This window comes from Lycium barbarum, chromosome 12, assembly GCF_019175385.1.
Source record: "Lycium barbarum isolate Lr01 chromosome 12, ASM1917538v2, whole genome shotgun sequence".
NCBI classification, from domain to species: domain Eukaryota; kingdom Viridiplantae; phylum Streptophyta; class Magnoliopsida; order Solanales; family Solanaceae; genus Lycium; species Lycium barbarum.
This window is the reverse complement of record NC_083348.1, coordinates 81,584,658-81,719,248: the sequence shown is the minus strand read 5'-3', so window position 1 is coordinate 81,719,248 and position 134,591 is coordinate 81,584,658. Positions and strand designations below refer to the sequence as shown.

Here is a 134,591-nt window from a genome sequence, read left to right as displayed (position 1 = left end):
CAGAATTCGAATAAGGGAAGCAGCGGGAATGGCTGGGGCTTCCTCAACAGAAGCGCCCCGCGCCTTTCGGGATCGACGTCAAAAAGGGCAGGACCCTCGAAGATCTAGGATCATAATTTCAGCATAAACGCTACAGAGCTTGTTGCAATAATGAGAACGATGAAGGAGGGCAGGTTCCCAGAAGAGATCCGGTCCAACCCGGATAAAAGAAATACTAGTTTGTGGTGCCACTTCCATATCACCCATGGGCATGCCATCGAGGATTGCGCAAACTTGAGGGTCGAGGTGGCCCAGCTTCTACGATCCGGGCATCTCAAGAATAATATCAGTGACCGAGCCAAGCTTAATTTAAGCAAGAATTATGGGCATAAGCCGGTTGGGGCACCCTAGCCTAGTCACACAATTAACATGATCTTCGGGGGGAAACAGTGAACAAGATAACTTACACAACACTCCGGAAATCCAGAATTTTATTTACAACTAAGAGCCACAACTGGGACCTCGTTAAGAGCAAGAGCATATCTTTTACCGACAGTAACCGTACGGGGCTTATCCCTTTTCACAATGATGCCATGGTAATATCTATTCAAATTAAAAATTCTTTCATCAAGCGTGTGTTGATTTATTCAGTAAGTTAAGCAAACATTATCCAGCAACTCGTCTTGAGAGAAATGGGGGTAGACAATGCAATAATTCCAATGCCAAAAATGCTAGCCGAATTTAATATGGCAAGTGAGGCGACTCGGGGGGAGATTGAGCTACCGGTTCACGTCGATGGCGTGGAACAAGACACGACCTTTGATGTCATAAGCGGTGGCATGTCTTATAATGTGATATTAGGAAGGCCGTGGATCCATTCGGTGCGGATGTTTCCTTCCACTTTTCATCAAAAGGTCAAGTTTCCTACCCCCTGGGTGATGGGGGAAATCAAGAGAGGCCAGGACGCAGCCCGTGAAGTGAAAACCATGGCGATAACGGCAGTTGAGAAGGAAAGAATCTCCAAATAGCAATTACAGGTAAAGAGATCAAATGGCGAAGCCAAGAAAAGAAATGAATAATGAGTTGGGGAAGCTATATTCGGGAGAGGGTATCGAGATCAGCTTGTCCCTAAAGGATTCGTCATCCCGATTGATAAAAACCCCACAGAATCGACGGTGAGGCGACCCAGGGGGAGATTGAGCTACCGGTTCACGTCGATGGCGTGGAACAAGACACGGCCTTTGATGTCATAAGCGGTGGCATGTCTTATAATGTGATATTAGGAAGGCCGTGGATCCATTCGGTGCGGATGTTTCCTTCCACTTTTCATCAAAAGGTCATGTTTCCTACTCCCTGGGTGATGGGGGAAATCAAGAGAGGCCAGAGCGTAGCCCGTGAAGTGAAAACCATGGTGATAACGACAGTTGAGTAGGAAAAAATCTCCAAATAGCAATTACAGGTAATGAGATCAAATGGCGAAGCCAAGAAAGGAAAGGAACAATAAGTTGGGGAAGCTATATTCGGGAAAGGGTATCGAGATCAGCTTGTCCCTAAAGGATTTGTCATCCCGATTGATAAAAACCCCCCACAAACTCGACGGTGAGGCGACCCGGGGGGAGATTGAGCTACCGGTTCACGTCGATGGCGTGAAACAAGACACGACCTTTGATGTCATAAGCGGTGGCATGTCTTATAATGTGATATTAGGAAGGCCGTGGATCCATTCGATGCGGATGTTTCCTTCCACTTTTCATCAAAAGGTCAAGTTTCCTACCCCCTGGGTGATGGGGGAAATCAAGAGAGGCCAGGGTGTAGCTCGTGAAGTGAAAACCATGGCGGTAACGGCAGTTGAGAAGGAAAGAATATCCAAATAGCAATTATAGGTAACGAGATCAAATGGCGAAGCCAAGAAAAGAAAGGAACAATGAGTTGGGGAAGCTATATTCGGGAGAGGGTATCGAGATCAGCATGTCCCTAAAGGATTCGTCATCCCGATTGATAAAAACCCCACAGACTCGACAGTGGAGGAATTAAAACTCACGGCACTTTTCGATGACAGTCTTGAAAAATAAGTACAGTTAGGCTTGAGCTTTCTCTATGTTTCCGCCGGAGCGCAGGAGTAAATTTTTAACTTATTTAAAAGCTAATGCCGATTGTTTTGCCTGGTCACACCTGAATATAACTGGGATCTCCCTAGAGGTGGCCACGCATCGGTTGAGTTTCGATCCTCATCACCCTCTGGTAAGACAGAGGAAGTAGCCAATATCAGCTGTAAGGGACCAGTTCGTCCAAGAAGAAGTGACACGATTACTTAACATAGGGTCGGTTTGAAGGGTGAAAAACTTGGATTGGCTGGAAAATGTGGTAGTAGTCCCCAAGAAGCTCAACAAATTCAAGATGTGTGTGGACTTTAAGGATTTAAACGAGGCTTGCCCAAAAGATTTCTTCCTGCAGCCGCATACCGATCAGACGATCGGTGCCACGACTGGGCACAAATTGCTCGTTTTTTGAGACACATATTGCAGTTACAACCAAATCAGCTTTTATCCAGAGGATCAGGAGAAAATGTCTTTCATGATCAATCACGGTAATTTCTGTTATAAAATCATGCCTTTTGGTCTAAAAAATGCAGAGGAAACGTATCAAAAGCTGGTGAACAAAATGTTTGAGGAACAAATCTGTAAGACCATGAAAGTTTACATCGACGGCATGTTGGTCAAGTATGAAACGGCGGACGCCCATCAGTCAGACTTGCAGGAAACCTTCGACGAACTAAGTAGGTATAGCATGAAGCTAAACTCGGAGAAGTGCGCCGTCGAGGTACGGTTGGGGAAATTCTTGGGATATTTGGTTTCCGCCGGGGCATCGAGATGATCCCAGACAAGGTCAAGGCCATTCAAGAAATACTAGAGGAACTGGGTAACGTCAAAAGCTGTACAGGGACTGACCGGGAGGGTCGTAGTGGTAGGGAGATTCATCTCCCGATCTTTGGATCGGTGCCATAAGTTTTTTAACCTAATGGAGAAGGACAATGGATTTGAGTGGACTTTGAAGTGCAGCTAGAGCTTGAAAGGTCTCAAGGAATATCTGTCCGGCTCCCACATAATGGCTAAGCCAAAAAAGGAAGAGCGCTTGTTCTTATATTTAGCAATTTCATCGGTCTCGATCAGCATGGCGTTGGTGCTAATAGATGGGGAAAGCAAACTACCTATCTATTACTCCATCAAAACTTTAATGGGGGTGGAATCCCGGTATTCGGCCTTATAGAAGTTAATCTTGGCACTAGTTACAGCCACCCGGAAGATGCGCTCATACTTCCAATGTCATCCGGTGACAGTAATTACAACTGTCCCGCTACATGCCACCTTGTAGAGTGAAAACCTCAGTGAATACGACTTAGTATATCAATCTCATTCGACCATGAGCACGCAGAGCTTATCCGGCTTCGAAAATGATTTCGTTGCGGACGTATTGCTCGAATGATCCCAAGTAAGAACCCCTGATCTACACTTTCCTTATTTCTTTTCCTTTTAATTTTATTTTTGCAGGACTGGGACTGAGACTGATTAAAAGAGAGATCGACCCCGATCAGAACATATAAGAATTGGGAATATGTGTTGCACTCTTTTCCTTGATCGAGTTTTTCACAAATGGGTTTTTTACCGGCAAGGTTTTTAATGAGGCAACAACTGAAAAGTGTATTACTGTTGAAGACATGGCCGAGCTTCAGAGACCACAAGTCGGAAGCTTCTTCCGCCCAGCTCGAAGTCGTGGACTATGATCAGCAGATAGCTCGCCCCGGTCCCTTACACAATTGAGATAATGCTTTTGTCAAAACAAGAGTTCGGCTTGCATGGCGTGAAGCTTTTTAACTCTTTTCTTTGATTAGCAATTTAAATGCATACTGGCCACGCGCCTCATTTTTATGAACGAAACTTAAACCGATGCAGTTCCCCGCGAACACACGACACGACCTGCGGGCCTCCGAGCGTAAAAGAATCATAAACCTTGTGCCAAAAAGATGAGGTCGAGATGTCCTTCTCATCGGCGTCAAAAATTAATGAGGGCCCCTTATTTTATTATGAATCGGGTGAATAATACCTGATCATTACATACGCGGCCGGAAGTAACATTCTCGGATTAGGAGAAGCAATTGCACAAAAATACCAAATGCGTAAAGTAAAGCAATCAAAACTCCTAAACACATACGTGCTAAATGACAAAAGAGCATGTTTCCAATAGAAGGATCTCGGGGTGGATGGATCCTTATAATGGAGATGCTCCCTTTCAAAGGGGCGGATAAACATGACATCCGGACCATAATTAATACTAACAAAAATGAATTCAAGTAATTTTATATGCAACAACATCTGAATCCGATAAAGATAATTTAGCAATTAGAACGCAAGCAAGGACAGATGATATAAGACAAAAATTAATTAGTCATTATAAATAAAAATCAAAAGGAAACACGTCGAACGTAGCCTATCAGATGGGAAGCACCAGATCAGAGCTTAGTGGATTCAGGCGAAGGGCCTGCCTCGGCAGAATCCTTAGTAGCAGGGGGTGCAGGGTCAGAACGAGTAGTATTAGGGGCGAAAGGGCCCTCGGTGATGGGAACATCCTTGGGACCCTCCGGGATAGCTTCTGCAAGAACCCCGAGGGCTGCTATCCAGCCTTTTCCTAGCCTCCTCTTTATCCCAATCATCTTAGGACCACCCCTCGTCACCGGATGCTTGATTTGCATTAGCGGCTGCAGGCGGAGTAGACAATGTCCCGGCTGCAATCTCTTCGACAGACAAGGCAGCAGTGATTTTGGCATCCCTATTGCCCGACCCATCCCAAACCACTTCAACCGCAAGCCTGCGGGCACAGTATGTAGCATATGCCTTCTCCAGAATAAATTGCCTCCTCAAATCATGCATCTGGGCATCTTTTTTCCAGTAAGGCTCAACCGTTGTCTTTCAACGGTACCCAGTAAACTGGCGTTGGACTAGGAAAGGCCTCTATTGTCCTCCAGTTGCGCCTTCTTCCGGGGCCCGCTGAACCTCCAACTTCCCCTGTAGATCGGCTATGGTCCTTTCAGCCGCGACCTTCTCTTGGGCCCTCTTCTTCAACTCAGCTTCCAGGGTCCAGACTTTCTCCGTCAGCTTGGATTCCCTCTGAACGAGGCTTATGAAGTGATCCTGGTGGTCGGCCCATTTCTTTTGCAGGGCAGCCAAATTGGAGCAAAATTTGGCAGCCTCTTCACTATGATTTTTTCTCTCCTGCTCCGACTATTCGACAGACACTAGCTTGACCTCCAGGTCAGGATTACGCTCCTACAGCCTCTAGATCTCCTCCAACATTTCCTTTTCCTCGATCAGTTTACGCTGAAGGCCTTCTATTGTCAAAAGGCTGGCCAGAAAAGAAAAGTAGCACACTCAAAGTCATGAGGTGGCATTAAAAGATGAATAAATCCTAGAAGAGGAATGAGAGAAGTCAATACATACCTGGGCGGCCCGATGGGCACCAGCATTCAAAATACAGTCAGCTGACACAGCATTAATCATCTTCTTATCCTTCTCCATAGCCAAAGGCCTCATATAGATTGTGACCCCCATTGGTAGGGAAAACAAGTCGCACTCTTGGGGAACGGACACGGTGACTTGGCGAAAGGCTGAGAGCTTGCGCACCGGGGCCGAGAAGGTATTTACTAAACCTCCTCTCGAGGTCTCTCGAGCAACGCCGGTGCTCTTCTTGGGGGCTGAGCCTCACGATTAAAGATTCGGGCTACAGGGGACTGATAGGGGAGGCCTCCGGGAAGATAAATGAAGGGAAAAGGCAGAGGTCGAGCATAAGGCTCCGCTTATGGCATTGGAGGGAACAAAAGGGGGACGGCAAGAGCCTATCATCGGAGCTAATTCCATCTCCTCAAAAAGAGCCTCAGTGGTGTTCTCTTAAGAGACTCTTTTTCTACGACGAGTTCCGCGGTCGGGTCCTTCTCCTCATCGCTAGTGTTAATTTTTAAGTCTATTTCCACTGGAGGAGTGGTTGGGGTCCTCAAAGTTGAACTCAGACCATCCTGATCGGCATCAACTTGATTATTTCTCTTTTTGAAAGGGGAGGGACCCGAAGACTTCATCTGCGCCCGAGTCACAATGGCATTCCCTCACCTCTAAAAGGATGCAGAAACAGCTTGCATCACATGTTGGACAGCTATGGCGGGGTCCTCGGACACATCGGCCAAATGACGTACGACAGACCCTTTGGGTAGCCCATGGTTCTTTCCCCTTAAGTTGTTCCTATTTGAAATTTGTTTCCACACCCTGATGTTGGAAGAGGAGAAGTCAAGAATTTTTTGGACCCACCTCGGTAGATCCAATATCAGACTTAGTATTCATGGAGCGACTGCAAGAATTGAGAGAGGGCAAGGGGGGTTAAAAAGCAGTTACGTTTATAGTTCCATCGTTCAGGTATGGGAGCCTCCAGAGGCTTGACTAAATTCGCGGTGGCAATGATAACATATCGCTCTGTCCATCCCCGATCAAAATCATCATCGATGCTCGCAATTATCGCGTTCTAGCCACGTCAGTCTAGTAGGAAAACCCCAGCCCTGAAGATGTTCGGAGAGTAGATATGGATCAGGTGGGAGAGAGTAAAATCCTCCTGAACTTGCGTACAAAGGTACCTGAGGCACGCCACCGTGTTTCAGATCGCCGGTCTGACCTGGGCCAAGCACACTTGGTATTTTCGGTAAAAATCCGAAATCACGGGATCAATGTGGTCACTGATCCTCAAGGAGAAAGGATTTGTATAAACGAATAGCCAGGTTGATAGGAAGTAATGTTCTCCTCTTGATCGGGAGGAGCTCTTCGATATCTTTTCAGCCGCAGTCCCTCTTGACTTAACTGAGGCTATCTTTGCTGACGGAGGTGTGATATACATATGTCGGCTAGTCTCTTTCACGATCTGGGGAAGTAGAAGTACCGCGCACAGCTAGATCTTTATCAGTTGACCATTTTGCGGGAATAAACATTTTTACCTGTTGAGGGGCAGCGCTCGAGGCCGGAGCCTTTCTCTTCAACGCCTTATGTGCGGGAGGACAGTCGATCGGAACTTGTTAAATGGAGACCTCGGAATCACTATTTTCGATCGGCTGGGATTGAGTGTGGCACCACCAATGATAGATGAATCAGAAGGCGTAGTAAAAAAGGGTAAAGAAGATGATTAAGGTTTGCTGATGGTAGCCAAGAAGAAAGATTGCGAGTGGTTTTTCTAAAAAAAGATTAGTTCGAGAGGGAAAATGGCTCTTTGGAGCTTGCAGGTATTTATAAAGTTAAAAGAGTAGGTGGCACTACCCTCAGTGGGGGTATGCTTTTTGGGGCGTGTTAAGTCATATATTGAAGGAAGGGTTCTGTCATCCTTGTGAAGGCGCGATCTCCCACAAAAACGCTAGGCTAAGAATAGAACGTAACACGTAGCCCATAGCATCTTATGGGAAAGGAATGCGTGCAAGGGGAAACGACGCCACCGAATGAGAGAAGAAGCGCATTAAATTCAAAATCCTGACAAGATAAGTCGCGACGATTCGAGGATTTCCCCACGCGAAGGTCAAAAGCAATGGGCTCTTCCACTTCCCGGGGTCACGATTAGGGTAACCTCGAAAAGTGAGGGACTATCTGTATTGGTTAAAATCCGTGTTAGGGCCAGTTTCTACAACTGGGAGCTCAGAGGGGCAGGGAGGGCCTCTACAGCTGGCATCCACTTCCACCTACTCGGGTCATATCAATAAACCTCGATCAGTGTGCTGTGGCAGAGAAGCACGTGGGGGTGCCGTCGGGTCACATCAGTTGTCCGTTAGGGTTGGAAAGTCTTGTTTTGATTTCTATATAGATAGCTTATCATGTAAGCTAAGACATCTCACCTCTCTTGTAACCCGCCTCTTATTTTTTTCTCTAAGGCGATACACATTCGGGCACACAGATTTTCTTGGAATATATACATATATTGATTGATTTTATCATTTCTTAAGCTCGGTTTTTTCAATCTAATTCTGATAATCACCTATATTAATTCCAAAAGGAGAGTTTCCGGGATTGGATACGACTTACTTGTCTTTAAACTCTTAAAATACAAATCTGTAATTGATTATTTGTTTTCACCGAAAACAGTCTTAAGAATAAAATATCTAAAATTAACCAAATTGAACCATAACGAAAGAGAAACCGAAATGAATTGTGATCCAAAAAAAATAAATCCAATATAATACCTCGAATTCCGCTAACATCTAGCTAAAACCACATTACACTGGAAGCAAAGGATCTATATAGAACGATCTAAATTTATTAAGTATTTTAATAAAATGATCTCAAGTGGTGAAAAACGAAACAACGAATTTATATGAGTCCGGAGCCAAAATGGCTTATTTTTGCAGTCATTAGACCAAAATAGGCTGCCTTTTTTTTTTATACCACAATGACCAACGAAATACCCACACAAGCACTGTTCATAGCAGCATTTTTTGTTGCATTTCGCTACACTTGTAGCGAAATGCAACAATTTTTTTTTTTTTTTTGCATTTCGTGAGTTAATCAACGAAATGCAACAATTTTTTTTTTTTTTTTTTGCATTTCGTGAATTAATAAACGAAATGCAACATTTTTTTTTTTGCATTTCGTGAATAAAAAAACGAAATAAGAAATTATATATATATATATATTGCATTTCGTGTATTAAAAAACGAAATAGGATAAAAAAAATTAATTTCGTTCATATAAAAACGAAATTGGAAAATATATATATGTATATATATATATTTTGCATTTCGTTGGTATATCTACGAAATAGTAAAAAAACAATTTTGTATTTCGTTTATTAAAAAACGAAATATGAAAATAATTTTTTTTGTATTTTTGTATTTCGTTTATATAAAAAAATAGGAAAATAATTTTATTTTCATTTCGTTTATATAAAAACGAAATAGGAATACATATATATATATATATATATATATATATATATATATATATATATATATATTTCATATACCAATGAAATAGGATAAATATATATATTGTTTTTTGTATTTCATTTATATAAAAACGAACTAGAAAAATAATTATTTTTTTTCGTTTATATACCAATGAAATAGGAATAAATATATATATATATATTATCTCTTTTATTTTTATTTGAAATATGATTTTTTTTATTTCATTCATATCAAAACGAAATTGGAATATATATATATATATATATATATATATATATATATAGATATATATATATATATATATATATATATTTGCATTTCGTTGATGCATTTCGTTGGTATATCAACGAAATAGTATATTTTTTCTTTTTTGTATTTCGTTTATTAGTCAACTTTATATGTCGAGAAAATTAGTCAGCTTTATTTTCAAAAATTGAAACCGCAGAAGTAAAATTGACATTCACAGCTACATTACCCCAAGATTTTTACGTTGAAATCTATTGCGTATCATCATCTTATAAGTAAATAAAACTGAAAAATTCACGCCAATTTGGGGGAAAATTGAAATTGAATGGGATAAAATCTGTTTTTTTAAAAATCGGCTCGGCTTTGTCCGCATAGATCTCGAAAAAATACTCAAGTTCAAAAAAAAAAAAACGCGTAAAATGGACGTCCGAGCGCAAAGTTATGACCATCTAAAGTTTGACGACTTTACTACTAGTTTTTCTCCCTATATTTTTTAGAATTATATTTATATTCAAAATAAAGTTATGTCTTGACTTTACAACTATTTGTTTTTTTGTTTATTAAAAAACGAAATAAGAATTTTTTTTTATTTCGTTCATCTAAAAACGAAATATGAAAATAATTTTTTTTGTATTTTGTTTATATAAAAAAATTGGAAAATAATTTTATATATAAAAACGAAATAGGAATACATATACCAATGAAATAGGATAAATATATATATATTTTTTTTGTATTTCATTTATATAAAAACGAAATTGGAAAATATTATTTTTTTATATGAATATATATTTTGTTGGTATATAAACGAAAAAAAATAATTATTTTCCTATTTTGTTTTTATATAAATGAAATACAAATATATATATATATATATTTATCCTATTTCATTGGTATATGAAATATATATATATGTATTCCTATTTCGTTTTTATATAAACGAAATGAAAATAAAATTATTTTCCTATTTTTTTATATAAACGAAACACAAAAATACAAAAAAAATTATTTTCATATTTCGTTTTTTAATAAACGAAATACAAAATTGTTTTTTACTATTTCGTAGATATACCAACGAAATGCAAAAATATATATATATATATATATATATATATATATATATATATATATATATATATATATATATTCCAATTTCGTTTTTATATGAACGAAATTAAAAATTTTTTTTATCCTATTTCGTTTTTTTATTCACGAAATGCAAAAAAAAAAAAACACATATTTCGTTTATTAATTCACGAAATGCAAAAAAAAAAAAAATTGTTGCATTTCGCTACAAGTGTAGCGAAATCCAACAAAAAAATGCGGCTATGAACAGTGCTTGTGTGGGTATTTCGTTGGTTATCCAACGAAATACGCATTGTGGTATAAAAAAAAAAACAACCTATTTTGGTCTAATGGCTACAAAAATAAGCCATTTTGGCTCCGGACTCGAATTTATATAGCCAGACTCTAACTAATTTGGCATTGATTGCGACATTCTGATGGAACAATAACAAAATTTCATTCGCTAGCGGTTTGCGTGCTTAGGTGAGCTATGTTGTGTAGGGTTAGAAAAATAGTAGTTGGCTTATTTTTGTGTCAGGTGTTCATTCAAAACAAACGAATACGGTTTCATATTATCCAAATTAAGGAACTTTCCTGTGAACCTAACATTCCTTCTTTTTTATTTTCAAGTAATAATGTAAATAGTATTAAGTCAATTTCTCAAATTCGTCGAGAATTTTTCCAAGAGAGATGGGTCCAACCATCAGGTAGTGTTTTCTGGTTCAGCATTATTCTATGGTGCTTCTGTGCGGGGCAGCATTTTTATGGGTAGCAGAGATTCACTGTCATCCTAAAAAAGGAAATTTTTGAAGCAGCTACCTAATTGCTGTAGTATTTCTTATGCCAATTTCATAATAAATCCCTTGCCTTTGCTTTCTTTTCAAGAGTAATTAATCATTTGGAATCCATCAAGGTATGAGTTTGGAAGAATGAGATTTTTCGCACTTAACGGGATATCATTCATATCCTAAGAATTGAGAAATTTTGATATGAAATTTCACCCCATCCCTGTAATGGATCTGGCGCATTTCAAATTTGAAGTAATTAAATAAGTGAATTCGGAATATCATATGAATAACAAAAAGAAATACTATATAGGCTCTCACTATAAGAATATTAATGACTTTATAATATGCTTAGCTCTCTTACAGGCAGCTTTGCCGAGTTTCAGAGGGGAGGAAAGTCAGCAAAGGAGTTCAAAAAATCGAAATCTTAGCTAATTTAAATAATGATGCATCCTTCTATCTAGGTTTTTCCTTCCTCCCCAAGGACATATAAAAGAAATATATTTTTGAAGTGGCCCTAACTAATTTTTCAGGAAACTCACGCTTTTTTTTTTTAATCAATTTCCCAGTAGTATCTGGGTATTTGCATTAATCTCCACAAGAAGAACTGATCCAGTACACGAGGTGGATTTGAACATCCCTGTCTCCAAGTTAAACTGCACAAAATAATCTACTATACAGGTTTCAATATATCTAGCCTACAGTAGTTAGTTATTTACTAGGCTTCAACAAGTTCAGACTAGCTTCACCAAAAATTATGCTTCCTGCGTTTGTGTCTTAGCGAGGAAACTTACACTTGGGCTATTAAATGAGTTGGTGCTTTGATACTGAAAAAAATAAACAAAAGCTTTGCCCTTTCCTTAGTTTACTTTTGGCACCAAAAATCTCTAGATTGAGACACTTGGAGGTATCTCACCTTAGGTTTAATAAAAAAAAATCCAAAATAAATAGAGTAGCTGATACCCACGCTCCTGTGGAAGTAGATTCATTAAATAATGTTGATAAGAAAGGCTTGTTAATTGGAGCCAAAAAAATCCAGTCATGAGATACTGTCTCCTGACTTTGTGTTTCCACTAGTTTGTTTTACTAATAATAAAATAGATGCTAATTCCTATATCCTACCTGCTTCCTCACAGATATTTTCTAATTGGACAATTTATCAAAAGTTGCTAAGAGTATATATGTCAACAGTGTTCTTCAATAATATTTTACTAGGCTCCATCTTTGCAGAGTATACATAACTTAATTATGCACCCTGACGTATTAGTTTTTTTTTTTTTTAGCATTTTAATAAATATTTTTTACAGACATTATTAAATTCATTGTTGGTAAATCTAATTGTGACAGATTTGGTACAATAAGAATTTTAAATTTTAAATTAGGCAAGTTTTACATTCTCTGTCAGGATAAGTAATTGAAAGCTAGGAAAAAACAATTAAAAATGAATAATATGTGGAACATAAATCTAGTTCAATGTTGTTGGTCGAATTTACCGGATGTACCCACATATATGAAGAATTCAGTATAATCACGAAGAAAAATTGTCATTTTGATCAGAGAGGAATCTTGTATGATTTGACCATTTCGTGGTTTGATCAGGGGTGAATATTTACACCTACGTAACTCGCACAGATATTCATTTCTTAAAAACCTCTAATTGAATACTCGAATCATTGATATTAACTAGCACTATTAGGGGTTGTTTGGTGCATGGTATAGGCTGATATCTCAGTACTAATTTTTTATACCGTGTTTGATAGAAGGTATAAATTTATCCAAACACGGTACAAAATGAAGCCTAATCCTAAGGGTGAGATATCCCACCTTATCCCACTTATGTTGGGATTATTTTATCCCATCTTCCATATGGGATAAAATAATCCCAAGAAATGAAATAAATTAGTCACAGAATTATAATCCCGAGATAATTTTGACTATCTACCAAACGACCACTTAGACTTATATTGAAAGGTCACTATGTCGGAACAGGTGCCATCCAGCTATATACAGTATATTTATGAGAGAGATTCATTCTGATTGTCATATTTTTGCATATTCTTTCTTGCTATTTTCATCTTCTTCTACCACACTCTTGTCCATCTCATTCTTCTTTTTTCATCTATTCATGCTCATCCTTAATTCATGCCCTTTGATATTCCAGCTTCCCAATATTAGATAACGCAAAAAGACAGAGATCATAACTTTTTTCACTCACGAAAAAAGAAAAAATAAGCACTATGTCATGAGCATTGTTGTTGGGAAACCTTGCTAAAAATCGTGAGATACGTACATAGTTTTCAGACAGGTTGAATTGTCCCTACCGCCAATGCATTCAATAAGGACTACTCCGTATTAACAAAAAAAAAAAAAAAAAAAAAAAAAAAAGGAACCATCATGCATTTGGTTCTTCTTGGCTTAGTACGTCCATATTTGTTGCTTTTACATTTATCCGTACGTCTATATTAATACTCTCTCCGGCCATGCAATCCGTATCTAAGTTTACATAATTTGAGCTTCCCTTAAAGAAGATATTTAATACGAGTAGTTTTTAGTTATTTATTTAAATTATTTATTTAAACTTCTGACTTAATTAAAGGAGTATTTTATTAATTGGCATTGTAAGAGTAAATTTGGAAAAAAGAGAAAATATAATAGTATGAATTCTTAATTTCTAAAATGATAAACTAAATTCAAAATTTTAAAATGACTAATATTAATGGAAACCAAGGGGAGTGCACATCAAAGTTTATAGACATGCAAAATTATTTGGTGATCTAGGAGTGTGGGGTATTGTCCTTGAAGCTTGAAGGTATTTTCAATCACCACACGTGGTTTGTGGGACCTAATGTTTTTTACAATAAAAAGAAGAGAATCATCCCTATTTTTTCTCCTTTGGTTTGCTTTTCCTACTATTTCCTTCTTTATCTTGTCATTGTCCAACCTCTTTTCTTGCTTTTATTTAAGGTAACCAAGTATAAGGAAGGAACCGTAGCATGCTTCAAGATCACGAGTGAAGATCATAACCAAGATTGTGTGTAATTAATTCTTCTTTCTCTTGACTACTCAACACTTTGAAAAATAGAAAAAGTTTTTTAATAAACTTTTCCAATAACAAACTCATAATTTAAGTGTTGCGTGTTCTAAGTTGAGAGTATTAGTTTTGAAATACTATACGTTTATTTTCTTATTTTTGATACATATATAAGTTCGAATAAGAGAGTATGGGTCCTATCGAACCGCAATAGAGATAGGAACCTATAGGAATTGGGAAGTACCTATTGCTAAAGGTTCGAATCCCACGAAATATTTCCTCATTTTCTAATATTGTTTTCTCTTCTACTATAAGGAACTCAATATGGTCTTGGCCCAAACAATTAAAGAAAAATACGTAAAAGGAAATAAAAGAAAATGTCTAACATGTATAGCAGTTAGAAGTAGAGCTGTCAATATGGACTTGGCCCGCGAGGTCGACCCAATCCAACCCTTTATTTCAGTAGGGTTGGGCTAAGATTTCTTTGGCCCATATAGAAGTGACGTTCAAAAGTCCAGCCTCTTGCAGCCCGCTTAGGGCTGGGTTGGGCTGCCATTTTGCAGGCCCTTCAATTAAAAGGGTCAGCCCGTCCTAGCCCATTTAATTCTTTAGCATTTTAGGGTTGGGTTGGGTTAGGCCGGGCCAGCCCATTTTGACACCTCTAGTTAGAAGCTTAACCTATTTGTACCGCTTTTCTTATTAGTTTTACCAAATTCTTCAATTGTTATCGAAATTACAGCAATACAGAACGAAGTCTCACCACCAAAGGATGTGGTGCAGTGGATGGGGCTGCTTCACCCTTAAGCAGAGGTCTCGGGTTCGAGCCCTGAGAATGAAAAAATCCTTGGTAGCGAGCGCTTCGCCCGGAATGGGGCCCTACACGGCGCGAATCCGGATATAATCGGGTTCTAATGCGAATACCGGACACCGGGTGGGGAAAAAAGAAAAAAAAAAAGAAAAGAACGAAGTCACTCTAAGTCAAGCTCAAGAGGTACTTTACATACATATGTTAATTTGAGAAATGTCGAAACTGATACTTCCTTTTGGAAATAAAAGTTTGTGTGTGTGACAAATACACTTTCTGTCAAACAAAAATAATTTCTTGAAATGTATTACTCCTAGTTGAACCCTAGTGTTAATCGTGTTACAAAATGTATCTATTTTAGCTCAATGTTGAACAATAGTCACTAAGATTAGAACATAAAACTGAAAGAGAGAAATATTTTGCAAGGACAGATTAAAATCCTTCAACTAAATTTTTAAGTTAAAATGGTAATTAACTGGGGTACCAAACGCTATTATTTCACAACGTGTGATTAATAATAAGATTGCATTTGTGAACGAGAAATATTAGGCTGTTAGTTGCATGGTCTCTTTCCATTTTCCATTTTTTATTAAAATCTTCCCCTATGGTCCGTTAGTACAGCTAGCTTTTCCCCCTAAAGTTAGCTAATTAGGTCCACTGACCCCTCTTTCACTAGGATTAATTTTTCACTTGGCATCAAGACTTTTAAGTGGTTTTCTGACAGGCCCACCAAAAATTATTCCTTTTTTAAATAGAAAACAGATCCGTACTATATTTTGTGGTTTTTTGTTGATTATGTCTAAAATTAAAGGCCACACAAGGAACACTAAAAATTTAAAACTTTGCTTATTTAAATTGGAAATGATATAAGTGGAATAACTTTTAATTGGAGCACCAAGTCCGACCTTTCACTAGAACGCGTCAAGAATTTATTTGTCTGACAAAAATTACTGTTACAAATCATGCTTTTCACGCTATATTGTCTGTTAGCTGAAACTTCACGCGTGGTATCTTACTTTCCATCTTAGTAATAATATGTGTAAGATAGTGAGAATAACATAAAAAGTTTCACCATTAAGCAAATATTGTCACTAAAGATCATGTTTTTTCCTTTCACGGCTACAAATAGATCAAATTAAGTGTGGTATCTAGTTTATATATCAACAATTTAAAGGGTGTAAAGACTGCAAAGAACTAAGTCATGTACCTGGAGCAAAAAAAAAAAAAAGTACCGTTAAAGATCACACGCTTGTTTTGCGTGACCGATAGACCTATGTCCAATCTCATTAAACTTTACATCTAATTAAATGATCAAAGTCAAGTGATGCTCTTGTGTCAAGCGAATTTAACAAAATTTTAACATGTTGTTTTCAACTCTTTTGATTCTACAATTATGATTTAAGAGATATAGGGGCAAAATAATTACTTCAGGAAACATGATTAATGTTGTCTTATATACATTATTAGTTAAAATTAGAATTTTTGATGATCTCATAGATGGATAAACGAGATTTAGACGTATTATCTATCAATAACCGAATATTATGATATAAATATCGCATTTGTTCCTCTCAATTATGACTAACAAGCTTTAAATACCCACCCTTAAGGGTTGTTATCCTATTAGGATCATCAAATCAAGTGCCAAATCACTTAATAGAGGAATATTAGTGGATTGAAAAGAGAAAATAGTAGTGGATATTCAGAAGATATGAAATGACACACAACTTTAATAACACTAATGCTAAAGCTTTGATTTTCAAAAACCCATAAAAATATATGGGGCCTTGCCAGTTCACGTGAAGGGCCTACCCTCTTCTCCAATTGTCTCTTAGTGCAAACTGTGGTGATGGCCCACTAATATTTATTGTGAATTCACGATGTTTGAGGTCAATTATTGATAGTTATTAGATCCTCCTTAATTAAATTTTATTTATTTAGTCATTAGTTTAATTTTTGGCTCCATGGAGCCTTTATAATTGAGAAAAAGGAAAGCATAAAACTCAATCCTTTTCATTGAGTTCCTTGTACTCGTGACACACAAAAGAGACGAAGTTGAATTTGAAACTTTTGACTCCAAATAAATGCGAGTCCGCAACTTAAATGACCCAAAAGTGAATGTAGGGACCAAAATAATCCATTAAAAAAGTATTATCAAAGTACATTTTGCGCACTAATTTAGTGCGCAATAGAACTAAACTGTAACATTACAGTTAAGTCTTATTGCGCACTAAATTAGTGTGCAAAAGGTACTTATATTAACCTCATCAATTGACCTTTTTTTCAATTCACTCTTCACCTCCATTTTCACTCTTTCAATATACTTCACCCCCCAAAATAATGTCTCAAACCTCCGAAACGTCAAACTTTACTGTACAGCCCGATGTTTGTGAATGCGGTTATTATTGTAAGCTAAGAACATCAAGGACCCAAGACAATCCAGTTTGTCATTTTTGGCGTTATAAAGTGCCCCAAGTAAGTGTTTTTACAAGTTGTTAGTGTTTAGACTTTTTTCACATTATCCACATATTTTACTTTCAAAAACTGATTTTCTTGTAATATTTATAGGATATGAATGGTTGCAAACATTTTCGATGGGAAGATAGCATTCCCATGGATAAAATGGTGGCGGCAAAGTTTAAAAAGCCTCTTGTTGATAGAGATACTGCGACTTCACGTATCGTTAGAGATTTCGTGAAGTTTGACTTGCAATTTAAGCATATGGAAGCTCAAGAAAAAATTGACCTTTTGGAGGTCTTGTCAAAAGAATCCACAGAAAAAAAAAAAAAATCGAGGCTAACCTTAGAGACACTCAACATGAGAAAAATGCTTTGAAAAAAAAACTGAAATTTCGGAAGATTATTTATGCTATACTATTGTCGTTTATTATTTCTATGTATTTTGTTTTTTAAGTTTATTATTTCTATGTATTTTTTTTGTTATTTTTATGTATTTTGTTTTAACTAGTTGTACGCTTTCACATATTATGTAATCGGCACCTTTTATGTACTGATTTATTTGTATTTTCTTTAAAATTGTGAATTGTTGAACTTTCTATGTATTATTAACTCCAAGAAGCTTATATAAATTAATAATAGACTATGATAATTAAAGCAAATTAAAAACATACTAATTTTTTCAAATTCATGACTTCATAATATATTAAAAATACAAATTAACCGCATGAGTCCGAAACTTAAATGACCCAAAAACTAAGATAGTAAACCAAAATAATCCCTAATCAACATTAGAATATAATTTTTCAATATCGTCCTCAGAACAATATTTTGGATTTCTTAAGACATATCTTATTTCTGTAGATGTTAGTTCTCTACCTATTGATAATGCTTATTCTTCGGCCAACTTTAACATGTAAAATCTAAAACGTCTTGCTAGCATTATGTTGTTTTCTTTTCTAATCCTTTGTACGACAAGCTCGCAAGTGTGTCCACCTACTCGAGGGATGGTCATTGAGAACCTTGTTGGGATTTGAGCGTTGAGATTTTTTAAGTCACGAACAAGACGTTCTGATTCGGCATGCCGATATGCCTCTTCTTGGTGTAACCCACAATAATATTCTCGTGGATCTGAATATTTCACGTTGCAAAAATCGTCATTATGCTTTATTAAAAGGCGGGGCTTCAAATCGTCTAGCACGAATTCATTGTTATCAAGAAAACTCGGTTCATCGGAATAACTGCTATGATTTGAGCTTTCATCACCACTGCTATTTGAATCATTTGGAAGGAATACCGACTAATCTACAATTCAACTACTCGACATTGAATATTTTGTAGTTTAATAATAAATGAAAGGCTATTTCTATAGTTGCAAAGCCCCAAGTACCCTTGGGGTCCTCCTTATGACCCTATCTACTTACTTTATTACAAAAAATATTACTATGATCACGAGGATTCATCTTTATCGGACATCTCATAGTCTGAATTCCACTTGGATCTGAATCTGACATAACCACGTTGACTATATTCTACTCTGAGGCAACGTATTTTCATCCGATTGTTCGCTTCGCGAAAACGGTTAATAGCAAAATTGAAATCTTGTGTTGTACTACGAGGCATTGACGTAGCACGACTTTTTGGACGTTTGAGTCCCAGTGCCCTCAAGTTTTGTTCTAGCATTTCAACCTCTCTAACATGCCAATTCCACTCATCTCTCATTGTATTATTGTATTCTTGATTGTATCTGTTGTTCGGGTTATTTGAGTAATAAAAATCATGTTCATCTAGTTCTCATGTCCTACCCATTGCTTCGAATATGTCAGATGCGGTAAAACATGTAATAGAAGCAACATTAGAAAATTGGTTCCAAAATGCCACAATAACTTGTTTTAATGTGAATGCTAGTTCTTCGTCATTCATGTTATATACTACGTATTGATGTGACAACACCATGCTCAATTTCAGGCGCTTAATTATATTGTGCAACATTTATATGCGCAAAATATTGAATTTCACATACTTGATGTGACAACACCATGCTGAATTTCAGACGCTTTATATAACACACTTATATTGCGCAACATTTATATGCGCAAAATATTGAGTTTTCAGATACCTGATGTGACAACACCATGTTCAATTTCAGACGCTTTATATGATACACTTATATTGCGCAACATTTATATGCCCAAAGTATTAAGTTTTCACATACTTAATGTGACAACACCATGCTCAATTTCAGATGCTTTATATGACACACTTATATTGCACAACATTTATATGCGCAAAATATGAGTTTTCACGTACTTGATGTGACAACATCATGCTCAATTTCAGGCGCTTTATATGACATACTTATATTGTGTAACATTTGCATGCGCAAAATATGAGTTTTCACATACTTGATGTGACAACACCATGCTCAATTTCAGATGCTTTATATACACACTTATATTGCGCAACAATTATATGCGCAAAATCTTGAGTTTTTAAATGCTCAAGTTTTTTCTATTTAATATGAAGTTTGGATGAGGTAAACGCTCATCCATTTCATAAGTTTAAGTCATCATTTTTCACATTCTTGAAAAAAAAAAAATTCCAAAGTTCTTAAAAAAAAATGTCTTCTCCCCCTTCAACTGTTAAGGTTTCTTTATTTTGGAATGGAGAGATTCTTTATGATAATAATACTGTTGTTATAGTAATAAACCAAAATTCCATGTTAAGTTTCCAACTACGTTGAATTACCAAACATTACTCAATGTCTTACACAGAAGAATGAAAACTAATCGTGTATGTGAATTATCTGTAATAGATCGATACCCAACAACCATTGCAGCACAAGTTTTAGTGCTTTATGGTGAGTGGACTATCGATGATGATGACTTTTTAAGGAACTATTTGATGGCGCCAGAAGAATATAGGGGGTTAGTCAATATCAATGTTCTTGAAATGTATGTTGAAAGGATACCTCACAGTCGTCAGGAAGCCCCTCAAGTCCAGCCTACTCAAGGTAATACTTATACGAACTTGAATTCATATGGAGACATTTTGACTGGTCAAGTGCCGCCGCAAAACTTTAAGCCAGCAATTTAATCAAAATTACGGTGAAAATTAGTAAATATCCATTTTTAAATTATAATTACGTGTAGTATCATATCTTTATTTTATTATACATATGGTAATAGTAATTTTTTTTTTTGGTCTTTATTTAGGGGTTATACACCTGATATGAGTAGTATTGGGCAATCCCCTCAGTTCGGTGCAGCTGATTATTATCGGTAGGTATACTTTTTATTAATTGAATAATATAAGTGTTTTGATTTTTAGTATTTACAATACCTGAACTATCTCTGTAGAGAAAATTACACACAAAACTCGCCAGTTGCTCCAAATGTTGATTTCGATGCAGTTGTTCCTTCTTCAAACCCTGACAATATTGAACACTATCGGTAGGTTCATCACCTTGATATTACATAATCCATATCTATTTTGATGTTGGAATTTAAAATATGCTACCTATTTTTTGTGTAGGAAGAGCCCTTTACTAGATGGTGATGATTATCCTAATTCTATAGAAACATCATCGAGTGATATCGATAAATACCGAACGCAGAAGAGTTCGATGATGGTGATGATGATGAGGTTGATGTTAATCCCCGTATGCAGGAACTACAATTAGCAGAAATGATGCAAAGTCAGCCAAACCAGCAAGAACCGATGGCCAAAAGCCCAATTCACCAACAAGAACCGATGGCTGAAAGCCCAATGCAGTGGCATTCTGACGTGATTCCATATCTTGACAATCTTCAAGGTTGTCCTGATGCCTTCGTCTACACCAAAGAAAATGATCCAATTCGCCATAAATTGTGGAAAGAACGGGTCGATCTTGTAAAGAATCAAGTTCACCTTACAAAAGGCATGATGTTCAAATCCAAAAAGGCATTGCAAAGGGCGGTCAAATTTATAGCTACCAGGTAATGAGGGAGTTTAAGGTTAATGATTCAACCCTAAAGATCTTGAGACTAGTTTGCATACGACAGTATCAAGGTTGGCAATGGATGCTTCGTGGTATTGTTAAGCATGATAGTATGTGGATTATCACCAAATTCCACCCACGTCACACTTGTGATATGGGAGAGAATCAAATAGACAATTTAACTTAGATGCAAACATGATTGCTCAAGTGTTACTTGTTTACGTTGCCAAAGCCCCAAGGTAAGCTATTCGACCAAGTTCATTATAATTTTGGCATCAATTAAATTATCATATCATTGCTAAATATTTTTTGTTTAAACTTGTCCAAGTATCCCATCAAAGATTACATTAGAAACGTTAAGGAAACATATTGTAAAACGATAAGCAAGAGAAAAGGATATCTCGAATGTAGGCGGGCTTTTGAGATGATTTATGGTACATGAGAGGGCTTTTTCCAACAGTTGCCGAGGTATATAGCAGCTCTACAGAAATTCAATCCTGGTACTATTGTAGAGTGGAAGCTCATTGCCGGTAATATTTTCAATTTTGTGTTTTGGACATTCAAATCACGCATTGATGGTTTTGTTCATTGTTGGCCAGTTATATCAATAGATGGCACACATATGTATCGGGTATACGACATCAAGTTACTGATTGCAGTAGGGATGGATGCCAATGGGTCGATATTCCTTCTTGCTTTTGCTATTGCTACTAACGAAAGTAATGGCATATGGGGGATGTTTTTGACACATTTGAGGCGATATGTTATAAAGGATCGTATGAGCATATGCGTGCTATCTGATCAACATCAAGCGATATTACATAGTATGACTAATTTGCCGGGGTGGCAGCCTCTATTTGCTTACCATCGCTTTTGTTTAAGGCACACAAAAGCAAATTTCCAAACAAAATTTGAAAACAGCACACTAAACAAATTGATGTGGGTGGCTGCAATGGAGCATCAACAAAAAAAGTTTCTTATACGGATGGAGATGATCAAGACAGTGAATCCAATAGCATATAATTGGTTGAAAGATATCGAGGCTGAGAAATGGACATTACATGCGGATGGAGGTAGGAGATGGGGGATGCTAATAACAAACAACTCGGAGTCATTCAATGGTTTGCTAAAATCTGCTCGAGGACTGCCTATTATTGCAAGAATGACTTTTAAGCCAGTTGTGGAGCGGTTTGCCACTAAAACAAGACATGCCAAAACCATATTAGCAGATGGTGCGAAATTGATGCCAAAACCTGCACAAATGTTCGAGCATTATAGGAAAAAATGTGAGCTACACCAGATGGAAGAGTATAACTATGTTGAATGTGTGTATGAAGTCCAGACAGGTTATTACCAAGGCCGGGGAGGGAACCTTCATACCTTTTATGAGAGAATAAGAACGTGTAGTTGTGGTAAGTGGCAATCATACCACGTGTCGTGTTCTCATGCCATCAAATGTTTTGAGGCAATGAGAAAAAGGGTATCCACTTATGTGGCATCTGAATACAACGTTGAAAATTATCTTAAAGCATATGCCGGAGGTTTCTACCCACTTGGTGATCAATCTTATTGGCCAAACGAGCCATTTTCAATGATTGCTAACAAGGAGTAAATCCGTTAAATTCATGTTAACGCACAAACTCGGATTCCCAATCAAATAGATGTTCCAGATAGGACATACTCTCGAAGGTGCTCGACGTGTAAGAAGTTTGGCCATGATACCTGTAACACCTCGTAGCTTCGAGTGAAAGTTCGACTCATAAGATGACAATATAATGGAACCAATATGAGAGTTATAGGAAGTGTCTTGAAAACTAATTAAGTCATAAGAAATGTCTTTGGGCAAAGCAAAGTTGAAAACCACTCTACAGGGCATGTTTGCCAATGAGTTTGTGGAAGGTCTTACTTCCTATGATCATAACCCCTTTAAATATTTAGAATTTGGGAAACCTTCCTTGATGAAAGTTGTAGATCTTTGAAATAGCTTTCCAACGATAGGTCGCCCAGCCCAAACGGAGCTACGTACAAAAAGTTATGCCCATTTTACTGAAGCCTGTCTTCGCTGGGAAATGGGTGACTTCGACGAGAAGATCGACGTTTCGTCGATCTGATCGACGGTTCGTCCTTTGAACCGTCGATTGCGCATTGTTCACTGGAAATTGGATCAATTCGACGGAGCAGATCGACGTTTCGTCGATCTGATCGACGGTTCGTCCTTTGAACCGTCGATTGTGCATTGTTCACTGGAAATTGGATCAATTCGACGGAGCAGATCGACGTTTCGTCGATCTTATCGATGGTTCGTCCTTTGAACCGTAGAATGTGCATTGTTCACTGGAAATTTGGCCAATTCAACGGAGGAGATCGACGTTTCGTCGATCTGATCGACGAAACGTCGAATGAGCCGTCGATTGGAAGTACGTTTTCGGCTGATCTAACTTCGGGAGGCCATAACCCTATTATAAGTTGGGAATTTGGAAAAATGTATAACATGAAAGTTGTAGATAATTGAAATATCTTTCCAACGGTATATTATGGGCCTCGAGGAGACATCTGGTTAGGGAGATATGAACGTTTTAAGACAGAAAGGTCATGCTGGACAGTGGACTTGGTCCAACCCGAACTCAAGTTGGGTCAGACCCATTTCCACTTAATATTTAAGGGAAATGTCCAACCCTAGCAGCCTCCTTCCCTCATATTTTCAGATTTTAGAGAGAGAGAAAGGATAGTTAGAGAGAGAAAGGAGAGGATCCAACAAGTTGAAGGCCTCAAATCCCAAGGCTCGTGAAGGATAAAGTGTAGTACAAGTTCTTGCCGTCGTTCTAAGCTACAAATCAAACTTTGGAAGTTGATTTCGTGGTGGATGCTCACAAAAGGTAATATTCCTACTCTCAAATCATTTATAGTTGAGAATTGATGAATTCTTGGGAGAATAACAAATGGGTTTGATAAAGGAAATTATATGAATTATGCTAGAGTTTTGGATTGTTGATTTGGGATTGTTGTATTCATGTGGGTGATGAAGAATGACGTTATTACACCTAATTGAGATTGTAGAATCACCTAGAAGTAATAGAATGGGAATTGGGTGAAGAAACACCATTAATGGAGATTGTGAAGCTTTATGCCCACTAAGTGTTTGATAAAATGCTTAGATGACCAAATCATGAATATTATTGCTAATATAGAATCCCTTTGACTTGTATTGCTATAGATCAAAGTTGAAAGGGGTGACGAACATTGTATTACGCTCAAAGGCTGGAATTAAGGTATGTGAGGCTAACTATCTACGTTAGGGAATGTTCATAATTCTCCCTACGCCTCATTCTTCATACTTGTTAGCAATTTGACTCAGAATATAGTTTAGCCCTAGTTTCATGATATGATATAGAACTGTTATCTTCTAAGGTTGCAGTTACAGAATTCGTTCATGGTTGTCACTTTGAACATCATGAACTCAACACGTAATCTTTATAGACTTATGCATTATTATCACATGAGTCTCAGTCAGTGTATAACCAGTTATTTGCAAGAGTCCCATAATCAGAAACAGTTATCATGCTATCAGATATAGCCAGTCTCAGTTTTGTAAATTGTTAATGTTGAACACCTGTATCTGTACTTTTGGGCCCTAGGCCACAGTTTATGCATACGTATTGCTTGGGCCAGAGGCCACAGTTTTGTGCACATTATTTGGGCCCTAGGCCACAGTTTATGCATACGTATTGCTTGGGCCAGAGGCCACAGTTTTTGTGCACATTATTTGGGCCCCAGGCCACAGTTATATTTACAGTTTTACAGGTGATTCTTCATTCAGAACAGGGAGTACTTCAGCTTCTTGCTTTCCTGTTTAGTACAGTTACAATTATCAGTTTCAGTTTCAGTTCCAGTATTTTATTGCTTCAGTTGCTTTACATACCAGTACAATTCAAATGTACTGATGTCCCTTTTTATTTGCTTGGGGGCCTGCATCTCGCGATGCAGGCAACGATATACAGGTTGACGACTCAGCTATTTAGGAGTGTACGTATCAGCTACTGGTGAGCCCCAAATTCCTTCGGGGCGTTGTCATCTATCTAGTTAATTCAGTTTATAGACAGTTTTATTATTCAGTACTCTTAGAGGCTTCATAGACACAGTTCAGATAGTCAAATATTTGTTATGTTAGCCTTGTAGACAGTTATACTTAGTCATTCAGTTGTTTTGGTTTATCCATGTTAGCTACTTTCAGATATATTTCAGATTGTCTAAGTATTTCCGCATTATGATTTCAGTCAGACCTTTAGTATATCAGCATGTGTTTAATTATTTCCACATTCAGTTATGTTTTGATATCACATGTTGATTCAGTCAGCCAGTTGGTTCGCTCGGTCACATGCAGTCAGGCACCGGGTGCCGTGTTACGTCCAGGCCCAGGTTCAGGGCGTGACAATACCCGTTAGTGTCACCTACTGGGCCGTGGTGGTGCAAGTACCTCTGATGGTGGAAGAATCTTTCGTAGTGGAAGAGCCTCTCGTGGTTCAAGATTGTCTTGAATTATGAATGTATTTTAATCCTTCTTGGTGTATTGGAGTTTCCTTGAATTATCAATTTATTTTAATTCTTCTCGATGTATTCAAATTGTCTTGAATTATGAACGGCAAAAAAAAAAAAAAAAAAAACTCGAAAACAATCTCAACATATCCTTAATAATGTATGCCTTGACTAAATAATAAAACTCTTAAATCAAAACCTTATAAAATAAAACGCTTAAACCTAAAGATAACAAGTTTCCTAAAAAACAAAACTTACTTCAGGGCACTTTACAACCCCTAATACGACGATCCAAACATTTACGTATACTTGATGTATTGAACCTACATTATTGTTCGCAGAAAATGATATCAGGTTCTATATAAAATATTGATATTTCGGAATTTTGAAAAATGACTAATTTTTCGTCGAAGTATGGAAAAAACGTGAAATTGCAAAACTTTGAAATTACACAAGTTTGGGAAAATGAAATAACCCCTTTTGCGCACTAATTTAGTGCACAATAGGACTTCACTGTAATGTTACAGTTTAGTCTTATTGCGCATAAATTAGTGCGCAAAAGGTACTTCCATAACTTTTTCTTAAATGGGTTATTTTGATCCCTATAACCAAATCATTTAAGTTGCAACTCAAATAAATGCAGCTGAGGTATAATTCTCTCTCTAATATCGTCCAGTTATATGTGTGCAAATGATAAATTAACTTTTAACTTTAGAAAGAAAAGAAAGCTTGATCAAAAGTAGATAGAATGAGTGACATATAAAGCTGCCAAAATTAGAAAGATGTATCAACTTTTTGAGATCTTGATGTAGCCGATATTGGGAGTGAGGAGTTGTCCACCTTGACCATAATTCTTTTCCTAAGAGACCATAATCACTGGAAAGACTCGGGAGAAAAAGCTCAAATGCTTGTAATCTTTATTGAATCTATCTTGGGCAGTTCGCAGTAATGTCCTTATTTTGGGATGGTCTTTAATTTTTTCCCGTCAAAATAAAAGTGTTTAACTTTTGCCTTTCACTTAAAATTTTAGGATTTCGGGTTTGATCCCTGCTCACGCGAAAATTAAAAAAAAAAATCGCTAGGCAAAGGTTGCCTTCAAATTCTGCCCCATCGGGCATAATTTGCCTGCAAACTATGTCTTAAGGTAGAGTTTTGCAGGCAAACTGTGCCTTAGCAAATTCTACCTTAAGGCAGAATTTTGCCTTTAAAAATTCTGCTTTAAGGCAGAGTTTCGCAGACAAAACTCTGCCTTGCGAATTCAAGTTCTACCTGACGAATTTTTTAAAATTTTTTGATTGAGCGGGAGTTCAAACCCGAAACCTAGGAGTTTAGGCGAAGGACAAAAATTAAAAACCACCAATTTGAAGGACAAAAATTAAAGACCGGTGCATTTGAAGGCCACTCCGCACAAAAAATAAATGATATCTTTGCATCCAGTTAGTTTAAAGGCCCAATACCGTCATTAGATGCACTTGTACTGAAATTTCAACGCTGTTTAGATCGAGACTTGCTCGAACTCGATAAATCTGTATTATATTTGCGTCAAATTTATACGTGTGTGTGTATTTTATTTAAATTTTGTTATAGTAGTCCCGTATAGGTAGTTGCGAATTTATCTCCTTACATGATTTTGGACAATTGTTACTTCTTGAGCAAGTTTATGGACTGAGTTGGGTTCAATGTTCATTTTTTAATTATGGTATTAGAATGAGTCCCACCTAATTCTTGTTTTACTCGACATTGGGTCCTCATATTGTCTTGTGCACTCTCTAGTTGACAAGCCTAGGTGTGCCGAGGGTGTTAGTGTGGTGTAGTCCCACATCGGTGGGTGCGATGACAAATTTGTCTCCTTATATGATCTTAAAAAATTCTGACATCTTATGGTGACTTTTAGAGTTTCTCCCTTTTAACTTATCATGGATTCTTTATAAATTAACATAATTCGATACAACAAGCTAAATTTTGATTGAGGAAATATATTTTACATCTATTTTATTAAAATCAACATTGGATCCTCTCCTACACTAAGCAAAGTTTGTAGTGCACACCCCGTTGGTCCACCCTGCTAAGCCTCGAGGCATTGAACACGGCACCCACTGGCAATCGTCGCTTACGTCCAAATACACAAGCCTTCTTGAGAAATTGTGACGGATGCGGCAAGTGTTGAAAAAAAAAAATTATATTACGTTCATGCTCTGTGTCACAAGAAAAAAATACATGTTGTTATGTCGATAATTCATGCCTACTGATTTTCAAAATTTTAGATATCCTTTTTGGACTTGAAAAGGAAGTAACGAAACTAGAAAGTTAGTATTTTCAATCTAACCGCTCCCATAGATTGCACAATATTTGTGCGGCGGGTCCGGAGGAGCGACACCTGATATATTTCTATATTTAGATACAATCTAACTTTAATTTTTTTTTCTCATGGTATCTTATATCTAATGGGTGTTAGTTTGGTCATGAACACTAACAGGTTAGTTTGGTCCTTCATATATGAATACTAACAGTTCGTCAACTTCGCAAAATTGGCATACCTTTTGGTCCAAAACTAACTGAAAAACGATTTACTAACGGAGAAAATCATTGACCAATGGAGAAAATGAAAGTTGTTCATTTTCTTTCTGGCACTCTGGGAGAGCCAAACTTCTTCCAATAATGAATTGTCTATAAAACTATAACCAATAACGTTTTGAAGAACTAAACAACCAGTGGAAAGTACCATGGCAATTCTAAAAAGGAAAGAGTCTTACGATACCAATCGTGTTAAGATCTTCACGATTAGCCAAGCGAAATGCCCCCCAGAAAGTGAGTAGGGGATGGCAGATTTTACAGAGATTGTGACCATATTATCAAAACCACATATGCATACAAGTCACAGAGATTAAAGGAGATAACAAAAGACTAGAAACCAAATACAGAGTTCGCACACTGGAAATAGTCCAAATAAGACTTGTAATCTGCGCCATGCACCGGGATTGACATGGGGTTGTTCTGTCAAACAAATTTTTGCAATGTGATTTACTAGTAATTCATCCACAAAAAGAGCTTCCAGAAAAAAGAGGCAAAAGACATCAATGTCCCCTTGAGAATCCTATTCGAATGGTTTGCCATGTGCAAAATGCGACATAGGCTGTTCATAGAGAATGCATGTCACAGTAAACCTTGTTGATGCACCATTGTCCGATTCATGGAAGAGAAAACAAAATGCTAAAAAGGTAAACCTTGATTTCAATAAAGAAAATTTTCTACACAGGGGCTAACGCTATATTTTAAATCCACTAAAATAAACGGAAAATTAACTACAAGTACCAACTATTCCAGCTGAAAAAAGTCATAATCAGTTAAAATAGGGTCATCATTAGACATGAGTTTGGAGATAAACTAAAGGGGTCACTGACAGGATTGCCCCATGATACTCCATAATCTCGCAATCCTGGTCCTTTTAATTGCTCTTTTGCCACAGAGCTAGCTATAGACATCTGCAACATTAAAAAAAAATGTAGCAATTAGACAGTGTAGTCATAGAACAAGCAATCATTTAATCGTCAATCACTACTAAATGACGAAATAAATATTTTCATACTCAATACATATTCATCTTCGACTAAAGCATGTGCAACTAAAACATCTCCCACTCATATTGGTAGAAAAGAGACATTTAGGCTAAAAGCAACTGAAAACATGAAGATGCTGAATACTGATCCGCAAAAAAACATCAAGATGCTAAAGTGAATGTCTGTATAAAATTATTCGTAAGTATCAAATATATCGTATTCATGGCAAACCAAAGTTGTCGGAGCTGATCACGGTACCCAATGTTGATTCTCTATTGCATATTTCCTTAGTGCCATACACACTAAAGTCTGTTAGCTACACATCAAGATTAAGTATTTCAAAACCAATGCAGAAGTTCACACCAAGACCTAAGACCTGAAATCCAGTTGAATAGTCGAGGTGTGCATCAAGCTGGCACTGACACCACCAACAACAACATACCCAGTGTAATCCCACAATTGGGGTCTGCGGAGGGTAGGATGTACGCATACCTTACCTCACCTTTGTGAGTTCTGACACCAGTGCCATAAAAGAAACTGCATCGAGGCCTGATGTGATGCTCTAATTTCAGCCCTTTGACATTTCCCAAATCCTAATTGAATTCTAGAACTCAGACTATTTCAGTGGGAGACATGTAATGCACTTGAGTCTAGATGTAAGAGCAAAAATTTCTCATCTCCTCATGCATGAAACACCTGGTTCTGGGCATCTAGGGGTCCAAAGCAGGACTGATGAGTTTGGGTTGGTGAAGGCCCAAGGGACTGGACTGTCTTTGGTCAAACTTTTTGCGTCAAAAGATCAAGGCTAGCTAAGTGGTATTTCTATTTCCCTTTTCATTCATAGGATTTGCCTAATCTTCAGTTACATGTATGCAGCATTGAGCACAAACCCATCAGCAAAAGTTAGAAGATTCTAGTTAAGTGGAGAAAGGTAGACGCGCGCGCGCGCGCCGGGGGGGGGGGGTGGGTGGGTGGGGGGGTGTTGGGGTTCATTATAAACAGAGTTAGAAAACAGACAGCGGCGCTAAATAATTGATACAGATACCTTACTCATTTGGGCTCCGAGAAGCCCTTGCTTTTGGCTAAGGTTTTTAAGTACCTCATTCTCCCAGCTCCCTCCCCCAAAACTACAAATTCAAGAACGCTACTAGAACATTAAATATTAATACCAAGAGAGAGCAAGACTGACTTACCCAAGCGAGAAAATGCAAGACTGACTCTCCTATCACTTGGAGGCTATAAAAGAAAATTATTCCCCACGTCCATAGAAGAAACAACAAAATCTATAATGTGGTCCTAGAGCAGGAAATTGAATTTATTCCGATGTTTATCATCTCCAGCCCATCGAATGCAAAGAAAATCAGTGGTTGGATAAGCACATCTTACCCTTCAGAAAGAGTGAAGCAACTTCCTTTACACTCTTCATGAAGTAATACCTAGCCAATGATTTATCTAGTTCACAGACAACTAACTCATGCCTAATTGCCTACAGTTCTACACAATTCCATAATTCAGTTGAGGATAAAAAGACTCAAAATCCCATTCAATAGCATCAGTCCGTAATCATGAGTTATATTCACTTACACTATGCTAAAGAAGCAAATGTTATTGGACAACATCTTGTTGCGCAGTTCAGTAGGAAAATTTGTAAGTAACTATACACCGCGCCTCCTTCGTAGTTCCTTCAGTCACAATTCGATTATAATACTTCACTAATTGATATTATGGACTTTATCAATCTTTATTCCACAATTCAAAACTCCCCTAGAAAACCTGATATGCCAAATCTCACTGGAAGAAAAGAAACACAAAATCGATTGCCATTGTTCAAGATTTGCTTTTATGCATTTTATTTAAAACAATATCAGCAAGTACATGGTATATATACCGAACCCCCTTCCGAAAAAAAAGAAAAAAGGTAACATGGTCTATATAAAAAAATTGTTGGAATTAAAGAGAGTTAAGATGAACAAAGTACCCTTTTTTTAATAAGTAAGCTGAGAATATACATATCATGTCATTCAAAAGAAACTATGATAATTTGAGAATCATCATCAGCATCAGGTAAGCAATCATCTGACTATTAGTAATGATGTAATACTGTCTAACCCATACTAAGCATCTCAATCTTTTTTTTCTTCAGAAAAGACAAGTATAGTCTTAATCCTTTAATAAGTTCTAAGATCTTAACTTTCCTTTGGCATGGATATCAAAGCAAAGAGCACAAGATCCGATCTGACCAATCTAAATAGTCTTTGGGTTTTTTGTTACAGAAGGCAAAGACCCCTTTCAAAGACATTAAAATAGGTCCTTAAGCAGATATTAAGATTAAACTTGAGACAGAGTACAAAGGAACATCAAACACTTTGAAGTGGGACACATGGATCCTTCTTGAAACACTTTGAACGATACAATAACTTGCAAAAGGAAGAACTAGTCTCCTCTTTTTGTGCAAACTGCAGAAAGATCTGCTACTACCTACGTTGCTCGGACTTGGGTGCAGGTGTCTGACACGGGTGCGGATCTAGAAGTCGGATCCTTTGTGATCTAAATTTTAAGATTTGGGGGTACGCATCAAGATACGGGTGCGGGGATTCGGCTAAAATAATTCAAATATCTTAAAAAGGAGTTATATGTCCAAATTATGAGACATTATGTGGAAAACTTAGAAGGTATTCCAAGGAGAAAATATTGATCAAGAGGAGAATCCCAGGATGAGACAAAAGGAAAAGGAAATTTCTATATACAAGCTATTCCATTTTCTTCAAATTCACCTTAGCTTTTGTTTTGATTACAGAAATCATTATTATCTATTCCGAATTTCTCCGTCGATTTTAGTCAAAGTACCCAAAATCGGTTGACCAAATCCAGTAAGGATCCCACACCCACACCAACGTCGTGTCGACACGAGTGCGGCACCGAAAGTGAAGAGTCGGAGCAACTTAGGCTACTAGTGGTCATCATATAACCGAAGGACTACTGTTGAAGGTGTTGAATAAAAAAGTAAAAGATTGCCATGTCCGCTTAAAATTATAACACTTCCGTGATCTCGACAAATGATGGCAATTTATCATTTTGGAACAGTAGTCTGAAGATTCCAATTACAAGTTGGTCTGTGAAATACTGGCAGAAAATGCCTTCAAGCATTCAACCACCATGAAAGCTATCTAAAACACAATTCCTAAGATGTAAGTTCAGAACATTCTTACTTTAAGTACATGAAGAAGCAATCCTAGCGGTTCAGACCCCAACACTGGAGACCAAAACTAATTATGTAAAATGTAAAAGTAGTAGCCATCTCAACTAAAAAGCAATAACTGTAAAGAGAAAGAGGGTTACATCCCTGGCTCAAAGTTAAACATGTAAATCACCAAATACCCTAAAAATTGTCTCAAACAACATTTAGATGCACATTAAAATTTTAAATATAGGTTCAACTATTATGGCATGGAATATAGCATGTTATCATTGAGTATCATCATACTATCCCGCAAATAAGTTTCTTATAGCTCAAGACCAATTAGAAAGTGAACTGAAAGCCTTGCTTAAAGAACTGCTTTAGAAATATTTCATTCTTGCAACTGAAAATCAGTGGTTTGACATCAGTACTTCCAGGCTTCTAGCAACTATTAGCATCAGTAAGTGTACCAATACGTTACCAGTAGAAGTTCAAGACTCGCTCCACACACAAATATGAAAATTCTCATGCAAAATTGACAGCTCAACAAATAAGCAAAAAATAAATATGATACAGACCCACCTCTCAAGACTTACCCTAGGAGAAAATATCGACAAAAGGATAAAGAGTTGAAGAGTTTTGGACAAACACAATTTCTACAGCATTTGTATAGCAACTGTTCCCTTGATTTTATCCAGCAGTTGGATTAGCAGTTATTATTCCTATTTATCTTATCCTATTATGTTTTTCTATAAATATGTAATTAGGATTAGTTATTTGGGTATGCAATATCAGATTTAAAACTACTATATTCTGGAGTCTTGTCCTCTCCATACGGACATCTTTATTGGTGTAATTGTGTTTAAGATTCTTGCACAAACTATTGCCAGAAAAACTACTCTCTCTGTTCTATTTATTCGGTTCTCTACTTCTGGTTACTATCAGTTTGGTATCAGAGCAGATCGATCCAACATGGTCAATACCAGATCCTCTAGTTCTCAAGAAGACACTCCTAATGTTGAATCTCTTGCCCAGCAATTATCTGCCATAGCATCAAAGTTAAAGACAATTGATTCACTGGCAGCAGAAGTTGCTACATTAAAAGCCCAGACTGGCCATACCAACAAGAGGAAACCAGTCACCGAACCCGTAATGGAGGAAAATCCGCTTGGCAGGAAGAGGAAGAAGACATTGAGAGTCCAGCGTGGCCCAAAAATCCTTCCCGGAGGCCACACACAAAGATGGAATTCCCCAGATTTGAAGGAGGTGATCCAAGGGGATGGATTTTGAAAGCAGAAAAATATTTTTGCTACTATCAAACTTCAGAGGAACACAAAGTTGACATTGCAGCGATGTATCTGGAAGGCGATGCTCTTGATCTCTTCTCTTGGATAAATCGTGAGCGAACTTTGCTTTATTGGGAAGACCTTGTTAAAGCATTACAGGAAAATTATGGTCCTCCGGAGTTCCAAAATCCGGACGAGCACCTTTGTAGCATTCAGCAAACAGGTTCTATACAGGAATATCGTCAAGAATTTGCAAAACGTTCGTCTAGGGTCACAAAGTGGCCAGATCACTGTCTCTTAGGAGTATTTCTGAATGGGCTAAAGGAGGAACTTAAATTTGATGTTAGGATTCACAAGCCCAGAACAGTTTACAGGGCTATGAGTTTGGCACTTGAATTTGGGAATAGGTTAGGTCCAATTTGCAACAACAGAGGGCCCGGACACCAACCAGCACACCCACTATACAGAACCCATTGCCCTCTGTTAAAAACATTCAGAACAACGCTGCTTCTTCTCCACATCAAAATTCACGCAGCAATTTTTCTTCCAATCCAACCGATTCCCAACCTCTTCAAACGCGAACATGGGATAACGAGAGGAGAAATCTTATGGCACAGGGACTTTGTTATCGTTTCCATGAGAAATTTGCACCCGTTCATAGATGCTAATCTCCAAAACTATCCTCTCATGGAACTTATAGGAGGACATCAATTGGAAGATGTTGATGAGGTAATGCAACAGTCGTTGGTGACCCTCAAGAAAATGGCATTGCTGAAATTTCTTTCTTTCCGCCTTGAGGACAAGGTGACTTTTCCCGCGGGGGGTGGGGGGGGTGCACTGATACAGACCCACCTCTCAAGACTTACCCTAGGAGAAAATATCGACAAAAGGATAAAGAGTTGAAGAGTTTTGGACAAACACAACTTCTACAGCAGTTGTCTAGCAACTGTTCCCTTGATTTTCTCCAGCAGTTGGATTAGCAGTTATTATTCCTAGTTTATCTTATCCTATTATGTTTTCTATAAATATGTAATTAGGATTAGTTATTTGGGTATGCAATATCAGATTTAAAACTACTACATTCTGAAGTCTTGTCCTCTCCATACGGACACCTTTATTGGTGTAATTGTGTTTAAGATTCTTGCACAAACTATTGCCAGTAAAACTACTTTCTCTGTTCTATTTCTTCGGTTCTCTACTTCTGGTTACTATCAAAATAAGAAGCAGCTATTTCATGATTATTCAGAATCAAGAGATCAAAAACCAACATGACAGTTCAAAGCTAATTTTCAGCATCCACAAAAAGCTGCTATGGACAACAATCCATCTAGAAATTAACAAAACCAAGGCTGTGGCTTTTATCCCATATTCAAATACCCAGTATAAAGATAAAGAATTGCAAAACGCACAACAACTAATACAAGACAAGCCACAATGATGATCAACACAAAACTTCAAGAGTCGTTGCTGCTGGATGTTTCACATAACAATAGCCGACTAATAAATCAATCAACCAGGCTTCAATTCTGGACTGATACTGATCCTTTTTAGTTTGTGCACTAGTGGGTCCTAGTTCATTCCAATACTTGTAGGAATTGCCTTTTAAGAAAAGATAGGAGTTTTCTAAACCTAGAGGTTCTGTAAAACTACACTCTCTAAGTCTCATACTTAACCCTAACCGACTTCAACGTACGTGTAACAACAAAGTTAATCTGAATCCCAACTAGTTAGTATCACCAAAATAGATCCTTCACTTTCAATATATTTTAATCTAAGCTAAGTTCCCTTTATTTAGAAAGATTATAGACCTTTTAAAACAGGTCTTCTCTATTTTATGCTAGGTTTAGCTCTTTTCTTTTTCGCACCTTAAATCATCATAAGATAGTGCATTTAGATGTCTACTGAGGTCATAGTCAGACTTCTCAAGTGACTTCTTATTTTATTCTCCACAAGTCTACTTGCACCATTTGTTAGCCTCAAAATCTATTACACATATATGTAGGTCTTGGAGGCACAACAGAATCACTACCGTATAATTAAGAACACATAAAATCATCGAAAGGAACTTAATATCAGCAATAGTATCACAACGGGATTGGGAATTTAGAAACTAAAACATTGAACACTTTTATCACTTATACATATACACATGCTACAACAACAACACCATACCCAGTGTAATCCCACAAGTGGGGTCTGGAAGGATAGGATGTGCGCAAACCTTAACCCTACATTTTGAGGGTAGAGAAGCTATTTCCGATAGACCCTCGGCACAACAATGCATTACCAAAACAGGCTAGAAGGAAAAAAAATAACGACAGCAAAAAGACAAGATAGACAAAGCCAATGACGCAACAAGTAACAATAAAAATGAAGTAAAAGACACTACGCACGCATGCTAAGCCAACAAGATTGGAACTTCACATCAATGAATGGAAAAAAAGAAGAGCAAATAGCTTCATGAGAAATCAAAAAGGTGTAAACTTCAGAGGGTAAGTCTTCATACACTCTACCCTCCCCGGACCCCACGTGTGGGATTACGCTGGGTATGTTGTTGTTGTAAAACATTGAACACTTATATCACTAATACATATACGCATGCTAAGCCAAAAAGATTTGAACTTTCACATCAATGAATATCAAAAAGATGTAAACTTTATTTTACCATCAGACCCCGACCGCTTATTAGTATGCTTAATCTTTTCAAGCTGAACTTGTGTATCCATAAACAACTGCATCCTTTGTACCTCCAAATCCTTAGCAAATTGCATCCTTTGCTTCTCCAACTCCACCATTTGTCTCTGTTTCATCCCTTCAACTCTCTCATATATCTCTCCAAATCTCTCTATCGCCTTCGCTAGCTTCCTTATCCCACTATCCTCCTCAACCACCTCCACGTCATCATCCTCCTCCACGTCATCATCATCATCATCACAATCCTCTTCCCCACCTGCCGCCGCTGCAGCCGCCACCGCCGAATAATTCCTCCTAAAATACGACTCATCAAACGCAGGCAGCTGCCGTTTCTGCGGCAAAATAACAGGTGTCACCACCGCATTGGCCGGCCGTTTCTCTGGAAAAACAACAGGCGTCACCACCGCATTGGCTGTCATCGGTCGCCGGTAAGGCAACGGCACTCCCATAGGTAACGGCGGCGTTGAAACCGTTACGGACGTAATTTTCTTATCGGAGTTACCGATTAACATATCAAGTCGTTGGAAGAAAGGCCAGGATGAAGTTAGGGTTCCGTTAGATTCAACGATTTTCGCCTTTTCAGCTTTATACTTCTTCTTCAACGTATCGATCCGATTCTTACACTGCACATCGGTTCGATGAGTTTTCTTCGTATGTCCGTGAAGGGCATTAACGGAGTTTGCCACATCTTGCCAATCCTTTTGACGGAGATTTCCACGGTTCAATTCCAGATAACGGCGTCCCCAAGCATCAACAAGGGTCCATGTAGCATCTTCACTCCAACAATCCTCGCGGAATGGTAACGGCCTAAACGGGGCCGTTATATGTGTGGATGATTCGGTAATTTCACCCATTGATTATTAAGAAGAGAAGAATAGGAAGAAGAAAGGGTGATTTGAGAAAGAGAAGGGGCAAAAGGGCGATAATAAAAAAGGGAGAATCGCCGGTTGGCGAGTGGGAAAGCGCGTGAAGCGCATGAGTAGGGGAGAGTGAGGGTACGGAGATGATGACATAAGGATATATAGTAATTTTTACTCGGTGAAGTCGCCGGGAAAGGCGCGTGATGTTACGAGAGGGATTAGGGAAGTGAAGGACGGCAACGGGGATGCAATTGCGTAACGTTTGTTTGTTTCAACATTGGAATTGTTGATTTTGATTTTGAGGGGGTTATTTTCTGTTTTAATTTTGTTTAACTTTTCAGGTAAGTGTAATATTTGTCGGGTGTGTGAGTGAGTTTGATGTGGACGGAACGGAGAAACGGGAACGGGCTGATGATGTCTACTTGTTTTTAAGTTGGAGAAAAGGAAATGGGTCAGATTTAGCAGCTACTTGTTTTTAAGGCTGATCATTTTGCTAAAAAGTTGCTATTTTGTTATTTTACTATTTTACCCTACCTTTGATATCAATTCTTTTCTTTTTTAGATTTTGAATTTGAAAATGCAGTTTCATACCATGATTAAATAATTCTGTACACTGTTGGCTCGCTTACAACTTCTAATTGAAGTTTCGAACTAGGATGCATCAGGTGGGAAGTTAGTTGGGGTCATTTGCACTTTTATCCTTATTTTGTGTGCTAGTCTTTAATTTATGTACCTCGTAACAAAAAAAATTTTGCAAGTCATAAATTTATATTTTTGTTTCGTAATATTCCACAAGTTATGCCCTGACATGACTTAAATAGGCATAAGTTCGATAGTTAAAGGCCAAAAATTAAAGACTAACCCATTTTAAGGGGAAAACGTGCAATTTTATGAGTTAGGAGGCATGTACTTAAAAGATACCTCATCTATGTTAGGATGTTAAATTTTACTTTAGAAAAAGTATATATCTCTTTGAGTAAGTTGGTTTGCCAATTACTTTGAATCAAATTCATTGGAGACATTGATTTAGATGAAAGATTCATCTAGCTCCTCCATGTTATGTTTCAAAGAACATTAATTTCCTAGGCAATAAGTAGAGCTAGACATTTGATAAGCATCTATCTCTTCATGTTACTTGAAACTGCTATTTTGCAATTATAGTACTGTTTATTCGATTATTCAAACTGCGATTAACAATTGAAATGTATATAGCTTATGGATCTCAACATTTTACAGCATTTCACCAAGTCTATTCTGTCCTTTTTTTAACCTTTAACATCATTTTTCATTCTACTGTTTACTACAATTAAAAACACCTTCCAATTAATTTAGCTTTGTCAAACAGATATTTAGCTAACCATCTCTTCGTCAGCTTTGAAAGTATGAAACTAGTAAGGTTATAAGACAGGCTTCCCACACAGAAGGCTCAAAACTTTGTGGGCTAAGCCAAACCAAGGCCCACTTCCATTGGGCTACTTTAGAGTGACATTCCTACCAAAACAACTTGGACTTATTTACGAAAATGACCCTTCTTTAGGCCACCATTTAGATTTTATTTCTATTTTTAAATATTAGACTGTCATCTGACATTTGCAATTCGTCGCCAAATTTTAAACAATAGTTTGTTGTTTTCTTGTAAGATTTCAGTTTGCTCAAAAAGGATCTTTAGATCATGGTCTAACATTTTTCCATAAGATTTCAGTTTGCTGGAAAAGGATCTTTAGACTGTGATATAAAAGATTCACAAGTTACAAGAGAAATAAATTAGGGTCATTTACTAAACAGCTATCCCAAAAAAAAGACAACTATGAAAATTTAACAAGTTGTACATCGACAAATTAGACGAATTAGCTTCCACTAGCAAAATTGATCGTCGAATCGTATTCCAAAGTGTGAAAACTTAGTTATGATGGCATTGTAAATACGTTCCAATCATACTGCATCCGTCAATGTAATATATGTTCCAATGAGAAGAGAAAGTGTGACCTTCTTGTCAACTACAACATATTCTTATAGTGACTGGTACTCGCCTTTTAGTTGTTAGCCATTTTGTCACGAAGGCAACTCCATCATCAGTTCTCCTTTCTCCAATTAAAGTACAACCTCAAACAAAAAGTAAAGCCAAAATACATGAATAAACTCCTTTCTCCATCTCGCTTAGTGGAAAAAATATGTAAAAGGAATATAACAAAGAGAAAAAAAAACGAGGGGAAGGATTTGGTCAGTTTCATGGCAGAACGTGGAGAAGGTGCCATGCACTCCTCTTTCTAACCCACAAAGAGAACATATTAAACTAAATAAATAAATAAGAAATAGAAAAGTAATGGGGCATTAATTTTAGTAGTTAGAATAATTCGACGAAAAACAGTTAAATTAGTCATTCTGGTATGATACCTATGCTTTTCCTTTCCGAATAAAGGTCATTGTAATATATGCATGTTTGGTTTTTTGTTCCAAATTCATTGCCCGTGGCTTATATATGTTGGGACTAACCTGGAGCTAACTCAGGCTTTGTCTTCTAAAGAGGAATATTTCAAGTTCTATGATATACATCAATTACTCCTAAGGAGTAGAATATATGGTGGAGTAGGTGAAGTATTCAAAATTCATAAACCAAATAAACTCCTTAATTATATGTAAAAAAGTTTATAAATATGCATCTTTTGGCACTTAATTTGTACCCAATCTTTTGATTTTTTGTTGTTATAAATGATTCAGTACCTAAACCTTATAATTAAAAAAACGTCGGCTTTATGCATGTTATTGAATAAAGGGTTAGATATTTATCAACGTGACAAACCGAAAAGAGTCTTAAAATTGAATACGGAAGAAAGGGGAAAAAGGTAGAAGAAACTAAAGGGAAGATGGACCAATATTTGCTCCCATAAACTTAAATTTATATTTGCAAAATCATAACCATAAAGTAGAATAAACTTAAAATTTCTCGACCCCGTTTATGAGCTGCCAGTTTTGTAAGTACTGATGATGCCATGAAAATTTTATATATCTTTGTCCAAGTTGTATATACACTTTGCATAATGGACATTTATTTTAAACTAGCAAAGTATGCCCGTGCGATGCACGGTACTCAACATGGTTGATTTGGTTATTCACTTTAGTTCGTCTTTAAGATTTGTATTTTGTAAACAACTTCTAATAACATCCTAATTGTTACTACTATATATAGCAACATATACAAAAATGTACTTTACGTATCATGATCATTTAGTTATAATTAAAAATAGAGTTTAAAAGTTAAATATATAAACTAACATTAACGTTAATGTAAGTAAGTTTCATCCATTTTAAACCATTTTCTTTTGTAATCTCAAACATATATGATGAAAGTCTTTGAGATGGAAAGAATTGTATTTGGCTTTCACGCAATTATTCTAACTTGATATTTCTATTTGTAGGGACAGATCCACGTGTATCCGAGGGGTGTCACCTGACACGGCTTGATCGGATTTTTTTTTATGTATATATGTATATTCGGACCTCTTTTTATGATTTTCATTGAGTCGAGGATCTTTCGGAAACAGCCGTCCTACCTTGGTAGGAGTAAGGTCTGCGTACACTCTACCCTCCCCAGACCCCACGTTGTGGGATTCTACTGGGTTGTTGTTGTATATTCGGACAAAAAGATTTAGAGAAATACCAAAGAGATGCCATTGCTTGGCACTAAGGTGTTGGTGGCTCGCTGGTTGGGCCGCTTTAACAGATGCCATGAGGTCGTGCGTTCGATCCCTGAGTAGCATATTTTTAATTGTTTTTTCAGGTTTATTCGTTTCTAATTCCAAATCCAAAAACAAAGCGCAAATGGCTAATGGACACTCTTTTTTACCAAAGGGAGTAATATCTAAACCGAGCTAAAGCCTGCAACTCTAAAGGCAATTGTTGGTGTTTTGTGTTGCTCTTTCAAATGTAAGCTCTTTTAATAATTTTTTTTCATTTTTTTCTTTCAAGTTGGAATTTCTTGAAAACATTCATCGTTTACTTTTGGTGGATTTAATAATTTAATTTATAATTCAGCTTGAATTTGTCTTTTTTTAAAAAAAAAATATGACGTCACTATAATAAGTTATTTATATTTCGCTTCTTTAAATGTCGACACTGCTAACAAAAAATCTTGCGTACGCCACTGTCTATTTGTAAATATAAAATATAAACATGATAACTAAATACATTAAGATTTTCTTTGTTGTATATGTGTTTGTCCTTTAAGGTAGGGGGTAAAGTCTGTGTACATTCATCCTCCCCAAACTCTACTTGTAGAATCATACTGAGTTGTTGTTGTTGATATTTTATTTTAATTGTACTTATGGTGTATAAATTTTATTGTGAATCTCTTTTTCTTCCCAATAATTTAGCATGAATCTTGTAATTTGAGCCTCATGAAGTACTTCTCCAATGTGCAGGACTGGAAAATATTATCTCTTACACACATAATTTCAACAAATTCACATTTAATTTTTTGATCTCAAAAGAGGAAATCAATTTATAAGCAAAAAACATATCGGAATGATGAATTATAAATACATGATATTATCTATTTCTGATTTGAAAAAGAAAAAAAAAAGCATATACTATTGCACAATTTACTTGGCGAATCAACGAATATGATTTTTCAAAATTCAATTTGTCCCGTTTGATACAAATAGAAAATCTCACAAGGAATTATATTCATATATAACTAACTTTTTTCTACCTATCATTCACTTTGTTTTTTATAAAAGAAAATGAAATGGACTCAAAAGTAGTACTCCCCAGCCCAATCAAGTGTCTTACTTTTCTTTTTGATTCGCCAGAAAGTTGACAATTCAAATATCATATCTGACAAGTTTAAAAATACAACATTTAAAGGACATTTCAGTATATGACTACATTATATACATCTTTAATTTAAGACTACAAAATTCAAACATTTCCTGTTATTTTTAAATTTTATGCCTATTTAAACTAAAACACTTAAATTGAGGACGGAGGAAATATATACGAAGAAGAAAAACGAAGATGATGAATAAGGAAGGAATCAAAACCTTTAAACAATGGCGAAAAGTAAGAAAATAAATGATCTATATTCAATAGTGCATTGGTAATATGGACATGTGTCCAACCTGCAAAGAGCAAGTGTACTCAATAACTAAGGAGGTTAAGGGAAGAAGTTCCAACAGTCGATGGGCAGAGTTTCAAGAGTAACTTTTTATTTCCAAATTTGCCCCCGTTGGTCCCACCCTTTTGTACAATTTACTTAGCTATTTGTACACTTGACATTGCAGTGTTCGTACAGCTTGGCCATTTATATAGATTAGAAATTTGGAAGAATATGAATAGAACTATTTTGGATATATCATTTATTAAATATTAGTACTAAATATTAAATGGGCAAGAAAAGACCACATGTATATTCGAAAATAAAGTCATCGAGAAACCAACATAGCAAAAGGTAAAGACACCGACTTCCTCACAACCTACGCAGCAGGTAGAGGCTGTGATTTAATTTCATATTATTAAATTATCTTGTTGTCCTTTGTCTTATTCATTTTGTACTTCTCTTCTTCTATATATGTATATAGCATATACAGAAAAAGATAAAATAGATTAGACTTATTACGTTTATAGCCGAAAAAAGAAGCGGAAATGGGCAAGTTATGGAGTTTTTCATAGACTTTGACCCATAATACTTGTCGTATAGTACTGGAACTATACATGATTTAAATGTTGTTATATTATTCACCCCAAAAAGACCGTTTCAAGAAATTTCGTTGCATCTACTTCGTCATAATATACTTTAAGGAGTTGACCATATCCGATTGGAGAGCATTACATGATATACATGTTTTTGACACAAGAGTTATCATAAACAGTAAACAGAGAAATTTTTTTTGAGGAAAACGGTCTCTTCAAATAGCTAGAGGAGTACACGACTCCACTTAGTTGGGTTTTTTCTAAATATCAAATGACCGAAATTTTTTGTCGAACTCGAGCCAGTCTTAAAAATACTCTTTTGATAAGAAAAATTAAGAAACAATGAGGATTTTAATTGTTCCAGAGAAAATTTATACAGATAATTTATTATTTGAATCGAATGAGGCATCACCTGAAGGCGTTAATAGTCATGAGTTATTGTACTACTAAAAATGCAAGTTTCTGTTAGAAATTAGCTCATCTTTAAGGAGCTTCATACGAAAAGTCCCCAAGAATGTTGAGCCAATTTTCGACGAATGCATACAAGTTAACCAAGTAGCCAAGCTAATTAAATTTCATCTCTCCCTTTAATTTCTCTATTAATTTCAAGTTAGCTGGGTCACTAATTAGAATCATCTACAATATTTATTTTTACTCTGCTCCATCTAATTAGTTCCATCAGCATTTAAAAGATTCGTCATATTATACTACTTTCCACGGACCATTATCTTATGTAATTTCTTTTATCTTTTATCGGATTTGAGACCAGAACTCTTGAATTTTTCGTTAGCGCAAGTTCCAAACATTTAGAAGAAAATAGCTAAAAACTGGATACGAGCTGACAAAATCCGGTATTCTGATATTCTTCCTTCACTCAGAAGAAATCTAAGCAATGATCCAATGGATTAAATTCCAAACAATTATTATGCCAGCTTTTGGCTGGCCCCCAATTTAGTGGAGAGAGTTTCAGAAACTCAAATGAATCAGAATATATGGGATCACGAACCATTTCCATTTGTCACCCCACCACCCAAAAAAAAAAAAAAAAGAATAAAAAGTTCAGTTAACTTTATGCACCAACGGTGTAGTTTGTAAATGGTATTTACATAGTAATTAGATTACTTATAAAATAATTATTAACTAATTTTCTTAATAAATTTTAATCATTAACTAGTTAAAAATGATTATTTAACTTGTTATTATAAGTTAAAATTCACTTATAAATAAAAAGAAAGTTGTTACACTATCAAAAATGAGCATGACCTGTTACACACAATAGACTCTGGCCACTGGCTGTATGCAGTGATAATGAAGTTTTTAAAGGATTCTAGCTATTGACATTAAAGATAAATTTATTATATACCGTCTGTCTACATAATTTTTTATAGTATTTTCAGGTCACTTGAACAATATTCGCAGATAAATCTCCATATATAAGATAAGAGATCTTATTATATTATAATCTTAGAAGTAATAGTTACCGCTCTCTAGTCTTCATGGAACAAAAGGACTGCTTTTGAAGGACAACTCTACTTCCCACTTACGCATAAATCACAATGCAAGCTAGAACTGCATTATTCTAAGCTGTCGAAAAGCATAGTGGGGACAATTGTTCCATAAACATTATAGCTTAAAGTACCATTTGATTATCTTAACATATGGTAATATTTTATATTTATATACTTGTATAAAGATAAGAAAGCGTATTTATAGTTGTTAATAGGCTTTTCGGCCAAATGCAAATCTTGATTTCAAGCAATGATCCAAAGAAGAATCATTTTCTCTTGGAGTACTTTCGAGTATAATTATACTTTTAATCCCACATGAGTCATGATTTTCTTTCTTTTAACTACTCTAATGAGATCTAATGATGCACTGAGCATCAGATTTCATAACCTGGACCACTTTAATTTAAGAGCGTAATTTTTAATCAAATTTTTTATTGCATGATGAATAATTTAGTCATTAAGCGGCTTGTGCATTTTGTATAGCTAATTAAGTTGGGTGATATTCTTCTGGGGGGAAAAAGAGAATACACATTAGAATTTTTCCATTTCGATGGAATAAATTAGTACTACTATAAGTTACTCTGCAAAATAAAACAAGAAAACAAAGTATTAATAGCAACCTTTTTCTTTTCTAGAAGAAATTGATCGGACATTTGACAAGAGCATTGCGCCAATGCCGACACATTAGGGGAACCACAACCAGGAAACAAGCAGTTCGACATAGCTGATATTAAATGTGTTACTGTATTAAAGAGAAAATAATTTCCAAATAAAGTCATAAGATTGTGTCACTTATGTTTACAGAATTACTGCTACTATCACTTTCACCTTCTGATTGAAAGTTTGAAACCATCCAACAGTTTCGGAGGGGACGGGGTGGGGGGTTTCGGGAGGGGGAGTATGTACGGGTAAGAATTTATCATAAGTTAATTAAAATTAGTTAAAAGTCAATTTATCATAATCCTTTTTTTTTAATGTACATTTAGAGTCAACAATGTGAGTTTGCAGAGTCACCAAGGTGAACTGGCAAAACAAAGTAGAATAGGGATTTATTTTGTATACACTTCCAGTATTGAAAAAAAAAAAACTATTAAATCACTCAAGATACTTACAAATATATAAACCTTTTATGAAATGTGAGAATTGTAATTTTGAAAATAAAACATATTACGTTCTACGACAAGTAAAAGTTGACTAATGATGTATAATTTTTTTACACTTTACTAAAAGTAAATTACTGAAATTTTTGTATCGTGTTCAATGACAATCACTTCTTGCAGATATATCTGTTGATCCTACTTCTTTAAAAAAAAAAAAAAAAATCCATTCCATGCTCTAAGCATTAACATTGTGGCACAAATTACTCCTTAATAAGAAATCTAGCTAGCTCTGATCACCTAGATTTTCTGATTAACAAGTAGTAATTAAATCATTATTCGTACCAAAATTCAAACAATAATACAACTTTCTTTTTTGGGGCATAATATTGTTTTCTTCCTTCTATGCTTATTTACAACAACAACAACAACAAAAACGATTCAAAGTTCAAACTTTCCTTGAGAACCTTTACCTTAGTGAAGAAAGTTCTTGATTAAAAAAAAATAATAATAACAAACTCCCATTGATTTAACTATGCTTCATGATTTGCAGCCTCAGAAATGCTTTCTAAATGAGGTCTCCATACTCCAACTCTTCCTCTTCTTCTATCTCTTTGTGTTGAGACTTTCTCCGACAAAATTTCACTCAAATACTGATCATTAGACACCATCAAATTATTACCGTTACTATTATTGCTATTACTATTACCATGATGACCTAATTGTGATGATGATGAAGATCTTGTTTTCTTCTTCCTTGTTGTAGTAGTAGTTGTTGATGATCTTGAACGATTTTTTTCACTTGAAGAAGAAGGAATTGGCATGAGGAAATAAATCTTGCCACGTTTAAGTTCAGCATCAGGAGGAACTATGACAATTCTTGGACAAACTCCACCTCCTTCTGAGGAATAATAAGATGATGATGGCTTTTTAAGAACATGTTTAGGGTAAATCTTCATGATTTCAGCTGCTTTAACACTCCCACTAATCTCCTCAACTTTTCCATTAGCATGAACTATTCGAATCACATCAAGTGCCCCACATGGTAGTATGCAAGATATGCAACATCTTATTGTGTCCTTCATGATGGCTAGCTATTTTTATTTTGTATTTTCCAGAAGAAGAAGAAGGAGGAGAGGAGGAGGAGAAAGGAAAAAGAGAGAGAAAGAGAAGTCTCTTTTCTTATGTTTATAATGTGAGCAAAAGAAGAAGTGAAGAGAGGGGAGGGATATTGTATAGGTATCAATATCAATCAACTTGGTATAGTTTTTTGTTACTAAAAATAATGATTTTATTATATGCTTTTAGGGACTTACCGGCTTTTTTTCCCTTCTCTTTTTGTGGATACCTTTTTAGGGTGAAATACAAATACCTTTTTAGGGTGAAATACAAAAATAGTCTTGAAAGTAGGTGGTCTTGAACTATCGCTTGCACCTATAGGTAACAATTTTGACTTTTGACTTGAAGGTTTGTTCGTGGAGCAAGCGAGGGTCAAAAATTCAAGATCACCCATTTCAAGATCACTGGGTGTAATTTCATGCTTTTTTAGGTGCGGAGCTAAAATTCGAGTTACAGGTTCGACCGAGCCCAGTAGTTTTGGACTAAAACCCTGTATTTGTCTTAAGAAATTCATTAAATATATTAATTTACAACACAATATTTTAAAAGGAATAGAATCTCGAGCCCATAGACTTTCAAATTTTGGCTCCACCTCTTATTTTTCTTTAATTTTTCTCTGTTGGTCTTTTGATTATTTGTTTTTTTAAAAAAAAAAAAAAATCACTTCCTTGGGGGGGGGTTGGATATGTATGGCATGAATAATTGCACCTAATTTTGTACTTTGCCTTTTGTATCCATCATTCAGGGCCCTTTGCCATTCAATTCCATTCCCCTATAGCCCTTAATTTGCTGAGTTCAATAATGGGAGTTGGCTGAATATGCATGAAACTTGGATGACCCCATGTTTGTACATGATTGGATTGCCATGTCAGCACAAGTGGGGCCAAGTACATTTGCTTGACCGACCGCGTGTCTGAATCAGAATTCAAAACCTGTCTATCGGCGTTTGGTTGAATTATCCTGGTTTAGAGTAGGTGAAGAGGCTAACTAATGTAGGCCTGTAGGGTCATTGTTCAAGAAAGACACAAGGAGAAATATTGTGATAGAAGAATAGTTAGTTTCTTGGAATGGAGAAGGTTTCATTTGGTCCCTAGCTCATCAGGTTTAATTATGAGTGAAAAAGAAATTGGGGTTTCTTGCTATTTGTTGGAGTGGGTGGAAAAAGAATTAATAAGGAGATATGGGGCATAAAGAGAGGTTCTTTTGATAGGAGTATTTTTGTGATCTTTCAATATTTCCAAGCAAATCATGTGGGTTTGTGGTTTTCATGGGAAAGTGAAGTGTTGATGGATTCCTTTTACTCATCTCAAGTAAAGAGTGGATTTAGGTTTTGGATATATAGTGCTTTGACTAATGTGAAGTTGCTTGTCCTATTTACCTTAGAAACATGAACATCTAGCCACAAAACCATGTGCAATTTTTTCCATCATTATCCAATTTCACTAGGCAAGAGAGGGAAAAAATACACACTATCCAAATCTCAAATCTAGTTGGACTTTCAAGATTTCACTTTTGAAATTGAATTTGGACAATTTTATGATTCTAAGTCCAAGTACTCTATGTTTTTCAATTATAGTAGTATATTCAAATCCAACATCATAGCACAAAAGAAAGTTCAATCTGATATACACATCCAAAGAGAAAAAAGTTGTAACATGATTGATTTAATGTGCAATACATTGTCATATAATAATGGACCATGACATTGATTTACTTAGGGGGCCAAGAAATGAAGCTTTGCTTAGAGCAACAAGGTAAAAAAGTGCTTTAAATCATAGATAGTTTAAAGCCAGTGTTTTAAAAGGCGAGGGCGTAAGGCGGGGCGTTTTACGTCTGCCTTAGTGAGGCGTAAGCTCCGAGGCACGGGGCGTAAGCCCCATGAGATTTTAATTTTTAGTATTTTATAAAATCATATAATTATAATAAATACTTTTAAATAGGTGAAATAGCGTAAAAATTTGAAGAAAATTATAAATAAGTGATATATATATATATGCTCCACCCACCCCCCACCCAAAAAAAAAACTAATTAGAACAATCTATTATACGCTACTTAAAATTCAAGTGACTGCTCGTTACTTTTTTGAGATAGTAGAAGACAAGATAAATAATTGAAAAAGAATATATATATATATATATATATATATATATATATATATATATATATATATATATATATATATATACGCTCCACCCCCACAAAAAAACTAAATAGAACAATCTATTATACGCTACTTATAAGTACAAGTGACTGCTCGTTACTTTTTTGAGATAGTAGAAGACAAGATAAATAATTGGAAAATAATATATATTAGGCATTCTAGCAATAAAAAAAGGTCTTGACTTTTAAATTTAATGTTTCAGTTCATTTTTAAAACATTTGAGTAATTACATGTTAACTTTTGAGAATTTGAGCATTATATTAAGGACTTATTTAACAAATTTCGTTTTAGTTCGAAGAAGTTTTCTGGGCTTACGCCCCAAACAAAAAAAACTCGCCCCAAACGCCTGGGCGTACGCCCCGAATTGTTGGGCGTACGCCTTTGAAGACTTTCGCCCTGACCCATCGCCCCAGAGCATTTTTGGTACTCCCCTCCTCGAAGTTCGCCCCGAAAACGCCTTTTAAAACACTTTAAACCTTATAAATCAAAAATCAATTTGAGTTCTTGCTTGGTTAATTTTGGTTGTCCCATCAAAGTTATGGCCCAGTCATTAAATGGTTCAGATATGGCTGTTAGCGGGCAACATGTGAGAGGATGGAGAGAAGGGTCCACATAGGGTCTGAGAAATTCAACCGGGGGGGTCTTACTTTAAGTGCATCAATCCTCATTATAAAATTTAGGATTGAGTACTTAGATTTATGTGGTTGATTAAGTGACTAAAAGTCTACGAGTTTAATTTTTTATACCATTAGGGGTCGTTTGGCAGATAGTCGAAATTATCCTGAAATTATAATTTTTGGATTAATTTATCCTATTTATTGAGATTATTTTATACCATCTAAAAGATGGTATAAAATAATCTCAGTATAAGTGGGATAAGAAGATATAAGCTGGGATATCCCAGCACTAATTTTTGTACCATGTTTGGTACAAGGTATAAATTTATCCTGGGATAAATTTATACCTTCTCTTAAACATGGTATAAAAATTAGTGCTGGGATATCAGGATAAATTTATACCTTCTCTTAAACATGGTATAAAAATTAGTGCTGGGATATCAGGATAAATTTATACCTTCTCCTAAACATGGTATAAAAATTAGTGCTGGGATATCAGGATAAATTTATACCTTCTCCTAAACATGGTATAAAAATTAGTGCTGGGATATCCCAGCTTATACCTTCTACCAAACGACCCCTTAGTGTAGTTTTACCCATAGTAACATATTATTTTCCCATGCATGTTTTGCGGGTTTCGATTCATGAATTCTATAAAATTTAACTATAATTAGCTTTTACATAACCTAATCTGTAATGCAACTTTTGATATAAATAATAATTGAGAAGACACCTTTTTTAAAAAAAAAAAAAAAAAAAAACCTTTTAGACAATGTTAATGCATATTAGTTAACTTATAGTCTATTATTAGAGGTGATTTTGGGTAACAAGAAAAGGAGAAAAGTGAATTTGAGTTTGAGATGGATCATGGGCTGTCTGATAACTTTCAATAATTGGAAACTAGTGATAGGAACTCTTCTCTACCATAATTCTAATTTGCCAATCATCTTTCTTTGAGGAAGTTACAAAAAGGGAATTTTATTACCCTTCTGACATACTTATCAACTTCACTTTCCATACTTGTGTGCAGCAGGTCTCTTCCATCTCTCTCTCTCAGAAAATTCCCTTTGTTTCTGTTGGATGCTCCTATCTCTGTCTCATTTTCTTTATCCTTTTACTTTCTTACTTTATATTATTATCATACGTACACAATCAAGAAGATCAAAAGTTTGGCTCCATCTTAGAATTGTTTTGTATATTGGCCATAATGCAATTTCCTATTCTTCCAGCCCATGACTACCTATCTAGCATTTGAGACCTTTTGATTTCTTATATCTGTCATATTTTGAATCAATTTGGGCACACATTCACTAATTCCACAGAATACATGCTATGAGAGGAGGAGCATTATTTTGTAAATTGGCCATGATGCAATTTCCTATTATTCCAGCCGATGACTACCTTGCATTTTGAGACCTTTTTTATTATTATCGTTTTATTCGAGTCAGCTTGTGCGCACTTTATTATCCACTAGATTACATTCTTAGGTTTTGAGACTTTCTCTTAAATCATCTTAGCATTTTTGCCTCCGCTAAAACTTAAACTTGAAATCTCATGGTTCTCAACTTATTTCACTGATCACTAGGTCACACCCTTAATTTTGGAGACTTCCTCTTCCTAAAATTAATAGATAAATGGAAGAATTTATGTTTTGTGCACCGATAGTATAAATAATTTTGAACTATCATAAATTGACATATAATACGAAGTTTTTCATATCAATTCCAATATAATAACTTGGAAAATCTCTACTATCTAATAGGGTTGAGGGGCGGGGGGCGGGGGGCGGGGGGGGGGGGGGGGCGGGAAGCACACAGGACGTCAACATGCCTGCTTGGCATTTCAGGGGCATTTCGATCATTTTAGTCAAAATGGAGCAATGTGGTTCGCTGAAAAGATATCTAACTGTAGCTGCAATATAGATATTTAAGTGAGTTGACCAAATTGCCCCTTGCTTATCTCATCATACATCACCACATTATACAAAGTTTTTCTAAAGACGTGGGTCCCATCTGACTCTTTGTTCTACAGGTTTGCTATGGCTGATGCTGCTTTAATGACTAATGGGTGTAGTCTTATACATTCCGTAAAATCATTTGCCTTCCGTAGGATAATTTGTTCTGCTGTTTGATTTACGTTAATTACAGTAGATGTAAATTAAAAGGTTGGAAACTACATAGAAATACAAATAAGTTTAATTGTTTCTTTATATATCCAAATAACCAGTAGATCTATTTAATTTGTTTCCTTATTTACTCAGGCAAATCTTATAAGGGGGAGCCAACATTACAAAAATCAGAAGAAAAAAATCTCCTACTACTGTAGGATAATGTATGATAATTAAAAATAGGCTTAAGCTTGTTCATTTTTTTTTTTCATTTTGGCACCTCAACTAAGTGTTATTCCTCCCCAGACCCCAAGATGTGGGATTTCACTGGGCTGTTGTTGTTGTTAACTAAGTGTTATTCCTATTGAACCCCTGAACCCATCCTCAATTGTGTCTATCAAACACAATCTGCCTTACATAGTATTCTATCTTCAATGTAGCAACGTGCTAATATATATTCTAATTTAATTATGCCATTTTTTATCTAAGATTAGCAGCAAATGAGAGGGAAAAAAAAAGTAAGCTCTTAATTAAGCTAACAGTGAAAGAGCAGAACCAATAGAAACCGACACATCCATGACCTAAAAAATAGCTTACCACACGTCTAAAATATTACTTTACCTTCATTACCACAATTTATTTCTTGCTTCTAATAAAAATCAGATTTAGAGGGTTTGATAGACACACTTGAGGACGAGTTCAGGAGTTCAATAGGAACAACACTTAGTTGAGGTACCAAACTGAAAAAAAAGGGACAAGTTTAGGGGGCTGTATATGCATTAAGCCTTAAAAATAAGTGTACATTTTTTATTTTTTTTTGGTAATTAAAGAATTTTATTTACCAAAGTAGTATTTACAAAGCAAGGTTCCAAAACTGAGCAGAACTTAGACAGAAGGCCCCAAGTTTGCAAGCATCATATCTCCTTCTATCCATCTACTAAGCTAGTTATTTATTACAACCTTATGGATAGTAATTAAGCTTCCTAAGTTATGTATCTAATCTCCTCCTTAGAGCTCCCTTGCAGACTACCTCCTGAATGATTGATTTGATAATGAGGTAATGTGGTTTGTCTTTGCTTTGGAAAATCCTTATGTTTCTCTCTTGCAACACTTGGTATATACACGCAGCTAGTGTCATTCTATAAATCACAGCAGTGGCAGCATTCCCATTTGCGTGTGCTACAATCCATTGGAGTTCACCTAGCCAATAAAAAACTGATCTAGTAATGCCTTGCCATTTCAACAATTTGCTTCATACAGCTGCAGAGAAAGAGCAACTAAAGAACAAATGGTTTATAGTTTCATTAGCTACATTGCAAAGGGCACACAAGATCAGTAGTTATCCCCCACCTAGCTGTTTACCCCGAATTTGGATAATCAATTGAATTTGTACGCGGGTATAGGATATGTGTTTGAATCTCGATATTATAGGGAAATGAAACGTATGAAGGTTTTATTTCAAAGTAATTAATGACTGGTTGTTTGCTATGGATACGAGTATTAGCTAGTAAAATATGCAATGCTTGATTGGAGAAATACAAGGTAGATGAAAACAAGCGATATCAGTCGGATATGATTCTTTAAGAGAGTTTGCATATATGCTTTTATGTTACAAGTGTTCTTGAAAATGAATAAGCCAACACCCCCCCCCCCCCCCCCCAAAAGGAGGGGAATGAGCTCTATTTATAGTGGTGCCTCTATGGGCCTCATATCATATAAATGATTAGAATAATAACAATAAGGACAACTCTGAGCGGATTTGGTGGGATTAGGTTGGCCGTATGATCTGACACACGCATGGTTGGTGGTTGATCATGGCAGGATGCTACTGACGTTGGTGTCACACCCTAATCCCGCTAGAGTGTGATGGGCACCCGATCTTTACTTAGAGCCGAGCGAACCCTCTGACTCTTAATACATACATAATCTTTTGGGCTTTTAAATCAAATAAAGATGAAACACATAGTGGGCTTCAGAAATATTCCTTTTCTTGCTTTCAAATCAAATAAAATCTGTAATCAAATAGAACTTATATCATAATACAAAATGACACATCGGCTGATGGAGCCGCTTACAGAACTGACAACCAATACCCACGACTCTGTCTGCAAAGTCTCTAACATCAATCAGAAATCAGAACATACATATACTCTGACTCGGCAACACTCCAGGAGCAAATGGAGCTTGCCATCTCCGCTGGAACATCTTCTATAATGGCTTCAACTCATCTGGGTGTACCTGCGCGGCATGAAACGCAGCCCCCGAAGAAAGGGGGTCAGTACGGAAAATGTACTGAGCATGTAAGGCAAGAATCACAGTAAAAGAATCATAACTGACATAAGGAGTACAGAAACATACACCATGTCCAGAATACCAAAGCTCTTGCCTTTGAAACATAAATAATGCATATCATTATCACATACCGTACCCGGCCCGTTATGGGACTCGGTGAATGAAATCATGCGAGCGAATATCATATATCATATACATACCGTACCCGGCCCATTAAGGGACTCGGTGATAAAATCATGTCATCCTGCTTTCATATCATCATGCATGCATATACATATACATATACATATACATACCGTACCCGACCCGTTATGGGACTTGGTGAATGAAATCATACCGTACCCAGCCCATTAAGGGACTCGGTAAATGAAATCATGTGCACATATACCGTACCCGGCCCATCATGGGACTCTGTGCCATAATCATATCATCATATACATATACCGTATCCGGCCCGTTAAGGGACTCGGTGAACAATGCAGAGGAGTGCGCACGATAACATACCCGGCCCGGGACTCGGTGAATAGATATATCAAGACGTGCACGAGCAGAGTAGTGAGAAACTATATGCATATAAATCAAGACTCGATAAATAAGTATACTTACCAACATCGGAGGGCTCAGAAACAAGCTGCGGGTCAATCCGACTTAGTGTGAGAAAGTTATGAACGTTTGAAGTACAGAAGCTTTTACGAACATTTCAGAAGCCATTTTTGGAGAAACGAAGCGACAATCATATCAAGTATTCTTCGGATATCGTATGGATCAAATCAAATATAGCTTTTAGAATCATGTGGACATATCAAAGTGTATCGAAGACTTAGCAGAATAATCAAACGTACTTTCATTTGGGAATTCAAGACATAAGCTATATCACTTATCTTTCGAATGCCAATTCGGAAACATATCAAACAAACTTCGAACATTATGGATACACATCAAAATCATATGAAACCGCTTATGGAAATCAAGAATATTAGCCATCCTAGTGGCTCTAAGAATAGGAAATTCTTTGAACTCATACATATACGTCATTTGCTCGTTTCATAGAGATCATGCCAAAAGAAAGAAAGGTAAGCCTTACATACCTGTCCCACGACCAACCAGCTATGCTTATTTGTCCAAACTTGCTAGTCTACATTCAAGAAAGTTGACATAATCATTAAATTCATCGACATATACTCGTCTTATTCTTTCAAATGAATTCATTTATATTCTACCGAAATTTCGGCAGCATTTCCCCTGTAAATATACCATCCCCGAGAATCTAACTCGGTCAATTTATCAACAACAAACCCGAGAATGCAACTCGGCCAAATTATCAACAACAATACCGACAATCATACTAGCAACTTTAACAATCAATCCAAAATATATTCTAACTTTAACAACTCTTGCCACACAATTCAACGGCATTTCATTTATATTCAATTCCATCACATATAGTCAAGCCAACATCAATACTTACACATCCAAATACTTGCCCAAGACCTTACAATACAATTCAAGAATACTTCAAACAAGTCATGCAATATTCAAAACAATCTAGCCAATATGCCATTTCACCCGAAACCTTCCAAGTTCAACAAGAACATTAACAACATATTTTCTTCTTTCAAATTCAATTACAACAACCTAACTTACAATCTCCCAAACACATGTCTCACTTCCGAATTCATGAATTATCTTCACAACTTACACATTAGCAGCATCATTTATACAAATATAAGAAACCATACTAATGTCACATTAGTCACTACCACGGTCCACATACAATTTCCACTCCATTCCAAACCATTAAATTCTCATTTTACATCATAGAATCTTCCATAACAACAATTAGAATACTAAGTAAAATTAGTTCATCACTTCTATACCAATACAACCCTATTCGGCCACAAGCCTCCACATCCATATTTCATGAATTCATTCATTTCTTCACTCTACAACATATACAAATCATCCATAACATATGAAAAGGGGGATTAAACCTTACCTTCTCCCATCCATCTTCTTGCTCGGCTAGGGTTGGGATTTGCTCAAATGAATGATTTTATTGCTCCAACAACCACTCCATGTTAAAGAGGACGTTCCATTTGGTTGGAGTACTAAAAGAAAATAATTTTTGTGATCAATTCCCATGGTGCTAGATTCGGCCATGGCTTGGCCGAATATTCTCCCCTTTTTTTTTTTTTCTTAAGTTGTAAAGGAAGATGAATTATCTAGATTTTCTTCCACTCATTCATATATATATATATATGTATATAGTTCCTACAAGCATGTGAGGGGCACATGCCCTCTTTCTTGAAGCTTCTTAAAATAAACAAATATGACCACTTGGTCATCTAATTATACACATGGATAATTAATTTAATTGGGCCAAGCCCACCCCAAGTGCACGGCCAACATGGCCCTTTTTATTCAAGCCCACTTTTTTTTTTTTTTTGTCTTGCAATTCATGAAAAATTATTTTTTCAAATTCCGAATTTGCCCTTAGCCTTCCATCCACATTTTCATGAGTCATCTTGCGTGTTTTCCTTTCTACCCCTAGCCTTTCCTAATATTTCCACTTCAAAAATTTTTGTGAACCACCTATGTGCCAAACAAGATCAAAAATATAGGCTTGCTCTTTAACTTCTCGCAGTTATCTTAAATTATCCGAATGCGCAAAATGCGGGATATAACAGTTGGCTAGTGTGCAACGGCTGTACCGGACCAACGGCACGGATACTCGGGGTAACGACCTCGAGCAACTCGGTAATGAAGGAACCGGACCAAATGGCCATCCTGATCAGCTCCGGACAGGCGTTCCTCCGGTTCAGAACAAAAGTCTTCATATATGTTCTTGCCCCTTCTTCCTTCGGTTTCCCGTCTCACCGGTTTGACTCATATCCGGTTTTTACCATATACACTAGCCAATCTGTCTCTTGTAAGCAATCGTCTTTGAGCAACTACTGTCACAATAAAACTCCACTTAGGCAATCCACCATTATTACATGTGAGTCTCCTCCATTGCGCCTTTGAAAAGTTTCCTCTTAGTAGCAGATATAACTTTTTGATAGAAAAGGAATTCCAATCTAGTATCTCCTCAACACTCAGTCCAGTAGTTTGTAAATAATCTTTTGCTTTAAGTATTTTCCGGACTACCCACGATGTTTGTTTGGGTGTATGCTCCAACACTGGTTGATGCCTCCCATAGTAAATGTGGATCCATTGTACCCATAGCCTATCCTTTTTCTTGCAAAGACACCATAATAACTTACAGATAGCTGCTTTGTTCCAAGTGTACAAATCAATGACATTATAGCCACCTGCTGATCGTGGAAAGCACACAGTGTCCCATGCTAACAAGGCCTTTTTGGACTGCTCAGTACCTCCTGTCCATAAGTAAATTCTGCAAGCTGCTTCAATAGCCTTCAAAACTTTCTTTGGTAGTACAAATATTTGTGACCGATACACCTGAATTGAAAACAACACTGTCTTGATTAAGAGTAACCTCCCTGCATATGAAAGAAATTTAGAGGCCCAACTATTAATTCTGTGAAGGATTTCTGTCAAGAAGTGGTTGATACTGAGAGATGGACATCTTCTTTGAACTCAATGGAACTCCCAAGTATTTGAATGGGAGTTCTCCTTTTGAAAAAATGAAGTGTCTACAGTATATCCAGTTGCTCTTCTTCTGGCACACCTCCAAGATAAATGGAGCTTTTGGAAATATTGACAATAAGGCCCGATATACTAGAAAATCTTGTGAAGCATTCATAAATCATCTGGACTGATAACTTATCTCCTCTACAGAAAAGGAGTAAGTCATCCGCAAAACCCAAATGGACTAAATGCATCCTCTCACACTTGGGGTGATAATTGAAGTTAGGTTTAGCCTGAAGTGACTTCAATAATCTAGACAGATATTCCATTGCGATCACAAACAAATAGGGGGACAAAGGATCCCCCTGTCTGAGACCTTTCCTAGCTCTGAATGTAAGTGTACATTACAAATTTCATTATGTAATCATCATATGTCACTCACTCAAAAACACAATCTAACAACAACAACAACAACATACCCAGTGAAATCCCACAATATGGGGTCTGGAGAGGGTAAAGTGTGCAAACCTTACCTATCTCGGAAGATAAGGAGGTTGTTTCCGAAAGAAAAAACACAATCTAAATTGATAAAAAAAAAAAAAAATGCCACCAAAGAACTATTTTACGTTTAGTACGAGCATGTTTGTTTATGAGTTAAGTATCACAATAATTTGATAATAACATATTCTATGTTTTCATTTTTTTTTAATATTAAATATTTTTTCAAAAATTAAGATAATCAATTTATACATAGAAAACAATATTGGGCCCGTGCATACCACTAGTAAAGTAATAACATTCGATAATTAGTTACGTAAATCGTACTGATAGTGTAAAAACGATTCTTGTGGCAGTACTTGTATAACTTTATGCATGGAAGACGTGCCTCTTTATCTTTGTATTTCATTTGACGACAAATAGAAGAAAGAAATAAAAACGCCACAAGTAAGCAAACTTTGATACTAGAGTCAACCACAGATGCTAGCTAGCACCTGACAAGGAGAGAGAACTTTTTTATTTTTAAATCTCTTAGGACCTATCAATCTAAGCCATTTGATGAAATAATGCCCTATACTAGAAGAAAAAAAGTACATATACCTTGTGAAAAACATATTTGATAATCAGGAATCAATTGGTACTTCAACAACTCTAGATGCTATTGATGAAGAGGACTCATGCATATATCTTCTGTATGGTACCTATCAACGTCTCTTTATTTAATGGGTGAAAGATTAAGGAGAATAAATTTGAGAATTTTAGACTCAAAGTACCTTTTTAATTCAGCTCATGCATTAGTGGGGAATAGTCAAAAGAATTTTGTTCAATATCTTTGTTGAACTTAACTTTTACATACACTAACAATGGGGAAAAAAAAATCACACTATCATATCCTTAAAAAATGACTACATGTAATTATCCAGAACAAATGAAATTAATAACTTAAAAAAGTAATGCATACAATATACTACAATAGGTCAAATGACGATGTAGTGTAAAAATTCTTTACACTGTCGACATATATGAGTTAATTCTAGTATTTTTTTACTATTAATTCTAGTATTTTTTATTACACTGAAACACTACTGACATTGTGTACCATCACCAAGGATTGTGAGGGGGTGAAAAGGATATCTTCACCCATAACTACAGGTTCGAGTTCGAACACTCAAAATGGAAAAAATTCTTACACGGCGCGAATAATGAGTCTTGAAAAGCAGACACCGAACATTAAATGAAAACCAAAAAGAAGAAGGTATTGTTACCAAATTTTGATTGATATAATTCTTGTGAGAATTAAGTACCCTATATTTCTTCGATCTGATCCTTCATGGAAAACTGAGGAGACCTTTAATTGGGGAAAGAATTAAGTATGTGTTGCATAAAAACGATCTTCCTTATATTTGTTGCTACCATTTTTGAAACCATAACACAATCAAATGCGCGTCCATTTGTTCATCAAATTGAGGTCATCCATAACAACTCATCAACATAAGTGAATATTCTATTAGTAGATAAAACATTATAATATTCACTAGTAATTTCTTATAAGTAATTTGACTTGGAATCATTTGATTTTCTTCCAATTATCCTGCAAAGTAGGTGTACACAATATTTTGATTGAAATAAATAGAGTTTCAAAAAGTTGTTTACAACTGTATCCTTCACATAGGTAAGTGAAACATACATTTTTAAGGCCTCTCCTAATTTTAAGTTCCAATTAATTTGACATTGAGTTCTTTTATAATAACTGACCCTTCAAGCAAACCTTTTCAACGATGCCACAACAGTATTCTTTTATCCAACTGAATAAAAGTACTAGTTTCATCACCAATTTTAGTGATGTTAATCATCTCAAAGCATTTATTTGTTACATTTCCAGAAAGGATTGTGGTATAGAACAAAAAAGGAATTAGAAGCAGAACTATAAAAGCAACAAGTTTAGAAGTCAAAATTTATGAACATTATTTTTTTATAGACTTTACATTTGAAGTAACTGATGTTGAAAGCCTGAAATATATACAATCTTCATTGAAAAATTAATCCTCGTCTAGGATTCTATCAGAAATGTAAAGAATCAATTGGCAGAAGACCTACATTCTCCTAGACGTGCCAAGATTTCCTCACAACTAGGCCGTTCATCTGGTCCTGCCCAGCAATCTAGAACACAAAAGGAAAAGAAAATAAAAGGAGAGATCTCACCATATAAAATAGAGTTTTACTATTATACACTGACAATGTAAAAGCATCAAGTAGCCTGTTGAACTACGCCGAATAAAAACTACTTACATTGTCAGTGTATATAAGTAAATCCTATGAAATATAACAATGCATCCAGAATGTAGAGTAAGATATTCAAATGCAAAATACCTGCAATTAGCTTTCCCAAAGGACCTTCAGGAATTTCCAGCCGTTTTCCATCATTAGCAACAGCATATACAACCTGAATTAAGTGAATTTCCACTATATGAAGATTACAGTTGAAGATGAAAGGGAATGTAGTTCTCTTCTGTTTCTTTCAGTGGAGATGAAAAGAAAGGTCATGTCGAAATTACCTGGAGAGGTGGAACACCTTCCCATGGTTTTTTGAGCGTGTACAGCTCCCATATTATGACCCCAAGACTAAAAATGTCACATTTCTCGGTGAAAGGTTCATTACGGATAAGCTCTGGTGCCATCCATTCTGGTGTACCTGCTGAGGAAGAATCTTGCACGGGCGTTGGAGTCAGTGACCGTGACAGCCCAAAATCACAGATCTTGACTTTGTAACGTTTATTTACGAGGCAGTTTCCACTCTTTATATCACGATGCACAATTTTCATCCTATGTATACACATCAGCCCCCTGAATAATCACCGAGAAGCAGATGTTAAAAAAAAGTAGATAACTACAGAGCAGAGAGAAGTTTTTTTTTTTTTTTGGTGAAGTAATTAAAATGTATTAGAATGGCATCAAGAAGATGCAGAGGTTACAACTAAGCATAGAGCTGCTTCAAACAAGAATTAACATGAAGCTAGCTGAGCAAAAATCTGTAAACCAGTCAAAAGATCCAAAAAGATATCCCCTAAGACCCTATTCTGCTAGAGTTAGGGAGCTAACAAATTCCAAAAAATTATCCACACTGTTTACAGGGGAGAAAAAGTGCCAACTGAAAAGAGTAACTAAACATCTAGCCTTAATGAAACTTATGGAAGTTGATATTCCATCAAAACATCTGCAGTTTCTCTCTTTCCAAATACTCCAAAAGATTGCTGCTGGGATCATCCTCCAGATCCTTTTGATGGTCTTGTCAACTCTCCAGCATATCCAGCTAACATAAGCATCTTTGATGGAAAAGGGCATCACCCATTGGAGGCCAAACAAAGAGAAGAAGAAATGCCATATGTTAGCTGTTATGGGGCAATGCAAAAAAAGATGATTGACACTCTCATTGTCTTGTTTGCAGAAAAAACATCTATTGATGAGAATGATGCCCCTTTTCCTGAGATTGTCTTGAGTAAGGCAAGCCTTATGAAGGGCTGTCCAGGTAAAAGAGGAGACCCTAAGAGGTTGTCTTGTCCTCCAAATATGTTTCCAGGGAAAATCTTCAAGGATGCCATTCTGGGCACACCCAAACTTGTAACTTTCTTTCACAGTGTAGACCCCTTGCTTGGTGCTGCCCCAAAGTAATCTATCTGAGATTTGTGTATCTAAGTTGCATTCTTCAAGTGTCTGTAGTAGAAGAAGAAGTTCATTAATTTCCCAATCATTCAAGTTCCTTCTGAAGATTGGGCTCCAAGCATTGTCAACTCTGTATTGTGCAACTGTTGCTTCCTTGTTGGTAGCTATCTGGAACAGCCTAGGAAAGGATTCCTTCAGAGTAGTGTCCCTAATCCATTTGTCTAACCAGAATCTTATCTTGATTCCATTACCAGCTTTGAAAAAGACTTTCTGGAAAAAATCATCCTGAAAACTGCTAATGTGTTTCCAAACTCCTACACCATGAGGGTCTGTACTCTTCTTTGGGCTCCAATGGTCATGAGATCCATGCTTTGCTTTGATGATGTCCCTCCAATACCCTGCCTCATTCTGCCCATATCTCCAAAGCCACTTCATAAGCAAACTTTTGCTATGCAGCTTTAGAGCAGAGAGAAGATTAAATAGAACTATAGCACCAAAAAAAACCTTGAGTCCTTCAAGCTACTAAATAGCAGTGATGCTTTTCTCTTAACTAGGAAGTACGCAAAAATCATATAAGAGTACAATTTTAGTTATGTACTGCAACATTCAATTAACAAAGTGTTCTTTTCCCCCGATTATGTACCGTAAGCTACTTTTGATCGACGAGTAAACTGACTGGACATAAGTCTAGAAATCTACCTGTGTATATCTTTCCACTTATGCTCAATGCCTATTGAATGCTCCTGTCTCTTCCATTCAATCTAGACATTTCACTTTATGTAACGACCAAACCTAATTCTGATCTCACCAAAAGCTATGTTAAAAATTTCCGTCCTTAGACCTGTCGTATCCTTGTCTAATAGATGTGATATGGGTATGGAGTTGATTTTACAAAACATTAGAAGTTCACAGAAAAGCTGCACATAATCATACCAAAGACTTCTAACTTATACTCGAGACGCACTGGTAAAAGAGTCCATGTAACATATATAACAGCTATGTCATGAGACATTTATCAGTTGTACCTTCAACCCATTATAGAGTCCATCATCGATAATGGCTTTGTTTATCAGTTTCCACTCCATTTCTTGTTATATTATATGTGTCATGAATTTATATAGCTATCTGTACTGCTTCAAAATTAACAACCACTATTAGATTCATGAAGTTTCGAAGGATTTTAAGCATAGAATTTGTCCGAAGACATAGAATTTACAGCATATAATGGAAGTTGGATTTAGCTAGAAGTAGACAACTGGGATGACTCCAATACCATTGAAGGTCCGGTTTCTCCCTTCTTCATTCATGCTACAAATTGGAACTATCAACCTTGTACTCGAGGGGATTATTTTATCAAATAGAACCATTCCTTTCATAGGTGAGACAAATGATAACAGCATGAGTAGATTCACTAAAAATTCATTAGTAGAATCATTTATTTATTTAGACAGGGTCTTGCATAAGCTATGAAGAAAAATTATGCAGTCGCAGACAATGGTCCATAAGTTTCCCAAGCTATACATGTTATGATTTTACTAGTTCTAAGAATAATATTTAGCACCAAAGTGACTTCTTATTTTATTTTATTTTATTTTGTCAAAGGATCTTAACAGGACACATTTAAAACTTTTCAAAGAGCCACATAAATTTCCAAAGAGCATCCGACTGAAGGAAGTTAATGGAATTTTAAAGGGAAATGGCATGTATCCAGTTGTATGGACTGGAACCTTTATCTGACACGATGTATAACATTTCTCGTGCTAATAACGCGTGGTCACAGGTTCGAGACATGCATGGGGTACCAAAAAAGTTTATAACATTTCTACGCTTTATGCCAAAATTTTGTGAAGCTCCCAAAACAAAATTAAAGAGAAGGTAGTTGAAATAAAAAATTTAGTTGCAAAAGAAGAGCTATGAAACAGAATCTGAGTAACAGAGTTCATGTTGGAAATACCTGCATATATCACAAAGCATTTTCAATCTCCTTTGCCAGCTGAGGTTATTCTTCTGTCCACTTACATGGATCAGATGATATAGGGATCCCATTTCCATGAATTCAGTAACCACGGATAAACGAGGAGGAGTTGTGCAAGCACCAAGGAACAATATTACTGAAAGGAAAAAATGTGTTTGCATATTCAACGGAGTGGGTAATAACAGTATGTCACAACAAACATAGATTTAGGAAGAGCAGAAAAATTACCATTTGGGTGGCGAATGCGGCTGCATAAAGGGAAAAGAGATACAAGGTTAAGCTAGTTAAATAAGTATGTTTGATTTGTTTATACTTCATAGGATGTTCCGGAGGTACAAAGAACAAAAATGATTTCTTTAGTACAACTTACCTCAGGATGGATATTTCATTGGCAAAATCTTCAATGTTCTCTTCAGTCAAGTCTTGTTCTAGGAAAACTTTAACTGCAACCTCTGTTCCATTCCAACTACAGCGAAAGACTTCTCCAAAAAACCCTTCAAACCATAACAATCAGCAAGATTTAGCTATGAGATCAACAGAAAATGAATAAACATACCCATTACATAGTTCAAAATTAAAATTATCAAAGGGATATGTGTGAGTGTCCAATTGGGAATCAAGCTCTGCTTGGAAATAGGCATGATCAATCAGATGATAGTCAAGTCTGTTCGCGACCCTAAATGACCAACAGTACGCCTAGATGATTTTTTCAAGTTTGGAAATCTTTTACTTAATCATCTTTCTATATGAGTACCCGACGAACAAAATAATTTAGGTGGATTATTGATTAGGTGTTCATCAATTGCTGAGTTACCTCTAGTTACCAACACTGGGGTTGCATGATAATGAGTTAGTTATATGATTGGAGAATAATATAATGACTTACAATTACATGAACACCAGTTAAATGATCTCCAGGACTTGTTAGCTAGACTATATAGATGTAGCTGATCATGGAAGAAAGAAGCAGCTGTATAGAAACTTTCTTCTAATTTTTTGTATTAGTGTTGTACCTCTGAGGTTAGGCCTAGCCTCCATCTGTTTTTGATCTCAATGCTTAATAAAACACGGCCCAGAGTCCATCTGGGTAAGCTTATTTAAAATAAAACAAAAAAAGCTCTACCGCTATGAGTTTCCTCACATTACTGGTCTCAAGCCCGGATAAAGCTAGAGGATTGCAGTTGGTTGACGACCAACATAAAGCTAGACAATTTATGATGAATCCTTACCCCAACTTCCTTGGGCTTGAGGGATAGTTGTAACTATACCTACTAGGGTTATGTTCTATCAGAAGGAAATGAGAAAAGGAAAGAGAACACGTGATAGATGTTACTCTATGCAGATTATCCTTGATTTTCAGGACAATGATGTCAAAACATTGACAGTGCCAAATGAGGGTAAGCTGCACGTAGGTGGAAAAATATGCTGCCAAAAGAAAGTAGTATGGGGGGCGAGAATGAATTAACAACTAAGATACCACACTAAGATAAATAAGCACACATCACAATGGTTTCTTGATAAGGAAACATATATGCAAACTATAAAAGAGAAACGTTCCAATAATTCTATGAAATTTTCTTTTCTTTTGGCTGCCAAGGACAATTATGTGTTTTCAACCTTAATCAAACAGTAAGTCGTGCAGTTATAGCATATCGAGTAGATCAGTGGCAAGGTATACAGGTGATGTCGCATATTGGATGGTTAGATTTCCCTACTGAATTTTAAGAATCGCCTTCATTTCATGTTTTCCATTCTTGAGAGACGTTACTGGCAAGTTAAACTAACTTTCAGAACCTGCTATCAGATTAAAAGTTAATCGTCTTCTACGGCCCACACTGGTTAAAAATGTAATTAAGTCACTTGATGAAGAATGACCACATTACAGATCTTTGGAGGTGACAGGTACACAACCTATTGGTAAATCATAGATATTTGTGTTAAAAGAAAATAGCAAGGGAAATAAATGCAGATGGTCCCTAACATGCGAAACGAGCAAATGTCCACTGACCAATGTATACCACGCGACTCAATAAGCACGTGGAGCTTCAAACTTCATGTGGATTAATTAGTTGTCATATTTGAAAACTATACCTTATAAAAAAAAATAAAAAAAAAATTGTTGTCATATTTGTAGTATATAAGAATAATGTATACCAATTCCAACACGAGCTCCAATGGTGATCTCAGAGAAGTCAATGTTCCATTCATCAAATGGTAACAATGGTTTGTTGAGGATCCTTGATGATTCTATCACTTTGTCCAATCTTGACGTCATATCAGGACTGCCAAAAATTTCTCCTGCCTTGCCTCTACCATAGCTCCAGCGCGGAGATGAAGGCAGCGAGATTGCTTTGTCAGATGTCAAGCACTTTCTGTGAAAATGCGGTGCTTGACCCTTTTCACCATTTCCTGTATTTCGGTCATCTGGACGGTAATTCAGTACCTGGAAAGAACCGGTTGAAAGTAGCTATAAGAAGCATATTGCAAAATGTATTAAGCATCAATTATTGAAAGCAATATCACCAATTAAACACACTAGGACAAATATTTAAGAATCACGGCTTTGGTTCCTGGAAATTGAAGTGGATTTGTTGAAGAATATTAGAATTCTTTTTCAAGAAAAAACTATAAGCACATGTCCTCAGCATGTTTAAGCTTTTCTATTTCCTTTTATAACGATGGTGTCAGAATCAGCTTCTGTGCACTCGACTAATCTACCAAGCAACCTGCTAACCCAACAAGCACAAGCGCTGGGTGATCCTACCTATCAAAGTTGGAGCAGATAGGCACACACTGCATGCTGTTGTCGCGATTAGAACCTGGGATCTCCAAATTGTTACTTCTCTGCCTCGACCTCAGTCAACCCTTGGGGACCATGTTTAAGCTATATAAGAAGCATAGATACATTTTTTCCTTCGTGACAAACTAATACCACTAAAACGTAATTCAGCTGCAACAAATTTGGATTTAGTTGGAGGAAATTTTGTTTATTCTGAGATAATATTTGGGTAGATTTGTGAACTGTAGTCATTGGACCAGATTAGACCTAGTATAAGCTTAATGTGGATTGGGTTCCATCCAGGGGGGTGTTGATTATACTAGCTGTAACATTATCTATTCCATCTTTTCAACAAATTAGAGCTTGAGGCTAATCTGATTAACTGTAATAAGCATATGCCTCAGTCCACCCAAATCAAGAATTAATCCAATTGGAATTACTCTCCTTTCCTTAATTACAGAAGATATATTCAATCAAAAACGTACTTTATCTAATTTAAATTTAAAACACGTCTGGATAATTAGTCCAACTTTTAGAGTTGCCTTACAAAAGGTTCCTGGAAGCAAGTTTTTGCAGATAATGCTAAAAAAGATAACTAGATACCTGCCTATCCTCTTGTAAACAAGGAGTTCAAGAAAAGATATACTCACTTGATGATCAGAATTATCTTCCCTTTTCCGTGTAGACAAATCAAATGTTGCTTGTTCCCCTGAAAGATGATTTCTCTTCATAGATGCATTCATTTCCCGAACAACCCTACATTCAAGGTCAGAGAAATGCTTACGAGATATGCAGAAAGTTGGTGTAACCTAAAAAGAAATAGGTGTTGTTTATGTATATCTCTTGCATAAGAATAGAGCTGGACGGGCGCATTCAGCCTCCGTGTGCATTTATTGCTGCGCATTTATCGCTGGTGCCAAAACTAACACTAATAAAACGGTGATCGAGGTGGTTGTCGGTTTTTAAAGGTAGTTGTCAATTTATTGTCATTTCATCTCTCAAGCTATTCTTGTCCAAATTGGACTTCTGTTTTGTCATGTCACTCCATGAGTTGTCAAGAATTTTTTATTTTATTTTTTTAAGCGAATGTTGGACCACTCAGGTATTTACCCCGAGTGACCTTTTTTATTAATAATAAAAGAATCTAAAAAAGAATAAGTACAAGTAAGTTGTCAAGAATAGTTGTACAGATCATGGTGGAAATACAAGACGTCAAAACAATTTGATCTAGTTACATCCTGAGTTGGAAAAATCTTGGCATTTTATGTATAAAAAGGATGATAAACCTTCCGCGTAAGTTGTGTGTGTAAGGAACATATAATAGCTACTATATACTCATTTGAAGTACAACAACAACAACAACAACAACAACCCAGTGAAATCCCACATCGTAGGGTCTGGGGAGGGTAGAGTGTACGCAGACCTGACTCCTACCAAGGTAGGACGGCTGTTTCCGAAAGACCCCCGGCTCAATAAAAGCATAAAAAGAAGTTAGATAAGGTTAGATAAGGTTAAGAGATTCGGATAAGAGATTTAAAGCGATAAGGAAATGAAATAATGCAAGCGACACAGATAATACAGGATAATCAGAGCACAGAAAATAACCGATAATACCAGAAATCGGAGCAGATGACACAGGATAACCAAAGCACAGGAAATAACAGATAGTAACAGATAATAGCAGAAATCGGAGCACAAGAAATTATATTGCAATAATGCGACTACTAATAAGAACGGATAACGAGACTATCTACTAGCCTTCTACCCTAATTTGGGTCCTCCAAACCCTCCTATCTAAGGTCATGTCCTCGGTAAGCTGTAATTGCGCCATGTCGTGTCTAATTACCTCTCCCCAATACTTCTTCGGCCTACCCCTACCTCGTCTGAAACCATCCATGGCCAACCTCTCACACCTTCGCACTGGGGCATCTGTATCTCTCCTCTTCACATGCCCAAACCATCTCAATCTCGCTTCTCGCATCTTGTCTTCCACCGAGGCCACCCCCACCTTATCCCGAATATCCTCATTCCTAATCTTGTCACTCCTGGTGTGGCCACACATCCGTCTCAACATTCTCATCTCAGCAACTTTCATCTTTTGAACGTGAGAGATCTTAACTGGCCAACACTCCGCCCCATACAGCATAGTCGGTCTAACCACCACTTTGTAGAACTTTCCCTTAAGTTTTGGTGGCACCTTTTTGTCACATAGCACTCCGGAAGCAAGCCTCCATTTCATCCACCCTGCCCCAATACGATGTGTGACATCTTCGTCAATCTCCCCGCTGCCTTGCACAATAGACCCAAGGTACTTGAAACTACTTTTCTTCTGGATGGCCTGGGTACCAAGCCTTACTTCCAAGTCAGCCTCCTGAGTTGCTTCACTGAACTTACATTCCAAGTACTCTGTCTTGGTCCTACTCAGCGTAAACCCTTTAGAAGTAAAGTATTAAAAATTGTCTTTAAAAGAAATTGAAACTAGTTTGCTAGTAAAAAAGGGAAATGGAGAATGAAAGAAAGAAGAAGAAAGGAGATGACTTTGAGCTAAAAATACTAGGAGGTTTAGGTAGAGGAAAAGGGACATGGTCAACCTTACAATGTCATCACCAATTTCCGGAATCATGCTAATGGACCTCCGTCTTCTTCTACGAGTGTGTATAGGTGATGCACCAGCAGACCTGCAGACAACCCAATTCATGTGTCATGTCATGATGCTAAGCCGTGAGATGCAGATAACATTTCAAGAGAACTTCCGCCACTCCTCCCGGAAAGAGACTGGAGAAAACATAATGGCAAAGAAACATAAAGTTAACAAATTATCCTCAGAGGAATAAGAACATTGGATCATTCTTCTGAGTAAAAACATTGTATTGTTTGTGTACTTTCCCATGAAAGAACAGAGACGAGTATTTTATGCATTTCGTAGATTGGGGTAAATGGATAAGAAGCAAAATTTTCATGTTCTTGACAGAGTTATGAGTAAGAACCTGAAATGTATAAGTACCTTTCGTATGCATTGCAGCCAACTAACTATAATAACACACCTCAAATACATGTAACTCCTAGTTCACTAAGTAAACATAAAGCAGCTCCACCTGTCAATGGATCATGCCTAGTTATCAATTTTAGTTTCAAGCATCATCTGTCTGGTTGAATAATACGCAACCAGGCTACCACATGAAAATAAGGATCTGCATCTTTTTCTTTGATCACTAAAATTAAACCTCTATTATGGATCCAGAAGTGCTCAAGGCACCTCTTTGATACATTACACAGCCAATTAACCATAACACACCTCAAATACATTAAACATATGAACCCTCCAATATCACTGGCAAAATAAAACAGCCACACCCGTCAATGCAACAATTCACAGATCATGCATACATATCACTTCTTGGTTTAAGCATGATTTGCATAGTTGAGAATATTATGCTACCAAGGCTGCTACCTTATAATGACAGATTTAATTTATAGAGAATAAAAGATTAAACAAACAATTCTACTGTCTGATTGTAACACTTAGAAAGCAAAATGCTATATTTGATGCAATTTAATAGTTTATAATTATTAGATGTTTGATCCTTAAACCAGAAAAAGGATAATGAAAGGGATAAACAACAGATAGACAGACACAAGATTTAATAACATTACTGACTAATAGTTGTTGAGCCGAGGGTCGCTCGGAAACAGCCATCCTACCTTGGTAGGAGTAAGGTCTGCGTACATTCTACCCTCCCCAGACCCCACGATGTGGGATTTCACTGGGTTGTTGTTGTTGTACTGACTAATAGTTGTGGCACCAAAAAGGAAAGGAAGGCTCTGATACTGGATGTAGCACCTATAATGAAGCAGAGAGAAAGGCAAGGGGAAGAAAAGAGAAAAGGAAAAAGAGAGAAGATTAAGAGAGAGAGATAGAGAGATAAAGAAAGAAAGAAAGAAAGAATGGATGAGAGAAAGAAAGAGAGAAAAGCAAGATAAAGAAAAAATAAGAGAGAAGGAAGTAGATGATAAAGAAAGAAAGAAAGAAAGAAAGAGAGAAAAGCAAGATAAAGAAAAAATAAGAGAGAAGGAAGTAGATGATAAAGAGATCAAACAAAAATACAAGGGTGTAGGATAAGGAGTTTAGAACAAAGTAGAACTCTTGAAATTTACTAAACCTCTATCTTTAACTAGAAAAAGAAGACCTTGTATTTAACTAGAAGATAGATTTATCTCTACTATTAAAAAATATTTTTTTGGATAAGATAAATAAACGGGGGAAAAGGGCCTGATTTACCCCTCTACTTTGGAAAAAGGTTCATATTTACCCCTCGTTATACTATCAGGCCATTTATACCCCTACCGTTACAATAGTTGAAATATTTGCCCCTATTTTTAACGGAGGGGTAAATATGAACCTTTTCCAAAGTAGAGGGGTAAATCGGGCCCTAAAAAATAAAACACTCTAAAGTTTCCAAACAAAACTTACTTCGGGTACCTTTTCAACCCCTAAAATGACTATCCGAACGTCTACATATCCTTGATGTATTGAGCCTACATTATTGTACGCAGAAAAAATATCATGTTCTATATAAAATATTGACGTTTCGGAGTCTTGACACACCACTAATCATTGGTCAAAGTATGGAAAAAAAAACTAAATTTTTTCAACCAAAACTTACTTCGGGTACCTTTTCAACCCCTAAAATGACGATCCGAACGTCTACGAATCCTTGATGTATTGAGCCTACATTATTGTACGCAGAAAAAAATATCAGGTACTATATAAAATATTGACGTTTCGGAGCCTTGACACACGACTAATTATTAGTCAAAGTATGGAAAATAACACTAAGTGTTGCAAAAAATAAAGTTGGCCAATTTTTGTTTTTTTATTCATACTTTGACCAATGATTAGTGGTGTGTCAAGACTCCGAAACGTCAATGTTTTATATAGAACCTGATATTTTTTTCTGCGTACAATAATGTAGGCTCAATACATCAAGGATTCGTAGACGTTCGGATCGTCATTTTAGGGGTTGAAAAGGTACCCGGAGTAAGTTTTGGTTGAAAAAATTTAGTTTTTTTTTCATACTTTGACCAATGATTAGTGGTGTGTCAAGACTCCGAAACGTCAATATTTTATATAGAACCTGATATTTTTTCTGCGTACAATAATGTAGGCTCAATACATCAAGGATATGTAGACGTTCGGATAGTCATTTTAGGGGTTGAAAAGGTACCCGAAGTAAGTTTTATTTGGAAACTTTAGGGTGTTTTATTTTTTAGGGCCTGATTTACCCCTCTACTTTGGAAAAGGTTCATATTTACCCCTCCGTTAAAAATAGGGGCAAATATTTCAACTATTGTAACGGTAGGGGTATAAATGGCCTGATAGTATAACGAGGGGTAAATATGAACCTTTACCCAAAGTAGAGGGGTAAATCAGGCCCTTTTCCCAATAAACGGCAAAGATACAGATAGCGTAATCTTTCATTTGTTAAGCTACATAATTCTCCAACAATTGAAGTAAAGCTCGATCCCAATGAGTGAAACTGTTGGTGCAATTCCCAAAGGACCTTCTTGACACACCAACTGAAGAAGATGAACATATCCATCAACTAATGGCAGGAATAACAATGATAGATGCCAAAGAGCACAATAGTTTGATGAATCAAACTTAAAACCTCAGTTCTGATATCAAATTGATGTATTACCAAAAGAGAGAAAAAGGGAAGGCTCTGACAGAAATCAATGTACCACCAACCTAAGTTACTCGGACTCTTCACTTTCGGTGCCGCACCCGTGTCGACATGACATGGGTATGGGTGTGGGTGTGGGATCCGTACCCGATCTGGTCAACCGCTATTGGGTACTTTGACCAAAATCAACGGAAAAATTCCGGACAAATCCAATGATTTTTATAATAAAAACAAAAGTTGAGATGGACTTGAAGAAAATGGAATACCTTATATATTGAAATTTCTTTTCACTCCTTTTCCTTTTATCTCGTTTCGGAATTCTCCTCTTGATCAATATTTTCTCCTCATGTTTTCCACATAATATCTCATAATTTAGGTTTTATAATTCTATTTTTAGATATTTCAATTATTTTTAGCCGAATCACCGCACCCGTATCCATACCTGGATCCGTATCCCCGAATCTTAAAATTTAGATCATGAAGGATCCGACCTCTAGATCCGCACCCGTATCGGACACCCGCACCCGAGTCCGAGTAACTTAGCCACCAACAAGGAAGAGAAAAAAGGTAAGAGGAGGAAATGAGAAAGGAGAGAAAGAGAGGAGAATAAGAGAGAGACGGAAAGAAAGGGAGAAATTGACTGAGAGGAGAAATAGAAAGACTGAGAGAAAGGAGAGAAGGAAAGAAGGGAGAACTGAGAAGCGAGCATGAAGAAGGGGATAATAGAGAGAGAAATTGTAATGCCAAATCATTTAACAAAACATAATTGGAATCTCCAAACAAAGTTCATAAGGGTTCTCTAAGAAGATAAGATAACATAATACTGTATCTATAGCTAAAAGATAAGATCTAAGTAAACAGGAAGATAAATAAAACGAAAAGCTACTTTTTGTGTAATTTTTTCTTGAGCTACTTCACTAATTACTCCAGTCATTTAGATTGAAACAAATCTGGAACTGGATACTTTCATTAGATCAATATCTTTTAAGACCTACTAGCTGACTCCTGCTAGAACCCGTTAGATGGCATAGAAAATGTATGTTCCTTTTAACTATGGCAGTTTCAGATAACCTTTAACCTAAAGATATAAGAAATGGTAGAGTTTGAACCTTGAAGAAGTAACGTCATAGCTGCAGTCCTTGAAAGAATGTGCACGACCACCAAGAATGGATCTCCCAGGTCCTCTGAAGAAAGGATGCTCAGGACTGAAAAAGGATTTCAAGCGTAGGTATCAACAGAAAACCTGAAACTCTACTAACCAACATAAACTCATGAAAGAGCTAAGTAAGAAAGATTGTCTTGAAACAAAATTTGAAAAAGTTTAAACATCCTGAGATAAGAAATAAACATCTCCATTTCTACCAACTCGCAACAGCCTTACGATAAGATTTGAGAACATGTTGAAACTTGTAAAAAAGAGAACTAACAGCAATTCTGACAAATAAGAAGTATGACATAGAACTATTTTTGTATGATAGACATACATGGTTACAGTAAATGAGGAGAGCTACTTTTGGCCACAGAATATTGAACCTGCCGAACGAACATAGAGAAATATACAGAGCTTTCAAACTAAAATATAGGATGAACCAAGACAGAGTGACTCCAAATATAATATTTTATTCCATTTATGATATAGTAATATTAAAATAAACAATTGAAGGTAGTGACGATTCTATGTTTCTATCAAGAAAAAGTAAACAAAAAAAATATGTAATTGGCCCATACTAATCATAGACCTATCGCTTGGTATATAAGAAGGTAATCATCTAGCAGTGTATCAGTAGGTTGCAACTAAATATGAAACTTTCAGTGACCTATGTCTCTTGGTCCAGCCCTAGAAGTTTTAAGTTCCAGGCCGGAATGAAGGAATGTCTTCTTTTATTTATTATTTATTTGGTAAGCTGTTAAGGAAAAGGCCAACTCCCAACTGGAGCTCAAAAGCTGCATGAACTTTCCTCTCTTTCATTTTCTCCTTCTGGAGAGACCCAAAAAACTTAAAATAGTTCCTAACCTTTATAAGTAAAAATATTATTAATAACTAAATAAAATAAATAATATCAACCAAGCCAACTGAATCTCTCTCCATTGCAAGGTTTCACTGGATAGGTCTTTTTTTGTGCTTATTTGTATTTACATATTGGAGCAAATTAATCAAACGATTAGCTGCAGAGACTTTATCTCATAAAATAGTGACATTAACTAATTCAGTAACCAAATTAGTTTCAAGTTGTAAGACTCTCCTCGCGTGCATTCTGAACGGAGCTCATATTCCTTAGTGTATCTCTCAGAAGACATGAAATAAAACATCTTCTTAAGGAAACTAATTATCGGATATGCAAGAACAATTACATCAGAACGCGGTTCGGAGTTGAATCTCTAATTTCAGTTACTTAATCTGGGAAAGTTAGGATTCTCTGTATCTTAAGTCCTGGAAGGCTACAAGATAAACTGAACCTTGAACTTGAAGCCCTCTGTTCAGGGAGAACTTTGTTCCTTCCATGCCTCCAAAGCGAACTTTTGACATCGCGCTGACTGTGTGATAAGCTGAAGAAAGTGGATAACACATCCGCACACACAAGGCAGTACTCAAAAGGGAAATAAGAGTAATTTGTTCCTTGTAAAATATAGGAAAACTAAGGAAGATGATGAGGATGGACAGAATACCAAGCTGTTGGATACAGAGTTTTGAAAGACAACTCCATTAATTACTCAAATTTTCCTCATCCATTGAATTGCAGCTATATGTTTTCACAGATGGGCCAAATGAAGTAATTGATTCATCCACAGCTTATGCTGATACGAAGACTGGCTTTTCACATGCATAAGTGAAATGAAATCAAAATTCTATTTTTTCTTAATGAAAAAGTTCTATCTTATTGTTAGCAGTTATACTCAATTTCCGAACTTCCTATGTCCTAATTCAAGTGTGCTAGGACTTTGATGGTCAAAATTGACAAAGTTTAGACTGATACTTGATCCATAGGTGCCAAACTGTCAATGACTGAAAATTAATGCAATGCATGTGTTAAATAGTCTAAGTCTTAGATGCCAGAGACTGAAATAGATTAGAAATTTATTGGTCAACAACTTAAAATATGAAAGCCAAACTAGAACAGTTAAGTTGATTCTGAATAGTTATAAACAATACCACAAGATCTCAAATTGGGTGTTGTCCTATTGAAAGTCATGAGAATCATAAAATGAATTGTCTACAAAATTCTTAATGATTATGGAATAGTAATTTGAAATCACTAGAATTAAGAAACTCTCCTTATTTTAGTGGCTCAAACTTCTAGATAAAAGCTCTCTTATCTGTTGCTCACCACTAATGTTAACAATAGTTTCTCTTTTCTTCTGATGCACGAGTTTCAGTGCCTCTACAATCTTAGTAGGGATTAAGTAGCTTTTGCTTACCAGTACGTGGTCTAACACCATCTACCCAGACAAAAGATCATGTCCTCCCATTTGTTTACTATTCTTGTCTCTTATAGCTGATAATTTAGACAGCACTAGGCCTCTTTCAACGATTGTTCTAGTGATACAGCGCCTCTTTTTGGTGATGGACCGACGTCTCTGCCCATCTTCCGCTCTGGCAGAATCTGTCTATTTTGTCAGAATTATGGCCATTCTTCTGGAAAGTTGTCACGCTCGCATGCGTGTACCGGCAACGAAGTGACCAAGGTGACATTTAGGAAGTACAGGCACCCACCTTTCCCAGGATGAGCCTCTCCCAGTAATGTCTCTGGTGACGGGGCTCCTTGACTATCTGAGATTTGGAGACGAGCCAGCAGTGACAAATAGAAGTCAGTTATCTCCATGCGTATAATTAGTTTACAGTTCTATAACTCTCCAATTTACATAATTATATCGGGAGCCTTTCCATACTTGCAATAAAGATATCCTTGCATATTTATAGATTTGTAACAGTTCGTGAAGAATAAAATAGAGAAAAGTAATATCAAAATTTTACTTTTAAAGGAAGTGGACAACTGAGATAGCCCTAGAACTATATTTCTGCATTGAGGAATAACTAAAAACTTTAGATGGTGCCACGTTACGCTAATTAATTCACCAACATTAGAACATTAACTTTTAGCCCACATTCTTTCCAACTAATATTAGATAATATAAATGTCATTTTATTTAAATTGTTAGTGTGTCCTAATCCCCCCAAAAAAAATATAAATGCCGTGCCAGGTCAACCAGAACAATTAGTTTGAAAGGAAGGCATAATAAAGTTTGAATTCTGAACAATATCATGCCAACTAGCCTCCCCAAGCTTTATATCCTTACCTTCCAGTGCCACTGTAGTCGGAACTGAAACAGGTAGGACTTATGGGATCCATCGGTGAGTTACATGAATCAGTTTCTACAGAATCACTCTCACCAAAGAAATGTGAGCGATGTAGCTGCTTTGTTGAATAAGGAAACAGCTTGCCAGGATAATGCATAAGGTCAACCAGTAGTTCTATGGAATCCAGGATGACTGTGACACGGATGTGCTTAGAAGAATCTGTGCACTCCAGTGCTGCTCCTCTTGGTAAACTCTAATAATAGGACGAGGATAAGATGGAGGAAATTGACAACAAATGGGGTTGGGATAAAGAACAGAAGAAATTCCACAATGACTGCATTGACTGGAAGGTTGAAACTTCAACTAAATGCAATTTACTTAAACACAAAAATGGAAAAGAATAGTTTACCAACTACTGAAAGCAGACTAACAAATCCGTTGAAGAGAAATAAAGAGCTTACCACAATCAACTTGCACTCAAGGCCCACGGTATCAGCAAGAACTTTGAATAAGATTGCTCGAGAATGGCAGGAACCATCCTTCATTTGGCAGAGCATGTGTATTCCTTGACTACCCAAAGCATGTGAGACCTCCTCAAGTGTACCACTCACATGAGTGGACTTGTACTTTGGATGCTTATAGAAATCACAAACCTAACCACAGTGATATGCTGTCAGACTAAAAACCACACAAGCTCGGGAAAACAGATTTTTTGGCTAAGTAATGCCTGCAGTTACGTCATCTTTTTATTTAGAAAACTTGATTCGCAGTTTCATACTAAACATATGTCGTACAGCTTTGCGGGTCAAAAGACTAGTTTTGCCCTGCATGATAGTCCTAGATAGCTAAATGCATTAAAGGACTGACAAATTCACATGATGCATTTAGAAAAGTGAAACAGATACACGAAAACTGAAACAAGACTGATTATTCAAACTAAAATCATGTTGATTAAAAATCTTGGGCTCGTCTTTTTCTTTTTTGTCTAACAATGACATGAAACCAGTATCACATAGTTCCACAAAATTATATGGAAATTAAAATTGAGAAGCGCTCCATATGGAAATTATTGTTTTCAGAGGAATAATATGTTCAAGAAATTAGGAAATATTTTGAAAGGAATTCAAGAACAACATGGAAATTACATACTTCATTACAAAAACTTTGTTGAGAACCTTTTTTTGTAAGTTTTAGCTAGTCAATTGTTTACACCATTATGCTAGTAGATTCAACATCTCGTATTCTGTTGATGGTCAATAACTAGCAATACAGGCCAAAAAGCATTAGGTACACTATCGAGTATATTAAATATGCATTGATTCCCGCATTAACATAATGCACCACATGTAAACCAAAAGCAAAAGCAGATGAAAAAAAGAACCAAACTGACAATCAGTCAGAAACTAAATCCCAGTATAGACAACACAATAATAGATGACGCACCAACCCTGCAATCTTCTTCACCGCTATAGCTGGAGTCGAACTCAATCCTTTCACTAATGTGAGAGTCAGCTGTTTTAACATGGAAAGCTTCTTATCTTTATGCAGATTGACAAGAATAACATTAGGTCGAAGACCCTCTGTCTCCAAAGCATAAAGGTCATCCAAAGATGGAATAGTATCGAAGTGCTCCTTGAATCTTCTTTCCTGCCGAAATTCAAGAATTAGGACAATATTGAGTTGACACTTGACAGGATTCCATCCAGAAAAGAACCAAAGCAAACAAAAGGTACATATTCAGAATGTCACGTTAACAACATAATTGAACCCCCCCCCCCCCCCCCCCAAAAAAAAAAAATAGCGCCTGCACTAACAACACATCATCAATTTGATGAGTTCTCATCTGGAGAGAAATCATCCAAGTGAAGAATAACCCAAGACCACACGAAACAATGTTATACTCACTGGAATAACAAAGTAGAAACCATCAGGAATAGGTTCTGCAAGCTCCCCTGTGTCCCACAGAATCTGAGACGCTCTCTTTGATGCTAACCCCTCTGGCTCCTGCTTGCTGCTCAATACAGTAGAGTTTGTTTTATCTTCTGAAGAAACCAGAGTGATCTGCTGTAGTTTCTCGGAAATATCTGCTGGCCACCAAGGAGAATCAGGAGGCAGAGATGCTGGCCCCGTATCATTTCCTGTCTTCTCCATCTCCTCAAAGATTCAAAATTCTATATCATGTTCAGCAGACTGTGACCCATAAATGATAACTGTACACGAAGCCAATATCCAAGAGAAAATTTCAGACGAGCTCTATGAGATCTCCTGGAAAAAGCACGACCACAAAATGTAATTAATTTAACACTTAATGAACTGCACACCTTGTTTTCCAGAAAGATGCTGAAGTAAATAGAATTTGATAAAAACAAGAGATGGAAATGGTTATTGAGCTTCCCTTTAGTTTAATCGCAATTATCCCTCAACCCCACATATGTGAATTTCTCAGGTAAGTGCTTGTGTTCAACTAGGAAATTTACAAGTGACAACTGACATTGTTATTTTTAAGAGCTAAAAGGCTGCAGCCTCCAAGAAGAACAGTTGTGCAGTGACTGTAGCTGACGAACCTATTTCCATATGCCAAAATATCTTGTAAGATTGTATCAAAAGGATCATGAGCAAAAGCCATCCATTACTTATAAGACAAGCCCCGTAATTGCTTAAGCTTTCACCTCCTGGATGCGAATAGTATTATGTGAAAAGGATCCACAAGTTTAATTTTCTTTATTCTGGCTAAAACGCTCTAAACTTTTGATTTATATGACCGAGGGTACTATCAACTTCCGTAGAGTCTACTGTCTTTCTACTCATGCTACCATCTGAAGTGACACATGTTTCTATCAATCCTAAAGCAAGAATGCCCCCCTCCTTTAATCTTTTTATTTATTTTTTTGAGAAGAAAGGAGAGAAAAAGATTAATAGTGTCCCGCTACTTTAATCTTTCCATAAGCTGACTACATATAATTCAGAGTTTCAGTATCCACCGGTGGGGTCTGGGGAGGGTAGAGCGTACGCAGACCTTACCCCTACCTTGACTTGATAGGTAGAGAGGTTATTTCCGATAGACCCTCAGCTCAAAGAACTCATATCAAAGTAGTCCATAAAGAATGGAATATCAAATTTTACTTTTTACATCACCAGGCCAACCACATCTCTAATTTTCTTTGACCATTAAGTTTCACGTTTTATAGTAATAACACATCAGAACCCCATAAAACAACAGCCTTCCATTCAGTAATCAATCTTTTTTTCAGTCCCAAAGCCAACCCTAAATCAGCTTGAACTGACTGATTCCATCGTCCTATTGCAGTAAGGCTCTGAACATTACAAGTGAAACAGTCTCGAGCTAAGCCATATATTTATAATCTTGCAAGGATAAGTCTAGCAATATACACAAAGTTTTGACTCTAATACTGCATTCCCTAAATAAAAAATACTCCAAGGGAAACTCAGAAACAAAGATTGGCAACATAATAATATAACTTATACTACAATAGAAAATAACTCAGCTTTGTAAAGATTTGGATGAAATGCCAAAATTATATCACCCTATTTATCAAAATGAATTACAGCTACATCACCAATTCATCAAAATCTATAACCCCAACAAAAAGCTAAGATCGCAGTTATATACAGAAACATCAACTATGATAGGCACCCCAATGCTGCAAATTTGAAAAAATGGCCCAAGTAAGAAAAAAAACAATCACATTACTTGCCCCATACCCAAAAACCAATCCCTATACTCAATAAAGAAGGGTAATACAAAATAAAAGAAAGGCACAAGAAAATCAATTTTAATTACCTGAGAGTGAAGGAGGAGGAGGTTGAAATCATACCATCTGAATCTCAACGGCGCTGACTTTGCTTTTCTATTCGTTTTAATTAATTATTTATTTATGATTCTAAATCTGAATCTGTAAGATTATAAAATAGTACTACTCCATATGATTTGATTTGAGTGAAGAGGTTCGTGGGGATTTGAGTGATTTGGCAATGACAACTTCCACTTCTTATACTTGGACCTTTTGGGTCTCGTTAACGGTCAGGGCTTTTATCCCATTATTTCTATCTAACTATGTAGTATATTATATACTTATTATTGGGTGGGTCCCATTTTAATTTGGGAAAATCACACAAAATACCCTACCATGTAAAATATTTAACCCGCCTCGTGCCCCTCTAAACTAATTTCGCTTCTTACTCTCACAATATATGTTTATAAGATGATAGTATCATAAAAACTTTTGAGAAAAGTGTGTCTTTTGAATAAATAAACATAATATCATCTCAATATATATAAAAAAAAGGGTAGTCTAGCTTAATATTAAGCCAAGTGGCGTAATATGAACAAGTCACTTGACAATAAATTCTATTTACATTAATTATAAAAGAAGTTATTAATTATAGTTCAAAATATTACCTAATATAGTAGTAGTAGTAGTAATAATAATAATAATAATAATAATAATAATAATAATACTCCTACCAAAGCAAGATCATGTCAAATGAATTCCGAATATTTGGAATTATGCAAAAATGAGATTTCTTCTGTTTTACAAAAAGGTCTCATACGATCTTCGAAATCTCCATGGTCATGCACAACTTTTTATGTTAATAAACATGCTGAACAGGAACGAGGAGTTCTAAGGTTGGTAATAAATTATAAACCTCTTAATAAAGTTTTAAAATGGATTCGATATCCAATCCCTAATAAAAAGGATTTATTGGATCGTCTTCATAATGCGATTATATTTTCTAAATTTGATTTAAAATCAGGTTATTGGCAAATCCAAATAGCCGAAGCAGATAAATATAAAAATGCTTTTAATGTCCCAATTGGACAATTTGAATGGAATGTTATGCCTTTTGGGTTGAAGAATGCCCCTTCAGAATTTCAAAAAATTATGAATGATATTTTTATGAATTATAGTAATTTTATCATTGTTTATATCGATGGTATTTTAGTATTTTCAAATACTATTGAAATGCATTTTAAACATCTTGATATATTCAAGAAAATTATTATTCAAAATGGTTTGGTTATATCTAAACCAAAAATGTCTCTTTTTCAGACAAAAGTCAGATTTTTAGATCATAATATTGAAAAACGAAAAAATTATTCCTATTAATAGAAGTATTGAATTTGCTTCTAAATTTCCTGATATTATTACTGATAAAACTCAACTCCAAAGATTTCTTGAAAGTTTAAATTATATCTCACCATTTTATAAAGATTTAGCAAAAGATACATCTATTTTATGTGATAGATTAAAGAAAATTCCCAAACCATGGACTGATGCTCATACGCAAGCAGTTCAAAAAATCAAGGGGAGAGTTAATAATCTTCCTTGTCTTACTTTAGCCAATCCTAACTGGCAAAAAACTATAGAAACTGATGCCTCTGATATAGGCTATGGAGGAATTCTTAAACAACTTTCTCCAAATGATAAACAAGAATATTTAGTCCAGTTCTATTCTGGCAAATGGAATAATAGTCAAAAGGATTATGCTACTGTAGCAAAGGAAATTCTTGCTATAGTTAAGTGTGTTCTAAAATTCCAAGGTAATTTATATAATCAAAAGTTTTTGATAAAAACTGACTGCCAAGCAGCTAAATTTATGTTTAATAAAGATTGCAAATATGATGTTTCTAAACAAATGTTTGCCAGGTGGCAAGCTCTTTTGGCACCATTTGACTTTGAAATACATTATAAAAAGGGAATAGATAATAGTCTCCCAGATTTTCTCACTCGAGAATATTTAAATTCATAACTATCATTTTCTCATTTGCAGGATGAGACCCACACTATCACCCACCTCTAATAGGGGAAGGGGAAGAGGACAAAAAAGGAACGGGCAGAGGCACTATTCTTGCCCAAATGGGTAACCAAAGGCTAATAGCCGACAATATTGCAGAAACTTTTGGTAATACCCATAAACAAATCACTTATACTGAGTATCTTGCTTTCATAGAAGCACAGAAAAAAGGGGATAATATGCCTCCATCATATTCCAATGCTCTCGCAGCTGATGATAATGAGGACACTGATTCATATGAAGAAAATATTCATCGAGAGTTAATAATTCTCCTTGAAAATGATGATCTCCAATGGAAGGATGAACCTCGGCAAATAATGCAAAGGTATTTTTCTACAGCGTCATACGCTACTCCGACTTATAAATATCGGATGAATTATGAAATGATCCTTTCATATATAGGGTCAGCTGAATTCCAGCATTTCTATCCTGGTAATAGCAAAAAAGTTTATAACTTTTCAAAAATTATCATAAAAAAAGATATTTTCTCCAAATGAATAGGGAATAAGTCCATTAAAAGATAGGGATTATATCCACCCGGAACAAAAAGTCTCAGTTAAATTTAATTATTGGGATTATGTTGAGAGCTTCAATAAAGCTTTTCTATATGAGAATACTAATAGGAAACACTCATGGTTTATAAAAATATGTGCCAATGTTTATAAACAGGGCATTCCAAATTGGTTTTATCAATGGTGGATCCATTATGGTCCAACCGTAAAATCTCTACCAGAACCCTTCAAAAGTTTATATACTGAATGAGTTGATGTTTCTCCAAAAATTATTGTTATATCCTATTTTAACCCAAGTCAAAATAGTTTATAACATTCCGGTAATTCCGGGGTTAATTAAAGTATAGGAGTCGCCACCTAATTATTAACGGTGAATTAGGGCCCCTAAAGTTTATTAAAGTAATTATCTAAAGTTGATATTATTGTAAAGTCTACGAAACCAAAAAGATTCTAGGTCCGGGTTCAACTAACCTAGAGGGAAGGTATTAGGCATCCTCTAAATTCCATTAACAATGGTTAATTCGACCGGACTTAAGTTTAATTATGCTAAGTGTAAGTTATAGAAATTATGTATTAACCTATAAGGTAATTGATTTAAACTAAGCGGAGCGTGAATTAGTATTTAAAAGTGAAAGACAATGACTAACTGTGTATTTGAAACCAATTGATATCCTTTTTTTTTTTAAATGTGTTGTTGGATTTTAACCAAACTTCTTTCTTTATTGGATCTAATAATCATTCTAAGTCCTCATAAATAATAGCCAAACGTTAAGCACGTCCTAACCGAGGTTGAACTCTCTTTAACTTCCGATTTCTCCTTTTAATCTCATTTCTTCTTTGCTTTAAAACTGGGCAGTGTTTATTTGATACTTCTTTATTTCCTTTACTTACATTCCATTAAAGCTTAAGTTCTACTTAGCATGAGTATTTGTAACTGTTATTGTTGTTGTTAATTCTACCTTTCCAGACATATTTTGTACTAAGGAATGAGAACAAATTCTCTTATTCTTCTTGGTATTGCTAGGTTCTTCTAATAGAACACACACACACAAAAAAAACATTCCAATGCTAATAAATTGAACACAAGCAGATAGATGTGCAAAAGTAGAGTAACGGAAAACACATATATTTAAATAGATTCGGCCCATTTTAAGGCGGTTGTTGTCCGCTGCTGTGGACTGTTTACTGTTGGGCTTCGGCCCAGCAACCTTCATATATTGCTGCGGATTGGCTGACACAAGAAGAGAAATTGCGTTGGGCTTTTAGCCCAACACCGAATGCGGAAGAGGATGAGTCCGAGGGGACTCGTATGCGATGGTCATGCATAAAAACAAAAAGGAAAGGATTAGACATCTATTGATACGGTTAAATAACTTCAAATGAGTAAAATAACACAAACCAATAAACACTTAAACATGTAACTAAGCTTTAAATTGACTGAATACGCTATTAGAGGAATCTGGGTCAGTTACTGTTTTAAGAGAGACTACATCTAAAAGGAGTAAGGAATGATTCAAAACGTGGTTGGCTATCGAACGTAATATCAAACTGATCATTGAATACAGTAAGCAGATGAACACATTGTTTGCACAGTCCATGACGACTTTAAGAAGCCAAACTATATGCAGAACCACACACAACTGATGACAAACAACTTTGACCTTCCCATGATTTGTAACTAAATGACAACCACTCAAGAGTTTATGATGAAACTACTTTAGCCGAATGCCATGCATCTTAAACTTATCTGGAAAAATCAGAAGGGGAATAGGGAGAGGACAAGTAGGAAAAGTGAAAGAAATGCTAAATGAATTCGTGTTTCATATTGAACTTGGTGATAAAGTATTCTGGTTCTCCTAGCATATAAGCGTGATAACATACATATTTTAATTCCATCATTTGGACAGAACAAAGGCTAGATGAATGTGGAAACAGACCCAAACCTAACTTAGCACAAAGGTTTGAAAGATTTAGAATTCTAAAGCTTTTAAAGATGTGCCAGCCGACTACATAAATTAAAGATATGCCAGCCGACTGCATAGATTCATGCACAACAAGTAAGTAGCAGGATAGTCATTTCAATATGAGATGAATACAAGCAGTCTAAAGGGAAAAAGGGAAAATCATGTTCACCAGTAGATGCAAGCCCAAACAGTATACATGTTTCCTAGAGATTTTGGGGTTGGCAAAGCCAACACCCCATATACCTAAATCAACCTTACAAGCTCAAACATCGATACCTCCCAAACCGAACACAGACCTTGCAGAGAAAAGCAGTTTCAATTCATCCATTTACTTGGCTACTTACGAATTCAAGATAAAGTATGCAAATAATACTAGTCCTATGCCAATGCAACATCCAAACTTAAGTTAAAACATCCTAAACATCAAGCTTACTGAACGGTTTCTATATCATTATAGACTTAAAGCAAACAACCATAAGCTAGCAAATTGCTGGATTAAATTCATGAGTACAGATTAATACTAAGCACGGTTACTTAATCAAACGTACAAGCAGGTTCGATGCTTAATTTAAACTAACTATCAACAAACGACATGGTTAACACACTAGACGAGCCTAGGGCTACCACTGAGCAGAATTAAACTAGCTTAACTAACCATAGAAAATAACTCCTACGAACATCAAATAGAGGTTTTAAGCCATATTTTCAAGTGAAGCATTGAATATACTAAATGAGCACCAACCATTACCAAAAAGATAAATGTAACTTCATATTTTGCGACATAGGACATAACTTCCTATCTTGCGACATTGGACATACAAACTTTATCTTAGCACCAACTTGAAATTGAAAACACTTTAAACATGCAAACAGGGAATCCAAACACACACCAGAAATCAAAGCGAACCAAAAAAAGTGGATGGAAGGGATTGCACTGACCTTTGTCGTGTGCAGTGAACGGGGTTTTTCAAGTCTCAATCTACTCTCGATTTTAAAGTAATAACGGAAGAATAACAATTATCCTTCAACTGAGTAATACCAAGTGTAATAAAAATGTGTGAATAATTTAGGAGAGGATCCGGGCGGCTGAAAGAACTCGAACAGAATTGAATTCGAACGAATCCCAAATTTAAAGTCGTAATCGAAAGATTGAAAAATCCTCCCCTTTATGAACTCTGAATGCTCATATATATAGGACAAAAAGTAGGGTTTTCGATTTTGAGCGGGGTTTGGAATCGAATTCATTTCAAAATCAGAACGTTGGGGCTTGATTCACGTGATTTGCTTCGGTATTTACGAAATGGAACGATTCTTTCTAGTCTTTGAGGATTGGTTGCGTTTTGAAGTGGGAAATGGAAACCCTTCTTCTGTCAACGACAGAGCAAACGCAGGCAAAATAGGACGTTTGCTTAAAGTGAAGGGATTTCACGAAAATGGGATGCTTTGCTCTGCCATGGTTGTAAAGAGTGGGTGTTTTGTAACCAAAATGGTGAAAGGAGAGATGAAGAAGACGACAGGAGAGGGTAGAAGGGTGAAGAGCATTGCACGAAAATGGGAGGCAAAGATCTGCCATGGTCGAAAGAAGGTTTTCTCTTGGCTAAAAATAGAAAGGGGGAGAGATAAGGGAGTGTGCGGTTGTTGAAGAGAAGATAGAGATTGACTGATCTGTTCACTTAGGTCTAGAGGAGGAAAATATAAGATTGGGCTGGGTCGGGTAGAGATGTTGGAGTGGACGGGTGAGTTGGAAAATATGGGCTGGTTGGTTTGGGTAGGAGGAAAAATGGGTAATTAAATAAGTGGGCTGCGGATTTTGAAAGGGTAGTCACGAATTGGGCCTATTTTGGCTGAAAAAAATGTTGATCTTTTCTCCCCTATTTAATCATTTTGGGATTTTTAACTCAATAATTAGTACAAAATATATTATGTGAAGACAAATAGTAATTAGTGTATATAAAGTAAAAATTAATTTAACGAGTACGAATCCTAAAACGAAACGATGGCGAACCGTTTAAAATTCGTGATAAAGTAATACTAGTAAAAAAGAGTGAAAATGAAGGTAACGGTATTAATAGTAGTAGAAATAAAAAATAGTAGTGAAAATAAAATATTTAGCTCGTTAATAAATTTAAAAGCCCAAGGAAATAAATTGGAATAAAGGAGGGACAAAATTGGGTGTCAACAATTATAGATTTGGAAAATAATATTACTTTCTCTGAAGAGATTTCTAATATGTATTTCTTCATTGAATATTCTAAACCATGGATTATGAAATGGTCAGTTGAAGTGGGTTAGACCCCCCAAAATATGTCTTGCTTAAACAGATTTTTTATACAAAATTCTAGAAAAAATTGATTCAAAAATCAAAAGATGGAACTATCCCAGGACAAGATTTAATAAATCAGATTAAAACCACCATTGCACATTATAAGGACTCCATTAATTCCAGACAAAAGGAGGTTTCTAGTCCTTTTGCGCACATTGCTCGAAAAATTCAAATGAAGAAAAGAGTAATTCCCTCAAAAAGCTTATAGCCACATACATGGAGGAATTTAAATCCAACTTAATGCAACATCTTAATATGAAAGCTATTTCTGATACCTCAATGACATCTGTCGATCATACCACTGATCATGATGATGAAGAAGAAGAAGAAGAAGAAGAAGAAGAAGGCCATAATACTCAAGTCTTAGCAGGAGAATCTCAAAATCCAGATAATACCAAGGACTATGAAAAATTCATGGCTCAATTCATTGGCCAGCCGGAAGAATCTTCCAGCTCTACAAAAGATAAGGACAAGTCACAGATGAAGTGATTAGTGGGACCTGCCACTAGGCGGCTACTTTAATAAAGAGGAATCTGTTTTTATAAAGCAGCTTTAATTATTTAGATTGTAATAATTATGTTTCTTCTTTGGTCACTTTCGGTCACTTTTACTTTTTATTTGGTCATAATGTTGTCGGCCATTTCTTTTTAATTTTGTTGTTTAGTGTGTTTGATCCATTATATAAGGATCATTCTTCTTAGGAAGAAGGCAAGTCTTGGATCCCCCAAGCACAAGCCTCCTACCACTCTCCCTTGTAAAAACCTTCTCTCATATAAATAAAAGTTTGTTTATAAATCTCTTCTCTCCTGAGCACAACCTTCACCCTTAAGGTATAAATTTTTATTATTTTTTCTTTGTAAATTTTAATCAGTTCATGTTTAGCCTTATAGGCTAAATACTCCGTTGAATTACGCCACACTAGGCTACTGAGATCATGGTAATAATGCTTTAATGCATCATGATCAAAGCCAAAATATGATGTTCAAGGTTACGTAGAGACTGACCCGGACGGACTGTTCATAACCAGGCGGTGGTCCTGTTGTTAGCCCGCTTAGTCGAGGATGGCGTTTTAGGGCGTTTTGTTGGACTTGTTCTGGTAGGAATAACCCTAACGCTAGGGTTAGTAACCTAGTAAAACTGTTGTTACCTAGATGGCATCATGCGGCGCGCGCGATCCTGCATTTTTATTGTATCAGAGCCATGATATTTCAGTAGTAATAGGTAATGTAATTCAACGATTTTATATCATGAATTTTATAAATCGTAAGAAGACTATTAAAAATAGTAAGAAAGAGGAATATGATACTCCTCAAGAACTTGATCTGCTTAATAAGTGGACAATTCTTAAAATAAAACCAAGATTAATATATCATATGGGAACATTTGAGAAATTAGGTCTCAAACAAGTGGTAAAAACTACTGAAGAAACGATAACTTTAGATAATGATCATGCTACTTTTAGATTTTTTAATAGAGTTTTTGTTAAAATTATTTTTTAATGATTACAAAATTTTAAAAAAGAAAAAATTTGGTCTCTCAGGCTCTGTTTAAAGCAGTGAGCTTCACGCGTGTGCCTAGCTGGCATGAGGTGTTCAAATGGCACAGTTTATCTTATATTCGGGGGTTCAGATGGTCAGCGTTTCAGTTGGGGGGTCTAAATGGAAAATCAGGACAAGTTCAGGGGTCCATCTATGACTTTGGCCTATTTTTTCCAGACGTACATGTTATTCATTTTAATCCTTCAGACTGCAAATCGTCTTTCTCACAATCATCTTTCACGTCATGCCAAGTCCATAGCCCTTCTAAAACGACGCATCTCGCTTATTGTCTATGTATGATATTTCCTTTCCACGCTCTTCCTGTTAGGTGTTCCAGATCAAATAACCTGATTTCGAAAAATTCTGACCGGGTCTCCTTTACAAATTCTTACCATTCAAATCTATACGCAGCAAATACCAATAATGCCTTACAGAGCATACGGCTATATGTCACATTCTAGCCATCCAGAACTTCCAATTTTAGATAACAGAACAAGTATATCGAGATTTACTTTTATGACTTTCCATATCATCACTTACCTCCTTCCGTCGTATGTAAGGCTTGTATAAGGAATTTCATTTTTCTATGACTTGGCTCTATCGCACGATCTAAGATAGAAAGAAGGTCAACAATCCCTAAATGCCCTGTAGCCTCCTGTTTATAAATGTGGCGCGCTTCACACCATAAACAGGACTCTACCGGACACGACTTTGCAGACAACCCCTAGGAAAACCTGCTTTGATACCACTTTGTCACACCCTAATCTACCTAGGGTGTGATGGGCACCCGACCCTTACTTAGGGCCGAGCGAACCCTCTGACTCTTATCACATACATACTCTTTTCGGACTTTTAAATCAAATAAAATGAAATACATAGTAATACTTTCAGAAATATTCTTTCCGTTATTCTCAAATCAAACCAAAATCCATAATCATATAGAATTTATATCATAACACAGGATGACATATCGGCTGATGGAGCCGCTTACAAAACCGACATCCTACACCCACGACTCTGTCTGCAAAGTCTCTAACTTCGAACAAAACATCATAGCATAATACTCTGACCCGGCAACACTCCAGAGGCAAATGGAGCTTGCCAACTTCGCTGGAACATCTTCTGTAATGACTTCCACTCATCTGGGTGTACCTGCGCGGCATGAAACGCAGCCCCCGAAGAAAGGGGGTCAGTACGGAATATGTACTGAGCATGTAAGACATGGAATACAGAAAAGAGAATCATAATTGAAACAGTGAATTACCAGAATCAAGTATGACCTTTTAGAACATCAAAGTACTCACCTTTTTAAATGAAAATCATGCATATCCATGTCATATATCATATGTACAGATAACGTGTCCCGGCCCTCTATTGAGAGACTCGGTGGATAAAATCATACGTGTCCACATCATATATCACATATGCGTAACGTGTCCCGGCCCTCAAGTGAGGGACTCGGTGGATAGAATCATGCATGTCAACATCATATATCATGTATACATATAACGTGTCCCGGCCCTCTATTGAGGGACTCGGTGGATACATATAACGTGTCCCGGCCCTCTTTTGCGGGTCTCGGTGAATAAATCATCATGTGCCATCATGGCCACCATCCTCATATCATCATGTACATATACATATAACGTGTCCCGGCCTGCAAGTGAGAGGGACTCGGTGAACATTGCAGAGGAGTGCGCACGATAACATACCCGGCCCGGGACTCGGTGAATAGACATATTGAGGCTTGCACGAACAGAGTAGTGCGAAACCACATGCACATAAATCAAGACTCGATAGATACGTACACTTACCGACATCTGAAGGCTCAGAAACAAGTTTCGGTTCAATCCGACTTAGTATAAGAAAGTTATGAGCGTTTGAAGTACAGAACCTTCTACGAACGTTTCAGAAGTCATTTTTGGAAAAAGAAAGCTCCACAGAAGACTCCGAAGGAGTAGGAATTGGCTCACTAGGTTCTTCAACTAAAAAGTAGTCAACTCGCAAAACTCCTTACTATAATCAAAGCAACAATCATATCAAGTACCTTTCGGATATCGTTACGAATCAAATCAATATGCCGACATCATATATCATATATGCATATAACAGATTCCTGCATGCATACTCATAGAACATCAAACAGTGTATTGCTGCGGAACGTGCAACCCGATCCATAATATAACATAATTCTGCCGAGGAACGTTCGGCCCGATCTATAAATACAATATATTACTGCCGAGAAACGTTCGGCCCGATCCAAGACTGTATGCAAAAGTTAGAAACATTAATACTTACAAAACCATTTTAAGGACATGAACTCTTATACTTGGCTCATTACCCGATTATGCATTAATCTCAACCATACTAAGTATACTCATATCAATCGGCCAATAAGAATCGTAGACAAACTCGGAAACTTATCAAATAGAGCTTCCGAATCATGGATACGTGTCGAAACCATATGAAGTGGCTTATGGAGATCAAAAATATTAGCCATCCTAGTGGCTCTAAGAATAGGAATTTCTTTGAAATCATACATATACGTCATTTGCTTGTCTCATAAGGATCATGCCAAAAGAAAGAAAGGGTAAGCCTTACATACCTGTGCCACGCCTTATTAGCTACGCTTATTTATCCAAGCTTGCTATTCTACATTCAAGAAGATTTTACATAATCATTAGATTCATTGTCATTCACTTTGCCTTAGCTTCTCAAATAATTTCACTTATAATCTGCCGAAATTTCGACAGCATTTCCCCTGTAAATACACCATCCCCGAGAATCTAACTCGGCCAATTTATCAACAACAAACCCGAGAATGCAACTCGGCCAAATTATCAATAACAATACCAACAATCATATCTTCCAACTTCAACAATTATTTCAAAATACATTCTAACATTAACAATTCTTTCTACACAATCCGACGGCATTCCATTTATACTCAATTCAATCACATGAAATCAAGCCAATACCAATGATCTCACATTCAAGTACTCGCCCAAGACCTTACAAGCAAACTTCAAGAATACTTCAAACAATTCACATAATATTCCAAACAACCTAATCGACATACTACTTCACCCGAAACCTTCCAAATTCCACAAGAACACTAACAACACATTTCCTTTCTTCCAAATTCCTAAACTACATCAACAATCTATACTTTAGCAATATCATTCATTCTTATAATCATAAGAAACCATACTAATATCACATTAACTTCTTCCATAATCCACAAACGATTACAACTTCATTTCAAACCATTAAATCCTTATTTTACATCATAGAATCTATCATAACAACAATTAAAATACTAAGTAAAATCAATTCATCACATCTCACTCACATAGCTCCTATTCGGCCAACACTCCAACATACATATTTTCATATATTTCATCCATTTCTTCACTCTACAACATATACAAATCATCCATAACAGATGAAGAGAAGATTAAATCTTACCTTTTCCACTTCACTTCTCCCTCGGCTAGAGTTGCAACTTGCAAGAACGAATGGTTTATTTGCCCCAACAACTATTCCATGTTAAAGAGGACCTTCCAATTGCTTGGAATGCTAGAAGAAAAATATTTTTCTTGATCAATTTCCATGGCTCAATTTTTGGAGCCATGGCCGAATACTACTATATATTCTCTCTTCTTGAAACTTCTTCAAGTTTCTTGAAATAAAAAGAAGATGAATAATAATCCATGGACCATATTTTATTTATACACATTTAGCATCCATATGGGCTTTGGCCCAACTAATTTGGACGGCCACCTGGCCTTTTAGTTCAAGCCCAACTCTTTTTTTTTTTTTTTGGAATTCATGAAAAATTATTTTTCCCAATTCCAAATTTGCCCTTAGCCTTCCGCCATATTACCATAAGCCATCTTGTGAATTTCCCTTTTTACTCTTAGCCTTTCTCAATATTTTCACATCCATAATTTTCGCAAACGACTTGTACATTAAAATGATTTTGGAAAATAATCTTGCCCTTAACTTCTCGCCATTATCTTGAATTATCCGAACGTACAAAATACGGGCTATAACACATACTCCGCGAAAAAAAAATATTTACCTTAAAGGAACAAAAATGAAAAACCAGCACACAATAGGGATAAAAGTGCAAATGACCCCACTCTTGTTGTCATGATCCAAATCAGTATTTTCAAAGGCGTTTTCGAGGCGAGTCTCGGGGCGGGGCGTACCAAAAACACTCTGGGGCGCAAATGAAAGGCGTAGATTCATAGGGCTACGGCGTACGCAGTAGAATTTGGGGCGTAAGTCCCGGGCGCAAAAGCATAAGACCCAGGCGTAAAAGCATACACCCCGGGCTTTAAATTTGATTTTTATTGTTTTAAAAGTATTTTTGCTACAGATTATGATTTTTATTATTGGTGTAATGATATTTATACTTTATGTTATCATGTTGTATTATTTTTTCTAAAATATATAATATAAATAAAGAAAACAACTCTTATAGAAAATAACTTGTCATAAACAGTTTTTGTAGAGAAATGGTTGGATAGAGATTTCATAGCATTATGTTCCTCAAGCAACTTTATCCATTTTTTGTCATTACTTTTGTACTTTTTACTCTTCTCCTTCTTGGAAACATATAAATAAAAACCAATGCAAAATATTAGTTGAGGGTAGAAAGGACTAATTAATAGATATAGAGATTGATGATGAAGTGGATCAAGATTTCATTTTAAAAAATATCTAGGCTATTCTTATTTTTTTGTGTTGTTACCTTTCTCAAATAATACTTATAATAATTATTTTTATATTATTGGTGATTATCTCTTGAGCCGAAAGTCTATTGGAAATAGCCTCCCTACCCCACAAAAGTAGGGGTAAGGTCTGCGTACATCATACTAGGATTGTCATCTCGTTGATACAGATACTTTCCAAAAAATAGGGGGTATTAGCGAATTGATAAATCAGTTAACAAAACAGGTACAACGCGCACGTCCAATTCCAAGTGGATCCTCCCTCCCCCACGCTCCACTTCGTTTCGCTAGGGGTAAGGTCTGCATACATCATACTCTCCCCATACCCTACTTGTGAGAATACAGTGGATATGTTGTTGTTGTTGTTGTTAAATTATTGGTGATTTATTTGAACTTATATATTATTGGTGATTTATTTGCAGAATTTTAATGAATTTTACTTTTGCTTATATTTTTAGTAAGAAAATTATAAAATAGAAACTACATGAGACATACGCCCGTAGATTCATGGGACTTACACCTCATATCTCGAGACTTACGCCTCGCCCCGTGCTGCATAAAACGCCTCGCCTCGCGTCCCCGTCTCTTAAAACACTGATCTAAATCAGGATGGGTCATGATCGGCGCTTACCAAGCTAATATTCAAGACCGACACACACTTAACAAGCTAAATCCACTAAGCGAATCCTTTAAATCATGTTATATCAAATAATTCAAATGGAATAACATGCATATATAGTGTAACCTTAGCAGAATCTCCAAAGTTTAAAACAAAAAGAAAGGTTCTGTGAAAATTTGAAGTTCCAAGAAACTCCAAATTGCAGGGTTGGCGTTTACACATATGACATGTAAATATCGTAGCAAGTGTAATTGGTAAATTTAATGGTCACTCGTCTAACTTTATGTCTCAAAAATCCGAGGCATAACCGTTCAGATCATCAGATGACATAACTGGCATACCCCCACCATATTTTATATGTTTTCGTTTTCTTAGGTGTTAATTAACTAGCTATGTTTAATTATCAGTGATAATATCAGGCAATCTAATGCGAGGGAAATCGAGAAGGCGTCGTTTTTTTTTTTGAGAACTTAGATTGTGCAATCATTAACAGTTTATCAAGATCGAGGTGGTACAAATATGTAAAAGCATTATTGAAATATAATTATATTTTTGTTATTACGAAGAAGCAGAGATGCACCCACTACGTTGGGAAACTTCACTGCATATATATACGCTTAATACTTCTTTATATTTTGAGTTTTGTTAGTAAAAATCTTAATTTCGCCACTATTTTATTTCCATAGCAACTATTTAGTTCTTAATAATGATTTTTTTTTTGAAAAATAATAATGATTAACTTTCTTATAATTATAAGTACTTGAACAAAATGTCAAATGTTTAATTTAATTAAAAAATAAATGTATTTAGTTGAATTATACATGAGCCAAACTGGAATATTACTCTAACTAAAGGACTAGATTCAGATCTTTGTTTTCTTTTTATCTTTACTCAATTATTAGCGTTCCAAATATGTCAATAAAAGATATTGACATCACAATCTAATCATTTATACCTGGATTTCATATTCAGTGCGAATTAGACCTAATTTGTTTTTAGAAATATAGCTCAATTATTAGCTCGTTCAAAATAAGACAAATGACACAGTGCTTTCTGAAATAAAATTTGGAAAAGTTAGGATTTAACAACTTTAGTTGAGTGGCCGGTCCTGGAGAGTACACGTATAAGTAGCCCAGTTTTGTTATAAAATATACATATTAAACTATTTCTAGAAAGGGATGAGATAAACAGATAACGATAAGAATGTATTTTAATGGATAAAGGTGCAACTAGAAATCTCCAAGTTTCAAGTTCCAATAGAAAAAGAGCTAGCTTCCAAGTCCAACGATGAGCTGTAAGCAGGATTCAAGCAATAATATAGGGAACTTTCAAACTCTCAGGACGACACTGGATGTGACCTAAAACGCTCATGAAAAATGTGACGTCTTACTTTTTGCTGGACTGATGCACATCAGAGTATTAGAACCACCTCCTTCTGGAATATTCTTATTAGATTTTCAATTATTGATATTTGTATTTGTGTATATATTATTTACTTAACCATCCTGAATTGATACACACACTCGCATCAATTATGTAACTGGAATATATAATACATTAATGTGACATGGTGCAATAACGTTTTTCCTCATAGAGGGATTTTCAGAATTGACATTTTCAATATACTAAAAAGAATCACATTTGCCATGGTATGGTACCTATTTTCAATTCTCTTGTAAAACGACACCTACACGGGCGACACTTTAGTACCTTCCTGTACTGTAAAGAATATTCTTGGGTTTTACTGTGTGTTCAACCTAAAACTCAATCCAAATAGCTCCATTGAATGCTACAAAGCAAGTTTATAAGCCGTTAAGGGATCTAATCAAGAAGTGGGAATTTATTATATATGCAGACACTTTCAGTCTAGTAGTTAAACCAACCACCACAAGGATTGTTATAACTCATAACAATGACACTATCAAAAGGATTATGTCTATCAAGGGGCGCAGAGCCACCTTTTTTAAATAAAAAAAAGGGTGGGGGTGGAGGGCAGAGCCACCTTAGGCCATGACACTGCTTGGTCGAAAATTTAAATTATATATATATATATATATATATATATATATATATATATATATATATATATAAAGGATAAAAATTGTAAACAAAAATGGATAAACTTGTTGTAAATAATATTATAAGTGAATGTCCATGTATTGTAAAATATGTATTTATTTATATTTGGAGAGCAAGGTTTGGTTGGAGACTAATGTAACTAAGTAATAACTATAGTTACTATTGGACTAATCTAGTTAGAATCTAACTAATTATTTAGTGACCAAGAACTTCTCTTCCTATAAAGGTTTTATCTCCCAAGTAAGATATCAAAATTATGGCAATAAAATCTCTCATCAAGCTTACTTCTTAATTCTCTTGTTTCACTCTCAATTTGTATTATTTTATAACACGTTATCAGCACGAGGCTCTGACCATCTAAGTGAGACGGATTGGTGATCTTTCGTCATGTCAGGTAAGGCTCTGACCATCTAAGCAAGACGGATAGGTGATCTTTCGTCACGTCAGGTCAATAAACTATTACATTAATTTAATAAACAGACCATCTAGTGTGTTGAAGCAAAGTTGGTCTAAATATTAGTTATGGCATCTGCTCCTATGAACTGTTTCCTTTGAATCCTTTATCCTAACTATAGCAGGTACTCAATTTTTAATGATTTATAGAGATAAGTAAGATGACGTGTAATTCATAAAGCAAAAGATATGAGGTGTTAATACTTTTGATAGATCACTCGTATAAGGTATGTCCGCTAACATCTATATGGTATGTGTTAAGACATTTCACCCTTTATTTGCTAAGCATCTCCTGGTCAAGTATGTATTGTTAGTACATCTTTTAACTTCTCGGTGAGGTGAAAGGTAAGCAAAAAGAAAGTGATCACGGGTAGAATGAAATAGATAAGGATACAAGGTAATTTTTCAGAAATAATATTGCACCTTGGAAAAACAAAAGAGCAGCTGCCTAATGAAAAGGGATTGTATGCAAGTTCTCTTATGAAACTTCACTATTAAAAGTTTGACCTGTATGAAATTTTAATGTTGTACTCTATTTGAAGTATTAGGTGTTAATTATGGATTAGGTACACACTTTCAATTACTAGTTTATTATTTTATGATTATTGGTTACTAATTTGGATCATCATATTAAATATATTTGATAATATAAACAGACAATTTTGATTGTTTGATGTTAAATGATATTTTATCGTTAAAGTAATATCAAAAGATGAATTTACAGTTATCACCATTTTGATTTAAACTAATAGCCTTATACATTTCTTAAGCTCTTAATTTTTCCTTTAAGAAACATAAGGCTAGTGCCTTCATTTTCTCTGTATTGAGACTTGGTCAAATTTTCGTACGACCTTCAAAGTATCTGCTTGTCCTTACGGATTATTTACAAGTCCTCCCTCTAACTATTATGGAAATATTGAAGTGAAAGTTTCACCTTTTAGACACTCTTGTTTTATGTCATCCAGAACAAAGTTTTCCCTATAGGCTTTTTCAAGAGTAAAATGTTTTTGTGAGATAGAATTTATATTGCTTTTACAATTACTTATACTATGTAGAAATTGTAGCTCACAACGATATATAAGGGACGAAATGACTTGGGTAGGATACACTCCTTCCCCTGAGAAAGAGGCAAAGCTTCTGTGATTAAAACTTAGGTACAACCGTACAAGTCTCACAGAATGAAAGGCAAAGTTTGTAATATTTCGATCGTCATTTTATGAATGATTTTTAAGCCTATGATTATGGGGAGTGGTATTATTCTCAAACGCTTGAGGTGACTTTCATTGCAATTTGGCCTATTATGCCATTACTTGATAGTAAGATGGTGGATTCAAGTTCTCTCACACCAAGAAAGTAAGACTTCGGGTTAAAATTCTGGTGTACTATGATGATAATATAATATGGGTTCAAGTCCCATCTCATTATGGCCTAAAAACGCCTTCATATGGGTAAGGCATTGGGTTTAAGTCCCAATGCACTATATTGATGATATAATGATGACTAACGCAAAATAATGTGCTTTTGATGAGAAGTCATGAAACCCGTCCCACTGAATTTGCTCCATTCCCTGAAGTGAATGTGGTAGCAGTATATGATAAGGCTGAAAGATGACAAAATAATTATTGTGTCCGTATGAATGAACGTGGACGTGACAAGAGACAAAATAATAGACATCATTGTGGTAATTATAAAAGGAAGGACACTATGGGTTCTCACACGATCCTTCAAAAGGTGAAGGTAATATTTGCCTCAATGTCGTACGAAATGTCTTCGTCACGCGATTGTCATGCGACCTAAGTTGATAAATTATATAAATCCTCCATCAAAAGAAAGGAATACAAAGTGAAGGCTCACTTGACCTTTCAAAGTGATGTTGAGGTGGGTCATATAAATATGATAAATTCCCAGGCATGACAATAAGCTTATAATGAAATTTATGAAGCACATACAAATGATTATAGTTCATTCCTTGAAGAGAATGTGACGTATGATAATCATCGTGAATGCTGGTCCATTCTTGAAAGTGAATGTGGTAAGATGTGATAAAAGATATGGACAAAGACGTTCTTATGTATGGTTATGCTAATACCACAACTCACCTCTAGGGTAGGTTTGAGAGAAATATCATTATTGTGGTATAAGTAATCATTGATCATCTTGTCGATGATGATCATTGACAGGAAAAGGTTAAAGAGAAATGAGTCTTGCCTATAATAATTTGACCAAAAATGATATAAATCTTTCCTTTAAAGGATATGTTCACCATATGGATGGTGTTATGAAATATGTGGTAGTACACAATTAATTGGGAGCTCTGGAAGAGCTAATTATTACTGCATTGGAGGAATTAAGTTGATTATCAAGAAAACATTATATTGTAGTAAGTCTCAAAGAAACTTATTCAGTTTCAAAGGTATTGGCCAAAATGGACATTCATATTAAGACTATAATTAGTGATGGAAAGATTTAATCTCTTCATATTATTACAGTTATTGCGGGTAAGAAATATAAATGTGAAAGATTACCCTGCTTCTCTCCTGTTTTTACTACACAAATATGAGCATGATGATGGAATCACATCCGATAGTAAACAAGAAGCTTATTGAAATAAATATCAGTTGGCATGACAGGTTGGCCATTCCGGTCCTAATGTGATGCAAAAATAATTGAGAATTCACGTGATTATATATTGAAGAAATAAAAGATTCTTCAAGAATTCTCTTGTGCTACTTGTTCTCATGATAAATTGAACATTATACCAGCTAAAGTTGGGACTGAATCCCTCAATTTTGGAACATAAAAAAGGTGAATATGAGCCCATTCACCTGCCATGTGGACCGTTTTACTATTATATGATTTTAATAGATGCATCTATTTTATAGTCACATGTGCATTTGGTATCAACTTGCAGTTTGGTTTTTGCAAGGTTGTTTGCTCAAATTGTTAAATTAAGAGCATGATTCCAAATTATGAAATTATGTTGATAATGCTGGTTTATATCCAAGTTGGTTTAGCGGAAATTATATGCCTCTAATTAGTTGCTAAACAATTGGTTATGAGAACAAGTCTCCCAAACAGAGTTTTGGTATGAGATGTGTTATTTAATATGTAGTAGCTTATATGCATCAACCCAACAAGGTTCCCCTATCACAATTGGTTCAAGGTCAGGAATCAAATAATTCCCATCTAAAAAAGTGAATGTGCGGTATATGATTCAATTGCTCCGCCATAACGCACAAAGATGGGTCCCCAAATAAGGTTGGGGGTAAATGTTAGATTTCCTAACATTAGGGGGATGAAAATAAATAAATTATATATAATGAATTATCACTAGTATGATCCTCGTTTAAAATATAATTCAAGTTAACTGCTAGATGCATTTGCTGACCAAAGTGAAAATCATATTCCAGCTGCAAATGCTCCTACTAGAATTAAAATCGTTGAATGATAGAGTCTATGGCACGCCTGAAGCTTGATAGACCAATTGGTTCCAAAGGTAAATCTCCTTGAAGAAGGAGAGGAGCAAATGATCAAAATTGCCATAATAATGAGGCAAGTGCTTTAAAAGAGCACCACGACATAACACTTCATGAAACCTTGGGGAAGGTTCAGAACCTGAAAATGATGAAACAATGAAGAGATCTCGATAAGTTATGCCACATTGGAACCGATCTCAAATGACCGTCGACGGTATCTTTGATAAAATGTAGCGCTCAACATTTAAATGGTGACGAGGATCTTGAATTCAAATCTATTAAGAAATGTGGACAGATAGATGATTGGCCAAATGAAAATACTCAATTCAAGTATATTTTGTTTCACGTGGTAAATATGAAATATTTTGAATCTATAGTCCAAACATTTGAAGATATAATGTCAATGGGGTATAAAGAAACTTTTGAGCGAAAAGTGAGATGAAAAATAAATCCACAAGATATAAAGTAGGCCTCGTGCCTTGTGGTATAAAGTTTTTTGCAAAAGTCCTGAGATTGTTGTATGGAGATGTGTTCTATAGTGGATGCAATAAGGTATCATGTAGTATGGCAGTGCATGAAAAAAGAAATGAATGCGTATAATGAAATATTTTCATGTCTAGCTAGACGGTGAAGTTTATATGAAAATTCTTAAAGGATTTAAAAGGTCTTAAAACGATTCCATTGAGTACCCCAATGACAGTAAAATCACTTAACATAAAGAAAGATCAATTTTGGATCTCACGAAAAAGGTTAGAAAGTACCAAGTCTTAGTGCAATTGATGAACTAATGTATCATGCTATTACTATCCATGAGATAATGCTTTTATTGATATGCAGGCAAGATATAACCCCACTTTTACTCGTGGAGACATCAGAATGAATCAAATAATGATATGAATTTATTGATTCTAACCAATATTATCAAGATTTGTTGGTTATGAAATGCAGGACATTTATATGATATCTATAAAGTTCGATCTTAAACAAATTATATGTGAGCATGTGAGAATGCTTCCATAATATGACGTTCTACATGACAGTCAATTATTGAAACTTATTCAAGTCTGTCAAGATAACATCAACTTGTAAGTCAGGAATGTATCTGGCTGAGATCAATACCTCAGCACATTTTGCAATCATGTGATATTTATTTGGAGATGAAGATTCCAATAATATTATACGAAGCTTGCGTAGCTCACTTGAAAGAAGGGTATATCAAAGGAGACAGAATAAAGCATTTCATTAGATTTCTTTTTCAGACCCGATCTTCAACATAAGGTGAAATAGACATTCAATAAATTCGCTCTATTGATAATTTTGCAGATCTGTCCATTGAAGCATTACCAACCTCAACATTTGAGAAGCTAAGATACAAAATTGGAATGTGTCGTCTCCGAGACAATAAGTGAAGTTCTGATCAGGGGGAGTAAAATGCGCGCTGCTCTCTTTTTCTTAATCAAGGTTTTTGTCCCAATTGGGTTTTCCTGATAAGGTTTTTAATGAGACAACTATCAAAGCGTATTACTAGATATGTGTACTTTTTTTTCTTCACTAGGACTTTTTCCCACATGGTTTTTCCTAGTAAGGTTTTAACGAGACATATTATCTATTAATGGACATTCAAGGAGGAGTGTTGTAAATAATATTATAAGTGAATGTCCATGTATTGTAAAATATGTATTTATTTATACTTGGAGAGCCAGGTTTGGTTGAAGACCAATGTAACTAAGTAATAACTATAGTTACTATTGGACTAATCTAGTTAAAATCTAACTAGTTACTTGGTGACCAAGAACTTCTCTTCCTATAAATAGGAAGGTTTTATCTCCCAAGTAAGATATCAAAATTATGACAATAAAATCTCTCCTTAAGCTTCCTTCCTAATTCTCTTGTTTCACTCTCAATTTGTATTATTTTATAACAAAACTAATATTATTGAATTATATGCACTTCCTAATCCAACTGGTCAAACGTATCACTAACTTAATCTCTAAAGGCTTCAAACCTAAGCTCCAACCTATGAGTTTAAAATATTTGAACCTCATTGATTAATAAATTGAGGTGGAAAAGCAGACGAACACGAAAAGTTTTAATATAACCCTGACATTTGTTGCATGGGGCCCCAAATTAGTGGCCATATTTCACTTTTTAATCTTAATTTAATAAATCTTCAAAGTGTATGTGAATTAGATCAACTAAGTCTTTATATTAAAATTTAGTTACTATTAAAAAGTTATAAAAAAAATACTACAAATTCAAAAATATATTTTAAAATATTGCTCAAAATTTATATCATGATTTGACTATCGAACTGGTGAAATGCTCCCTCTCTCTCCCTCTATATAATAGGAAATCAATAGAAGCCCCTTGAACCAGGTGCTTAGAGACACAACTCCACAAGCATAACGTCCAATCATGTTATACACAAATCCAAAAAACTCAAATGCTCTAGAAAAAATGATCAAACTTTACCACACTCATGAACTTCACCCAAATCAATGCTCTTCAATTCTAGTCCAAACAATCGATGCACCTCTTCCCTTAGTATGGTCTTTGGTCAGAAAATTCGACAAGCCACAACGCTACAAGAATTTCATCAGCGGCTGCACTCTACTTTCTGGTGACGGTGGTGTTGGTAGTATAAGGGAAGTCACCTTAGTTTCTGGATTTCCTGGTAAAAAAAGCATAGAAGGGTTCGATTTTCTTGATGATGATATGCATGTGAGTGTGTTAAGTGTTGTTGATGCGGATCATACTTTCTTGAATTTCAAATCTACTATCACTTTGCATGAGGATAAAGAAGAAGATGATCATGGGCTAAAGAAATATACAAGTAAGACAGTGGCTATTGAGTCTTATGTAGTGGATATTCCTGAAAATAGTTGTAAAGAGGATACGTGTGAGGTGACTGATAATATCTTGAGATGGAACCTTAGATCTTTGGCCTGGGTTGCTGAAAATATGGCTACTTCTGGAGTTTCTTCCTTGGAGTTGAGCAAAACTAAAATTGCCTGTTAGATTTCTTTTATATGATCCTCCTAGCTGTTTTTTTTTAGTTGAATATTGATGTGTTAGTCATCCACATAATGAATGTCAGTAATGGATTAAAGGATAGTCTTTTCTCCTTCCGCAAACTACTTCATTCATGACATGAAATAACTCTAGTTTTCCTGCATAAAAATTAGCACCATTAATTAGTCAAAAGAAGCGATTATGGATAATACTCTTGCATAATTCACTATGTTCCTCACCCGGTAGACAAGTTTTTATGACCTTTTACTTCAAAGAATTCGAGTAACGATGTATAATCGCCACATGCATGCATGTCGATTGAAAGGTCGTCAGGAATTTAAATCGTGGCAAACTGATAAGCTACACACGAATGAAAATGTTGTAACAACATGGCACGTTTCAACGTCATGAGCGTCGCAAACTGATATCGTGTAACACCCCAATATTTTTTTTGTAACACCCCAATTTTTTTTAAGAAGAAAAAAAATTATTTTTTTTAGTTACGTTTTCGGGTGATCTGACTTCGGGAGGCCATAACCCCATCAGGTTTGAGAATTTGGGAAAACTCCCAAAATGAAAGTTGTAGATAATTGAAATACCTTTCCAACCATAAGTCGTGGGCCTGTATATGACATCGGGATAAGGAGATATGGACGATGCAAGTTGGGCTGGCGGAACAACAACTTGAGATCCAACCCAAGCATTTACATTTCGGCCCATGAGTATATTTTGACCCATGAGGCCCATTAATGTTAACATATCTAGAAAATTCAGTAAATGGCTGATCATTTTACATCTAGGAACTTCCAAAATATTAGAGAGAGAGAGAACTCCTAGGCTAAGAAAAGTCATTTTGATAAAAAATCGGAGCCCCGAATTCCGAAGCTTGTGAAGAGAAACGTGTTGTACGTTGCATTGCCTTCAGTTTGAGCCAAAAATCAGCTAAGAAGGAGAGTGTTGACGTGGTTGCTGCATACTTAAGGTAAGATTGAGGTCCCTTTTTCATTGTTAACAAGTTTGTTTAGAGATTTAACGGATTAGAACGGAGAAAATAGCGTTATAAACTTGTTTATTGCCTTGTTGAGATTTATGGATTAGGGGCTATTTTAGTTGGATTAAATGGGTGGAATTAGTTGAGTTATGATGTATAATGATTGTTGATATTGTTGATAAGTTGTTGTTTTCGAAATTGGGAGAATAAAGTGTATGAAAATATCGTATACAAAGCGTATATTGGGCTGTTTTGTATGATTTTTGTGGCTGTTTTGTGACAATATTTTGGGACTGTTTTATATGATTTTTGTGGCTGTTTTATGACAATATTTTGGGACTGTTTGGTGGTTGTTATGAACTGTTTTGTGGGCTGGAATATCAAGGGAGTTGCTGCCCAGATTTTTGTTTTGCAAACCCGTTTTTGGATGGAACTGCTGTTAGTGTTTTTAGCATAACTCCTTGTGTAAAGCTTCGTTTTGAGTGATTCAAGATGTTCTGGAAAGCGATTTCATAGACCTAAAACTTTTATTCAGGCTCTAAAACCTAGTTTTGCCTTTATCTACTCGAAAAGGGGTGATGAAGTACAGGGGAGGTGCTGCCTAGATTTTGTTTTGAAAATCCTACATGGACTGCTGTTAGTATTTTGAGCATATCTTTTTGTACAAAATTGCTGTAGGGGTGATTCGAAATTGTCTGAGACCCTAAGACATATATCTACAACTTTCATTGAGGGCATAAAGTCTATTTCTCCAATTTACCCCTTCGAAACTGAGCAACAATACAAGACAGTAGTGCTGTCCAGAATTCATGTTTTGATAGTTTGGGCTGATTTTCATTGATTTCATGTTTAGTTTCGATGTGCTGAGACTTTTGAACTTAAGTAGATATTTGATTGTGTATTTAAGGTGTATATGCTCTTGTACAAGCTAAGAGGAATTGTTTGACGAAGTGGACTTAGGTTGGTCTATGGCGTAGATGATTTGAACTCCTCGAGTTGTGGTAGAACTTGTTGTATGGTAAAACGCCAAGGTTCATGTATAAACTTGAACTTGAAATATTTTATTTTCTGAAATTTTGAAGTATCTTGATGGGTTGTTTCCTTACTCTTCGTCTTATATTATGGTATGATTATTATCTCAAGTATTGCAAAACTTTCGCTAAATCACCCACTTGTACGAATTGCTTGATCATTTTGCATTCTTGTTGGGACTTTGTCCTTCTTGTTACGGTGACTTGTCATCGATATTGGCATGCCCCTCGATTCGGATCTTGCCCATCTTGACTTTGGATTTACATTTCGTCTTGACGATGGATTTTCGTCCATTTTCGAGTACGAGTGGAAAGCCACTTTCAACATAGTTCTTGATTCTCTTGATATTGGGTGACGACCCTTCTTGATATGGGCTTCGGTCCTTCTTGATTTCGGGGCTTCGGCCCGTCTTGATATTGATTGTGCTTAGTGTGATGGCATGACGTACATATTGGGCGAAATTGATTATTTGACAACTCTCTTGAATTGAATTATAAGCTTTCTTGATACTTGAGCCTTAGAATATTAGTATTGATATTTTGAAACTCTCCAAGGTTTGTATTCGATACTTTGATATACTTGTTCACTTGGGCTTATTGTTACCTTATTGAGCCACCTACGACGAACAAGGGAATTGGAGAATTCAATGGCTCCAAGCCCAAAGTTTATACACCACTAAGCTTTATGCTTAGCGATAGTTGTTTTCTATCGTAGGTAATGTGCGAGATGAGATATGAAGATGACCATTTGGAGTAGACTTTTTGGGAGCCCTTGTGAAGATCACATCTGCATATGCATCTAGTTTTTGTAAATTTTTGGGGACTTGTACATGATACATGTGTGGCACTTATGTATGAAATTCTGAAGGCTTGTGGAAAACAAGACCATATGCTTGTAACTTGAGCTGGGTGACTAGGTTTGCTATTTTAGGGTGTGATTTTAACTCAAGTCATGCCATGTACTGGGTTTATATTTTGTCTTGTAATTATGCACAAAGGAAGATAATAGTTTTCCGATAATTACTAGTTTGAGTTTTGTGTATCTTATGGACCCGCAATGGTGTTGAATTGGAAATAAAATTTCAAAACGAAGTTTCTTAAATGTGTTGACTATTTGAGAAGGGAATTACTATTTTAAAATGATACTCTGATATTGTATTTCATCTAAGATTTTTTTTTTTTGGAGGGCGCAATGAAAAAAAAAAAAAAAAGAATGCCGCACTTTCAACCTTTTTTTTCGCATGGGCCTTTTTCCGCTATTAAATATATTTGTGAATATCTTTTGGCATAAGTTCTTCTAAATGACGTAAGTGTAAAATTAGCTTTTGTTCCGTAAGTGGTATCCTCCCAAAGGGGATGCTACAATGTGTTATTTTTATTTTTTGCTCCTTTTTTTCTTTCTTTTTTCTTTTTTATGAATAGAGTATAGAAACTTTATTTTGATTTTATGTTCTGCTAATTCGATCCGAATATACATTTCTTGACATATTGTGATATTAGTTAATTTTCCCGAGCTTGGCACAACCATGAATGATCTCATTGAACTTGCTAATGATCCTTCTCCAATATTTAAATATTAAATAACAAACGGCAAATTGTTGTAAAAAATAAAAATATTGAAAATACTTCAACTTAAAGTTAATATTAAAAATAACAAAAGGCATATTCTCGTAAAAATCATATATGTTGAAGATATTCCAACTTAAATTAAAAGATAATGTATGATATAAAAGTATTACTCTTTAATCAACTTTTTTTTCTTCTATATATTTTTTGATTGATATATATAGCAGATAAAAATTGATATATATATATCGCGGCGTATTCTATACACCTTCAACAAATTTATGAAATGATCTTTCTGAAAATTTAGTGGAAAAATGAGAGATTAAATTATAACAATACCAAAAACAAATATATAAGTAATATACATAAAAAATCTAGAAAAAAATGCTTAAGCCAGAAAACCAATTATGGATTAAGGAAAGGCATTAATTACATTTGTACTTACTCAATAGTGTAGTCCTTGAGGAGAGAATATGTAACTGTTATTTTTCCTATTAATCCTAATTAAAAAATTATAAACATCAATCGACCTTACTTGTATTGTGCCCAACAAACTTCTTAAGGCCATTGAGAGGATAGTGCCAAGTCTTCATTTCAGAATTTACGTTGTGTTGAGATACATTCCTTGAATTTTATTCTAACTTTGGAGTTACTACCCTTTTGTCTTCCTAAACACATTGAAGAATTATTTTCAATTAGTAAACCTTGCGCAGGTACATGTGAAAACGTAAGCGCATCTACAAATGTTTATTAAAGTATCAAATAAAAAAATTCTCCCCTTATTCAACATGCCTTTTTCTCTTTACCAAAATTTCAACTTAAAAAAAAGCTCTCTCAACACCAATCAAATTGTCAGTTTTTCTTCTTTAATTTTTTTGCAAAATTTTGATGCTTCAGCAAAATCAAGAAATAAAACATGTTCTTTTCCAACATTAGTTTCTCTTATCATTCATATAAATAATAAGAAAATTGAAGAGAAAAAGAAAATGTTGGAGTGACACTATACATGTACACCAGACAATAATCATACCCAAAAATGAAAGCCATAGTACTATTAAAAATCAATACATAAGAGTACATATACAGAAAACAAAAATCATGTAAATAATAGTATCAATGACCCCAAAGAAGATAATTAAACTACGAATGTAATTCATCAAGTTTGTTACCTTCTTTACTGGAAATTTTAAACACCTCCAAAAGCCTACTGCTTCTCCAAAAGCATTATCTGAAACAACAACATATATTAATAATTAGATTAAATAAAGAGCAAAAGATACGTATATTGATTCTGAGTAAATGACATACGAAATGGCAGCGTATAGGCAAAGGACTGTGGAAGAATATGAAAGTAAAAAAATAGTGATAAGGAACGTGGAAATGATAGTATTGGAAGTAATCGACATTAGAAATGGATGCAGTGGCGGATCCAGGATTTTTATTCAGGGTGTTCGGAAAAAAGAAGAAGCTAAATATACACTGTAATTTTTTGCTGAGGGTGTTCAAAAGTTAATATATGCACATAAATACAGAAAATTTACCCTATATATACACTGTAATTTTTTGCCGAGGGTGTTCAGAGGTGTTCTGAACACCCTCGGCTCTTGGTGCATCCGCCCTGAATCTGAACACCCTCGGCTCTTGGTGCATCCGCCCTGAAGATGAAAGTAAAAAAGTAAGTAATGGCATTGAATGAATGAAAGGGGCGTGGGATTGTGGTCTAGGAATAGGTGGAAATTAATTCACTAATAACTAATAATTAAGGAGAGAGCAAAGTAAAATTGTTGGGAGACATCGTCTGGAACTCGGACACAACTATTCGGAAAGGATATGTCGATTATCTTTTTTACTAATTAATTAATTAATACAATAAAGGCAAAAAATTGAAAATTAAGATAAATATAAATGCTGGGCTTTTAGGCTGCCATGTTAGCAGGCCTTTGTCCTGCTTTTATATATATATATATATATATAAGATTGTCCTTCCTGATTTATATCAATTTTTAGTCTCACCTTGTTCATATTGATGTAGAACTTTTGTTTATTGGCTCTGTATACGGTAAAAACCGGATGTAAGTCAAACCGGTGAAACGAGAGACCGGAGGAAGAAGGGGCAAGAACATACGTGAAGACTTTCATCCTGAACCGGAGGAACGCCTGTCCGGAGCTGATCGGGAGGACCATTTGGTCCGGTTCCTTCATCACCGAGTTGGTCGAGGTCGTTACCCCGAGTATCCATGTCGTTGGTCCGGTATAACTGTTGCACACGAGCCACGCGTCAGTAGCGTCCTGCCATGGTCAACTACCAACCATGCGTGTGTCAGGCCGTACGGCCAACCTAATCCCACCAAATCCGCTCAGAGTCGTCATTTCTCTTATTTTTTAATGATTAGTATTGTATGAGGCTTCTAATCCTTTCCTTTTCTTTATTTCTTTTCCTCCTCTGCTCCCTCTCTCTCCTCTGCTCTCTGCCAACGGTAAGATCTGCCCACCCGCCACTCCGTCCGGCGACCATACGTCATCACTGTTCAGGTGACGCCGACGACCAGGTAACGCCGGTCACTTTTCCGGCCAGATTTACTTTTCTTCTCTCTTCCCTTTTCTTCTTCTCCTCTTCTTCTTCTCTTCTCCTTTTTTCCCCTTTTTTATCTGCTTCTGGAGCTGCCAGTACGCCGTTGCGCCATCGCCCGCGACTTTTTCCGGCTAGCTCCCTCTTTCTATCTCCTTTTTCCCTTTTTTTCTTTTTCTTTTTTCTTTTTTCCCCCCTATTCCCTTCTCCCTTTCAGGTATTTGTGAATATTTTTCCGGCAGTGAACAGTAACTCGACCGTGAACAGTGTTTTCCGGCTGCGACCAGGTTCAGTTCAATTGGAGTTGGTACCTCCGATTGCCATATCCATTATTTGTCCATACACTTGTAGTTATATTTTGCTAACTTTAGATCTTTGAATAATTTATTAGTTCATACTCATTTTCATGGCTTTGGTTAGTGATGGTAGACTAGGGTCATGTTCTCGTTCGGGGACGGGGGCGAGGGTTAGGAGGGGTAAGTGGGTTAAATGAGCGTCTAGGTTGAGAGTAGGTTCTTGGAACATTGGGACGTTAACGGGGAATTCCATAGAGCTAGTTAAAATTCTTAAGAAGAGAAAGATTAATATAGCTTGTGTCCAAGAGACTAAATGGGTAGGTCCTAAAGCTAAAGAGGTAGACGGGTATAAGTTGTGGTTCTCTGGTAGGTCGAAGTATATAAATGGGGTGGGTATTTTAGTAGATAGTGATTTAACGGATTAGGTGGTAGAGGTTAGGAGAGCCACTGATAGGATGATGTTGATTAAAGTGGTCGTTGAAGGGCTCACTTTGAACATTATTAGTGCATATGCGCCGCAAGTAGGCTTAGGCGAGGAGGAGAAGAGGCGCTTTTGGGAGGATTTGGATGAGTTAGTGGGAGGCATACCACCTGCTGAGAAGTTATTCATAGGAGGTGATTTCAATGGGCACATCGGGCCTATTTCGGGAGGTTATGATGATATGCATGGAGGCTTTGGCTTCGGGGACAGGAATGGAGGAGGAGTCTCACTTTTGGATTTTGCAAGAGCTTTCGGGTTGGTGATAGCCAATTCGAGTTTCCCAAAGAAGGAGGAGCACTTGGTAACCTTCCGTAGTCCAGTGGCTAAGACTCAAATAGACTTTTTACTCCTTAGGAAAGACGATAAAGGTCTGTGCAAAGACTGTAATGTCATTTCGAGCGACTATCTTACAACCCGACATAAGCTCTTGGTGATGGATTTAGGGATCAAGATGACGAGGAAGAAAAGGGCCGTGGATGATCGACCTAGGATCAGATGGGGGAGTTTGACCACGATTAGTGCCGTGGAGATGGGAGAGAAATTGAAGATTATGGGGGCCTGGGATAGTAGTGGGGATGCGACCAGTATGTGGGATAGGACGGATAGTTGCATTAGGGCGGTAGCAAGGGACGTGTTGGGGGTCTCGACAGGTAGTCGTGGCCAGCATCGAGGGGACTGGTGGTGGAATGGAGAAGTTCAAGGGAAGGTGGAAACAAAGATGGTGGCGTATGCGAAGTTGATAGAAAGCAAGGATGAGGTGGAGAAGTGGACGAATAGGGAGATTTATAAGATGGCGAGGAAGGAGGCGAAGTTGGCGGTTTCGACGGCAAAAACGACAGCTTTTGAACGCCTTTATGCTGAACTAGAAGAGAAAGGAGGGGTTCAGAAATTGTTCAGGCTAGCCAAGGCGAGGGAGAGAAAGGCACGTGATGTGGATCAAGTGAAGTATATCAAGGACGAGCATGGCAAAGTATTGGTAGAGGAGACTCTCAGTAGACGGAGATGGCAGTCATACTTCTCCAAACTCTTAAATGAAGAAGGGGACAAAGACATTGTGTTGGGAGATTTAGAACATACAGGAAGGCGTCACGATTTTGGATATTGCAGGAGTATTAAGGTTGAGGAGGTTAAGGGTGTTGTTCGTAGGATGCGCAGGGGAAGAGCGACCGGACCTGGCGAGATTCTTGGGGAATTTTGGAAGAGCGCGGGCCCGACAGGTTTGGAGTGGCTGACTAGGTTGTTTAATGTCATCTTTAAGACGACAATGATGGCTGAAGAATGGAGGTTGAGTGTAATGGTCCCTCTATACAAGAACAAGGGAAATATCCAGAGTTGCAACAATTATAGAGGTATCAAGCTGCTAAGCCATACTATGAAAGTGTGGGAAAGGGTGGTGGAGATGAGGGTGAGGAAAGGCGTGTCTATTTCTGTTACACCTCGGAAAAATATTCCGTTGGTACGCAAGTGAATGAACTAGCGATGAGTACGAGTGTATGATGTTCCTTGAGTAAGAAATGACGCTTGGATGACCTTAGGCGAGATTTCAAAGGCATCCAATGTAAGACGAGAAAGTTGGCTAAGATAAGGCAAGGTATGAGGTGAGTAATGCATATAAATGGATGTGGATGATTAGAATGCAAAGTCTAAGGAATGAGAAAAGTTGCAGATTGTCAATCTGGCCAGTTGGTCGTAAAATGTAATACGGACCGTAAAATGGTATACGGTTCGTAAACTGGCATGTCGTAAATTGGCATTCAAAACTTCAACTTTCTGCCAGTTGATGAAATGGTTAAATACGACCTGGAATATGGACCGTAAAGTGATATACGGCCCGTAAACCATGGTCGTAAATCACCATGCTGCAGCCTGAATTTCTGGTTCTGAAATGGTTAAAGAAGACCACGAAGGACGGTTCGTAAATTGGAATACGGTCCGTAAATCATGTTTACAACCACTGTGCACTTCAAATCAGATTTTCAAGTCATTAAATAAGGGGACCAAGGCTTATTTTATTTCACTTCTACATCACACCCCTTCTCTCTAAAACATCTCTCTACATTTATTTCACAAGAGTTCAAAGATATTTAGTGATCAACAACATAAAACAAGTGAATCAAGAGTAAGAAAACCATCAAAGATCATCCAAGGTCAAGAAATCCAAATGGAGATAAACTAGGGTTTTGCTCAAGGTGGAGTGTTATCAACTAAAGCTTGTTCCTACAACATCTAAGGTAAGATTCATGATATTTATATGATGTTTCAGGTATTGGAGAGTTAAAATACATGAATTGTAGAAAATATGGTAAAATGGGTCATGAATGATGAATAGTGACATTTTGAGAAATAGTTTGAATTGAATCATGATTGTTGTTGTGTTGTGACATAAATGGGGTATAAATGACGTCGAATGACCATGAAATAAACATTGCATATGAACGGACGAAATCATGTGTTATAGCCATATGTATGGGCAAATGAAAGTAAATTAAGGAATGGGGATAATGTGAATGACTAAAGGCCATTGTTATGATATTATGAATGTATTGTTGACATTTGGGAGTTGAATTACGATGAGGAGGAATGTTGTATAAATAAAGGAAAAGTTGTCCGATTTTCCCTAGCTTTAACCATGTGTGCTAATTATCGATGCTAATGATAGTATGACTTTAATGAAGGTAGAAACGCTAACGTTGGAGGGGAACGCGCAAGGGTAGAATAGTGCGACGGAAAGGTATGTAAGGCTAACCCTTCTTTCATAAGGCATGGTTCTTTTGCCAAATTTCTAAAATCCTCTATACGAGTATGTTGTCTTCAAATGATTGATCTTCCGAGCTTGTAAGCTCACGATCCTAGATATGTATTATGATTGCACTACGTTCCTCATATGACGAGTAAGGACATAAGATAGATATAATGACAACGACGATTATAGTGATAGTGATAGAAATGATGATGATAATAATAATGATGCTAAAGGTGCTTACGGGCTATTATACTTATGTGTGCCTATGAAAGGCTATGATGAAACCCTGAGCTTATAATGCCGGGAAGAGTATATGTATATATATATATGTATATGATTACGAAACGCGCACACACCTCTGCAGATGGTACGGATAACCCTGACGCCTTGGTAGGGCCAGGTATGAGTAACCTTGAGCCTTGGTTGGCCAAGTATGTATGAAACACTGATCCTACGGGGTCGGGTATGTTATGTAAATGCTATGTATATGAAATGACTATGTATATGATATGAATATGAATGTGATAAGACTATGTATATGAACGTGAACAAGAGCATGTACACAAATACATATTAGAAATGGGAAGTCCCTATGAAAGGCAAGTAAGTGCATATGACGACAATATTATTATCTCCCATACTATGCTATTCCTTATGTTGCTATTATGCTTCTATATCGATGTTGATCATGATTTACATACTCAGTACATTCTTCGTACTAACGTCCTTTTGTTTATGGATGCTGCGTCATGCTCGCAGGTGCACAGGGAGACAGACTTGATCCATAGCTGCTTATTTAGAGATTACATAGCAGAGCTCCATTTCCTTCGGAGCCATAACTTTTGGGTACTAATTCTTTTGTGTATATAATTATGGGCATAGCGGGGTCCTGTCCCACTCATGTGATATGTTATACTCTTCTTAGAGGCTCGTAGTCACGTGTATATGGTTAGATATGTCCGGCCTTGTTGGCCCATATTTTGTATATCATTTTGTCGGCCACGTTAGCCCATGTACATTGATGTGGCATATATGCCTATGATGATAAAGGTATTGATTGTCCAAATGGGACTAATTTGATGAATGAAAGGAAATGTATGTCTAATTATGTGGCTCACCTAAATGTAAGCATAAGTGTAAGTTAAGGGGGTGCCCGGGTGGGTTAGCACCGGGTGATCGTCGCGGCCCCCTAGTCGGGTCGTGACAATTTCAGAGAACCAGTTTGGATTCATGCTGGGACGCTTAGCTACAGAATCCATCCATCTTGTGAGGAGGCTAGTGGAGCAGTATAGGGAGAGGAAGAGGGACTTACACATGGTATTCATCGACCTAGAAAAGGCTTACGATAAAGTTCCAAGAGAGATCCTATGGAGATGCTTGGAGGCTAAAGGTGTACCTGTGGCGTACATTAGGGTGATCAAGGACATGTATGAGGGAGCCAAAACCAGGGTAAGGACAGTAAGAGGAGACTCAGAGCACTTTCCAGTTGTGATGGGGTTGCATCAAGGATCAGCTCTTAGTCCGTTTTTATTTGCCTTGGTGATGGATGGATTGACGCGGCAAATTCAAGGTGAGGTGCCATGGTGTATGCTTTTCACGGATGACATAGTCCTGATCGACGAGACTCGTAGCGGAGTTAACGCTAAGATGGAGGGTTGGAGACAAACTCTGGAGTCTAAAGGGTTTAAGCTGAGTAGGACCAAGACAGAGTACTTAGAGTGTAAGTTTAGTGAAGCACCTCAGGAGGCTGGCTTGGAAGTGAGGCTTGGTACCCAGGCCATCCAGAAGAAAAGTAGTTTCAAGTATCTTGGGTCTATTATGCAAGGCAGCGGGGAGATTGACGATGATGTCACACATCGTATTGGGGCAGGGTGGATGAAATGGAGGCTTGCTTCCGGAGTGCTATGTGACAAGAAGGTGCCACCACAACTTAAGGGCAAGTTCTACAAAATGGTGGTTAGTCTGACTATGTTGTATGGGGCGGAGTGTTGGCCAGTTAAGATCTCTCACGTTCAAAAGATGAAAGTTGCCGAGATGAGAATGTTGAGATGGATGTGTGGCCACACCAGGAGTGACAGGATTAGGAATGAGGATATTCGGGACAAGGTGGGAGTGGCTTCGGTGGAAGACAAGATGCGAGAAGCGAGATTGAGATGGTTTGGGCATGTGAAGAGGAGAGACACAGATGCCCCAGTGCGGAAGTGTGAGAGGTTGGCCATGGATGGTTTCAGACGAGGTAGGAGTAGGCCGAAGAAGTATTGGGGAGAGGTCATTAGACATGACATGACACAGTTACAGTTTACCGAGGACATGACCTTAGATAGGAGGGTTTGGAGGACCCAGATTAGGGTCTAAGGCTAGTAGATAGTCTTATTATCCTGTCTTATTAGTAGTCGCATTATCGTAGTATAATTTCTTGCGCTCTGATTTATGATATTATCTGTTATTTCCTGTGCTTTGATTATTCTATGTTATCTGTATAGCTTGCGTTACTTTATTTCCATATTGCTTTGAATCTCTTAGCCTTATCTGACCTCTTTTTTATGTTTTTATTGAGCCAAGGGTCTTTCGGAAACAGCCGTCCTACCTTGGTAGGAGTAAGGTCTGCGTACACTCTACCCTCCCCAGACCCCATGTTGTGGGATTTCACTGGGTGGTTGTTGTTGTAGTATTGTATGAAGCCCATGAAGGCAACATTATAAATAGATCCCATCCCTCTCCTTGGGGGGGGAGGGGGGGGGGGTTGGAAGAAACACACCTCAAGAACACTTTGTAATAGCAATACATATATACAAAATCTTTCTCTCTCAATCGTCTGCGTTTGGTCATATCTATTGCATTTATTTCTAGAATTATTACGATTGGGTAACATTCATGCATTAGAGAGCATACAAACAAATCGTAAATCACCGATTATCATTGCTCTCATTTTATTATATCCACGTCTATACCTTTCTCCCATCAAGTGGATCAAAACTAAAGCCACATATCTTATACCCGTTCACAAATTAAATTGATTATCCGAATTTGGGGTAAACAGTTTGGCGCCCACCGTGGGGCTAGGATAATAGTGGTCTTTGGTCTTGATTTCCATCATATTCATCAAAATAAAAAACATCTCCTCCGTCTCCGCAAAAACGGACTAAATGGCTGACATCGAGCAATCTGGCCATGTCAACAACACCGAGATTGTAGCAAAAAATAAAGGCAGCGGACTACGGGGATTGCCAAATCCCGCTGACCCGAACCTCGTCGATTCAAAGGAGGGCCTCAACCGGCAAAATACCGTGAACCAGGAGAATGCCGCCCTACCGACCACTGATCCTCTAAATACTCACAATTCCGTTACATTGTCCCGGACCCAGGGCCGGAGAGAACCGGATGCACCAAACGACAATGTTAACTTACGCTTAATTTTTGAAATGTTACAGGAACGAAGAGCGGCAATCGCTGAGCAAGGAATCGCGATTGCCCGGTTGCAGAACAGAAAAGATGAAGCAGAGCCAGAGAAGACAAAGGGTGTTGCCGAAACCGGAATAAATGAGGCATGAATGGTTAAGAGAAATGGCTCCGGAACCGGTTCTTCTACCGAGGTTCTAAAGATGCTCGAAACTTTGGAAAAACGGGTGGACTCAACCGAAAAGAGGGTCGAGACATACAATTCTCGGGTGGATCAGATCTCGGGGGCTCTGCCTTTACTGAAGGGGCCGAATTCGAAAAGATACATCCAAAGGCCTTTTCCTCCGAGCGCAGCCCCGAAGCTGATCCCAAAGAGGTTCAAAATGCCCGATATACAGAAATATGATGGCACAACGGACCCACACGAGCACGTGACCTCATACACTTGTGCCATAAAAGGCAATGATATGGAGGAAGATGAGATCGAGTCAGTGTTGTTGAAAAAATTTGGGGAGACCCTGTCAAAGGAGCGTTGACGTGGTACGACCACCTGCCCGAGCATTCGATCAGTTCTTTCGAAATGCTCGCCGATGCTTTCGTGAAGGCTCATGCCGGTGTCAAAAAAGTACAGGCCCGCAAGGTCGATATCTTTCGAATAACCCAAAGGGACGATGAGTTACTGCGTGAGTTCGTCAACCGGTTCCAAAGGGAATGGATGGAACTCCCCCCGGTTCCAGAGGAATGGGCTACGCAAGCTTTCACAAAGGGGCTCAATGTTCTAAGTTCAACTGCTTCGTTCAAATTGAAGAAAAATTTGCTGAAATACAAGGCTGTGACATGGGCCGATGTCCATAATCAGTATGAATCGAAGATTCGGGTAGAGGATGATCAGTTCGAGCTCCCCCCGGTCCCGGTAAAAATGGATAGAAGTTTTGAGAAACCAAGGAAGGGTTACGACACAAAGGCCGAATCATCGAAAGAAAGGTACCGGCCATACTCCCATTCAGAGAGACAAAATTTTAGGTAGGAAAAGTCAAGGGAGAGCCCAAGCCGTTTCTCAGGTCGGGGTAGCAAGCGGGGTGAGCGCCCGTCAAACAGCCGAGGGCTCTCGTTCAGGAGCGATGCCGGAAGTTCGGCCGGTAATAAGGGTCCGCCAAAGATTTCGGAGTACAACTTCAACGTTAGTACTTCAGGCCTCGTCTCGGCCATCGGCCGCGTCCCGGATGTAAGATGGCCGAAACCTCTAAGGTCAGATCCGGGCCAATGGGATCCGAGCATGGAGTGTGAATATCACGGAACCCATGGCCATAGAACCGAGGATTGTCGCCAGTTGAGAGAAGAGGTAGCCCGGTTATTGAAGAACGGTCATCTCCGAGATCTGCTGAGTGAGCGAGCCAAAAGTCATTACAAGGAAAGGGAAGCTCATCGAAGGGCCGAGCCGGTCGAACCCCAACATACAATCAACATGATAGTTGGGGGTATTGACGCCCCTCGGGGGCCGATAATGAAACGGACAAAGGTTTCTATTGCTCATGAAAAGCGCATACGATATCACTCAACCGGGGTTTTCTTCAACGACGAAGATGCAGAGGGCATCATTCAACCGCATAATGATGCATTGGTAATTCCTGTACTTATCTTTAAAACTAAGGTTAAACGTATTTTGGTTGACCTAGGTAGCTCGGCCAACATCATCCGATGGAGAGTGGTCGAACAGCTAGGGCTGCTCGATCAGATCGTACCGGTGGCCCGGGTACTCAGCGGGTTCAATATGGCGAGCGAAACCACGAAGGGGGAGATCTCATTGCCCGTGAACGTCGATGGCACCATTCAACAAATGATGTTCTATGTGATCGAAGGGGACATGAAATATAATGCCTTATTGGGCAGACCTTGGATACATAGCATGAGGGCGGTGCCCTCAACACTGCATCAGTTGCTGAAATTCCCCACCCCGGAAGGGGTGAAAACCATCCGAGGTAAGCAGCCCGCAGCAAGGGAAATGTTCGCGGTAGAGGAAGCAGCACCTCGACCCAAGGAACAGGCTAAGGAGGAAAAGGATGTAACCGGAGGATGCGGCGCCCAATAGCAATCAAAGTACACCGGGTCAGATCTAGTGCATGAAGATGATGATTTCAAGGTACCCAGATCATTCGTCATGCCGGATGACTCGGATGCAACCAAGTAAACCGTAGAGGAGCTGGAGCAGATCATCCTGTTCGAGTACCTATCGGATAGAAAGGTATACCTGGGCACGGGGCTTACCCCGGAGCTCAGGAGTAAGTTAATTGAGTTTCTTCGAGCTAACGCCGATTGCTTTGCATGGTCGCACATAGATATGACAGGTATATCACCGGAAATAGCAACTCACAAGCTCAGCTTGGACGGGAAGTTTCCCCCGGTGAAGCAAAAAAAAAGGCCCATGGCGGAGGCAAAACACGCCTTTGTAAAAGACGAGGTAACAAAGCTTTTAAAAATAGGTTCTATCCGGGAGGTGAAATACCCGGATTGGCTTGCTAACGTGGTAGTAGCGCCCAATAAAGATAATAAAATTCGAATGTGTGTCGATTATAAGGATTTAAACAAAGCATGCCCGAAGGACTCTTTCCATTGCCTCACATCAATAGAATGATCGATGCGACGGCCGGACATGAGATGTTAAGTTTTCTCGATGCTTACTCCGGGTATAACCAAATTCGGATGCACCCAGAGGATCAAGAGAAAACATCCTTCATCACCTGATACGGGACTTACTGTTATAACGTCATGCCTTTCGGACTAAAAAATGCCAGTGCAACTTACCAACGCCTAGTTAATGGAATGTTCGAAAAACAAATAGGGAAAATGATAGAAGCTTATATTAACGATATGGTTGTTAAGTCCCTGGAAACAGAGGACCATTTAAAGCATTTGCAGGAAACCTTTGATGTGCTCTGCAAGTACAACATGAAACTCAACCCGAAAAAATGTGCTTTCGGAGTAAGGTCCGGTAAATTTTTGGGTTTCATGGTGTCAAACCGGGGAATTAAAATCAATCCAGATAAGATCAAGGCCATCGAGGATATCGAGGTTGTGAATAACATAAAAGGGGTACAGAGGCTCATCGGAAGAATAGAGGCGCTGAGTCGCTTCATATCGAGGTCCTCGGACAAGAGTCACCGTTTTTTCTCCTTGCTTAGGAAGAAGAACGATTTTGTTTGGACACCGGAGTGCCAAAAAGCTCTACGAGAATTGAAGAGGTACTTGTCTAGCCCCCCGTTGCTGCACACACTGAAGGCGGACGAGCCGCTTTTTCTCTATCTAGCTGTCTCCAAAGTAGCAGTAAGTGGCGTTTTGGTCCGAGAAGAATCAGGTACGTAATTCCCTATCTATTACGTAAGTAGAACTTTGGGGGATGCGGAGACCCGTTATCCCCATTTGGAAAAATTGGCATTAGCACTGGTAAGCGCTTCCAGATTGCTCAAGCCTCATTTTCAATGCCACCCAATATGTGTAACTACTTACCCTCTGAAAAACATCATACATAAACCGGAGTTGTCAGGTAGATTAACAAAATGGGCTGTAGAAATTAGCGGTTATGATATCGAGTATAAACCTCGAACGACCATTAAATCCCAAATCTTAGCTGAATTTGTGGTAGATTTTACTCCGGCTATGGTCCTCGAGATCGAAAGAGAACTTCTACTGACCTCGGGAAAGGCCATGGGCATTTGGTCTCTGCACACGGATGGGGCCTCGAACCTTAAAGGTTCCGGACTAGGGATTGTCCTTAGGATCCCGGCCGGGGATGTCATTCGACAGTCCATTAGAACTGCTAAATTGACTAATAATAAAGCCGAGTATGAGGCTATGATTGTAGATTTGGAGTTGGCTCGAAGTATGGGAGTCGAAATAATCGAGGCAAAGGGCGATTCGCTTTTGGTCGCAAACCAGGTGAACGACGTTTTCGAAGTCAAGGACGAACAGATGCAGAGGTACCTCAAAAAAACCCAAGTGGTGCTTCATCGATTTAAAGAATGGACCATGCAGCACATACCGAGGGAGCAGAACAGCGAGGCCGATGCATTAGCAAATTTGGGATCCTCGGTCGAGGGGGAGTAAATCAACCCCGGGGCAACGGTGCACTTATCAAACACGGCCACAGAAAACGGACACGCCGAAATATACACAATGGGCTTAACTTGGGACTGGCGCAACAATTACATTGACTACTTGCGTGATGATAAGCTCCCAAATGACCCGAAGGAATCACGGTCACTACGGACCAAGGCTGCCCGATTCTGCTTGGTGGACGACCAATTGTATCGACGCTCCTTCCTCAGCCCCCTGGCTAAGTGTTCGGGCCCCGGTGAAACGGAATATGTGATGAGAGAGGTACACGAAGGAACTTGTGGCAACCACTCCGGTGCGGAAGCTCTGGTCCGAAAGATTATCACGGCCGGTTCTTACTGGAACCGGATAGACGAAGACTCGAAAAGTTTTGTCAGGAAATGTGACGGGTGTCAGAAGCATGCTCCGATGATTCACCAGCCCGGAGAGCTGCTCCATTCGGTGGTCTCACCTTGGCCTTTCATGAAGTGAGGAATGCACATCATGGGTCCATTACCCTGGGCACCGGGTAAGGCTCATTTCATTTTGTTTATGACTGATTATTTCTCTAAATGGGTGGAAGCGCAGGCCTTTGAGAAAATAAGAGAAAAGGAAGTCATTGACTTTATATGGGATCACATCATCTGTCGTTTCGGCATCCCCACCGAGGTAACTTGTGATAATGGTCCTCAGTTCGTGGGCAGCAAGGTCAACAATTTTCTTGAGGGATTGAAGATCAAGAAGATTGTGTCAACCCCGTATCACCCACGTGCAAACGGACAGGCAGAATCCACGAACAAAACCATAATTCAAAACCTGAGGAAAAGGCTTGAAGCGTCAAAGCATCACTGGAGAGAAATATTACCGGAGGTGCTGTGTGCTTACAGAACCACATCCAAATCGAGCACGGGGGAAACCCCATTCTCATTGGTTTACGGGGCCGAAGCCCTTATCCCTGTGAAAATTGGCGAACCGACTCTCCAGCTCAGGTACTCCACCGAGGAATCAAACGAGGAGGCCATGGCCGTGAAGCTCGACCTCACGGATGAACTACGCGAAAGCGCGTTAGTCTGCATTGCAGCCCAGAAGCAGAGAATGGAAAGATACTACAACCGAAGGGCTAATTTTCGACACTTCCAAGTCGGGGACTTGGTGCTTCGAAAAGTTACCTTGCACACCAAGAATCCCAACGAGGGAAAGTTGGGTCCGAACTAGGAAGGTCCGTATAAGATAATCGGGATAACGGGTAAAGGGTCGTACCAGTTGGAGTCCATGGACGGGCAGTGGTTGCGCAATAACTGGAATGTGGCTCACCTGAAAAGATACTATTGCTAAGGTATGGACTCCTCATGTTCTCCTACTAACTTTTCTCTCTTGCAGGGAATCGAGAACTGGATAAAGTTAGAATTTAGGCCTGAAAACACGTGTTGCACTCTTTTCCTTAGTACGGTTTTGTCCCAAAATGGGTTTTCCGATAAGGTTTTTAATGAGGCAACAAGTAGAATGTGTTACTCACCCGATCTTGCAGCTCGATCGAGAGCTAGGGGACTATCACACCCACTCCGGAAGCCGCCCTCAACAAGTAGCACCGGGCCGAAAATGATAGCATTCGATGTAAGGACCAAACGATCATAATGAATCGTGTCCTATATAGCATTTGCTACGGCAAAACAAAGGCCCGGCCATAGCCTTCGATGTAAGGACCAAACGATCATAATGAATCGTGTCCCATTTTATGTCTGCAACGGCAAAGGCAGAAGGAATTAAAATTCTCATATGTACAAACATTTTACAAACACAAAGTTATCAAAAGTTTGGATAGCAAAATCGAAGGGTTTCTTTCAATTAAATGGACTTTACCCCGTATTTCGACACTGTCTCATTCACATACCCTATACGGAGTACCGTGGTCGAAATTCGACAAAGGCAACGAGGTCGTAACGAGCCGGGCAAAAATCACTGAAAAATTCGATTAAGGCAACAAGGTCACAATGATCTGAGCAAAAAATTGATAAACTCCCCCAAACGGGGACTGCTACGTCAAAAATTTAGCCAAGGCTGAAAAAATACCGACCCTAAAGGAAATGCCTATCGTAATTCGGAGACGTCTGAACTTATGAAGCATCAGATAAGTTCTACGGGCACGATGATTTAACGACTACGAGCCTACTTGTTCTAAAGAAGCATCGGATAAGTCCTACGGGCACGGTGAATTAACGACTATGAGTCGACTTGTCCTAAAACGGACCAGCGATTATGGCAAAAATAATAGCAAACATTCAAACGAAGAAACAAGAAAGATGCACTTTTCATTTATACAAAGGATATTTTTACATCAAAAACAAAAGTCCTACAAAGGCAAAAAAAAAAAAAGATAAAAGCCAAATACAGGCCCTAAACTACCCGGAATAGCTGGAGCCGGAATGTTTGGACACCGTCCGCTCAGAATCATCAGAGTTAGAACCGAGGGCATCCTTAGCCTCTCCCTCGATTCTCTTGGCCTCGGCAATAAGGGCCGAAAGATCAGAAAAGCCATGCTCGGCTTGCTCAAGAGTGATCCTCCGAGATTTCCATTTCTCGTGCTGAGCAATAATAGTAACCTGAGCCTCGGCGGCCTCCACGCTTCTCAGAGCTTCATCTAATTCGGCCTCGGCCTGGGCTAGCTTTGCCTCAAGAGCATCCCGAGCCTCTCTAACGACATTATGCATTTGAACGGCCGACTCCAACTCGGCCTTGAGAGCGTCGTTGGCATCGACCGTCTCCTTAAGGTCAGTTTTCAGGTTCTCATACGCTCTTTGTACAGGGTAGTCTCGGATTCGAGCAGACGGTTCCTCTCGGCCAAGCCCGTAGCATTGGCCTTCACCAAATCCAGCTCCCTCCGGAGTTGAGAAACGGTAATCTCAAGCTCATCTATCCTCGAGGAAAATTGAGCATTCTCCCGGCTAAGACCAATCTTGTCAGCTTCGAGACTCCGATTGTACTCGGTCATTGCGGCCAGCTCACTCTTCAACTGACATTTTTCGGCCTTTGTCGCATCGAGCTCGGGTCGGAGGTTGAAAACAGCAATCGCCCGGTTCAACTCCTCCTCTTTCTCCCGGAGGAGGTGTAGATACTTCTCCGTCTCCCAGCCCTGGGCATCCAGTTGGCCCCTTAGATCGTCCATCTCCTGCTGGGCACAGACGAAGGCTTCGTTGACAAGCACCGCACTTTGCAAACAGAGCAAATTAAAAACTTGGATAAAACGAAATGGAAATTCTCGATGAAGCTGTGCAAAAACGGATAAATATCTTACCCGGTTGCCAGCATGCATGCCCTCGTTCATAAGGCATTGCCAGGAGACCCCGGTCATCTTGCGCTTGTCTGAATCCGAGACAAGGGGCCTCAGGTATCTCGCCACGCCCACCGGGCGAGAGAGAAAGCTACAATCTTCAGGGACGGTGACCGTAGCCGATCTTGTTCTCCTCGGCTCCACACTTGAGGCTGGAAAAATACGCACCAAGCTGTCCCGGGCCCCAAAGTCGGTGGTCCAGTTAGCCGACCTCGTGGCCCGAGGGATCGGGAGATGCCCGAACCCTGCAGCTTCGCTGGTTGTAGGAGGAGTGCCCGCGAACACGTCCTCAAATTCATCCACCCTTGGAGCCGGAGTAGAGGAACTTGGAGCGGCCTCAATATCTTCGGCAAAGGTCGGGGGCTCCGCCGTTGCAGCAGGCTCATGCTCGGGAATCGAATGAGCGTTGACGGGTGCTTTGGACTCCCGTTCCGGCCCAGTCCTTTGTTCAGCCTCAGCAGCAGCCGTCTCCCGGGGCCTCTTTGTCCTTTGCAGGGGAATATCTTCCGAAGAAGTTTCACCTGAAATGTCGACAAAGTCAATCGACTGAAGAGGAGCCGGGGAAAGAATTTCTTGCACACCTGTGCGAGAAACCGGAACTAAAAGTCCTTCACCAGCGGAAGGAAGAGATGGAACGACAGTAGTCTCCTCCGGGTTCGGATCTACCGAAGGTTCGGCACCGACTCTCCGAACGATGATATCGGGCTCTGTTTCGTCCCGTAAGGTCCGAGTAACTCTTCTCACCCTTTTCTTCTTCGACTGTTGCCCTCGATCCGATGACCTTTTTCTTTTGGCGGCAGTAGCTGCAGCAAGGGCACGAGATGCACCTGCCGCATCAAACTCGGATGCCGACGTTGTGGGTTCAGCTGTCGACTCCGATCTAGGGGCTACCGAGCCCTTAGGCAAACCTGAAAAGCGAAGATATTAGCGAAGGTCGAAGGGCGAAATGAATAGTAAAAGATGCAGTAAACACGAGTAGAAGTAGAGGGCTACCGTGATTCTGGGCGACCCATCGACCACGTGACAGGTGGGCCCATGTCCGTTTGTCATGAGGATGCTGGTAGAGGAGTGATGTGACCCATTCGCTCAGATTGCGAATGGCCGGAGGAACGTACCCGTTGGCTGATAAAAGTAAGGAAGAAACAATGAGAAAGCGGAATCAAAATTTGACAAAGCATGCTAAAGCGATTACTCAAGGTTTCGGACTTACGCTTGTTATTCCACTTCTCCGGAAAAGGCATGTAATCAGCTGGAATGATGTCATCGGTCTTCACCCGGACATATCGCTCCAACCAGCCCCGGTCTCTGTCTTCGTCCATTTTTGAGAAAAATGAATTCCGGTTGCGCTTGGCAAGTTTTATTACGCCACCTCGGAAAATCCTCGGGGAGTATAAACGTATCAGGTGAGCCAACGTGAACTCCTTCTCGGCATTGTTGGCCAACAACCGAAGGCATGCTATGACCCTCCAAACGATTGGACCAATCTGTGCCAGGGTCACGCCGTAGGTCCGGCACATGTCCAGGATGATCGGATCAACCGGGGGGTCGAGCTTGAGAGATAAAGGGTAAGTGTACACGTACAGGAAACCTTCCCGGTGGTCGGTAATTGATTCGTCTGGTCCGGGAGCAAAAACCCATACCGGGGTATCGCCTCACATCGAATCCCCTGTCTGACACCGAAGAAGGCTTTTCGACCTCAAGATCTTTGTTGAAGTTGGGTCTGGCCGGGATAATGTCCGAGGCCGCAGGTTCGAAGGTGCTCTTCGATCTGGCTGGGGATGCAACCTCGGTTCCTGGGGATGAAACCGAGGGAATTTCATGAGAGGTGGTTTCAGACATTTCGAAAATATGAAAGGATGAGGATTCAGAAGAAGAGTTCAAGAAGAATGAAGGAACTGATGATTGGAGGGATGACAAAGTACAAAGCAACAACACTCGAGCAAGAATAGTTAGCAGAAACGGTGACAAAGTTGATTCTTTTTTCACGTAATATAAGGCAATGGATCAACAACAGATTTGCTATGAAGATAACAGTGTATGATGAAGATGAAGAAGTGCAGTAAAGTGTGAAAGATGAAGAGAAGATGGACCGTGAAAGTGTTGGAATGAAGAGGAAAAGAGCCTTATATAGGTCTGGGGCTGTGACGGTGACGATTCCCCAGCCAATCGGGGAGCGCCACATGTCCCGTAATTAATGTGGAATGACTTGAAACGACGTGCATGCGGCGGTTGTCAGGACCGGCCATTCGGGATAGGACACGTGGTCGATAAAGGGGGAATGTGATGCAACCGTTCCCGCCAAAATGAGGAGATAATAACGGGCCATTGGAGTCACCGGTTTCGTGATTCATCCACTTCTCGTTACTCCGAAAGATTGGTGATCCGAGAAGTGTAGGGACTATCTGTATACGGTAAAAACCAGATGTAAGTTAAACCGGTGAAACGAGAGACCGAAGGAAGAAAGGGCAAGAACATACGTGAAGACTTTCATCCTGAACCGGAGGAACGCCTGTCCGGAGCTGATCGGGAGGACCATTTGGTCCGGTTCCTTCATCACCGAGTTGGTCGAGGTCGTTACCCCGAGTATCCGTGCCGTTGGTCCGGTACAACCGTTGCACACGAGCCACGCGTCAGTAGCGTCCTGCCATGGTCAACCACCAACCATGCGTGTGTCAGGCCGTATGGCCAACCTAATCCCACTAAATCCGCTCAGAGTCGTCCTTTCTCTTATTTTTTAATGATTAGTATTGTATGAAGCCCATGAAGGCAACATTATAAATAGAGCCCATCCCTCTCCTTTGGGGGGGTTGGAATAAACACACCTCAAGAATACTTTGTAATAGCAATACATATATACAAAATCTCTCTCTCTCAATCGTCTGCGTTCGGTCATATCTATTGCATTTATTTCTAGCATTATTACAATTGGGTAACATTCATGCATTAGAGAGCATACAAACAAATCGTAAATCACCGATTATCATTGCTCTCATCTTATTATATCCACGTCTATACCTTTCTCTCATCAAGTGGATCAAGACTAAAGCCACATATCTTATACCCATTCACAAATTAAATTGATTATTCGAATTCGGGGTAAACAAACTGAATGATTTACCGATACAAGTAATAATTAGTTTTGTCCATGTGATACAGTTTTTTTGGGAGGGTCTGATGTGATCAAAGATCTTTTAAAATTTGAGAATCTTTTGATCCGCGATTTCCACAATGGTGGGCTTACTTTTACAGAAATTTCAGTTCTCTTTATTGTATGCATTGACATATTGAATTCTTATAATCCCAGCTTGTGCAATCTAAAGATGAATAAGAAAGATATTACAAGATGAGGAACTACATTTATCACTGATAAAATAAAAATTCAGGTAGTCAATTAATACGAGACTATCATGATTTTCCAACATTATTACTTAAGAGAAGCTAATAAGGCTATGAAATTCGACGGCAAACATAAAAAAATGTCATTTCAAGGGGTATATGAATTAAGCAGCAAATTTGTAAGACTTGATCCTTTGCCCCTCAGTTTGGTAAGAGGAGAGGAAGGGAGAAACAAATGGATTAGTTAACTTAGCACATTTAATATTGAATTAAGCGAAATATGTGATTTTGGTCCTTAAAGCTAGTGGAAGTTAATTATTACACGCCTTTATTAGGTGATTTTGCTTACTACGGTTTGTAATTACTTAGTGATAAGGTAATATTAAAGAATAATCTCTCTTGATTGGTTAAAATAAAAAAGTAAAATAGAAAATATATTATTATTATAACGGCCAAGTAAAAATAAAAAAAATAAATAGAACAACAGAAAAAGGAAAAATTAGACTAGGTGAAAAAGATCCCACCATCAACTAATCAAGTTCCTTTGGCTCATCAAGACTCACATTCTGACTCTAAGCACTGAAATATCTCATGGAAATTTTTTACCATGGGTAAGGAAGGCACAACAAACAAAAGGTAGGTGAGGCTCACCCTTTGGTAGACAAGTGGAATGAGTAGGTCCCACCACTAACTTTGCTTTTCATACCTTTTATTCTTCTTCTTTAAAATTCCGTTGATCACCTTTGTTCACCCTTTCTAATTTATTTTTCCTCTCACAGTTATTTCTCTGTCCTCCCCACTGTTATTTTGCATAGTTATTTTACAATCAACGTCTACTGGGACGATTTAAACATTACCAAAGTTTAAATTAACCTTTGTTTTTTTATGATAATTTAAACATTACAAAAGTTTAATGTTATAAGAAATGTATATGAATATCATTTGATATTTTAAAATTAAATAATTTTATTATCTTTTATACATCAACAAATTGAAAAAAATATATGAGTTTTTGCTAAAACTATTTGTGTATAACAGTTAAACAACTGATTAAATGCTATTATAGGTATATGAGCCCGTTTGGATTGGCTTATAAGTTGCTGAAAATAACTTATAAGTTGTTTTAAGTTTTTTTTAGTGTTTGGCTGGACGGTTTATAAATCATTTTTGCTTAAAATAAGTCCAAAAAAATAAGTTGGGGTAGCTCCACTTTTTTTTTGACTTATAAATTATTTTCAGCTTATAAGCTGCGCCCAAAAAAATAAGTTGGAGTAGCCCAACTTATTTTTTTGAGCTTATAAGCCATTTTCAGATTATAAGCTGTTTTTTTTAAGCTAAGCCAAACGGGTCCTATAACAACCAATCGTTATATAAGACAATAAAAATCCGGCTGAACAATTTTTTTATAGCGAAAATTGATTGTATTTTCTAAATTCCTATGCTAGTCAACTCTCCATTTAGGCAAGACATAAAATTCAAGGAAGATGATCTTAAAAGTAAGACTAAAAATATAAACTAAGTTCAGAATAAAAATGAAACACAAACGAATGGTTGTTATAGTGATTGATTATCATGTAATTCCACTATTCGCTTGTAGGTAATTTTTACATTATTAAAATCAGCATTGGCACTCTTAGCTTGTCGTTATTTCTGAACTATTAATATTAACATTGACAAATTTTATATTAAATTCTTACAAGAATGTGCAATATACAAAATATAGTATTTACATAAATGAACTACTTATAATAATTATTTTCCCAAAGAAATAAGAATATGTTACCATTTATTACAAGAGTTGAAGGCAGGGAGTACGTGGATAGATTTATTTTTTTCTAGAAGTGGAAAGTGAACAAAAAGTATTTAGTTTTACAATTTTTGTGCCATAAATTCCATAATACAACTAATGAGCATAACAAAATAGTAAATCTATTATTGTTCCTTCCATGTTATTACCTTCTCCTTAGGGGGGGGGGAGTGGTTAAATAAAAAAATACGCCGATCGGGCATACTATGTGTAACGATTTCCTTCATTCACGATAAATAAAAAGATAAAAAGAGAAGTCATTCCATTTCGATAAAAGACCCACACCCAAATTCCATAGCTTTTGGTTCGCTATCCCGATCATCCGGTACTGATCATTGATACTGTAAAAGTCGTTTTCTTACTTTTATGCCAACTCATGATCTAAACAGGTCACACATACACCTTAGTACATGTTCCTCGATGATGCTGAGGGCACCCCCGAAGAATGGGGGATTTCGTGCCATTTCTGATTGATTGTCTTGTATTTCTAATAAGTTGTTTAATAGTTAGAAAAAAAAAATTCATGCAAAGAGAGAGAAAGATGGGAAAGAAACGACGCATTTGTCTGAGAGGAACTCCAATTAAAGAAAAAGAAAAAAAATGATGGGAAAGGAAATGAAGAGAAAAAAGGTATCAAAAGTACTGGTGGGACCTACAGTTTCCACTTTTCTAACATTTTGTTGGTTGTGCCCACTCATGGTAAAAATTTTCGTGATGATGGTACTCTTTGGTGCTTTTTTATTTGTCTAATTAAAAATAAAATTCTATTTTTATTCATTCACTTTAGTAAATAAAGAAAAAAGTTATTTAATTTATAGGATAGGGACAAATAAAGGGGTACGGAGGGAGAAGTTATTTGTTGGTCACAAATCAATGGATCCACATTTACTGGCACTGCACTCACCAACTCTCCACTAGTGTACACCCTCTCTCACTCTCAAAGAGAAAGATGAATATTTTTCAAATTTGTAATCTTAATATTTTATAATATTCATGTTATTATAAAAAAATTCATTAAGAACAAAATTAAGAAAATAGCTATTAAATTAGAAAAAATTAGAGATTGTTTTTAGGAGATGCTATAGTAGTAATAAGAAAATCGTGGCATATCAAATGAACAAAGCAGTACGAAAAAACTGCTCATACTTCTACCGAAAAAGAAAAAAAAACCTGATGATATGTTTTCTCTTTCTCAGACCGAAAGGAACTTTATATCGTCAATCAAAAAGAAGAAAGAATATGGCTTTGCAGATTCACCGTGCTGTTGTCTCTAAACTTGTTTTATAATTGCGCAAGATCTATCTAGTAGCACAAAACACATGCTTTCGGAGAATCCTGTATACACAATATCTCTTAATTTAAAATATGCTCATTGATTTTGAACCCCAGTTAAAACCCTTACCTACAAGGCTACAACACATGCACCATTACAATTTATTTATACTAGTTTAAGTTAAGAGTTATTATAATTACCTTTTAAGTGATGCACTTGTGTTGTTAAGCGCATAGAGTTTCTCAAACTTCAACTGAATAGAGTTGTTTCAAACAGTTGATTGAATCATTGAATATCACATCTGCTTTTTCATGACCTGTGAAAATGTGGGTTTTCCAAGTGTGCACCACAAAAAGATGCCACTTACAACTTAGTGAAAATGAATTATAGTCGTTAGTTTAGTCACCAGCTGTAAATAGGGACAAACAGTAAATATTTGAAATTAACTATGAGTAACCCAATTCATGGTAATATATTAATCAGAAAATGCTTTTAAAATATCCTTACCTACCGACCTCTTCTTTCTACCGACCTCTTCTTTACCTACCGACCTCTTATTTCTACCGACCTCATCTTTGACATTTGGACATGCGATTTCATTTCAAATTATGAGATAAAATTAGTTTTTAGACATGTAATTTTATCTTTGATTTTATCTTATGAGATGAAATTCTAAATCGTTCAAAAAGATATGATTTGGGATTTGAAATCATAATTTTAAAAAATATAAATATAAAATTTAACTCATACATTTATATTTTGTAAAAAAACTCATAAGTTGGTAGATATATTGTTCGTACCATGTGAGAGGATTATATTAAAGAGTAGTTACATTACTATTCATGTTAATTTTTTTTTATTAAACTAAAGTCTAATCAATTGATGTTGTATTTTTAAAAAAGCCTTCTAATAGCATATTAATTTTATTATGAACTATGATTTACTTATTTGGTAAGATTATATAAGAATTGAATTTTTTTGATAATTTTCACAACTTGTAAGGTGTTTATATTTATAAAAATACTACAATTTAAAAAATTCAAATGTCCAAGCATGGTTTCATCTCGCCGACTCATTAAACAATTGTATTATTGCATGCTGAAAACAACTGCTAACTGTTGTTCATTCCATATCATCCTTTAGACTGATTGAGAGCCACCTTTACTATATAAACAGAAATGCCTGATTAAAATCATTTATTGGACAATGTTACAGGAAAATGGGAAATAAACAAGAAACCTATCTTCTCCTTTTCCTTTTCCTGATCTTAGCTGCTTTATCATCTCAAGTTTATTGTTTCTCTAGTGATTTCTCAATAATAGATAGACCAAATGAGTTCATATCAGATGGAAGAGTTTCCCAACTGTTCCAAGAATGGAAACAGAAGCATGGGAAAGTTTACAAGGATGAGAAAGAGGAGGAAATGAGGTTGGAGAAGTTTAGAAGGAATGTGGAGTATATAGTGGAAAAGAACTCAAAGAGGAAGTCACCTTCAGACCATTTGGTTGGTCTGACCAATTTTGCTGATATGAGCAATGAGGAGTTCAGGGAAGTTCATGCTTCAAAGATAAAGATACCCTTTAACAAGAGACAGATTATTCAGATGAAGAATGTGGAAACAAATCCAACTCCAATTTCTTGTGATGCTCCTCCTTCAAAGGATTGGAGGAAACATGGGGCTGTCACTGAGGTCAAGAACCAATACCTATGTGGTAAGCTAACTTATGTTCTTTTATCCTTTTAAATTGATCATGCTACCAATAGGTAGATGCTGTTTTATCTGTTTGCCAGTCAGTTGGCCTGAATTGTAAGGGTTCCCCTATCTCTTGAATTCTCTTACAGTGTTTAGTAACTACCTTGTTGCTTATTGGTTGGAGGTGGTTGTGAAGTTCACAGCATAGTACTAAGAAATAAATGGTGCTTCTATATATATATATATATATATATATATATATATATATATATATATATATATTTTGGATCAAGTATAAATGGTGCTTCTATTTAGTCCTTATGTGGATAGAAAAAAAGGATAAACAGCTAGTAGAATGATTTGAACATTCATTTGACAGGAATAAAAAGGGCAATCAGTTGATTTTATTCTGTTTCTCTCTCAGGTTATAGAGCATAAGGGTGCAGTGGTTTCTTTAATTTGATTTGCTTATGATCATAGAATTTAAAAAATGAACATTGATAACTAGTTTCCACCCGAAAGATGTGCTATTGGAACTTCCCTCTCTTCAATTATGTAACACAAAAAGGGAAAATGAAGATACTGAATACCTTCTTTAAGCTTCAAGCTTGACTACAATCTTGCTCAGAATCCAACCAAAACAAACTAAAAACAAACTAATTCTGCTTTGTTTTAAAGAAATATATCTTCATGTCCTGGTGCTTTTAGCGCTTCGTATACCAGTACTTCGTTGGGGTTTATAAATAGCATTGGAAGCCACACCAAAGTTGGATTGACTTATATTAGGTTCATGTTTTACATCTAGGCAGTTTTAAGCATTATGTTCCCTGACACGAGCAGTATCAATGGCAGAATAGGCAATCTACAAATTGAGCTAACTTACAGTCTAAATGGACCCTCCTTTGGCTAAAGTTGCTGGTCAATAGTACCGCTACTATGGGCGCTTCCTGCTTTGCAATTTCGTAACAATTAAGATGATCTATGGTCTTTAAATCTATATTAGTGGAGTAATTATTTTGATTTCTACCAAACATTTGCAGGAGCTTGCTGGGCATTTTCAGCATGTGGAGCCATGGAGGGAATAAATGCAATAGTTACTGGTGAACTTATTAGCCTTTCTGTCCAACAAATTGTCAATTGTGATAATTCAAGCAATACCGGCTGTTATGGTGGGTATATGGACCCTGCTTTTGAGTGGGTGATCAATAATGGTGGCGTCAATTCAGAATCTGATTATCCATACACAGTCTCTCAAGACGCATGCAATATCACCAAGGCATATGATGATCAATTTCATATCAAGTCTTCTATTCATTTTTCGAAATAATATCCTTCTTTGAAAGAAAATCTTGATCATTGTTCCTCAACAGGTGAACCATAAGGTTGTAACAATTGATGGATACCGAGATGTTCAACCGGACGAAACTGCCCTTCTTTGTGCTGTTGCTCAACAACCTGTCAGTGTGGGCATCGATGCAACGAGTGCTGATTTTCAACTATATAGAGGGGTACTCTCATCTGTTACTCCTTCACATAATTCTTTGCCCTTCTCTCACAAATCCCAAAATGACGTGCACTTTGTTTCTTTTGTATTATGGGAACAATGCAGGGAATCTATGATGGAAGTTGCTCTAGTAGTCCAGATGACTTAAGCCATGGAGTACTGATAGTAGGATATGGTTCTGAAGGAGATGATGACTACTGGATAATCAAGAATTCATGGGGTACATCATGGGGAATGGAGGGGTATGGATATATAAGAAGAAAGAGTGATTTGCCATATGGTGTTTGTGGCATTAATTCCATGGCTTCTTATCCGACGAAGGAGCTGTATTCTGCACCATTTCCTTTTTCGTCTCCAGACCTTCCACCACCTTCCACACCATTTCCTTATCCGTTTCCAGACTTTCCACCACCTTCCACACCATTTCCTTATCCGTTTCCAGACTTTCCACCACCTTCCACACCGTTTCCAGACTATCCACCACCTTCCACACCATTTCCTTTTCCGTCTCCAGACCTTCCACCACCTTCCGCACCATCTCCTTATCCGTTTCCAGACTTTCCACCACCTCTTCCACCATCCACACTGCCCCCTCCACCACCTTCCACACCATCTCCTTATCCGTCTCCAGACTTTCCACCACCTCTTCCACCTTTCACACTGCCCCCTCCACCACCTTCCACACCATTTCCTTTTCCTTCTCCAGACCTTCCACCACCTCTTCCACCTTTCACACTGCCCCCTCCACCACCTTCCACACCATTTCCTTTTCCGTTTCCAGACCTTCCACCACCTCCTCCACCATCCACACCGCCCCTTCCACCACCTTCCACACCATTTCCTTATCCGTTTCCAGACTTTCCACCACCTTTTCCACCATCCCCTCCGCCCCCTCCACCACCTTCTACGCCATTTCCTTATCCGTCTCCAGACTTTCCACCACCTCCTCAACCATTCCCTCCACCACCTTATGCACCATCTCCCCCTCCACCTCACCCACGATCCCCTCCGCCCCCTCCACATTCCCGAGCGCAAAAGTGTGCGCCCCGGGCGTTAACTTTGATTTTTGTTATTTTAAAAGTGTTTTTGCTATAGATTATGATTTTTATTATTGGTGTAATGATATTTGTACTTTATGTTATTATGTTTTCATGTTGTAGTTGTTTTTTCTAAAATATATAATATAAATAACTCTCATAGAAAATAACATGTCATAAATAATTTTTGTAGATGATTATGTCTGAAAATGGTTGGATAGAGATTTCATAGCACTATGTTCAAGTAACTTTATTCATTTTTTTCATTGCTTTTATACTTTTTACCCTTCTTCTTCTTTGAAATATATACATAAAAATTAATGCAAATATTAGTCGAGGGTGGAAAGGAATTAATGTGGAGATTGAAGATGAAGTGGATGAAGATTTCATTTTAAAGAATATCTAGGCTATTTTTAT

The 134,591-nt window shown here is 37.2% G+C and overlaps 8 protein-coding genes across 14 annotated transcripts; 4 read left to right on the top strand and 4 right to left on the bottom strand.

Annotated features, from left to right (window-relative positions):
- Nucleotides 1-20,119: 20,119 nt before the first annotated feature.
- LOC132624533 (uncharacterized) lies at nucleotides 20,120-22,932 on the top strand. Its single transcript, XM_060339298.1, has 3 exons — nucleotides 20,120-20,354; nucleotides 20,958-21,232; nucleotides 21,781-22,932. Exons 1-3 carry the CDS (start codon nucleotides 20,120-20,122, stop codon nucleotides 22,930-22,932), a joined length of 1,662 nt encoding a protein of 553 aa, XP_060195281.1.
- Nucleotides 22,933-29,061: 6,129 nt separating this feature from the next.
- Nucleotides 29,062-37,867, bottom strand: LOC132624869 (trihelix transcription factor ENAP1-like). Its single transcript, XM_060339613.1, has 2 exons — nucleotides 36,540-37,867; nucleotides 29,062-29,335 (listed from the first exon to the last, which is right to left on the bottom strand). The coding sequence occupies exons 1-2, from the start codon at nucleotides 37,420-37,422 to the stop codon at nucleotides 29,322-29,324; spliced, it is 897 nt and encodes a 298-aa protein (XP_060195596.1). The 5' UTR covers nucleotides 37,423-37,867; the 3' UTR covers nucleotides 29,062-29,321.
- Nucleotides 37,868-46,254: 8,387 nt separating this feature from the next.
- On the bottom strand, nucleotides 46,255-46,806 carry LOC132624532 (uncharacterized). The gene has a single exon (XM_060339297.1). The coding sequence runs from the start codon at nucleotides 46,804-46,806 to the stop codon at nucleotides 46,255-46,257; it is 552 nt and encodes a 183-aa protein (XP_060195280.1).
- Nucleotides 46,807-56,904: 10,098 nt separating this feature from the next.
- LOC132624530 (uncharacterized) lies at nucleotides 56,905-57,935 on the bottom strand. The gene is made up of 2 exons (XM_060339296.1): nucleotides 57,707-57,935; nucleotides 56,905-57,518 (listed from the first exon to the last, which is right to left on the bottom strand). Exons 1-2 carry the CDS (start codon nucleotides 57,933-57,935, stop codon nucleotides 56,905-56,907), a joined length of 843 nt encoding a protein of 280 aa, XP_060195279.1.
- Nucleotides 57,936-60,035: 2,100 nt separating this feature from the next.
- Nucleotides 60,036-80,551, bottom strand: LOC132624899 (serine/threonine-protein kinase EDR1-like). Of its 5 annotated transcripts, none has more exons than XM_060339645.1 (15): nucleotides 80,302-80,551; nucleotides 78,405-78,764; nucleotides 77,943-78,146; nucleotides 76,961-77,152; nucleotides 76,499-76,752; nucleotides 73,312-73,407; nucleotides 69,110-69,196; nucleotides 67,169-67,274; nucleotides 65,894-66,182; nucleotides 64,110-64,233; nucleotides 63,968-63,987; nucleotides 63,719-63,875; nucleotides 60,660-60,948; nucleotides 60,475-60,547; nucleotides 60,036-60,264 (listed from the first exon to the last, which is right to left on the bottom strand). In XM_060339645.1, exons 2-15 carry the CDS (start codon nucleotides 78,648-78,650, stop codon nucleotides 60,182-60,184), a joined length of 2,220 nt encoding a protein of 739 aa, XP_060195628.1. In that variant the 5' UTR covers nucleotides 78,651-78,764; nucleotides 80,302-80,551; the 3' UTR covers nucleotides 60,036-60,181. The 5 variants fall into 5 exon arrangements, with proteins under 5 accessions (XP_060195628.1, XP_060195629.1, XP_060195630.1 ...); XM_060339646.1 differs by having other exon boundaries at nucleotides 78,405-78,709; XM_060339647.1 differs by lacking the exon at nucleotides 69,110-69,196.
- On the top strand, nucleotides 78,872-82,297 carry LOC132624529 (uncharacterized). The gene is made up of 3 exons (XM_060339295.1): nucleotides 78,872-78,945; nucleotides 81,632-82,062; nucleotides 82,293-82,297. The coding sequence occupies exons 1-3, from the start codon at nucleotides 78,872-78,874 to the stop codon at nucleotides 82,295-82,297; spliced, it is 510 nt and encodes a 169-aa protein (XP_060195278.1).
- Nucleotides 82,298-102,476: 20,179 nt separating this feature from the next.
- On the top strand, nucleotides 102,477-103,037 carry LOC132624528 (abscisic acid receptor PYL12-like). Its single transcript, XM_060339294.1, has one exon. The coding sequence runs from the start codon at nucleotides 102,477-102,479 to the stop codon at nucleotides 103,035-103,037; it is 561 nt and encodes a 186-aa protein (XP_060195277.1).
- A 28,046-nt stretch (nucleotides 103,038-131,083) lies between these two features.
- Nucleotides 131,084-134,296, top strand: LOC132622481 (cysteine protease XCP2-like). Of its 3 annotated transcripts, none has more exons than XM_060337098.1 (5): nucleotides 131,084-131,652; nucleotides 132,674-132,909; nucleotides 133,004-133,141; nucleotides 133,243-133,591; nucleotides 133,622-134,296. In XM_060337098.1, the coding sequence occupies exons 1-5, from the start codon at nucleotides 131,160-131,162 to the stop codon at nucleotides 134,230-134,232; spliced, it is 1,827 nt and encodes a 608-aa protein (XP_060193081.1). In that variant the 5' UTR covers nucleotides 131,084-131,159; the 3' UTR covers nucleotides 134,233-134,296. The 3 variants fall into 3 exon arrangements, with proteins under 3 accessions (XP_060193081.1, XP_060193082.1, XP_060193080.1); XM_060337099.1 differs by having other exon boundaries at nucleotides 133,243-133,780; nucleotides 133,898-134,296; XM_060337097.1 differs by having other exon boundaries at nucleotides 131,086-131,652; nucleotides 133,243-134,296.
- The last annotated feature ends 295 nt before the right edge of the window (nucleotides 134,297-134,591 follow it).

Bases quoted from the DNA above. Each gene is read 5' to 3' on its own strand.
- LOC132624528 (XM_060339294.1), top strand. From the start codon at position 102,477: ATGATCAAACTTTACCACACTCATGAACTTCACCCAAATCAATGCTCT.
- LOC132624530 (XM_060339296.1), bottom strand. From the start codon at position 57,935: ATGGAATATCTGTCTAGATTATTGAAGTCACTTCAGGCTAAACCTAAC. The intron at 57,519-57,706 runs GTGTGCCAGAAG...TTTCATATGCAG, and splicing joins AAGCTCCATTTATCTTGGAG to GGAGGTTACTCTTAATCAAG.
- LOC132622481 (XM_060337097.1), top strand. From the start codon at position 131,160: ATGGGAAATAAACAAGAAACCTATCTTCTCCTTTTCCTTTTCCTGATC. The intron at 132,910-133,003 runs GCATATGATGAT...GTTCCTCAACAG, and splicing joins ACGCATGCAATATCACCAAG to GTGAACCATAAGGTTGTAAC. The intron at 133,142-133,242 runs GTACTCTCATCT...GGAACAATGCAG, and splicing joins ATTTTCAACTATATAGAGGG to GGAATCTATGATGGAAGTTG.
- LOC132624869 (XM_060339613.1), bottom strand. From the start codon at position 37,422: ATGGGTGAAATTACCGAATCATCCACACATATAACGGCCCCGTTTAGG.
- LOC132624532 (XM_060339297.1), bottom strand. From the start codon at position 46,806: ATGAAGGACACAATAAGATGTTGCATATCTTGCATACTACCATGTGGG.
- LOC132624899 (XM_060339645.1), bottom strand. From the start codon at position 78,650: ATGGAGAAGACAGGAAATGATACGGGGCCAGCATCTCTGCCTCCTGAT. The intron at 73,408-76,498 runs GTAAGGATATAA...ATCCTTTTTCAG, and splicing joins GACTACAGTGGCACTGGAAG to TCCTGAGCATCCTTTCTTCA. The intron at 64,234-65,893 runs GTATACATTATT...TATGGTTTGAAG, and splicing joins TGGAGCTCGTGTTGGAATTG to GGTTTTTTGGAGAAGTCTTT.
- LOC132624529 (XM_060339295.1), top strand. From the start codon at position 78,872: ATGGAAATGGTTATTGAGCTTCCCTTTAGTTTAATCGCAATTATCCCT. The intron at 78,946-81,631 runs GTAAGTGCTTGT...TCCTATTAATAG, and splicing joins CACATATGTGAATTTCTCAG to AAGTATTGAATTTGCTTCTA.
- LOC132624533 (XM_060339298.1), top strand. From the start codon at position 20,120: ATGAAAACTAATCGTGTATGTGAATTATCTGTAATAGATCGATACCCA. The intron at 20,355-20,957 runs GTAATACTTATA...TACCGAACGCAG, and splicing joins TCAAGTCCAGCCTACTCAAG to AAGAGTTCGATGATGGTGAT. The intron at 21,233-21,780 runs GTAAAGAATCAA...TTTTTCCAACAG, and splicing joins GGAAAGAACGGGTCGATCTT to TTGCCGAGGTATATAGCAGC.